Source organism: Arachis ipaensis, chromosome B3 (assembly GCF_059453495.1).
Source record: "Arachis ipaensis isolate K30076 ecotype BB chromosome B3, ASM5945349v1, whole genome shotgun sequence".
In the NCBI taxonomy this organism is placed as follows: Eukaryota; Viridiplantae; Streptophyta; class Magnoliopsida; order Fabales; family Fabaceae; genus Arachis; species Arachis ipaensis.
In genome coordinates, this window is record NC_142438.1 from 11,675,917 (window position 1) to 11,820,095 (window position 144,179).

Here is a 144,179-nt window from a genome sequence, read left to right on the forward strand (position 1 = left end):
CAAGTAGTTACTCAATGGCTGAGATCAAGTTGACCATGAGAAGATTTCTATGGTTACTGCTTTGTGGCTTTCGGCCAAGATGAAGGAGTCAGAAGCAAAGTTTCTACTCTAAGGTTTAATGTGAAAAAGTGAATCTATGGGTTGGTGAAGCTCAAGGCTCAAGGTGCTGACCTTGGAAGAAGAACCCAGCAACATGCAAGGAGATAAAAAGAAGCTTGCTGTTCATTCAGAAGGTAAGGAGAGAAAACCAGAGTGTGAGAACAGTGTTCTGTTAGGAAGTTCCTCTACTTGGATAATACTTTCTTTCAAAGAAGCCTTCGGCCAATACTGAAGAACTGCATCTGAGGTTTGCGAATCTGGTTTTGCACATAGCAAAGAGGCTGTTGATGAAGTCAATCTCCTTCATGTTTTACTGATTGTAATGTACTTTTCTAAGTTTATCTTTCTGTAATTTCTTGAGAGAAAAGGCATAGTGAGAAAGCTTAAGAAAAAGCCATGAGTAGAAAAAGGTTGAGTGAAACACTTGAGAGAAAAACCTAGAGTTATTTTTTGATTTCTTTAGGTTGGTTAAGTGTCTTGTATCTTGTACCTGTAAGGTATCCCTTTCTTAGTTGGGTTAGCACTAAGAGGTATAGTTAGGTATTATCATAGCCAATGTCAAGTTAGGTTAGAACTTGAGTGTGAAAGGATTGGGTCAATCCTGTGTTATTGGTGTATGTAATACTGTTAACTATAGTGAAATTCTTCTATAGTTGTGGAGGAGACTGGATGTAGGTTGCATAGCACAAGGCAACCGAACCAGGATACCTGCTGGTGTTAGCTTTTCTCTTCTCTGCTGTGTTCTGTTTTCTAATATTCATGAGACAAAAATAAATTGTCTCATAAATTTCCGCTGCTGAGTTCAAATAGAATCAGAATTGCAAATTTGTTTTAAAAGGGTAATAACAGCAACTAAAAAGGAAGGCATAGATTCAACCCCCTTCTCTAAGCCTACCACAACCTTCAATTGGTATCAGGAGCTAAGGTCTCAAGAATCAAGCTTAACCGCTTGGAGCAAAGATCCAATGGTGAACAACTTGGGCACAACCACAGTTGCCTACACCCTCACTGAAGGCCACTCAAACAACCGGCCACCTTTCTTCAACGGGAAGAACTACTCCTACTGGAAGGAAAGGATAAGGATTTTCATCCAATCCATTGACTACAACATATGGAAGATTGTTGTGAGCGGTCCCAAAATCCCAACAAAAACAAGTGCTGATGGAGTGGTGACTCCAAAAGAAGAAGCTGAATGGAATGAAGATGATAAGAAGAAGATAGAGCTGAATGCTAAAGCAATCAACCTTCTTCACTGTGCTATCAGCTTTGAAGAGTACCGAAAGGTGTCTAGATGCAAGACAACCAAAGAAATCTGGGAAAAACTCCAGGTTACACACGAAGGCACTAAACAAGTCAAAGAAACGAGGATTGATATGCTGCGAAAAGAGTACGAGATGTTTAGCATGAAGGATGGAGAAAGCATTGATGAAGCGTTTGAGAGATTCTCAATCATAATCAACAACCTTGATGCTATGGGTACAAACTATGTAGAACAAACCTTGGTGAGAAAACTCCTTAGAAGCCTCACAAAAGAATGGGAAAATACTGCCACTGTCCTAACCGAGAGTAACAACATAAGTCCCATAACCTATGATGAGCTGAGAGGAAAACTCCTTGCCTATGAAGCCACACACACAAACATAGACTCAAAGAAAAAGGGAATAGCCCTCAAGTCACAAATAGAACTGAAAGAGAGTGAGTCTAGTAATGGTATTTCAGATGACGAGCTTTTGTTTTTTGCTAGGAGATTTAGAAGGATGATGAAGAACAAGGGCAAATACAAGGGTTCAAGTTCAAAGGAGCACAAGATAGACTTGAGCAAGGTGACGTGCCATCACTGCAAGGAGGCTGGACATTTCAAGCTAAACTGTCCAAAGCTCAAGAAAGAGGATAAAAGCAAGAAGGAAAGAAAGAGAGTACTCATGGCAGCTTGGGAGGATCTTGAAAATGACTCAAATGAAGAAGAAGAATCTGAAGGAGATGACAAAGACTGCTTCACGGATGGAAACAACAATCTTGATGAGGTAAACTATTATGATTTGACCATTGAGGACTTGCATGCTATTATTGATGATCTCACTTTAAACACATCAAAACTGCTTGACAAATACAATGAATGCAGATCTGAAAGAGATGTGTTAAGAGCTGAAAATGATTTTTTAAAAGAAAAAGTGAAGGAAACTGAATGTGCCTTGAACATTATTGAAGAAAACATATTTCTAAAATCTGAACTTGAAAAATTAAAAGGAAAGCACATTGTGGATCCTTCTCATGAGTTAATTGCTGAAAATGAAAGATTAAATGATATGATCAAAAGGCTGAATGGTGACTAAGCAAAATTTGCTCAAGGTTCTAGCAACTTGGATAAATTACTTGCAAGTCAAAGGCCATTGTTTGAAAAATCTGGTTTAGGCTACTGATGCGTGAGCATCTTGTCTATCTTTTCCTAGTGAATTTGCATCTAATTTATTGAGTTTAATTAAGAATTAATTATATTTTAGCCACTATGGATGCTATTTTGAGTTTTGTGCAAATATTGTTTATTTTAGGTAGCATTTGGCGGAATTTGATGGAGTTTCTGCAGAGAAAGAGAAGAAGCCAAGGAGATGACCAGCGAATACCGACGCGGACGCATGGCTCACGCGACCGCGCGGAATGGAGGAAATCGCAATAACGCGATCGCGTGCCTGACGCGAACGCGTGGACTGGAATCTGCACAAATGACGCGAACGCGTGGACGACGCGGACGCGTCACATGCGCCACGTGCAGAAAATGTAGAAAAACGCTGGGGGCGATTTCTGGGCTGTTTTAACTCAATTTTCAGCCCAGAAAACACAGATTAGAAGCTGTAGAATGGACAGAACAAGTGGTCCCTATCCATCAACTGAAGATTTGTTAATTAGTTCAAATTTAAATTCAAATCTTAAATTAGGAAAAGATATTATTTTAATTTTAATTTTAGAAATTTGATTTTTAATTAATTAGGATTAGTTATAAAAGGAATCCCAATAAGGTGGTTCCAGAAGAAAAGATTCCACAACATTATTCCATACAAAGTTACATTTCATATTCCATGAGCAACTAATCCTCCATTGTTAAGGTTAGGAGCTCTGTCTATTGTATGAATTGATAATATTATTTTTCTATTTTAATTCATATTTTGATTTATATTTCAATAATTGTTTTCGTTCTTTATTTTATGAATTTGGGTGGAACAGAAGTATGACCCATGTTCTATTTGAGTTCTTGTAAAACTTGGAAAAGCTCTTTACTTGAACAATAGCTTGAAAACATATTATCCTGAATTTCTAATTGTTTGTATTTAATGGGATACGTGACATATAATCCCCTTATTTTTGGATAATTAGGATTCTTGTGGCATATAAACTGGAATTTAATCATCACCCTCTAATTGGAATCAATTGACCAAGGAATTGGCAATTGATGAATTTTAGAGAAGACTAGGAAGGTCTAAGGAATTAGGGTCTAGTCACAAATAGTTTGCCATGAATTAAATCTTGCATGATTAAAATAGTTAATAAGAAAAGTCAATCAGAAAAATAGATAACTCTGAAGCCTTAAATGCCTTCTCAATATTTTATTCCCAACATTCTTACTTGCCTGTCTTCAAACTCTTCTTCATTGTTTAATGCTTTTGAACTTCCAACACTATTTCCTGCTAGTCTAACTAAGCCAAATCAATTAACCATTGTTGCTTAATCCATCAATCCTCGTGGAATCGACCTTTACTTACGTAAGGTATTACTTGGTACGACCCAGTGCACTTGCCGGTAAATAAGTATGGTTGTAAAATACCGCACCAAGTTTTTGGCGCCGTTGTCGGGGATTGACTATGATTAACAACTATTCGTTGTTTGATTGCTTAGATTAGATAATTTTTTATTATTATATTTTTTATTGTATTATTAATGTTTATTTGGCATTTTTTACGTTAATTTTTTCTTTTCTTTTACGTTAATTTTTTCTTGTTTTTCCTTTAAGTTATTTACTTTCTTTTCCTTTTCGTTTAAACCCCCCCTCCCCCTTCAGTCACCAAAAAAAAACCCCCCCTCCCCTGTTTTCTTTTTACTTCCTTTTTGCTTTCGATTTTCTTTTACTTTTTTATTTTTTATTTTTTATTTTTCTTCTTTCGTTCGTTTTTAATTTTTTTTATTATTTTCATTTTTATTTTATTTTTATTTTTATTTTCAATTTTGGTTTCCTTTCATTATTTTGTTATTATATTAGTTTGTTTTATTTTTATCTTTATATATAAAAAAAAATAGCACTAATATTTTTTTTTAATTTCTGGAATTAAGTTTGGTGTTCTCTATTTATTTTTATTCTTATTTTAATTTTTTTTTGTTTATTTTATTTTAAAAAAAATTCAAAATATTTATTTATTTATTTAGTATTTTTATTTTATTATTTTATACAGGTTACCTCACAGGGACTTCTCTACACTCTGACGTAGAGAGTCCCATTTTTTTCTTGTTTTCTGCTTGTGTATGCGTAGGAACAGAAACAAAGGACATCTCTTAGACTTTGATCCTGAACCTGAAAGAACTTTCAGGCGACGTTTACAACAAGCAAGATTTTGCAAGGCTGCAGAATTCACTATGGCAAATAATAATGCTAATGCCAATGTGGTAAATCCGAATGGGGATGATCAACAGAGGAGAGTGCTTGGCTCTTATTCTGCCCCTACTGCGGATCTCTATAGAAAAAGTATTGTGGTGCCTCCTATAACTGCAAACAACTTTGAGTTGAAGCCACAACTGGTCACTCTGGTGCAGCAAAACTGCCAGTATCATGGACTTCCTCATGAAGATTCAAATCAGTTTATATCTGATTTTCTGCAGATATGTGATACTATGAAGACAAATGGAGTGAACCCAGAGGTGTACAAACTCATGCTTTTCCCGTTTGCTCTGAGGGATAAAGCAAAGCTATGGCTAGATTCCCAACCAAAGGAGAGTCTGAATACGTGGGAAAAGGTTGTCACGGAATTTCTCACTAAATTTTTCCCACCAAAGAAGCTAACTAAGCTTAGGTTGGAGGTTCAGACTTTCAAGCAAAAGGAGGGTGAAACTCTTTATGAAGCTTGGGAAAGGTACAAGCTGCTGACTAGGCAATGCCCTCCGGACATGTTCTCCAAGTGGACTCAACTAGATATTTTTTATGAAGGCTTGGGTGAGATGTCCAAGATGAGCTTAGATACCTCTGCAGGCGGTTCGTTGCACAAGAAGAAGACACCAGAGGAGACTATTGAGTTGATTGAATTGGTTGCAAGCAACCAATATTTATACTCATCTAACAGGAATCCTGTGAACTCTGAGACCTCTCAGAAGAGAGGCGTGTTGGAAGTGGAAGCTATTAATGCTCTTCTTGCTCAGAACAAGCTTATGTCCCAACAGATAAATCTACTTACTCAACAGATGGGTGGCATGCAAGTCTCAGCAATCAACACTCAAAATCCACCCCAAGAAACCTCCTATGACATGGCAGGTAATTTTGTTCAAAATGATAATCATGATTATGCTCAACCTTCTTATGAACAGGTGAATTACATGGGGAGTGGCCCTAGGAATCCCAACAATGATCCATATTCTAAGACGTACAACCCGGGATGGAGAAATCACCCAAACTTTGGGTGGAGGGACCAACCTCAGAGACCTCAAAACTTCAACAATAGTTCTCAGGGTGGTTTCTAGCAAAACAATGATTTGGAAGCAATATTGACAGGTTTTAGATAGGAAACCAGAGCATCCATCAAGAACCTGGAGATTCAAATGGGTCAATTAGCCACAAAGGTTAATGAAATTGATCAGAGGACCACTAATAGCCTTCCTGGTAATACAATTCCAAATCCAAGAGAAGAATGCAAGGCTATCACTGTAATAAGTGAACAAGTGGCAAGTACGGAAGCACAAGTTATACAGGAAACCAGAGCCTCTATTAGAAACTTAGAGGTGCTAGTGGGCCAACTGAGCAAGCAAATACTTGAGAGGTCTGCAAGTACATTTCAAGAGGCTATAGTGGTGAATCCAAGAGAAGATTGCAAGGCGATTCAATTGAGAAGTGGTAAAGTAGCTAGCTCTGAGGCCAAGGCCAATGAAGAGCTAGTTGAAAAGGAAGCTCCAGAGGAGAAGAAAGGAGAAGTGGAGCACGCCCCTCCAAAGCGTGCAGACAACCCATTCCCAGACTCTCTTGACACTTATCCTACACTGCCAAAGGCTCCTGAGTACAAGCCTAAGATACCGTATCCTCAGAGACTTCAAAAGGAGACAAAGGACAAGCAGTTTTCAAAGTTCTTGGAAATCTTCAGAAAGTTACAAATCAATATTCTTTTTGCTGAGGTTTTGGAGCAAATGCCTATCTATGTCAAGTTCATGAAGGAGCTTTTGTCAAAGAAAAAGCGTTTAAAGGGAGATGAGACAGTAGTCCTGACTAAGGAATGTAGTGCTGTCATTCAGAATGACTTGCCAAGGAAGATGCCAGATCCAGGGAGCTTTCAAATTTCATGCACCATTGGGAGCACAACCTTTGAGAAAGCCCTATGTGATCTAGGGGCAAGCATAAATCTAATGCCCTTATCTGTGATGAAGAAGCTGCATATCCAAGAGGCACAACCCACAAAGATAGCATTACAGATGGCAGACAAATCTATGAAGCCTGCATACGGATTAGTGGAGAATATCTTGGTCAAAGTGGGTAAGTTCTTCCTCCCAGCAGATTTTGTGATTCTTGACACAGGAGAGGATGAGAATACCTCTATAATTCTAGGAAGACCATTCCTAGCCACTGGAAGAGCTCTGATTGATGTAGAAGTGGGTGAATTAGTGCTTAGAGTGCATAATGAGCAACTGGTCTTTCATGTCTTCAAAGATGTACATTCAACAGGTGAAGAAGAGAGGTGCATACAGGCTGAGCTTATTGATCCAAACCTTCAAGAACCCCCTGATGATGCACAGCAGGATTTGCAACTCAAACCTCCTGTGGTGACAACCGATAAAATCCCGCCTGACATCAAACCTAAGTTTGGTGTTGGAACTACATCATCCACCAAGGAGGAGGTCCCCAAAAAGAAAAAAATACCCAGAGGATGGAGAAACAAAAAGATCCCCACTGAAGGTTTCTCCCCAGGAATGAAGGTGGTGTTGACCAGCAATCCAGCATGGGTTTATACAGTAATCAGAATCCTCTCTCTGGAGCATATTGAGCTACGTTATGGAGACATAGAAAAGAAGTTCAAAGTAAGGGGTGAAGAGCTAAGCCCCTATGATCCTCCTCCTTAGAGGAGCTGACCGTCAAGCTAGTGACGATAAAGAAGCGCTTGTCGGGAGGCAACCCGATAATTTCATATCCTTCGCTATTTTTCATAGTAGTTTTTCTTAGTTATTTTATTTTTATTGAGTTCTTACTAATTTTCTGATCATGCAGCTATGATCTTCCAGGAACCGAACACCTCAAGCTAAAAAAAAAAGGGGGGCACACGACGCGTAAGCGTCCTTGACGCGAACGTGTCAATCATGTGTGCGTGAAGATTAAATATTGACAGCGAGTTGCGCGGGAGTGGCGTTGGACTTATGCCTTTCGCACAAATGATACCACGCGAACGTGTGCCCCACGCGTTCGCGTCGCCTGTGATTTATGCCACCCACGCGTCCGCGTCACTCACGCGGCCGCGTGCCCTAGAATTCGACGTGAAAAGGGTGCACGACCGAAAGTTGTGCTAGAGTGGTGCTGGATGGACGCTAAACGCATAATTCTTCCCACGCGGACGCATGGCTCACACGTCCGCGTCATATCCTTCTAATGGCCACTCACGCGATCGCATGCCCCACGCGATCGCGTCACCCTGGATTTGGCAACAAATAAAATTTCAAACAAAGAGTTGTGCGAGCGCGAGGCTGCCCTCGCGCCAGTAGCGTGGAACGGGTCACGCGACCGCGTGACCGACGCGATCGCGTCAATCAGTATACGCGCAATTCGTGCGACCGCGTGCCCCACGCGGTCGCGTCGCTTGCGCCGCCCAGTTTTTTCTCTCTCTCTCTCTCCCAATCCTAATTCTCTTTTATTCTCTTATCCTTTTATTTTTTTTCTTTCATTTAAATATTTGTCTCTTCTATTTTCAGTTCTTCTTTGCTTGAGGACAAGCAAACCTTTAAGTTTGGTATTGACGCTGCGCTTATAGGTTTTCTAGTACAAAAGGGAGGCGAATCATCTTCACGAAGGAGCACAACCTGAAGAATAAAGCGGATAATTAAGGTGGTTGAGTTCCTTTCATTTTTTGTTCCTCCCCTCTTTTTCTATGTTATGTTCCGGTTTCCTGCTACTTTGTCTTGTTTATTGCATGATCCTTTATTAGTTAGAATCCTAGGACTAGTTTAGTTTTCTCTTAATTGTTTAATTCTGAAAAGATGTCTTATGTATTGCCCACTAAGCTTGAAATCAAAAAGAAAGAAGAACAGATGTAGTGCATGAGAATTTGAGTTTAATTTTTAGAATAGTCTTATTTACTTAAATGTGGTGGTATTTTCTGTGATTCTGAATGCATGCTTGAACAGTGCATATTTTTTATAGTGAAGTTTATGAATGTTAAAATTGTTGGCTCTTGAAAGAATGATGAAAAAGAAAAATGTTATTGATAATCTGAAAAATCATAAAATTGATTCTTGAAGCAAGAAAAAGCAGTGAAAAACACAAAGCTTGCGAAAAAAAAAAGAAAAAAAAACAAAAAAAAACAAAAAAGAACTAAAGAAAAAGCAAGCAGAAAAAGCCAATAACCCTTTAAACTAAAAGGCAAAGGGTAAAAAGGATCCAAGACTTTGAGCATTAATGGATAGGAGGGCCCTAAGGAATAAAATCCTGGCCTAAGCGGCTAGATCAAGCTGTCCCTAACCATGTGCTTGTGCCATGAAGGTGTCAAGTGAAAAGCTTGAGACTGAGCGGTTAAAGTCGTGGTCCAAAGCAAAAAGAGTGTGCTTAAGAACTCTGGGCACCTCTAACTGGGGACTCTAGCAAAGCTGAGTCACAATCTGAAAAGGTTCATCCACTTATGTGTCTGTGGCATTTATGTATCCGGTGGTAATATTGGAAAACAAAATGCTTAGGGTCACAGCCAAGACTCATAAAGTAGCTGTGTTCAAGAATCAACATACTGAACTAGGAGAATCAATAACACTATCTGAATTCTAAGTTTCTATGGATGCCAATCATTCTGAACTTCAAAGGATAAAGTGAGATGCCAAAACTGTTCAGGATTGCAGTTGTAAACCCCACTATAAGAGAATACATGGGCTTAATCGAACTCTCATTCTCATGAAAATTCACATCCTAAGCTTATATTAGTTTTGGTTGCTTGAGGACAAGCAACAGTTTAAGTTTGGTGTTGTGATACGTGAGCATCTTGTCTATCTTTTCCTAGTGAATTTGCATCTAATTTATTGAGTTTAATTAAGAATTAATTATATTTTAGCCACTATGGATGCTATTTTGAGTTTTGTGCAAATACTGTTTATTTTAGGTAGCATTTGGCAGAATTTGATGGAGTTTCTGCAGAGAAAGAGAAGAAGCCAAGGAAATGACCAGCGAATACCGACGCGGACGCATGGCTCACGCGACCGCGCGGAATGGAAGAAATCGCAATGACGCGATCGCGTGCCTGACGCGAATGCGTGGACTGGAATCTGCACAAATGACGCGAACGCGTGGACGACGCGGACGCGTCACATGCGTCACGTGCAGAAAATGTAGAAAAATGCTGGGGGCAATTTCTGGGCTGTTTTAACTCAATTTTCAGCCCAGAAAACACAGATTAGAAGCTGCAGAATGGACAGAACAAGTGGTCCCCATCCATCAACTAAAGATCTGTTAATTAGTTCAAATTTAAATTCAAATCTTAAATTAGGAAAAGATATTATTTTTATTTTAATTTTAGAAATTTGATTTTTAATTAATTAGGATTAGTTATAAAAGGAATCCCAATAAGGTGGTTCCAGAAGAAGAGATTCCACAACATTATTCCATACAAAGTTACATTTCATATTCCATGAGCAACTAATCCTCCATTGTTAAGGTTAGGAGCTCTGTCTATTGTATGGATTGATAATATTATTTTTCTATTTTAATTCATGTTTTGATTTATATTTCAATAATTGTTTTCGTTCTTTATTTTATGAATTTGGGTGAAACGGAAGTATGACCCATGTTCTATTTGAGTTCTTGTAAAACTTGGAAAAGCTCTTTACTTGAACAATAGCTTGAAAACATATTATCCTGAATTTCTCATTGTTTGTATTTAATGGGATACGTGACATATAATCCCCTTATTTTTGGATAATTAGGATTCTTGTGGCATATAAACTGGAATTTAATCATCACCCTCTAATTGGAATCAATTGACCAAGGAATTGGCAATTGATGAATTTTAGAGGAGACTAGGAAGGTCTAAGGAATTAGGGTCTAGTCACAAATAGTTTGCCATGAATTAAATCTTGCATGATTAAAATAGTTAATAAGAAAAGTCAATCAGGAAAATAGATAACTCTGAAGCCTTAACTGCCTTCTCAATATTTTATTCCCAACATTCTTATTTGCCTGTCTTCAAACTCTTCTTCATTGTTTAATGCTTTTGAATCTAACTAAGCCAAATCAATTAACCATTGTTGCTTAATCCATCAATCCTCGTAGGATCGACCCTTACTCACGTAAGGTATTACTTGGTACGACCCGGTGCACTTGCCGGTAAGTAAGTGTGGTTGTAAAATACCGCACCAGCTACATAGCCAAGGAAGATGTAGTTTCTAACACTTCCTCTATAAAATTTGTGGCCTCTTCATCAAATACCAAATCCATACAAAACAAATCAGGTATCGGATATGTTTTAACATGTGAAGAAAAATCTGATGAAGAATACACAAATGAAGCTGAGCCTTCACGAAGAACTGGTCCGAGTTCAAACGGGCCAAGTTTGGGTTACATTTCGAAAAATGAGGCTGTTTTCAAGAAACCACCATTTTACAACAAAACCTCATATTCGAAAGGTAAAAATATTCAAAGAAATTCTGGTGAAAATGCTTTTGCAAAGAGGAATAACTTTAATAAAAATCAGTTTGTCAAAAGAAATGCATCTCCTCCAAAAACCAGAAAATTTCAACACTTTAATCATTTCAAGCAATATAACTCACCTCAGTTTCAGCAACACACATCAGAAAATCATTGTGTTAATTGCAATAAATTTGGTCACTCATATGCACAATACTTCATTGAAAAGAGAGTTGTAGGAAACAAAGTCTACAATGTTGTTTGTGATTTTAATGCACTTGGGTAACAAAGATGGATTAACTTCAAAGGATCCAAATTAATTTGGATACCTAAGGCTACTTGAAACTCATCATGCAGATTTGCCTAGCATCCAAGAACAAAAAGGACATGTGGTACATGGATAGTGGATGTTCAAGGCACATGACTGGATGGTCAACCTACTTCATCAAACTAAATAAGTATGATGGAGGTTTTGTGACCTTTGGAGATGATGGTAAAGGTAAAATCATTGCTGTTGGAAAAGTAGGTAATGAGCAATCTACTTTCATTGATGATGTACTTTTGGTATGTGGTTTAAAGCACAATCTTTTGAGTATAAGTTAGCTGTGTGATTTAGGATATTTAGTTATTTTCAAAAGGCTTGAATGATGTGTTGTTAATGAAAAGACAAATGAAGTGATATTTGTTGCCAAGCGTTTCAATAATATGTATGGACTTACTCTTGATGAACTAAAGGATCAAAATGTAGCTTGTCTTCACTCTAAAGAATCTGAAAAGTGGTTATGGCACAAGAGATTGGGCCATGCAAGTATGTTTCAAATAAACAAACTTGTAAAGAAAGAATTAGTAAGAGGTATTCCTTTGATAAAGTTTGACAAAGACATCACTTGTGATGCTTGCCAAATGGGAAAACAAACAAAAAGTTCTTTTAAACCAAAGGAAGACATCTCTACTAAAAGACCACTTGAGTTGCTACACATTGATTTATTTGGTCCAACAAGAACTCAAAGCCTAGGTGGTAAACATTATGGTTTAGTAATTGTGGATGACTATACTAGGTTTGGTTGGGTTTTATTTCTTGCACACAAAAATGAAGCCTTTTCGGCCTTTGAACCTTTTTGCAAGAAAATTCAAAATGAAAAGGATTTGAAAATCTCTTCTATAAGAAGTGATCATGGAACTGAATTTGAAAATAATTTATTTGAATCCTTTTGTGAGGAATTTGGAATATCTCACAACTTCTCTTCTCCAAGAACACCACAACAAAATGGTGTTGTGGAAAGAAGAAATAGAAGCATACAAGAGATGACAAGAGCTATGGTTTGTGAGAGTAATGTTCCGAAATTCCTTTGGGCTGAAGCGGTTAACACGGCTTGCCATATTTTGAATAGAACAATCATAAGAAAATTTTTGAAGAAAACCCCTTATGAACTTTGGAAAGGCTACCCACCAAACTTAGATTACTTACACATCTTTGGATGCAAATGTTTTGTCTTAAATAACAAAGAAAATTTGGGTAAATTTGATCCAAAGGCTTATGAGTGTTTGTTTGTAGGATATTCCACAACTAGTAAAGCATATAGGGTTTATCATCAAGATGCTAGAATTATTGAGGAGTCCATACATGTTACATTTTGTGATACTAACTTGGTACAAAGCATTTTGGAAGATTGTGATGCAGGAAATCAAGCTCAAAAGGAAGATGAAGCTGCTCAAAATCATGAAAAAGGAAATTCTGGACAAGCTGAACCAGAAACTGCTAATGCTGAAAATTCAAGAGACAATTCCACTTTGTCTCATGAATCTGAAGGAAATTCTGCAGCTAGCAGCGTTCAGAATCCATTGGTGACTGAATCTGCCTCCAAGTCCACCAGACCTCGTGAATGGAGATTCTTGAAGAATTATCCTGAGGAATTTGTCATTGGGGACGTATCTCATGGAGTGCAAACAAGGTCTTCCACTAGAAAGGCAAATGAAAGATCAAACATTGCCCTTCTTTCACAAATAGAGCCTCAAAAACGTCAAGGAAGCACTTAGTGGCCCTTCTTGGGTTAAAGCTATGGAGGATGTGCTTCTTGAGTTTGAAAAGAACCAAGTATGGACTTTGGTTCCAAGGCCGAGTGGAAAGAAAGTGACCGGCACCAAGTGGATTTTTCGGAACAAGTTGGGAGAAGATGGTAGCATTGCAAGAAACAAGGCAAGGCTAGTGGCACAAGGATATGACCAAGAAGAAGGAATAGACTTTGATGAATCCTTTGCCCCTGTTGCCCGAATGGAAGCCATAAGACTTCTCTTAGCTTATGATGCATATTGTGGTTTTAAATTATATCAAATGGATGTGAAATGTGCATTTTTGAATGGAGTGATAGATAGAGAAGTGTATGTGGAGCAGCCTCCTGGTTTTGAAAATAAAGAGCATTTCGATCATGTTTTCAAATTATCTAAAGCTCTCTATGGTTTAAGACAAGCTCCTAGAGCTTGGTATGAGAGACTTAGCTCTTTTCTTTTGAAAAATGGTTTTCAAAGAGGCACCACTGACACAACTCTATTCATCAAGAACTCTAATGATTCTTTTATTCTAGTCCAAATATATGTTGATGACATTATTTTTGGATTAGCAAATGAATCCCTTTGTTCTGAATTTGGAAAACTCATGACAAGTGAATTTGACATGAGTATGATGGGTGAACTTAATTTCTTCCTTGGGCTGCAAATTAAACAAATTGAAAAAGGTATTTTCATTCATCAAGAGAAGTATGCCAAGGAATTAGTTAAGAAATTTGGTATGGAAAATGCCAAACCCATGGGAACTCCCATGCATCCTAGTTCTAAATTAGATAAGGGAGAAACTGAGAAAGATGTTGATGAGACTAGGTATAGAGGAATGATTGGTTCTCTAATGCACTTAACTTTCTCTAGGCCCAATATTGTGCAAAGTGTTGGATTGTGTTCTAGGTTCCAATCCAAACCAAAAAAGTCACATCTTTCTGCAGTTAAGAGGATCATTAGATATGTTCATGGCACATCCAATTTTGGTCTTTGGTATCCTAAGATTGATGATTTTTCTGCAGTTGGTTATTGTGATGCAGATTTTGCTGGTGATAGAGTTGATAGAAGGAGTACTTTAGGCCTATGTTTCTTCCTTGGAAAGTCATTGAATGTTTGGTCAAGTAAAAAGCAACCAACAGTGGCCTTATCCACTGCAGAGGCTGAGTATATAGCTGCTTCTTCTTGTTGTTCTCAGCTTTTATGGTTAAAAACACAGCTTGCTGATTACAAATTAAATGCTGAAAATATTCCCTTAATGTGTGATAATATGAGTGCCATTAATATTTCTAAAAATCCAGTTTTGCACTCTAGGACTAAGCATATTAAAGTGAAATTTCACTCAATAAGAGAACATGTCCAAAAAGGGGATATTTACATTCAATTTGTTAAATCAGAGGAGCAATTAGCAGATATTTTTACAAAACCATTAGCTGAGGATAGATTCTGCATGCTTAGAGATAGTCTAGGAATTCTGAGTTATGATTTTTTGTTTGAAAAATGCTGATGTATTTGTTGGAGCTTTTTTTTTCTCATAAACAGGCATGAGACAATTCTGGGCAGGTGATGAACGTTTTCCTCAAGTCAGCGTGTTCTGTGCTTATTTCAAGTGAAACTCAATCTGGGCCAACTTCAAAATTCAGATCAAGAATGGTCCAAATGTGTTTCATTAAATCCATATCACCTCAAGGCCCAAACATGAATGTTACGATTTTGTTTATTGTTTTTGATGACTTGTGTGTTCAAGTTTTCATGAAAGGTTTTCATTTAATGTTTTGTGGCCCAAAAGGTTTTCAAGTGGATTTAATTTTTTTTGTCTAATGTTGTTTTTCAAAATTTAAAATTATTTTCCTGTTTTAATTTTTAAATCAAATAAAATCTTTCTTGTATGAAGTCATGTCTTTTCAAGTCTTTTCAAATGGTGATGCAGTTGCATGGTTTTGGAAATCCACTTTTGGGTACGGTTACCAACACTCCCTCTCTTTCCTCCATAACTTCTCCTCACACTCTTCGGTTTCTTCCCACTCACTTTACTGCTTCCCTTCCCTCAAAAGACTGAAACTAACCAAATGAGGAAGAAAACCATTGCTAAAAGGCCTCCTCGTGAAAAAGTTTACAAACTTCCCTCAAAACCTTCCACTCGCTCCCAAGACCGGACCTTTACTCCATCTCCTTCTCCTCCTACCTCTCCTCCTCGCTCTATTCCCATGGCGCAAACCAAAACCACTCCAAGGTACCCTGCTCCTGCCAAGCCGACGCCACCACCTAAGACGACGCCCTCCAAACCAAGCTCTTCGAAACCTGGCTCATCCAAGGGGAAGCATCCTGCTGTTGAAGAACCTGTTCCTGAGACAGCAAAATCTAAGTCAAGGTCTGTCCCTGTTCGATCACAAAGAAGTAACCCTCATCGCCCTCTCAAATCTGTTAGAGAACCAGACATTGATCCTTTTGCTCACAAATCACACTACATGACGTCTCACTCAGACTTTAACCCCCATCGTTTCAAATCTGCCATGAACCACAATTTTTATGAGGGATTTATTCAGTATCGTACTTTATGTCCATCTTTTCTGGCTGATTTACCTGATTTGAAAAAGAAAGGCTTTCCTTTTGTTGAAAATTTGGAGTTTTTAGACTGGAATCACCTTTTCAAAATCAAAAAACCTGTATATCTCAGTTAGTCAAAGAATTTTATGCAAACATGACTTACCATGAAGGAAGTGTGCATTCTTATGTTAAGGGCAGAGACATTATCTTGAATAATGAAACTATCAGTGACTCCTTGAAGTACACTGATGTTGGACCGTGTGCTTATACATCTGTAAAGTGGGATGATGGAGTTGGTATCTCTTACCATGATGCTTTGGCTCACATTTGTGAACATGTTTCCTTAATTGATGGCATCACGCCCACTCACAAAGCCCTAGGATATGAACATGCTCAGTTGCACCGTATTGTCAACCACATCTTGATTCCTCAAAGTGGTTCATATCAAAGGGTTTCTTACACTGACACACTTGTTTTGTATGCCCTAATCACTAAAACAGAAATCTCTTTTGCCTACTTGATGGCTAGATATATGTTTGATTCTATTCGAAGTATAAAAGATAAAGCACTACCTTATGGCATGTTTTTAACTTACATATTTGAATCTTTTGGTGTTGACCTGTCCAATGAGGATTATGAAAACTGACATTCATACCTAAAAGGGGGTGGTTCAGTGAAACAGAACAAAGGACCCACTAGATCTGAAAGAGTGGTTCTAGATGATGATGATGAAGAGTTCATTCCAGATGACTCTCCTCCTCCTTCCACCGAGGGAACTTCCATCTCAACTGGGAAGAAATCTGCTCTACTGAATGTGGTCAAGGATGTTGCTCAAGAATTTGTTTCCCAATCAAACCACATGATTGCCATGAGCAAGGAACAAAGGAAGCTAGCTAGCAAGCATGAGAACTTTCTGAGAAAATCAAGGGACAGAGTGGCTGTGCTCATGACCTTCATTGATAACCTTCACAATGATGAAGACGTTGCCACTGATGTTGAAGAGGAAGCTGCTTTGGAGGAGAATGGTTCTGATGCCTAGGATTTGTCTCATAAAAACTGCTGCTACTGCTCATTTTTTGTCTCATAAACTCTGTTTTATTTTGCTACTGTTTGCTCTCCGTTTGATGTCTTGGATAACTGTAATAACTTTGAACACTGATGCACTTTAGGTTATTTAGTTAGTTATTTTGACTGTTCACTAACCTTTCTTGCAGGATTTATAGTGCTGTTTTTGTTGTTAATGCTTATTGTCCACCCTTGATGACAAAAGGGGGAGTCATAGCAATAGTGTTTTAGTTTTTAGCTGTTTTTGCTGTTTTTGGGTATGATTTCACTTGCTGATGATATTAGCTTGATGTTGGGCTAATTATGTGGTGTTGCTTATGTGTTATCCCTTAGACAAGATAAATGTGCATAGTTCTTTATTGTGCTTTCTTTAAGTATAATGTGAAACAGGAACAAAGAGGAAAGCATAAATCCAGGGGGAGCTAATCTTGAAAAGGAAAGGGGGAGCAACACAAGAGCAAATGAAAATCAAAGGGAGTTTCTAAACTTTACTCAAATTAATTTCCTTTTGATTATTGCTAAAATCATGTTTGTCATCAAGGGGGAGATTGTTGAGTTAAGAAATTAACTAAAGTAATTAGTGATGACAAACATTATTTTTGGTAAATAAATAATTAGTATAGATTAATTACAAATTGCATATTACTAATTATTTATGTATTGTAGGCCAAATCCAATTCCATAGCCCAAATGGAATGAAAAACAAACAGAAAAGAATAGTGGGCTGAAAACAAAATTGAAGCCCAAGGAAAAGAAAAGAAAGAAGTCAGATGGGTTGCTCAAATGAATACCCGAACCAAACCCAGCTTAATTTCAATTCCCTCCATCTTGCTCCAACCAAAGCAACGTTCCTCTCCTCTCAAATCAAGTCAAATCAAGACTTCAGAAAAGTAAGAAAGAGAAAGAGAGAAAACGCTTCCTCCATAAGCTAGTAACCAAAGAAGCAAGAGAGAGAAAGTTTAAGCTTGAAGCACAGAAGCTAAAGCAGAAAATCTAATCTAAATCAAGCTTAGGTTAAAGGTAATCCATCTCATCTAGCTTGCATCAAATATTCTTCCCTTCTTCCCAACTCTCTGCTCTATCCGAAAATGACATTCAAGGGAGAGTTGTTCTCTGCCCTATTCTGCTGTACATCTACGGTCACAAGTGATACTTGGGGACCAAGTAGTTACTCAATGGCTGAGATCAAGTTGACCATGAGAAGATTTCTATGGTTACTGCTTTGTGGCTTTCGGCCAAGATGAAGGAGTCAAAAGCAAAGTTTCTACTCTAAGGTTTAATGTGAAAAAGTAAATCTGTGGGTTGGTGAAGCTCAAGGCTCAAGGTGCTGACCTTGGAAGAAGAACCCAGCAACATGCAAGGAGATAAAAAGAAGCTTGCTGTTCATTCAGAAGGTAAGGAGAGAAAACCAGAGTGTGAGAACAGTGTTCTGTTAGGAAGTTCCTCTACTTGGATAATACTTTCTTTCAAAGAAGCATTCGGCCAATACTGAAGAATTGCATCTGAGGTTTACGAATCTGGTTTTGCACATAGCAAAGAGGCTCACTACAAGAAAATAGAATATTTGTAACAAAAAATTTGTATCAAATTTAAAATTGTTACAAAAGAATAGTATTTTGTAATAATAATTAGTGATTGTTACAAAAGGATAATGTTTTGTAACAACATTACAAGTTGTTACAAAACATGATAATATTTTGTAACAACCTGTTTTATTTTGTTACAAATTATGTTAGTTTTTGTAACGAGATGGTGTTTTGTTACAAAATATTGTAATATTTTGTAACAAAAAAAAATAAGTTGCAAAAATTTAAAATATTTTGTAAAAAAATGTTTTTTTGTTTCAAAAACTCCAATTATTTTGTAACAAAACAACTTTCTGTTTCAAAAACTCCAGTTATTTTGTAACAAAAAATAATTTGTCACAAAATTCAATATTGTTTGTAACAAGTTAATTATTTGTCCCAAAATATAAGTATATTTTATAACAATTTTTTTTCAAAGTGTTAAACACTTTAAGAGTAAAAAAAATTGTGTATATATTTTTTTAAAATAATTTTATTTTATTTCAAAAAAATTTTTATATAGTGTGTAAGACATAAAAATTTTAGAAGATCTTATTAAGAGCTAATTTAGATTTATTTATCATTAAGTATTTTAATCTCTGAAATTATTCTATTAAAGATAATTAAACAAATTCTGATTAATTGAGTTTAAAATAATTTAAGATTTTATCTGATTTTATAATTATTAAATTATTTTTTATATTTAAATTATAAAATTTAGCAAATGTAAAATAATAAGAATTTTATATGATTTGGTTTAAATATTTTAGATTTTAGAATTTAATACTTTAATTTTTATAAACAAAGAAAATTAATTATATTATCTCTAATACTTTAATTAAAATATTTTATTAAAATTAATTTGTAGATTTATGATTAAATAATATTTTTTTAAGATAAAAAAAGTTAATTGTATTACCATGTATTTTTAATTAGAGTAATTTATTGAGAATCAATAAGTATTTTTATATCACAAATAATATTTTAAAGTTTAGAGATTAAGTTAGTTTTTAAATATTAATACTTTATACTCTAATTTTATTAAAAATATTTTACTCAAATTAAATCCAAAATTTCTAATTCTATACACAAACTCTAACCCTTTTACCCCAGCGTCTTACTGCCATTCACCACCGCCATCCCTTCCCAAAAACCTAATACTCAGCTGCTTTTGAAAACAAATGAAAAGAAAGAAAGAAAGAAAGAAAGAAAGAGAGGGAGCGAAGAGGAGAAAGTGGGAAAAGAAAGGGAGACGTCGTCGCTGCTGCCACCGTCGAGGGAGAGAGAGCACGTCGCGAGCCAGAGACGCTGCCAGGGAGAAGAGGAGCCGTTGTGCTCTGCCGATGACCAGCCGCTGTCGAACTTCGAAGAGAGAAAGACAGTGCGCGAAGATGAGAGAGAGGGGAAGCCGATCCTATGACCGCCGCTGCACCCAGTCGCCGTCAACGTTACGAGAGCTTGTCACCGTCACTGGCGAGAGTCGTCGCCGCTGAAGTCACTGTCTTCGTTAGTTACTCAGTCTTGTCTCTGTTTTTGGTCCTCCTTGTGTGCCGAAGTCGCTGCTGCCGTGATGGGTGGTCGTGGGGTTGCTTGTGCTTAAACAAAGCTATTACTGCTGCTGCTCCCTGTCGTTTGTTCCTTTCAAGTTTTAGTAAGTTGTCCTTGTTCCAAAACCCTTATTGTTACCGTTCTGTTTTCATGGTTGATTGAGAATGCTGAGATATTAATATGTTAGGGTTATGTCAATACCACTGCAAATTGTTCACTGGCATTGCCGTTGCTGATCCGATTTAAGGCTATTGCTGTTGCTGCGGGTTAGAACGAAGTTGAAGTCATGCTTAATTTTGTGGTTTTTGACTAACTGAGGTAGGGGATTTGTTTTAAAAATAAATGTTTTAAGTTATGAATGTCAATAAAATTAAATGAGTAACTGTAAATGGTTTATGATTGCTTTGTGTGAATAATTGTTAGTATTGAGTTGAATCGTAGCTGTAATTGGTGATTGGTTTAATGATTTAATGTAATGATTATTGATGATGTTGTGTATTTTGATGATGTTGTGTATTTTGAAGTTATACTTGCTGCTAGTACTTGTTGATGTTGATTTTGTGTATGGAATGTTGCTATGGCTGCTGGAAATTGATTTTATGAATCAGAACTTGAGATATGTTGTTATAGATGAGATGCTGAAGAATGGATGCTGTGATAATATGGTTACGTTGCACCTATGATATGAAATTGTGATATATTGAATTAAGAGTTCTTGGGAAACTTTGGTTAGTCAAAAGAAAGTTAGAAATATGGTTTTAGATGAATTATAGGCTTGAATATAGGAATTGGTATGTGAGGTTGTTGGAAATACTTTGTGCAGAATTTCTGCAGAAAACTGCATAGTTGGCAGCAGAACGAATGACTTTTTGGGAGTAGTCCAGACCTAATTTTTAGATGAAACTATTTTTTTGTAAAACTTTAGTGTGTCTTGAATATTCCATAAAAATTTCAGGGAATTTGGCCAAGTGGTTTGGAAGATATGATTTTTGAAAGTTTAGTGGTTGCTGCAGATTTTTCTGGTTTTCTGGTTCTGCCGCACCAACTTCCAAACGCTATAACTTTTAATTTAAACAGAATTTTGAGTTGATTTCAAAAGGATTTTAAAGATCTATCAGTCTATTTTAAGTGAGTACAAGTTTCATGTTCATATCTGTTTTGTAGACTTAGATAAGTCAATTGGAAGGTTGGTTGTTTGCTGAAAACTCTGAACTGGTTTATGAAAACAGGGTTCCACTTCCAATTGATAATTAATTGATCAAATGAAGTGATATGAACCTAAATCCTGATAATGTAAATTTCATTTTTAATTGATCCAATGTTGAGTACTGTTGTTGTGTGCTTCTTAATATCACCAATACTTACTGATTTTAATTGTTCACTGCTTAGTCATGGTGATTCTTTTAATTATTGAATGCCAATGATATTTTTTCTTATAAATGATAATGAGTAATGGTTTGGGATTTGGCTTGAAGCCTGAAACTTAATTGAACTAATTGTATTTGCCCACCTATCTGCAGTGGCTGAAGATGATGCTTTCTTGGTCAAGCAAATTGGCCAGAGTTTCCGGTATTCTAAAATAGAGGTATATTCCTCTTCTTATATTCATGAATAGTCAGTTTTGTTCCTTGTTAACATACATGCATCATCTATGTATGGAAGACTAAACATAGATCGAATCCATTTTCTTATCAAGGCAAGAAGGGAGGAACAAATCCAAGCTGCTCATGACGAAGCCATGTTTGGTGCTTCAGCACTTCCACCTCCTACCAGTACTGGCAGTGAGCCTGAAAGGGAGAATGAGAAAGAAGTTGATAAAAAAGCTGTTGTTACAAGCCTCTTAAGTGAAACGGTAAGTGGTTTCACTACAGACTTATGTGGATAAGCATGATGAGTCATTTAAGTAATCCTTGTATTTGTGTGTGCATTTGTTGTTGAATAATTTCTCACATTAAGTTATTATTGCTGCTTTATACTTACTGTTGGTTGCTGCTGATTTTTCCCCCTCATTGCTTGCTTGTTGAATGATTGTTAAATTCAATGAGAAAGGAAATGCTGCTGAGTTATTGTTGTTTGTGTTGGAGTAGATGATGGTTGCTAAACTGAGATTAGTTTTATTGATAAATCTATTGCTGAAATCGTGTAGTTTGGCTTGATTGATTTTCTATTGAATTAATGGATAAACTGCTGTGCCCCTGCTGCTTGCAAGTGTAATGGTTATTAACTTCAATGAATAGAATGCTGCCTGAATCCATTACCTTTGTTCATTTTACTATTTTGGGTGCTGTATGATGGGCCATTGATTGCTGTTCTGCTGAGTGCTGCTCTACTTCTTGGTGGTTGGATTGGTTTTAATTGTTTTCTCATGTTTTCTTGCTGGAATTAGCTTATTTAGTTCCTTCCTATGAATTCATTATGATTTTTTGTGTTTTTAACGGTCAAAGAATTCATATGAAATTTGAATTGATTGATTGAAATTGTGAAATAGGCAAATTTACTGCTGAAATGCTGCCGAAATTTACCTTAAGCTATTTTCAATATTCATCTTTGATTCTATTAATTGATTGAGTTGGTATTTAATTGCTTTTGGTTTTCAACTGTTGCTAAGCTCAATTGATTGATTATCCGGTTAAGTGCTTCACTGTTTTGGTTGTTGGAAGCTGGAAGCTTGGGTTTTGTTATTCACTATTTGGTTGTTGTCCTATTTGGTTGCTCAATTAAACTGCATTGTGTTGTTTGAGCAAACAAGTTCTATTTGACGAATTTCTGTGTCAAAATAGACCCTTGTTTGCTACATGATTTCTGATTGCCTCAAGATATTTCTTTTGACTATGCACCTAACTTTTTGTTTCGGATTTTCTTATTTATAGGAGTGCTGAAATGGTGACCACATGCTACTTTGAGGGCTCAAGAATATTTTGATTCATAGAGACACTAATCTATGTTAGAACTTTTAACTTTTGGTTGAACATGTGCAAGACATATAACTTGTAGAACTAATCAATGTACTCACTAATGTTATTTTCTTTTAAAACAATTTTAGTTAAATGAGGCATGTTTGAATTATGTATGTTTTACATATTATATAAATGTAGATTTGCTTAATAAAATAGTTAATATATTAGTTAATTAAAAAAATGTTACAAAATAATTATTTTACTTTTGTAACTAAAGAAAAAAAATGTTACAAAATCAAGTTATATTTTGTAACAAAATTTTTTGATAGGAAAAAATAGATTGTCACGAAAAATACCTTGAAGATCAAAATTTGTTACCACTTTTGTAACGGCTTCTGGTTTTTTGTATCAGAAAAAATTGTTACAAAACATCATATTGAATTGTAACAGTTCCATTTTTCGTTACAAAACTTTTTGTAACGGGACTTACTGCAACGACCCCTTTTTTTGTTACAAAAAACTTTTGTTTCAAAATTTCGACGTTTTGTAACAATTTTTTTTGTTACAAATACGCGTTTTTCTTGTAGTGGCTGCTGATGAAGTCAATCTCCATGTTTTACTGATTGTAATGTACTTTTCTAAGTTTATCTTTCTGTAATTTCATGAGAGAAAAGGCATAGTGAGAAAGCTTAAGAAAAAGCCATGAGTGGAAAAAGGCTGAGTGAAACACTTGAGAGAAAAACCTAGAGTTATTTTTTGATTTCTTTAGGTTGGTTAAGTGTCTTGTATCTTGTACCTGTAAGGTATCCCTTTCTTAGTTGGGTTAGCACTAAGAGGTATAGTTAGGTATTATCATAGCCAATGTCAAGTTAGGTTAGAACTTGAGTGTGAAAGGATTGGGTCAATCTTGTGTTATTGGTGTATGTAATACTGTTAACTATAGTGAAATTCTTCCATAGTTGTGGAGAAGACTGGATGTAGGTTGTATAGCATAAGGCAACCGAACCAGGATACATGCTGGTGTTAGCTTTTCTCTTCTCTGCTGTGTTCTGTTTTCTGATATTCATGAGACAAAAATAAATTGTCTCATAAATTTCCGCTGCTGAGTTCAAACAGAATCAGAATTGCAAATTTGTTTTAAAAGGATAATAACAGCAACTAAAAAGGAAGGCATAGATTCAACCCCCCTTCTCTAAGCCTACCACAACCTTCAATGAATGTATTGCGTATTTTAAAATTTTTTATTTGTTAAATATTTATTTTAATTATTTATTATGAAATTCATAATTTTATTTGTTATTAGGCATTTTATATATAGTAGTGAGCAATAACATATCTTTAAATTTATTCATTATGAAAAATTCTTTGAATAAATATTATATATTACATCATGAAGATTGTTAGAAACAAGAGACCAAACTAAAGAAAGTGTTTTGTGTATTATTCAGTCTGATCAAAAGTACAATGTACAAGGGGTATATATAGGTGCCAGAAGAATCAAAGTAATAAAAGCATAGAATCCTACAATTAATATACAGATATGATATATAAATATAAACGATACTAACTAATCTAAAATGATTCTAATGATTCTCTAATAATTCTCTAACATCCCTCCTCAAACTCAAGTGGGAGCTAAGGATACCATCTTGAGTTTGGATAACAAAGTCCGGAAACGAGTCGGGTGATGAGCTTTCGTGAAGATATCAGCAGTCTGATCCAGTGTTCCAACAGCAATGAGATGAATAGCATCAATAAGGATACGTTGCCGAACAAAGTGACAATCAATCTCAATATGTTTGGTGCGTTCATGAAAGACATCATTATGTGCAATTTCAATAGCACTGCGGTTGTCACAAAAAACATCAGTAGGGGACGACTAAGGAGCACCCAAATCTTCGAGAAGCCAACGAATCGAGATAACCTCAGCAGTGGTGTCAGCGACGGCACGATACTCAGCTTCTGTGCTTGATCGAGCAGTGAATGTTTGCTTCTTAGCACGCCAAAAAATGAGAGTGTCGCCAAGAAACAAACAGTAACCAGTAGTAGAATGACGATCAGTGGGATCACCAGCCCAATCAGCATCAGAGTATGCCTGAAGGGACAAAGAGGAATGGGCAGAGAAATAAAGGTCATGAAATAGAGTGCCTTTGATGTAGCAAAGAATGCGAAGAACTGCCGCATAGTGAGTAGTACGAGGAGCTGACAAGAACTGGCTAAGTACATGAACTGGATAGGCGATGTCTGGTCGGGTGACAGTCAAGTAGACGAGTCCTCCAACTAGCTGTCGAAAGAGAGTAGGATTATCTAAAACAATGTCATCCATAGGAGTAAATCGAACATTAGGCTCAAGAGGAGTAGACTCAGTGCGACTATCTGTAATTCCGGCTCGAGCAAGAAGATCTGAAGCATATTTAGCTTGAGAGAGATAGATACCATCATCAGTGGATATGACTTCTAGACCAAGAAAATAGCTGAGAGAACCAAGATCTTTCATCTCAAAAGTACGCTGAAGGGACGCCTTGAGATCAGAGATACTATCAGCATCATCTCCAGTAATGATCATGTCATCAACATACAGAAGTAGAAGAACAACTCCACGTTCACTTTTATGAATAAAGAGAGCATTCTCATGAGGACTGCAAGTGAAACCAAGACTGCATATGGTAGTGCTGAACTTGTCAAACCATTCACGAGGAGCTTGCTTAAGCCCATAGAGTGCCTTGCGAAGGAGACAAACTTTGCCAGAAGGGCAAGGATAACCTGGAGGGGGTTTCATATAAACCTTCTGTTTCAAATCTCCATTAAGAAATGCATTCTTCACATCCATCTGACTGAGAGACCATTTTTTGACTGCAGCAATGGCAAGAAGAGATCGAACAGATGTGAGACGAGCAACAGGAGCAAAAGTCTCTTCATAGTCAATACCATACTCTTGTGTACAACCCTGAGCAACCAATCGTGCCTTATAACAGTCAATAGAACCATCAGAGCGAGTCTTGATCTTGTATACCCATCTGCTTCCCACAACTTCCTGATTAGAAGGAGAATCAACCAAGTCCCAAGTGTGTGCTTTTTCAAGTGCCTGTATTTCTTCCTGCATTGCTTGTTGCCAATTTGGATTTGTGGAGGCTTCTTTGAAAGACTTAGGTTCATGTTGATGAAGAATAGTAGAGAAACAATGATAATCAATAAGATGAGGAGGTGGATTTCTCACCCTGGAACAACGAGTGGAAGGAGGAGCCATGACGGTAGGAGTAGGAGCATCGTCCAGTCTAGAATCATCGGGAGATGGAGAAGGCGGAAGAATAGGAGGCTGTGGAGGGTGAATCGAGACAGAACCTGTAGAATCATCACTAGGAAAAAGATCAACATTGGGGTTAGAGAAAAAATGTGACTGAGTAGGAGGAATAGACTCAAAGGAGGAGAAACGAGAAAACATATGATGCTCCCAGAAGGCAACATAACGAGATATACGAATACATTTAGAGAGAGGATCCCAACAACGATAACCCTTGTGTTTAGTGCCATAACCAAGGAAACAACACATACGAGCCCGAGGTTCAAGTTTTCTATGTTCATGAGGCTGAAGAAGAACAAAACAGACACAACCAAAAACTCGAAGAGAACTATAATCTGGGGAGGTACGATAAAGACGCTCAAAAGGAGTAGCATTACCAAGAACAGAATAAGGGAGTCTATTGATGACATGAACAGCAGTAAGAACAGCTTCACCCCAAATACGCTCAGGACACGAAGAAGAAAGAAGCATTGCACGAACAGAGATAAGATGTGACGGTGTTTGCGTTCAGCTCGGCCATTTTGTTGAGACATACCAGGGCAAGAAAACTCAGACAAGGTACCCTGCTCTGCAAGAAAGGTTAAGAGTTTGGAATCACGGTATTCCATAGCATTATCACGGCAAAAAATCTTAATGACCTTAGAAAAATGAGTTTTAATCATAGTGGCAAAGTTAATATGAATCTGAGGTAACTCATGACGATTGGCCATCAAATAAACCCAAGTAAAGCGTGAATAATCATCAATAAAGACAACAAAGTATCGAGCTCCTCCCATAGAAACGGTGGGAGCGGGACCCCAAACATCAGAGTAAATTAGATCAAAAGGAGAGCAAGCAAGAGAGGAATTATGGTGAAAAGATAAAGCAGGTTGTTTAGCAGTTTGACAAGAAATGCAATCAAAAGATTCATTAGGAACCTGACCCAAAACACCTTGAGACACAAGAGGACGCAATTTCTTAAGGAGCTGTGGGCAAGACGTTGATGCCATAAGTGAAGGGTAGATGGAGAAGAAGCAGCACAGAGATTTGGTACAGGAGGAATATGAAGACTCTCGACTTCAAACAACCTTCCAACCTTACGTTCAGTCTCGATGACTTGTCCCGTCCGACGATCCTGTACACGACAACCAGAGATAGAAAAAGTGACATTAAAACCCAAATCAACAAGTTGACCAACAGAAATAAGATTAAAGTTTAAGTTGGGAATAAAATAAGTATCAGGAAGATTAAGAGTCGACTGGGAGATAGAACCCTTGTGTGTTGCGTGCAAAAGGGAACCATTAGCAGTATTGACAGAAGGTGCATTTGTAGTGGAAGACAGAGACGAGAAGAGATTACTCAATAGAGACATGTGATTAAAGCATCCCGAGTCAAAATACCATTTAGAATCACCTGAAGGAGTCGAAAGAACAGTAGGGGTATTACCAGAAAGGGAGAGAAGACACCGAAGAAGAGATGCAATATCAGATAAAGAGACAGGAGACGGGTTGAGAGGTGCAGAGGTGGTAGATTCAAGAGTAGCATCAACAGCAGAAGCAGGCTTAGGACGTGGTGGGCGAGTAGGACAAGTAGTAATCAAATGTCCAGAGAGCTTGCAATAATGGCAGAAAAGTTGTGAACAATGGTAGCTAATATGACCTTTCTGGTGGCATGTGCGACATTCAACAGAGAGACAGACGGAGAAGAGGTGCCCAAAACGGTTACAATTTCGACAGAATATATCCTTTCTGTGTGTGGTAGCAAAAACAGCTGACTTTTCCATAATAGCAGATACAAAGATCACGGAGATGAGAGAAAAACTGCAACTTGGGAGCCAAAAACGAGAAAACGGAGGGCAGAATCGGAAAGAGCTCACCAAAAAACCTTAGGGAGGGTCCCACTGTGTGCCACGTCAGCGACAAGTCAGTGCCATGTCACATGACACGTCAGCGCCCACGTCAGTGCAAAGGGACACATGGCACTGCGTGATTGGAGACAGGGAGGCGCTGACTGGGCGCGCGAACACACAGGTTGAAGGGCGGATTGGTTCGGGCACGCAGATCGGGCACGCGGGCGAAGCGGGATCCGTCTGGCTGCTTGTGACACGTGACGCGTCTGGAGTCATTGATCTAGGCGCTGATCCAATGGCGCTGGAGGCGTTTGGAGGGAGCGCTGCTTCAACCGGACAGCCAACTTTGACCGGCGCATCCGGCAGCATACGGCGGTGATTCTGGTGGCGTTGGAAACGTCGCAACAAGGAGAAGGCTAGGGTGGCGGCGGTGACGAACCAAAGCGTCGGGAAGAAGTCGAAAAGTGAGCACAAAGTACTGCTGGAGGAAACAAAATAAAAGGACTAGAAACCAATTGTTTCTGAAAAAAATAACCTAAGCTCTTGATACCATGTTAGAAACAAGAGACCAAACTAAAGAAAGTGTTTTGTGTATTATTCAGTCTGATCAAAAGTACAATGTACAAGGGGTATATATAGGTGCCAGAAGAATCAAAGTAATAAAAGCATAGAATCCTACAATTAATATACAGATATGATATATAAATATAAACGATACTAATTGATCTAAAATGATTCTAATGATTCTCTAATAATTCTCTAACAAAGATAAAATCAAGGTTCGGAAAACCGGACCGGTCATCAAACCGCTCTAGCTACTGGTTCACTGGTCCAACCGGTTTAATCGATGGTTCAACCGAAAAAACTGTTTTAAAATAAAATAATAAATAAATTATAAATAAACATCCTAAAATATAGCTATAGTATAATATAAATATTAAAATAATTTTCAAATTTAAAAAACTATCTTAAATGTCATCAATCAAATTCATATACTCTTATTAATATACAAACTCAAGTTAAATAATATAAAGAAATATCAAATATTAAATGTCAACATAAAGATTTATCAATCAGAGAAGTGGTTAATGGAAATACAAAACAATCAGAGAAGTGGTTAATGGAAATACAAAACAATCAAAATAATGCATGCTTTTTTTCTCAAGGTGTGATAGAATCTTATGGCATGGGAGAGACCTTCACCAATTATCTTACGTTCGTGGGGAGTCAAGATTCTCTGATCAAGTGATCATAGACCTGTGTATAGCATATTCTCAGCAGAAGTTGATCAAAGAAGCTCTAGTGGCCAAAATATTTCAGCAAAACCAGCATTCAACATTCCAAAACCAGCAAAACCAGCAACTATAAATGACCATAAGTCTCTTTACCCAAGTCAAAATAAACAACTATATCTGAACTCAGCAATCAGCCTTCAGCACCAAACATTACAAAACATTAACCAATAATCACACTAAACCTGCAACCAGCAATTACAAAACAGCAACTACAAAACAGCAACAAACATTAACAATGAAAATCAACCATGTTCTTAACCTAAAGCAGGAGCCAAACACAATGGAAATTAACAGCATATTCTTAACCACAACACAAGACCATATCTGCCTCAGGCATTCAGCCATTCAACACAAGGCAATTCTGCCTACAGCCTACAGCATTCAGCCATTCAAGTATTCAAATACAAAGCAGAATTCAGCCATTCAAATACAAGTATTCAAAGGAGAATTCAGCCATTCAAATACAAGTATTCATCAACATTCTAACAAATTAGGCGTTCTGGAATCACTGAATCAGAATTGAGAACCATACATTCTAACAAATTATCAAATACAAAGCATTCAGGCATTCAACAAATTAACAAATACAAAGCAGCAAAACACAAAAACATCAACATTAGGCGTTCTGGAATCATGAATCAGAACCATACATTCTACGAGAGGCCAGCAAAAAAATTAGGAGCCATCAGCAACTAGTAAGCCAGATAACAAACTAACAGAGCCATCAGTAAACTAACAGAGCAATCGAGCCATTGAGCAATTAGAAAACAGTCACACTAAAACAGAGTAACAAACTAACAGAGGGAACGAGCCATCAATAAAGAAGAAGAAGACCAAAAATTGAAAACAGTCACACTAAAAATGGAACAAAAATTGAAGAAGAAGACCGAAGAAGAAGACCAAAGAACAACAATTTCAGAACTTCGAAGTTCAAACCAAGAAGAAGACCGAACAATCAGTGAAAAAAATAGTAAAATACCTAGAAGAACAGAGCTGGCGACGGAGGCATGAACAGAACTGGCGACGGAGGCAGGAACAGAGCTTGCGATGGAGGAGCAAAGTTTGCGACGGAGGAACAGAGCTACGTGACAGAGGCAGGAGGCAAGTCCGGCGACTGTGCTTCCACTGCTGAGAGTCTGAGACGTTAGCTGAGTGAGGGACCGAGTGAGCTTCGAAGCTCCAACCGGCGACAGCGTCAGGAGCAGTTCGGCGGCTGAACGAAAGGGAGGGATTGAGCTCGCCGGTGTTGAGAGGAACCGCCAGCTCGAGGGTGATGGGAGGGACGAGAGAGGGAGTGTGCTGCGCCGTTGGAGAATTAGAGGGAGTTAGGGTTGGTAGGGCTGGGGTGTTCGATTGAATGCTAAACGCCTGCGTTTTGGCGTTTTTGGGCAAAATAAGAAAATCGGCCGGGTTTTGGTTCGGTTCGACCGACCGGTTCAGCGGTTTAAAAACGGTTTTGATTCTGCCAGTTTTTGGTGTTGAACCAAACCGTAAAGGCTATCTGTTCGCGGTTAAATCGGTCGGACTGGCCGGTCCGGTCCGGTTTTCAGATCTTTGGATAAAATATTTAAAAAAATTATTGTTACTATTTTATCCATTAAATTTATTTTGTGAAATGAATTGTTTAAAGGAAGATGATTTCTTCAAAAGTTGAATATCAAATTGTAGTATTGTCTTTATATATTGTTTGAAGCTGGTTCATATAAGAAACTTTTTGAAATATTGAACAGTACTCGATCTACAGTTATACAAAAAAAACTTTAGATGTAAATATGGAATAAGATAAAGAGCACTTCTCTTTTGAATTTTCTTTTAAAAATTAAAAATTAGTACTCAAAGATAAAATAAACCGTGAATATAAAATACTAACCACTTATATTATCATAATGTCTATTATTTAGACCAGTTCCATTATCGTGTGTTTTTATCCCTGTGTTTTTCAAAAGGCAAAATATAGATACCTGTGTTGGCATTGGAGTTGTATCAACTCCCTTGTCAAATTATCTTTGCACGTCTTCTTGCGAGATGATGTTGCATTTGTTCTTCGGTGACAACATAATTATTGATATGTTGAATTCTCCTTTTCTTAATAAATGCAGAACCAAAAGATAGCAAAACGTACAAAAGAAGATCAACGATAGTGATAAATATTTGTAAGTGGAGCAGTTATTTAATTTCCTCACGATTGCGGTAGTTATTTGACTCTTTGTGGGTTAATGATTTTTTTTAATTAAAAATAAAAATGTATTTTTACTATTTTGTCCACAAATTTAGTTTGTAAAATGAATTTGGACAAATGATGTCTACCAAAATTAGACACTAAGGTAGCGTTTGGTGGAGAGACAGAAACAGAAAGACTGAGACTGAGAGACAGAGATTGAAATAAATCTCAATATTCTGTTTGGTGCAAAATGGGAGACGAAAATTAAAACAAGAATGAAACTCTAATTTAATTTGCACAAAGGGTAAAATTGGAATTAATTAATTGAAATGAGGGTATTTTAGGTATAAAATGTTATTAAAGTTTTAGTCTTCATCTCTAAAAATTTTAGTCTCCTGTGTCCCCACTTTTTGGAAGTACTGAAATACTGAAATTTTGGAGAGAGAGACAGAAATTTTAGTACGAATCTCTAAACCAACAAACATAATACTAAGTCTTCGTCTCCCAATTTCTGTCTCAGTACCTCAAAACAAACGCTACCTAAATTCTGGTATTGACTTTATATATTGATATAGATATATTGGTATAGATATAAGAAACAAAAGTATTATCTATATATTAAAAATTAATTATTAAATCAGTTATGGTATATTTGTGTATATTTATATTTTCAGTACAACTAAATATTTTTTAAATATTATTCTTTTATTCAGTTTAAAAAATAAATAAATAAATAACTTTTCTAATTTTTTGAACAATTAATATGTAAAAATAGATATTTAAATTAATTAAATAATAATTATTTTTTAAAAAAATTTATTAAAGACTAAATTTTAAAAAACAAGTAGTATTTTTTTATATTTTTATTTATATATATTTTTAATTAAATAATATCTATTAGAATAATCAAATTTGACATAGTAGAATAATCAAATATACAATTGACTAATAATTAAATTTATATTAAATACACCATGTAGTGGCTGATTTTTAATATAGTAAAAACAAATGAATGAATATTAGACACGATTAGGTTGTGGACATTTTTTTCAGGGGATGATTAATCTGAAATTCCGTCCACGTATGTTGGGCGTAGCTTAAATATCTTCTCCCTCTAATCTGGTGCAAACAACCTTATGATGCTTGCTTGCCATTAAATTCAATTTTGCTTCAGCTCCCGCTCCAAGACGTAAAATAACCACGTGTCGAAAGGAGTGTGAAGGGAAGAAAATCAAAATTTGGATGCAGTATACTGTATACGTTGACAAATGACAACTTATTTTTTAATGTATTGACTCTAAAGGGGTGTAATGCCAGACATGATTGAATATATCTGTTGTATACGGTCGTGAAAAAAAAAATATAATACAACATTACTATTTTACTTTTTAAAAATTTAAAAAGTAATAAATGACAAAATAATATGTTTTATATTTTTTAAAAATTAAAAGTAGTAAAATACAAAATGTCATTGTTGTTTTATAATTTTTTAAATTTAAAAAATATAATAAATGAATATCGAATTGTGTTTATATCAAATTTTTCCCGTAGGTGTCAAAATAAAAAAAAAATTACTAATATTTTTGAAAAATACCTAAATTATTTCAATGTTTAAAAAATTTAACGAAATCAATATTTTGACGTTGACGAATTAACCATTTATTAATTATTAAACTGTTTATGCCAAATTGAAAGATTATTAGCTTACTATTTATTTCCTTCAAGGATCCATGCACAAATTTGCCTGCATTTAGATACACTATTATGAGCCAAGAGAGATTGGTTCGGAAAAGCTTATTATGAATGAGAAGAAACATCGATAAAAAATTAAAAACAATCAAACACGAGAAGATGGATCGCATGATGATGATGATTGAGGAGTGTTGGATAAAGTGAAAGAAAGTCACAGAATGCGTGCGTATGAAGAAGAAGGGAGATAGATGCTCGTTTTCTCATGCTTCGGTCGGAAGACGAACGCAATAATGTGTACTTCTCAGCCTCAAACTTTTTCTCTTCCCTCTCCGATCCCGAATTGGCCTCACGGTAACATCCTTCTCTTCACGTTTTTCATTGTATGCGCCTTCCAATGAAATTACTTTCTTCTTTTACCCTTCCTTGATTTAGAAATCAAATTCCTCACTTCTATTCGGTGTTGTGTACTAGATTATTATGATTAACAATGCATTATATAAATCAATAGCATATAGAAGTAGCAAGGACCTTTTTTTTGAAAGGAAAAATTAACTTAGGTCTCTAAAATCTATGGTTACAGGAGGAAGTTTTGCTTCTGGATTTGCAAATCTTGGTGAAATAGAAGCTTTCAAGGTCTCTAATTTTGAGTTCATTTGGAGCAGCAATGCTATGCAGGACAAAAAGAATGCTGTTGTGTTCTATAAGCCTGTCGAAATACCTCAGGGTTTCCACATCCTTGGCCATTATTGTCAACCTAGCAACAAGCCTTTAAGGGGTTTTGTGCTTGTTGCTAAGGAAGTTGAAACTAATCATTGCGATGATCACGACAAGCTACCTCCCCTGAGGAATCCCCTGAATTTTGAGTTAGTTTGGAGTTCGAATGCAGGAAATCGTGAAACTCTGAGTGGTTGTGGTTACTTTTGGATACCTGAGCCTCCAGAAGGTTACAAGGCAGTTGGATACTTGGTTACTGACAATCCTAATAAGCCTCAGTTGGATGAAATCTGCTGTGTTCGTTCTGACCTCACTGATAAATGCGAGCCTTACCGCCTATTACTCGCTGTAAATTCTAAAATTCCAGAGCTTTCATTTCAGGCTTGGAACTTGAGACCTTGTGATCGCAGCGTTCAAGGGCAAGGAGTTCCAGTTGGGTCCTTTTTCTGTAGTAACGGATGCTGGAACATCGGTGAAGAGCTTCCAATTGCATGCTTGAGGAACCTAAATCCTGTTCAACAAACAATGCCAAACCTGGAACAGATACATGCACTTATCCAGCATTATGGTCCTACCATTTTCTTTCATCCGGAAGAAGTTTACTTGCCGTCTTCTGTGGTCTGGTATTTCAACAATGGAGCTTGCTTGTACAGAAAGGGTGTAACTACAGGCGAGGCAATTGATGAAACCGGCTCAAATCTACCTCGTGGAGGAACGAATGACAAGGAGTTTTGGATAGACTTGCCAAGTGATGATAGAAAGGACTTTCTCAAACGCGGGGACTTGCAAAGTGCAAGGCTTTATGTTCATGTGAAGCCGGCACTTGGTGGAACTTTCACAGACATTGCAATGTGGATTTTCTGTCCATTCAATGGACCAGCCACTCTTAAAATTGGAATGAAAAACATACCTTTAAGCAAGATTGGAGAGCATGTTGGTGATTGGGAGCATTTCACACTTAGAGTATGCAATTTCAATGGAGAATTATATAGTATATACTACTCACAGCATAGTGGGGGAGAATGGGTTGATGCATATGATTTAGAATACATTGATGGAAACAAAGCTATTGTTTACTCTTCAAAAAATGGGCATGCTAGTTACCCTCATCCTGGAACCTTTATCCAAGGTTCTTCAAAACTTGGAGTTGGGATCAGAAACGATGCGTGTCGAAGCAACTTTTATGTGAATTCAAGTGTTCACTATGAGATTGTTGCAGCTGAATATCTTGGAGATGCTGTCAAGGAGCCTCTGTGGTTGCAGTATATGAGAGAGTGGGGGCCAAAAATCGTTTATGATTCGAGAACTGAGATTGATAGGATAATCGATGCGCTTCCGCGAATGCTTCGGTTCTCAGTGAAGAACTTCTTTAACAAGCTTCCAGTGGAGCTGTATGGTGAGGAAGGTCCTACAGGGCCAAAAGAGAAAAACAATTGGACAGGAGATGAAAGATGGTGATTTTTTTTTCTTCTTCTATTTTTCTGTTTATGTAACATTTGATTGGTTTGTTAACACTGCAAATTCTAGGCTGGTAACATTGTAGTTTATGTATACATTCAAATTATACACACGTACACAGTGAGGGAAGAAGGGGGGCAAAATTATGTTGTAGTAGTTTTTTGGGTGGTGCTTCCCTTGTTGGGTGTTCTGACTTGGGACAGTCATTGATTTGTACATTACGGATATAAAGCAAAATTTATAAAGATTCAATCATTGACAATAATATAAGAATTCTTTCTCTTTCTGGCTTTGAAATTTGTTTTCCTAGTTTCGAGTGGTTGAATGGAATCAGGTAAAAGAATCACAAAAAGACTATTCTATGTGCGAAAGCTTAAATAAGTTTTCGAATCTCGATCAGAAACAACTGATGAAGGTACCCCGTGCAGTCATACTATCTCTTAAATGTATATCCGTGCAAACCTTTCCAATGTATAAACAACTTGAATTAGAAGAAAATGCGCAACTCAGTGAACATTGCCGTTGACACCACTGGAAACAATGAAGTGAAGGGATGATAACTTACGATTCCACGCAGGGTGTACTACAGAGGTGATTTGTTCATGTATTGGAACAATCAAGCATTTTTAGTTTGATCTAAGTCTTCGAAAAACATAATTTTAGTTTGAAGTCATCAAGTTTAACATCAAAACAAATTTTTTATGAAAATAGCACCAATTTCTATTATTCTTAACATTTAATTTCATTCAAACTTTCATAAATTTGAGATGTTTGCGATACTAATGTGGACTATTAGCGACTTTTCAGGATTGAAAAATTTATGTGAGTGAATTACACACATTGGATTAACATGTCCTACATGTAACTTGGATGCTATTATGCTAAGGCTCAGCGGCTCACATTCAGTCAAAAATGGGGTTTATTTTTCGACAAATTTTCTCTCAGTAACTAGTGTCAAATTTTTTGACAATTTTCTATCGGTAATTAGAACCTATTAAAATTTAAAATTTATATTAAAAATAAGTTTAATTGTACATGTATTTATATACAAATATATAATAATTAATATTTTACATGCACATGATAAATATTCTCTTTATTTTCTATTCCTAAAATTTTGGTAAAAACACATAAACAAATCAAATGGGAATTAATACTACGCAAATGTCCTAAAATAAAATGACTTACATGTATGTCTGATTTTATTTCTATGTAAATCGAATCAACTAAATTCGATTTACGTTTTTTCAATGTAAATCGAATCTAATTGGATTCGATTTACTACTTCTGCAGTATATACATATAAATCGAATTTAGTTGATTTAATTTAATACTGATATAGATTATTATTGAAAGTTAATTGTTTATTATTTTATTTATTCTATATTAACTTTAAACATAAATGTCAATAAGAAAATATCTACATTTGGATTCAAATAAAATATCGAAAAAATCAAAATGAATAATAATTGAAATCCAACTTTTGTGTTTTAGTTCAAATTTCAGAAAATCTATATTTTTATAAATTTATGAATGTGTAAAACAGAACATTAAATTTCTAAAAATTTATTAAAAATTATCATTTGACTCATTAGCATCTAAAAAATCATTACTGAAACTTTTGATGTTAAAAAATTAATATAAAATATAGTCCTCTAAAATAGCATAGGAGTTAAAACTTGATCTTAGAATTAGAAGTAATATATAATGACCAACTATATTTATACAATATGTAATTTAAGAAATAATTAAAATACTATATCAATTAAATTATCATTTAATTTATAAAATTAAGTATAAAACTTATGTTTTGATGATTTTATACTCTGAAAAGTCCAAGTTTAAGTTAGAATTAATATTATCAAAGTAATAAGTTTTATACTTAATTTCACACATTAAATGATAATTTAATTGATATAGTATTTTCATTAATATTATCTAAAATGCAGGAATGTAAATTGGATAATGAAAATAAAGAATACTTAGAAAATAAATTTACTTGAAAAGTAAAGTTTACATAAAGATAAATTGAAAGAATGAAAAGATGGAAAGAATCCTACAGAAAAGTTATTCGATTGCAGACTCATGAATTTCCTGTGATGTGAGTATGCTTGAGTGTTTTTCTGAGTTAAAGTTTCAACCCTTATTTCCTAATACTTCCTAGTATTTATAATCTACATTCGGTAAATGTCAATTAATTACAATTAATTACAATATCACAACCTTGAATGCATTCTCCTTGGTAACCGTTTCTGCCTAATCCTTTCCCATGATTTCCTCGCGTGATAGAAGTCCCTAACTTCTCCGCTACCATAATTACTCGAATCACTTATTCGAATAACTTATCTCGAATATCTGATTTCGAGTATCTTGTTCGATTGGACTTGCTCGATTTATCGAAAAGACCCTGCAATCAAATCCGTGTCGAGAACCTCCATCCAATGCTGGCGCGTGTGCCTTTTCAAAAACTGCTGGTATCTTCGACTGCTTTATCACTTCGAACCATTTACCTTCATCGAGAATATTTTTCCGATCAACAAATAAATGACAAAATAACATGTTTTATATTTTTTAAAAATTAAAAGTAGTAAAATACAAAATGTCATTGTTGTTTTATAATTTTTTAAATTTAAAAAATATAATAAATGAATGTCGAATTGTGTTTATATCAAATTTTTCCCGTAGGTGTAAAAAAAAAAAAAGCTAATATTTTTGAAAAATACCTAAATTATTTCGATGTTTAAAAAATTTGATTTCCTAGTTTCGGGTGGTTGAATGGTTGCAGTATATGAGAGAGTGGGGGCCAAAAATCGTTTATGATTCGAGAACTGAGATTGATAGGATAATCGATGCGCTTCCGCGAATGCTATGCTTCGGTTCTCAGTGAAGAACTTCTTTAACAAGCTTCCAGTGGAGCTGTATGGTGAGGAAGGTCCTACAGGGCCAAAAGAGAAAAACAATTGGACAGGAGATGAAAGATGCTGATTTTTTTTTGTTTTCTTCTTCTATTTTTCTGCTTATGTAACATTTGATTGGTTTGTTAACCCAGCAAATTCTAGGCTGGTAACATTGTAGTTTGTGTATACATTCAAATTATACACACGCACATAGTGAGGGAAGAAAAGAGGAGGGGGCAAAATTATGTTGTAGTTTTTTGAGCGGTGCTTCCCTTGTTGGGTGTTCTGACTTGGGAGTTGGGACAGTCGTTGATTTGTACTTTACGGATGTAAAGCAAAATTTCTTAGGATTCAATCATTGATAATAATATAAGAATTCTTTCTCTTTCTGCCTTTGAAATTTGTTTTCCTAGTTTCGGGTGGTTGAATGGTATCAGGTCACAGAATCACAAAAAGACTATTCTCTCTGCAAAAGCTTAAATAAGTTTCTCCTAGGGAGAAAAATACTTTTGGTTTCGGAAATTTTTCTTTTATTATTTCTTTTCTCGTATTAAGACTTGGTTTGGTAGAGGTATTTGTGTTTTTAAAAAGCACAAGTATTCGATTTACGTTTGGTAAATAAAAAAGTTTATGTACTTATACTTACACCTTTTAAAAATTAGGGATATTTTTGAAAATATTTAAAGAGAAACTTTTAAAGTTAATTTGTACTTATCAAAATTAAAAAATCTAATATAACATCATACATTAATTAATATCTAAATTTAATTCTTACATTAATGTTTATTATAGTATTTTAAATTTTAAAAGTTATTTTACCAAACGCATTTATTATTATTTGTGTTTATTAAAAGTTATTTTAAATTTAAATTACCAAACACAGATGCTACAATTTTTAAAAGGCTAATTTTTAAAAACTAGTTTTTATAAGTTATTTTTAAAAAGTAAAAATTTTACTAAAATAAGTTACTTTTAAAAAGTAAAAATTTTACCAAACTAAGTTTAAGGACAGTTTGGGTAAACTTTTTAAATAAGCTCTTTTGAAAAAAGAGTTTAAAGTATAAGGACTTTTATTAATAGTAGCTTATAAATAAGTTATTTTGTATTTGAAAAGTTATTATAGAAGTACTTATTTTAAAGTTGTGTATTAAATAAGAATGATAAAATAGCTTTTTGAAAAAGAGAGAAGTCAAATTTTTTAACTTTTTCAAAAACTCTTAAATAACTTTTTGGGAAGTTAAAAGCATATATATAAAAAATTGTACTAAACACTATTAATATAACTTTTTATAAGTCAAAAGTCGAAAAAATGTAACTTTCGAACTTTTCCAAACGGACCCTAAGTAGTGACATAACGATTAACACGATTAAGGCTTAGTTTGATAAACATTTTACTTTTTGAAAATGGCTTATGAAAGCTATAGCAGCAGTAAAAGAAGCCACTTTTATTGGATGAACTTTCAACCTTTTTGGACCTGATTTTCTATCTTAGACAACTTTTGATAAGTATAAGTACCATAGTTATGTCGGGTAAAACAACTTTTAAAATTAAAAAAGACCATAATAAATATGAAAGTTAAATTTAAAAATTATTTAATGTATAAAATTATATTAGATTTTTTAATTTTGATAAACACAAATTTTAAAAATTTCACATTAAATTTTAAAAATATTTTTATCTTTTAAAAATAACCAGTACAAATATATAATTTTTTTAATTTACTAAATAAAGATGAAGAGCTTGTCTTTTAAAAAATACAAATGCCTATTTAAAATTTTTTATCAAACCAAGCCTTAGATGCTGATGTAACATAACAATTAGAAGGAGCAATTTTTGTCTAGAATCTCCAGGTTGGGTGGAGCAATTTGCTGTACGTAGTTTGGATGCAAGGAAAAGACAAGGCGAAGAACATTATAGGATACAGTTGGTGTATGAAGAAATTCCTTAATCCTGACTGATTTGATAATTCAGTGTGATGAGTTTGAAAAATTTCAAATTAAAATTAATGATGATCAAACATTATTAACATAATTAATTGTAAAATTATTAATTTAATTTTTAATTCACACTTATTAATTAATAATTTTATTGTGCAAATTCTACTGTTGGACTGAAAAATTGACTAACCTAACATGAAGCCAAACATTTAGTTTTGCCCAAAATTTACAATATAATGTGTGGATGAATCATTATTTTGTTTATTGGGTCATATTCATTTAAACAAACCCAAGAATTATTATTTGCTACAAGACGAAAAAAATTGGTCGGAAAGTAAAGAAAAAGAAATGGGGGCATAATACTTTCTTTACTCTTTTAACTTAATGAAAGCCATTTTCTTTAATAATAATGCTGCATACTCCAACAGATTTCACACCCTTTGCTTGATGAAATTCAAATTTTTATTAAGAATAGTTAAATGCAGACATTAGAACCATGAGAGAGAAATTAGTAATTGATTTGATTGTGATCATCAATGCTACACGCTATCTAAAGCAAAAAGGGAAGAAAATGAATTTAGTTTAATTCATTTGTTCAAATCCATTGAATGCTTTTCTTCTTTCTCTTTCTTCTCTCTCTACTCTTTCTTCTCACTCTCGGTCATTTCACAGAGAAAGCATGGAAGCTATGGCAAGCTACCGAAGAGAAGAAGAAGCAAGTAACAAGACCATTGTAATGATGTCAAGAAAAAGAAAACAAAAAGTATGTTGTGGCTGAAATCTTCACCACAAATGGTAAGATTTGGTGAAGAGATCTCAGCTTCTCCATACTAAAAATGGAAGAAGATCCTTAAGGGATGACTTGTCTCAGCTTTTGATCAACCACCACAGGAGGTAGCTACTGTAGTTACGTGGAGAAGATGCAGAAGTTAGAGCAGAAGAAGCTGTCATCATCAAGAACTCATCAAGGGCTAGAGATCCTTCTTGGAGTGCAAGTCAAGATGGATGGGTCAGATTGATAAAGTTTGGTGTAAAAGGAAGACACAGAGGTAATTGCATGTTGGATTTTACATTCAGTTTCCTCTCCTCTCTCTCTAGCCGAACCGGTTTGCATGAAGAAGAAGAAGTTGGCTCAGTTCAAGAACTTCAATCTTGGAGGCTTCCCCTTCTATAAATAAGGGAGAACAGCCACGGCTTGAAGTAAGGAGTAAGAGTGTAAGACACAGAGTTCTCATAACTACCTAAACTAACAGAAGTTCTTTTCCTTCAATGTTTTCTGTTTTGTAATTTTCTGTTTAAATTTGTCTGTCTTGAGTCTCATGAAAAAAAGCAAACAGTGAGGTTTGTATGAAAAAGCCATAGAGCGAAAAAAGACAGAGAGTGCAAAATTAAAAGAAAAAGTCATAGATGTCTTTAGAGGTCCTTTGTACATCTGTGTTGTATTTCATAATTCTGTGGGAATTTCCTTACAAGTTGGGTTAGCACTTAGCAGTTGAAAGCTTGGCTGTGACCAAGTCAAGTTCAGGATTAGGGTTTAGATTCTGGACTTGTCCCGGATAGGAAGGGTAGTTCCTAAGGAGAATTGGTGTATGTAATCATGAAGATTATAGTGAAATTCCATCATTGTTGTGATGGAGACTGAATGTAGGCTGCATTGCACTGGATAGCTGAACTAGGATATATCGTGGTGTGATTCTCTCTCTTTCTTCTACTCCATTTCTGTTTCTGCTGCATAGGAGATAAAATAAAAAAATATCTCATGCCGGGTGACGAGATAAAAAGAAAAGTCTCGTGGTTGGGTACGAGACAAAAATCAAAAAGTCTCCAGAAGTTGTTTTAAAGACCAGCAAGTTTTAATAAGCAAAAAAGGGGGCTAAGATTCAACCCCCTTCTCTTAGCCACTGAAAAACCATCACGGTGTATAGTGCTATGAAGCACAGACATTTCGTTGAATTTTTGTGTCCGCGCACATTTCGGATACGACACTTACTGACACTCATCCAACACGCATGTCTGCTGTATTCAACCGTGTTTTAATAAAAAATAAAAATTTTTTCTCCGAATACGTTTGGACACACCTAAATACTATCACGTGTCAACGTGTCCAGTCTTATTCTTAACATATATTCTTAAAATAAATTTAGATATAGTATATATTATTATTTATTAAAACAAAAAATATTTTAAATACTTGATATAATTAAAATAAGACGTTAAAAATAATTAAAAATTTTAATTTATATTTTAATATTAATAAAATATCAAAATATCATTACAATTTATCTAAAAAATACTTTATATTTTATATGTATGCGGGTCCCCGTATCATATAAGATTTTAAAATTCGCATATCGACATATCCTATCTCCTATCATGTTCCGTATCCGTATTAAGTGTCCGTGCATCATAGATACAGTGCCTTAAAGACACTTTATTTTTTCAAGTGTTTTTTCCAGGATCCATTTCCTTACTAGTATAGTCATCATTTATGCCTTGCAATAAGTGCACCTCAATTTAAAACTTGACTAGACAACATTATGGTGGACGAAATTTTTAAGTATTACGTATGTGAGTGTAATGTGGGTAAATTTATAATGCTTAAGAGGGATATCTATTATCTAATCCATCTAACACAAAAAACAAAAAAATCACAGCACAAACTATTAATTATTAAATTTGAAAGTCCATTGTGTTTGGTGGGGAAATCTAAAAGTTGGAACTTGGAGGACCAACTCAAAATATTCTATTTGTGGTTGTCATTCTTTATATAACTTTTATAATTTACGTTAAGGTCCCAAAAGAATGACAAATTAAAATTGTGGCATTGAGATCCCATTCTCTTATAATTTTCAAATACTACTTAGTGGAATTGGACTATTAGATACGAAAATTTCATATTTAATATTAATGGTTAGAGTGGCTGACTATGTCATTGGAATTAATTTCTTGTTTTTCTTTTCTTATTCCTTTTTCTTTTACTTTTTCTATTGTACCCCCACAAAACAAAAACCATGTGTGTTTTTTCATCGCAATTGCACGTTTGCGTGCTCTCCACTGAGGAAAAGAGGAGAAGCTGGTGCAGAAGAATGAGGTGTAAGAGGTGGCAGTAGTGACGAAGTGGAAAGGAAATTCTGAGGATGAATGCCTGGAGGATGGAGAGGATAGCGACCATGGAACTACGGAGGTGGGTAGCGTGCACTCTAAAATTGATGAATGATAGGATAGTTTAGAAAATTCAAAAATTTGGGAACTTTTTTAATAAATTAAATTTTAATATTACAAATTTACCTTTATATTTTTCATAATTTTTAAAAATATCTTGGAGCTTAGAAGGATTAAAGGTCCTTAATATATTTTCCGCACCTACGAAACCACCTATTAGAAAACATATCTATCAAAACTCACATCAATAATACATTGTTTAAGTAAATTGCCAGTCCCATAAACTATTATCGATTGAAGTCTACACCTATGGTGCATACCATAGATTTTAACTAAGAAACCAAAATAGTATATGCTACTTTAAATGGAGTTTGAAATTCACATGGTAACCACAACTTATCTAATCAAAATCAATAACATTCTTGTCCAATATCTACTTTTTTGAAACAGTTTTTACATGCCTTGTACTCTTGTAGTACCAATAATTGCTCCCTGCATCTAGCGCAACAACGATAATCACAAACCAAAATGCTTCAACCTGATATTAAAAATAAAAATATAATTAAAAAAAGTAACGGAACTAATGCATGAACAGCAACACTGTGTAACAATTACAAAAAAACAGTGAAATGTATTTTTCATGAATCAAATAGTAGAAAAATATTTTTATAAGTTGTCTATAATGAATGAGAATTTAGAAAACGAAATTTGAGCACCAAAATCCTTCTATATCCTTCCCCATTATATATGTAACACAAGCATGTCTATTAATTCATCTTTCTAGAATTCTAGTCATAAAATATGTGTGATATTTACAAGTGTGGGATTAGATAAGATCGTGAGTTTTTTTATTTTATATGTTATATACGATGAAAAATATTTTAGAAAAAGAAATCGGTACACAAAAACTCTCAGAACTCACATATCTCCATTAGTGCCTATTAATTCAACTGTTCATTTATTAAATATGTATACATTAATACCTGTGAGTTTAGTTAAGATGATAGTAGATACTTTTCATGGTAAGCTAAAGTTGTTAGGTTTTATCTTTTGGAGTCTAAAGTTCTTAGGTTTCAATCTTAACAATAGCTAGAAAATTTATTTTCTTTTTTATAAATATACATGACAGAGAGTATTTTAGGAATATAAATTCAAAAATGCTATGTGCACCAAATCCTTCCTCAATTCACATTATACATAGTAGAAGTAGACAATAAGCAAATGTATAATGATGATAGATAAAAGATAATTAAAAATAAATATGTAAAACTACAAATTAAGAGTAATCCAAAAAAAAATATATTACAAAAAAACATTTAAAATACTTGTCCCAAAAAAAACACACATATATATAACATAGAAAAATGAATGGGAGATATTTCAAAACAAAAACCTAAATAAATGAAAATAAAAATATAATAGAGCATACACGTATATGACATAATTTTGGGCGACTTAGAGCAAAAGGAAAATTTCTTATATAGCTATTAGACACTAACTTATTTTCAAAACATTTTAAGTATGTTGTTAGTCACTTATAACATTTATCATTAATATTTACGAGTTTTGATCCAAAATAAATGTGTAATATAGATTATAACATCTAGTCACACAAAAAAATGATTATAACATCTTGATTTTAGATAAATCACAAATTATGCAAAAATTTTGGGTGGTTGCATCGGAGTCTAACCTTTTCTTTCTTTGACAAGCATCTCTGCTTCAGCAAGTTCATTAAGTACAGGGCAACTGTTATTCATCACAGCATCTGATAATCCTACGAGTCTTTCATTGATTTTAGGCCAATAAAGAGAGTTACTTGCTGCAGCATATTCTCCACCCAACAAGGCTGTAGTTACACCATATAAAACATGAACAATCAGCAGTTATAATGACAATTAATCAGATGCAACTTTTACAAAGGGTAAAAGGCGAATTCAATTGACAGATTGATAAAACAAGAGTCTTCAAGAATTGATTGTAGCTACAATTTTTTCTTTGACAAATTATTTCAAGATTAAAACTACCCAATTGCAAAATCATCAAACAATCGAGTGGAGGAAGGTAGGTCACGTCTGTAACCCTTACTACATGCAGTTTCAAGTATGGTTTGCTCAAAAGCATACTGTTTTTTTTTTTTTTTTGTATAAATTATACGCCTATGCTCCATTCTATAAAGATGAAGCAAGAATCAAAGGTTAAGTAATAAAAGATAACATAACTGATATGGAGAAGGGTGTGCTACAGAGAAATCAGGTTTTTTATTCAAAGCACATACAAATAACTTTGAATTTATCTAAGGTCTGCTCCCTTTAGTGTCAAAATCTTTTAACATCAGTACTAACAATGAAGACAAGTATAAATTTAAAAGAAAATCATGCTGTTCATGATGATAAATATGTAGTTACTACCTGGCATTTATCTGTCCTATATCAGATGTTGCGCTGACAATCCTCCTGGTCAATCTCAACTTTAGGGATTGACTGTATCTTGTTCCAATCTTCACTCCCACGGTCCATACATCGAGCTTTTAAATTGATATAATTTCTGATGATTAAACATTTCACCGAGCTTGGTAGTTGTCCCCTTGGTAAGCATTTAAGCTTGGGACATTCAGAAAATTCTATTTTCTCAAGTTTAGCCATGTCACCCGCCTTCAAAGCCCTCCATTCTCTTAAGTCTTGCATATTACACAATGTAAGAGCTCGCAAAGACTGATAACCAGGTAAGACTCTGTCACGTCAACGTACTCCAATTTACTGATCTTTTCAATGTGAAGATCTTTCAGCATTAGAAGATCGCCAAGAAACGGGAAAGCTACACAAATGCAATTCTACACAAAGTATGTTTGTTTCAGAGATGGTTGCCACAATTCCTATGTACCATGTGCACACTTTATCTGATCAAGACTGTTGGAGAATAATAGAGAAAAGAGCATTCTCAAGCCTTATTCCGGATGATTTCAAACGCTCGGTGTTGGAGGAAATTGGATTCAAAATTGCACAAAAATGCAACAAATTACCATTAATAGCAAAGATTTTTGGAAATGTTTTGTGATTTAATCACGATGAAAAGAAGTGGAAAACCATATTGAAAAGCAAACTATGAAAACTTCCAGCATCTCGAAATATACTTTCAGCATTGAAATCGAGTTATGACCAGTTGCCTTCTGTTTGCAAAGATATTTTGATTATTGTTCTATTGTTCCTCCAAATTATAAATTCAGCAGAGATGAGTTGGTCAAGTTGTGGGTATCTGAAGGCTTCATTCAACAAAGCGGAGTAAAAACGACACAAGAAATTGGTGGAGAATATTTTGATATCCTGGTTTCAGAGGTCATTTTTTCAACTCTCACCAATGGATCACGGTAACCATCAAGTATTTAGAATGCATAACCTCATTCATGAATTTGCTGAATTTGTTTCTGATAGGCTGTGCATTAGAGTGGAAGATGGCATGTCATCGCCAATTTCCAATCTTAAATATGTCAGACATGCATCTTTAATCTGTGACGACGTTCAAATAGAACACTTGAGCATTTTTAGTAAATGTGATCGAATGAGGACTCTTATTTTGTTTTCTAGGGGTGGTGATATCCCTGTCAAGATGATTCCTTTGGCGAAATCAATTTCAGTTATTTGATGGTTCTAAATTTGAGTTTTTTCGATATCAGAGAGTTACCTGAAACTATTGGTACAGCAAAACACATGCGCCATCTTGATGTGTCCATCACTCCTATTAAGGAGCTACCTGAATCAATTACAAATCTGAATGGGATGAAAACGCTTAAACTCAACAACTGCATTCACCTACTCGAATGGCCCAAGAACATGAAGAATCTTGTTCCAATCTTCACTCCCAAGAACATGAAGAATCTTGTCCCAAGAACATGAAGATTAGAACAAGATTCTTCGTATTCTTGGGCCATTTGAGTAGGTGGATGCAGTTGTTGAGCTTAAGCGTTTTCATCCCATTCAGATTTATAATTGATTCAGGTAGCTCTTTAATAGGAGTGCTAGACACATCAAGATGGCGCATGTGTTTTGCTGTACCAATAGCTTCAGGTAACTCTCTGATATCGAAAAAACTCAAGTTTAGAACCCTCAAATAACTGAAATTGATTTCGCCAAAGGAATCATCTTGACAGGGATATCACCACTCTTAGAAAACAAAATAAGAGTCCTCATTCGATCACATTTACTAAAAATGCTCAAGTGTTCTATTTGAACGTTCGTCACAGATTAAAGATGTATGTCTGACATTTTAAGATTGGAAATTGGCGATGACATGCCATCTTCCACTCTAATGCACAGCCCATCAGAAACCAATTCAACAAATTCATGAATGAGATTATGCATTCTAAATACTTGATGGTTACCGTGATCCATTGGTGAGAGTTGAAAAAATGACCTCTGAACCAGGATATCAAAATATTCTCCACCAATTTCTTGTGTCGTTTTTACTCCGCTTTGTTGAATGAAGCCTTCAGATACCCACAACTTGACCAACTCATCTCTGCTGAATTTATAATTTGGAGGAACAATAGAACAATAATCAAAATATCTTTGCAAACAAGAAAGCAATTGATCATAACTCGATTTCAATGCTGAAAATATATTTCGAGATGCTGGAAGTTCCCATAGTTTGCTTTTCAATATAGCTTCCCACTTCTTTTCATCGTGATTAAATCGCAAAACATTTCCAAACATCTTTGCTATCAATGGTAATTTATTGCATTTTTGTACAATTTTAAATCAAATTTCCTCCAACACCGAACATTTGAAATCATCCAGAATAAAGCTTGAGAATGCTCTTTTCTCTATTATTCTCCAACAGTCTTGATCAGATAAAGTGTGCACATGACACATCGAAATTGTGGCAACCATCTCTGAAACAAACATACTTGATGTAGTCACCAATATTTTGCTCCCTTAGCAGCAACATTGAATGGCAAGCAAAGAATCTCCCAATCATTTGCATCTTCATTGCAAATGCCAACTACATCTTCATTGCAAATGCCAACTAGTACAATTAAAACTTTCTTTTTCCGGAGTACCTTTTTAAGTGTAACTTGAATTTGATCCATATCAGACTACTCAAAGTTTTTCTCGCAAACAGCTTCAACCATCGACCTTGTAATTCTTTTTGCATCTTCATCACCAGAAATTAATTCAAAATTGTCCGCCACATCATCATTGTTGTAGACAAACTGGGCTAGTGTAGTTTTTCCTACTCCCATCATTCCCACTAATGCAATGACTGCAAAATTTTCATTCATCATGTCATTAGCTAACAACAATGATAGAATTTTTTCCATGTCATTTTCCCTTCCAATTACACAGGATGCATCTACCAGGAACTGGATTGCAGCTTGCTTATAGAGTGAAACTGGTTGATTTTGTACAACTCATTCATAAAATTGGCCGCCTTCCTCTCAATATCCTCCAGTTGCTGTCTCATATCAACAATGGAGGATGGAATATTAAGCTTAAGCCCAGCTAAGACAGAGTTTCTCAACCGGTTGCCATCACCCATGAGATAGCTGAGGTCATCGGGAGTAAATTTTGAGATTTCCAAGGCAATCTCATCTATTAAGTCCTCAGCATCAAGTAACACACACCAAGTGTCATGAAGCCATAGTTGCTGCATCTTGTAATCGAGAGGGTAGTGCTGCATTGCTTTCACACTATCAAAAAGAACCTGAACTTTCAGCAGGGTCCTTTCCAGCTTCTTCAGCTCTTCGTCAGCACCAAGTATAACAAATAGCTCCTTCTTAACAAGCTGCAAGCTGGCCGAGACAAAGCCGAGCTCGAAGATCATATCCATGATCAGAGCGGTAGGAGAACAGAAGCTAGACGAGATAAGAAAAGTGTGTAAGACAACATTATCCATTCAATCAGTAACAGAGTTATCAAATTAAAATTTATCATCAAGCTCAAACAAGGAGCCAAGTCAACAAATCCAATCAAACCAAGATTCCAAGAACAAGCACTGAGGACTGACTAAGGGAAAGAATCGAGGCATTACCTTCGGCGAAGGCAGTGAGCAGAGATTCGAGGGAGAGTAACGGACGACGGAAGCTGGCGAAGAACGCTGGCGACAGAGGACGACGGGCGAAGAGCCGCGGAGCAGGACCTGGAGATGCTGGCGTTGGCGAACTTGTGGCGGGCCTTCGAGCACGACGAACCAGGTGGCAATCGCGCGACCGGCGGCGACGGTTAGACGAACGGACGGCAACAATGAGTCGGTGGTGGGGGAGGCCACTGTAACTAGGGTTTCTTTTTTGATTTGGAGGTAAAACTGGAAAAGCTTCGTTTGAAGAGTCAGGAGTAGGTAGGGATGTCAATGGGGAGGGGAGGGGAGGGGAGGGGCGGGGCGGGGGCGGGGGCGGGGGCGGGAGATGTAACAATGCAAGACGGCGGCGGCGCAGGAGTTAACAAACTCAACGGAGCAGCAACGTTGGCGAAGAAAGAGGGGAACGGCGAGGTGCTGTGATGACGCGGTGAGTGGGCCGGCTGAAACGGACAGTGGCGAGGCCGCGAGGGAGGTGTTCGGAGGTGGCTGGCTGGGTGCAAAGAGGACGGAGAGAACGCAGAAGGGGGGGTTCGCGTCTTCGCGAGGAGGGTGACTGGGTAGCTGACTAGCTGGTAGCGGCACTAGTGTGTGGAAAGAGGGGCTAGGGTTTCCAAATTTTCGATATATATATGGAAGGTGAAATGACTAAAAAACCAAAGTAAAAAATAAATTATTAATAGTATTTAAGTAATTTAATATATTCGGGGCTGTGGGGAATATGGGGACGGGGACGGGGATCCCTGCTCGGATCTCCGCATCTGTTTCGGGGGAATTTTGCCCCCCGTTCCCGCAGGGAAAATTTCTCGTCATCGGGGCTCATTCGAGGCGGTCCCCACGGGGATCCCGCCTCTTGGGAATTTTTGACACCCCTAGGAGTAGGGCTGACAATATATACCCTACCTGCGGGTACCCAACCCGAACCAAACTCGAACCAACCCATTCGGATAGGGTTGTCTACTCTACCCGCTGCGGGTAGGGTAGGATAGAGTACGAATTTGCCTGCGGGTAGGGTAAGGTACGAGTTTAGGGTATACCCTATCCTACCCTACTCGCACCCCTAATATATTATAATATATATATATATATATATATATATATATATATATATAAGTTATGTATGTAGTGAAAAAGTGAGTGTTGAACTCACAATTTTTCTCTTGTAAAAACTTAAAATAACCACTAAGTTAGTTGATGATCATATTATTTGTAATTTTATGTTGGATTTTTTTAAGATTTTATTGTTTTTAATTTTAATTTAAATTTAATTTTTTATTTTCTATGTTATTAATATGTATAAAATTTGGAATAGTTGAATTTTATATTTGCTTGAAAAATTTTTATTTTTCTGCGGGTAGGGTCGGGTAGGATAGGATTTAAAACTTTAGGGTGCGGGTAGAGTTAGGGTTGAGAGATTCTCAACCCGCGGATAGGATAGGGTAGAATTTTAAAAAAGTTTTTAATTCGCGGATAGAATTAGGATAGAGTCCAAACCCTACCCTACCCTATCCATTGTCAGCCCTACTAAGGAGAATGAGGACACGAGGACCGTGCATCACCAAGTCACTGACTACGTTCAATGGCTCGCATCCGGTTTTTGGATAGACGGTTTCATATGATAAACCGAACCGTAATTACTTTCCATTCACGGTCGGATCAGTCCGGTTGGCCAAATCAATCTGATTTTCAGAACCCTGATATCCACATGACTTTTACACATTTTAAACATTTTTCTTGTATTTTCGAACCATCAATTCATTCTGACATTATGAGTTAATATAGGTCTTCACGACCCAAAAAAAAAGGCTCTTGGTAATTAGTAATTACATACATTATTGTAGCAACATTTTCTAAATTATTGTATATTTGTAAACATTATTTCTCTCTTATTAACACAATATATACTCGCACGGCGCAAATTAAAAGCTCAATTACGGTAGAGCGTGTCATTCTACACTAGATTCCAACAATCAAAATTATTTGATGTTTGTTCTTTTAGATAGTACTAAGTATCGAGACAGTAGAGTGTGGCATAACATGATAAACAAAAATAAATAAATAAAATAGAGGCTGGTTCACCCGATAAGCAAAACATGAAAAATTATTAACAACGTTGGCGACAAAGAGATCATGACAAGCTCCCAATGTTGTGTCAGAAACTCAGAATAATTATTTATAGGGTAATGATATTTGAGGAACGCAGACACAGACACACAGAATCAGAGCAAGGAGGAAATCAGGGGAGAATGAATAAATGATCCACGCAGCACTTAAATGAGAGGTTTCAAATACGGCAACCGAATCTAGTTAATTCACAAACTTACTATAATTTGAGTAAGTCATATCTCAAATACCCTAAAAAGTTGAACCAACTATATATACCTCACGAGCTCCAGATGTGAGTCTAAAAAAAATTTGATTAACATTCACAACATTTTAGAATGAACTGGCCAAACCCTACAACCATGCATCATGGCATCAATCGCCAAAGCCTAAGGCCAAAATAGCTGCAATAGAGAAATACACATTTAATTAAGTTAATGACAAATATATGCGAAAGCAAGTCATGAATGAAAGATGGTAGTTCATCAAAGTTCAAACCTGGAAAATTAGAAGGATGAGGTTCCTAGTGCTATTGAAGAGTATCCAGCAGCCTGTCTCTCTTTCAAAGTTGAGGACAACCAGTCCAAGCCCTCATAAAGGCCATCTCCCCTAAGCGCGCAAGTGCCTTGTATGTGCCATTTTCTATTCCTGAGGTCAAAGAGACCTAATCCTTCACATACCTCCCTTGGTGTCATTGCTCCTCTCTGAACAATTAAAATAAGATATTCACAATTATAAACTCACTTGAGAAAAAAGGCAAAACCCCATAAATTGTTGGAGTTCAACAGGAACAGTAGTCTAAGATTATATGAAACTGATAAATGTATAGATGTGCAGGTCGATTTCAATGAAAGTGAAGAAATTAACAAGACTACAGATACTGGGATAAGAAGGGTTTGATGGAGTCGTATACACTATCAATGCTAACAGTCTTTACATAAGAAAACCTACAAAAGGATAACCCACCATGCCAAATATCTTAGGAGATCAGATTAGTTTGGCCCCACATTCAAATCAAAAAAATTTTTGGAAATGATTTTAGAGCCAAACCCTTCACAGAGTGACTAATTTGAACTACTTTTACTTTCACTAATACCAGTAAATGAAGAAGACTACTATACTTGCAACAGTGATATATGAATTAATTACATTGTGCACATGCCAATATAGAACAATCTGCTAACAACTATAGCATAATTATTATTATTGACTATCAACAAACTCGACCAATTTAAACGCTTTGGTTCTAACTTATCTCTACTTCTTTTACCCTTAAATGTGGGGTCATTCGGCCTAAAGACCATAGCTTAATAAGTAACAAAGACATACCAGATCCTGTTTGTTGGCAAACACCAAGATGACACTGTTGAGCATAAATGGGTCATTTATGATTGTCTGCAAGTAATCCATGGATCAATTCAAATTCTAGTTGGAATAACATTGTGTGTATGGTATTGGATTTTATTTTTATCACCTGAAATTCCTGCTTTGCTTTCCCAAGTCTCTCTCGGTCAAGACTGTCAACAACATATATCTGCATAAACATGCACATATCAGTATCACACTTTAAACCCCTAGCTTGCTTGTGAGTCCTCTTCCATAAATGTAACAGAAAGTAACATTTCACAAGAGAAACCAAATGGAACACAAACGTAAACTAATCCTTACCAGACCATCTGTGTTGTTAAAATAGTGCCTCCAAAGTGCCCTTAATTTCTCTTGACCTCCGACATCCCAAACTGTGAATACAACATTTTTATACTGAACCTTCTCCACATTGAAACCTGCAAAGCCATGCGAAATTATAAGTCCAAAATAATGTATAGATTATTATTAAACTGAAATCTTCAAACATGCTTCCATCCATTCAATTCACATATACATACTACTTATAGTTATCATCCCTACCAATAGTGACTGCAACAAAATCTAGTTTATACTGAAACCAGCCAGCTCCATTACCAAAAGAAAAAAAATTCACCAAACATTTTTTTACCCAAAAAAATTCACATATACATGCTACTTGAAGCAGTAGATAAGATAAATAACATTGAAGAAGCTTAACACTGTCTGCCTATAAAAAACACACATTTTTTTACCTTTAGCAACTACCGAGTAGATGCAAGAGGACCAAACAACAAATTCAATTTATATTCAACAAAAAGAAATAATAATAAGGATCCTATTAATACAGGAAAACGCACCAATTGTAGGAACAGTTGATAGAACTTCTCCAATGTGCAGCTTGTAGAGTATAGTTGTTTTTCCAGCAGCATCAAGACCAAGCATCACAACCTGAATCGGATCAATGGAATTCAGAGGAAAATGAGAAAAAATAAATAAATAAGAGTAGCATGTAACAAGAAACCAAACATAATCACGATTCGTATTGCGCGCAAATTGTAATATAAATAAATCATCCAAAATTGAAAATGATCATGATGACCGCAAACCAAACATATTTGTTAACAACCTGAAAGGCAAGCTATATTAATTAAATGAAGAAATATCAATCATTAATCATGATAATAATTATTATTATATGGAAGGTAATAAAAAATAGTAGAGAATGAGGAGAATTAGGGTACCCGCATCTCAGTGTTGCCAAAGAAGGAATCAAACAGTTTACGAAACGTTTGACCCATGCCGGCGGCGAGATCAAATCCTAACTATGGACGAAGAAGCGAATCGAATCGAAAGAAGAATTAGCGATCTGAGAAGAAGGAACCAATACGAAGAAAGGAGGGAAAGAAAAAACAGCGTTGGTTTGGGTAAGCTGGGTTTGCTTTGTTTCTAAGCACTTTCGTAATTCCTTTTATTCCTTCTTCCCTTCCTTCCTTCCTTCCTTCCTTCCTTTTCCCCTTTCTGTGTTGACTTGGACACAATTCCAACATAAACAAATTCAGGAAGTACACTAATCAAACGAAAAATAGAATATTCTCCTTTTTTTACTTTTTAGTAAAAATAACTCATAAATGAATCTAATCATCCCCGCAAATGATTGGATGACCATCAAAATATTCTCTCCATTTTGATAGTCTCAGCATAATTAAGCTATTAATTAGAGGTGGGTCACCTTAATTAAATGTTAAACATTTTAACTCTTGGTAAAAAAACACCACCATTTTGGGTTTAATTACACTCAAAAGAGGATTAAGTCTTGCTAAACATAATATCTGAGTTTAACATGCACGACAAAACTAAAAGGATATGTTTAATGGAGGTAGAAAATTATATATTATTCTTCTAATTTATTGCCCAATTGAATACAAGAATTTAAGTGGTTATTTACGAATTTAAGTTGAAAGCTTGCAATCAGTTGATAATCGAATTCAATCCCTTTTTATCAAGTCAACAGCCATGCGAGAGAACAACAATGCAAATAATCCGACTTCACATACAGGATTTTCCATTTGTGAAGACAATGTAACAGATTTTGAAGAAATACTAAAAATAGAAAGTATAGAACAATATCTTTTTCCCTCTATTGTGAGAGAGAAGAGAACAAAACTTATAACACAATAATAGTATCATGAAACCATATATTAAGAGCAGAGCACTCATGGTCCATCAATATCCCTAAGAATTAATTGGTGAAAAAATACAAAATATCAAACCACAAGGGGTTTCTGCACAAACCGCCAGAGGTTAGCACACCTAAGGAGTCATAGTCTTCTTTCCATCCTGAGATTCTATATATAAATGATGAATTTTTCACTGAATCCCTTAATCATCAACCTCAATTAGCAACTAAATACTCTACACTCACCCAAATGACATGGCAATAGTATCCCCACCCAGCCAGCTAGCCAAAACTCCGACAACCAGAGAAACCTTTGCCAAACCAGCCCCAAACATTAAGCATTGGGACGTGGGGAAAAAAAACTAAAATTGGAGGAAAAAGGCTGCATCATTTCTCAGTATCTTGTACTCTGGTAAAACCAATGCATCTGCTGAACAAGTTAAGGTGACCATGGAGTTGACTCCCCGCTGTTTAGCCTATCTATGAATCCACCATTTCATCTTGCAATTCGCTCGGGGCAATAAGCCCCGGAATAGAAAGCATTCTTTGTCGCTCTCTCTCTCTCTGAGCTGCAGCCTCTTCAGCATACAGATCCTTGTTATCCTGAAGTACAGAGGGGTACATAACAGTCAAGCAATAATATTAACGCAAGTTAGCACACAAGACGCTTCATTGAATGACGAGAGAATAGAAGCAAGTGATTTAGAAATGGAATAAGATCAAATAAATAAAAGCTTCGCCAAATAACAAGCAAAATACTAAAGCTTAATTTGGTATCTTTTACTTTTCAAAAGTAGCTTATAAAAGCTAGCTTTTAAAAATTAGCTTTTTAAAAGTTTTTAACATCTGTGTTTGGTAAATTAAATTAAAATTAGCTTTTTAAAAGTTGTAACATCTGTGTTTGGTAAATTCATTTAAAAATAACATAAGCAACAAGTGCGTTTGGTAAAATAACTTTTAAAATTTAAAAATACTATAATAGAAATTAATATAAAAATTAAATTTGAATATTAATTAATGTACGAGATTATATTAGACTTTTTAATTTTGATAAGCACAAACCAACTTTGAAAAGCTCCTCCTTAGGTGCTTTCAAAAACACCCCTGGCTATTAAAAGCTACAAGCATAACCACATGAGCTTTTTTTTTACCAAACGCAAAACGAAATTATGCTTATGCTAAAGCACAAACACCTCTCCAAAACGCTTTCCAAACCAACCATTAGGGCGAGATGTAATGGTCAAGAAAATACAAGAAAGCCATAGTAGCAATTTTGTTGAATACAAGTAACAAAAATAAAAATAATAATAAACAAAAAAAATTACCTGAGCTGAAAATTCCTTTGACTGTACAAGAAAGTCTCGTATGTGAGTCTTAAATGTTGAAAGATCCTTTGTAGACTCAAAGAGTCCAGTTACAAATTGCGTAACCTACACACCGCTTGTAATTAGTTATCTGTTCTGGTAAAGGAGGGGACAATCAACTGGCAACAAATATTATTTCACTCAAATTACCTCTGCTGATGTCATGTTGGGAAATGAAGTGCTTAGAAGTTTTATAGTAAACTCACGTACAAATACTGCATTACTCGAGTATGGCAAGGGATTTGTTGCAGCATCCCAAAGAGGCTCGGTAATAACCCCCGTTTCCAACTGAAAAATGTCAAACTTGTTATTCCAGTAACTCTTCTCATATTACCACAGTTTTTAGTAAAGCAAAATGAACCATGATGATACACTCACCAGACAGAACAAATGCTGAAGCACCAACACATGTAATTTGAACCCTGGCTTATGGAAGGTGTCTGTCAAGACGGCAAATATCTCTTGCTCAATTGTCAAAAAGTAGGTCCGATAAAACTGATTACAGAACTCTGAGCCCTGTTTATGCATACCGACAATCAGCCAAAAAATACGAACCAGCGGGAATAATTATAGATAAGATAATATTGAGGAGTTACTCTCCAAAACAGGAATAAAACAAACAAAAAAAATAAGAATGCAGAAAAAGAACTTCAGGTTAGGGTGTCTTATGACAAGACAAGTAAAATAATATATGAAGACCACACCTGAAACTTCTTCAGCATCTCCAATAACAAGTTCAACCCAGTTTCAGCAATATTCCTTTCAGTATGCCGGAAAGCCCATATAATCGAATCCATGACAAGCTTCAGTTGCTGACAGAAACAACAAACAACATCAGGCACATACTACACATATTCCAATTTTTAACAATTCAGTTCAACAAAAGAAGCCAGATAAACACTTCAGCTTTAGATTCTGCATGTAGAGAAAGAGGGACAACCTGACTTGATAGGTGGATTAATGCAGGAAAACAATGAGTAGCTATGGCACGAAGCAATGAGAAGAACTTGAGCCGATGCTCTGGGTAATCTTCAAAGTTTTTAGTAATCATCTGCAGAAAGAAAATCCAGTTGATATTTCTTTCCAGAAACAACAATTTTACAACAACGAAGCCTTATCCCACTAGATGGGAATAGATTTACAACATACCATGAAGAAAAAATTTCTATATTAACCATAATATGCAAATTAAAATCTCAAGTAACAACAAACCACAATACAGCACTTAAACAGTAGGGCAGCAATCACATTATAATGCCAAGCTATACTATTTTTATGATAACAAATTACTCTACACAGTTACCTCAAGTGTGCACTGGAAAACAGCTTCAAATATGCGAGGTACATCATCAATCATTGCAGCTTTATACCTGGCAAGCACATACACACAGAGACAGATAGAGACAGAGGAAGTGAGTCAGTGTAAGCATTCACAATATAACTATCAACCTAAATTTGTCATAGGGTTGGCATTTTGGAAAAATAAATGGGGAAAAACAAATGAGTAGAAGCATACTTGTTTACAATTGTGGCAAAAAGGGACAAAACCTCCGATTCTCTTGCATCAGGAACATTCCTAGCATAATCTCCAAGAACAGGATCCATCATTGGTGGCACAAATTGTTTCCCGATTTGTGGTTGATCTTCAGCCTTATCCAAGAATGTCTCAATAAGCTTAAGTGTCTCCCTCTTAACCGAACTGCATCCATGAAGCACATGTATATATAAGCAACTAAACAGTAACCCAGTTTGCATAAAAAAAAGCAACTAAACAGTAACACTGTCTGCACCACAAAGGAAGGGTTATCATACCGTAATAGTTTCACATAAGATGTTCTTGATGCAAATGGTCCTCCTTCTGAAATACTCTTGGAAATAAGCTCACTGTACATCCTGTTTTAGGGTGGAAATGGTTGAGCATTCATCAGAAATAAATAATAAAATTACAATACGTTCACAATACACACAACATCGAAAGAACAAACCTGTATACATTCAGCATGTCCAAAAATATCAATGTAATTTGGGGGAGAAAATATGTCCCTAAAGAAGATGCAACACTTGTATTCGTCTGCAATTTTCAAGAGACTAAAATTAAACCATACCATCATATAAGAAAATATCTACGAAAAGTGAGACCCTTGGAATTGACAATTTATCATATCAATTATTCAATTACACATTATAACCTAGCAGAAACCCGAACCATGGTGACAAGCCTACAACAGTCAAATAACAAGCAGCGGGAAACATTCTACTATGCTATCACGAAGTTGAGTACAAGGATGAATTGGTAATTGTCAAAGAATGTCATCCCGAAACTAGACATGAGTAGGAGAAAAAATGGTCATTGGCTGAGTCAACAAACAAATCATTCAAAGTTTTCCACCACTGACGACCTTATACTGTGCAATAGACTGCACAAAGGTAAAATATTAAGGAATAGACAGCCGAATATCTATGAATTTTGAGGGTATTACCTGCAATATATTAAGCACGGTACGAATTACATCTTGATCCTTCAAGAAGTCCACATTTTGATGTGCCTGCCCTATAATTTCCATCCATTTCTGGAGGAAAATAGAGGAAATTACAAACTCCAACAATTAGCTTCTATAGAAACCCCAAAGAAAAAAGAAAACAAATTCATGTACATAGCAAGACAGTTTAAAAATTAAAATAGCTCATCACGAAAATAAAATACATGATTTGGGAGTTCCATCAATCGTTGAAGATATTCATCTCTCTTATGTGTATCAGACTCTGCTTGAATCATGTGACCGACCTAGAATACAATAATAATTAAATATCCACAAATACAACTAACTAAATAAAAACGAACTTAAGATCGAAGACATACAGATTCATAGAAAGAGTGTATCTGATGGGGTTCTAGATCTGCAATTGTGGTTGCAAGGCCTGATAACAGTTCCGATACAAATGGCTCATTTTCCCCAACCTGAAATAGCAATTTTGGATTGGCACATTTATTGATTTTTGGAGAAATGCCAAGTTCTACGTTATTACTACTTTTGGAAGCTCTTTTCAGAAACTACATTGTGTTACGAAGTATTCACTATAGAGCAAAAACATGAGAAACGAGCAATTAGAAGCCCTGATACCTGGGTGATCACAAATTTACGCTTGCACTTCTGGACAATTTTCAGGAATGTATCACAGGCCATATCCTGAATAAAAAACATAGAAAAGACAATTATCAAATACTGATTATTGCCCACCGAAAATATATGCAACTTCAAACAATATTCCCTTCGAGTTCACAGAAAAAATACCAGCAATGCTGGCCAAAGCAAGTACAGGGTACACATAGAAACACTACAACCATAAGGTGGGTTGGTTGTGTCTACATACCCCCACATATATTATTATAATGAAGGGTGGAGAGAGAGAGAGAGAGAGAGAGAGAGAGAGAGAGATTTATAAATAGAACAGAAATACCAAAACAAATAATTCGACATTCATTGCTAAGTAGTTCTGTAATTTCATAATTAATGTTTATACATCTCCCAATAATATTGAAAATAATACACTGGTAATAATTGCAGTGAACTTTCAAAGCAGGAAAAATAACCTGAACTCCAGGATGAGTCTCATGCATAAACTCAAACAATTTATTAACAACAGTTTTAAGGAACTTCCAATGAGCTCTTAGAAATCGTGGATATTGCCCGACAACATACCTGTCGATAAAAGAAACATATTAATACATTATGCAGAAATATTTTGCAAAAACAAAAGCAACAAGGCAAGCAGAAACAATTCTTACATGATATTACTTGCAATAACAGCTTTGTTATCTTTTCCCTTTGTGATTTCACATAGATTCAATAAATCACGAATGACCATAACCAAAAATCTGTTTTCCTGCCAGAAATCCAAAATTTTATTTATAAACGTCAGGGAAAAGCAAAACATTTCATAAAATAATGAAATATAAGAAATAGAAATGCACTCCATATTGATAAATTTAACCAGTTAAAAAAAGGAATCTAATACATACATTAGACCTATATAAATCAAAATGAAACCATGAGAGAAACAGAGATTTGTTAAAAAAAATATAAGGCAATATGTATCTGAAATATTAGATGCCATGGTAAACATTGATCCTTTTTAGATATGACCAAGTAAATAAATATGGTAGTCCTCACTTCTCAGGACTACAACATGGTAAAAGACTTGAAGTTAAAACTACGAGCACTACCAGAATAAGAGAAATTCCTCGACAATAATTATCACTATTCAAAGCACTAACATCGAAGAAAATGGAGCAATGGGGGGGATGACAATTAAGATAAGCCGTTAAGCTAAAGTACCTGTTCCTCCATCATGGAACCAGATATAGATCCTATTGCCCAACACAATGTGTTCAAATTGTTCCACGACCAATCCTCACCACTCAATTGTTTACTTAATTTCCTCAGCATCTGTATATTACACAATATGTTAACGAAACAAGCCATATAAAGGTCAATCAGCAAGACACTGGACGATTTCATAATATCCCTTTTAATGCCATCACTTTAAACCAAAACATGCCCATACCACTATAGTACTGTATTCTATCAGATTTTAGATAATTAATCTTATATTACAAGTAACATTTAACATAAAATTGGAAATCGTGGTTCCCTAAATATAAAGTCAGCTTATCTTGAAACAACATAAATTGGGCAACAATAACTTGAATGATAAGAAACCAAAGAATGATATCATTGTCTTTCCCAGCAAAATGAAAAAGGATGCTTTCCAATTCACATACCTGTTTTTCAGTATCGTCATGGTCAAGATGTGATAAGTAAATAAGAGTCTCCCTCATAATCTGTATAAGCCAAAAATGATGAGTGGAAGTCAGATTTAACAATATATTCTGAAAAGGCCATCAATCAAAAGATAGCATTCAGAGTAAACTAGCTTCAATGCATTTTTCTTCTTTAATATTAGTAGTCCGCTCATAACCTTATATTGAACAAGAACATCATTGTCCTTCAAGGTTTCTCGAACTATATTCCCATTTTCATCTTCAACTATGAGAACTTCTTCAGGCTTTGCCATACGGCATATCATAAGCAATCTCAACTTTGACATGGGGCCAGCATAAAGCTGACGCCGCTGAAGAAGCTGCGAACCATGCCCATCAACCATACCAGGGTGCATTGATGGAACCTGATCATTCCATCACGAATCATCGTCAGCAAATAGTACATTAGGAGCACACAAAAGAAGAAAGACGAGGTATAACATATCAAAGACAGCTAACCATTGACCTTCCCAAAATAACAGCTTTAAAACTGAATGGTTTGAGAAACCCTTTTTTTTTTGGTTGGGGGGGTTAAGATTTAGACTCTATCTTGTGACGTGAAAATATTTTGAAGTTGTTCAAATAAATAAGAATTGGCAAAAGAGGAGATCTAAGAGGAATTGAGTAAAAGGAAAACAAAAAGGACGGTAGACATTGAAACCAATTATGTTCCTTTGCTTTTGCCTTTTGTTTTCTAGATAGAAAAAAGGAAAATGTATTAGATGAGAAGAGAGTAGACAAGAACAGGATTAGATATCTTATTTTTCCCCCATTTAATAACAATTACAACCTTTTACGCATTATCAATCAAAAAACAAATAGGCAAATAAATGATGTACTGTGAACACTAACCTCACAAGAAAATCATATATTCTATAATTTCAACAATCAGAGTCCCAACTACGGAGATAATACCTGAAGTCCCATCAGATTTGCAGAAGCAGCAGGATTATCCAAACTACGGTGAGGCTCAAACAGCTCCGATACCAAGCAATTCCAGTAGTCCAGACAGACCTGTTGTATCAACAAACAAGGAATAATCTGAACTTCAGTATTCAGAACAGAAGGCAGGAACAAATACTTTTGTAGTATGCACATGCAGGCTAACAGACACACTGTTGGTTGTGGTTGAAGAGCATGACTATCAGCAATATCAAGATTAGAGACAACTTTGGATATATGTAGAGAGGGGAAAAAAAACATTTCAAAATCAACAGACCTTAAAGACCTCGGTATCGTCCACATATGAAATGTTGATAAGATACTCTAGGCCCAGCAGTAAAGCAGATATGTTCTCTTGGGTGGTTTCAAGGATGCGAATGTGAACCTGCATAAATACATGGAAACTGTTAAGAGAAACAGTAAACAGAAAAAGCGAGGGGTAGGGAATGAGAAATACAATTAAAAGAAGAGATTTTTTCAACTCCAAAACCCATAACCATTGATCTATAGAGAGCCTGCAAAAATTAGACTTGCCTTGAAGAATGATGTGAAGAACAGTGCCAAATTTTGAATAAATGCCTATGAAAATGAGAAGAAGGGTCAGGAAAACAATTCACAGTCAATTCTTTCGATAAGTAAATCAGGATGTTTGTTCAGAAAATTACAAAGACCCACTTGTTCCTCACTTGAGCCATGTGCATATGCCTCGGGTATATTTGTAGTAAGTGGAAGTATGCCCTACATTGAATAAAAAATTATCCCATAAACAACGAAAACTAGATTATATTAAGCTCAAAATAGAATCAACTGAATAATTGAACACTATACAACTATACACAAAGAAAACAACCAAAACACACCTGCAATTGGACCACAAATATACTATACATCTTCACATACTGCACATCATAGTAATTTCCAAATTGAAGGGATGCTACCTACAAAGATTTAAAAAAAAAATAAATGTTATCATAAAAAATTTCAGGTAAAAATATAAGCATTCATATGATGAAACATACCTCTGTTAAACATTGCAATGTCAAATTCCTATATGCTGTAATTGGGAAAAACTTAAGGAGTGTCTCAAGCTGTGACGTAACAAATATAAAATTATCAGTTTGTGAATTTTCCCATAGAATACCATTAAAGCAGAAAAAAGGGCCTACCAATGTTGATTCAAATATATAACCCAGGGGAATCCAGGATAAGAAGGCATGCAAAGTAGAGAGAGTGGCACGTATGAGCTCAGTCCTCTGCGATGCTGATAACACATATAAGCATAACTCATGTATGAGTTGAAATTCACTGCAAAGAAGAAAGTAGAATAATTAGCAAAAATGTTGCAGAAATATTCAAATAACCAAGCACGAAACAAGCAAAATCATGTATGATGAATTCTGGAATAAAAGGAACCAGGTGATGCTATTAAGTTAAATTGTCAACTAATTACAAGACACAGATAGAAAGTACTAAAACCCCAATGTTTAATTTTTCAAAGATGATTTTGTTTTTCATAAAATCCTACCAATCAACAAACATATCATTTTGTTTCAGTCAACCCAATGCAACCTGCCAGTGAGTAGATGCATCTAGCAATTAACAAATACTGCAGTAACAACTATAGTGTTTTCTCCCAACTAGTCATTTTCAATAATTGGTTGACCTAGCCATTCATATAAGCAGTTATAATAGCTCACTAGTCTTTCAATCAATACACCACTTGCAAAAGAGAACAAAAATATTTTTCAGGGAAAAAAGTTCATCAAAGCAACAGAAATACAGTGAGGCGAGAATAAGATTTCCTCCATCAGAACAAAAATACCAAAAATGCTACAGAAAAACTCCCCTAATAACCTCAAGAATGGCAGTGGCCATGGAGAGCACATTTCCTATGCAAATCAGTACACAAAACACCCTTAAAACACCAATTGGCTTAGGAGCCAAAAGAAACCAAGAACTTTTGATCCCACAACCAACCAACACATCAACAGACTTCAACTGAAAAACTTCACAAAACCCAAGCACTTCTCCCTATCAAACACACTGCAGAATACCAAACATTGCACATCATGATCCTAAGTCCAAAAATCTTTTCTTCTAGCCAACATTTAAACCTTATTTACTTGAAACAGAAATTATGAAACTCCATGAAGGCATCCTATAAATCTATTGCTTCAAAACCAATAACTAAATCTACAGAACTCCAGCTTAATAGAAAGAGAAATGGAAAAGCAACCATCAAAGAAAATTTTCAGATCACATGAAATTTCTGTATAAAAGCGATCAAGAGTTACCTGTTCAATGATTGCTTAAGCTCCTTAATCTTCTGCTGAGTCATCTCTCCTCTTGAAAAATCAAAAACCTCTTCACTCAAAAGCTGAAAAAAAAATTGAATTTAGTACTCGCTGTTAGGACAAAAATAAAAGTTTTAAAAAAATAAGATAAGCTGACTTTCAACACATGATAAACTTACTTTCAATATAGCCATACAATTCTCACAAATTGTTTCACTAGTTTTTGCCGCTGCGACAAGGTCAGGAATAAACTTCTCCCATCTTGTTGGCCAATCGTGCTTCAAAATCTGCATGAGATAAACAGATCATTGTATGGGTTTTAGCTGTGCGCAAATTCATGATTATATAGCAAAGGCCAGGGGAATGAAAATAAGAACTCAACGCAAAGAATGTTCCTGAATCCAGATTTTGGACGAATTGTAAAAGAATTGGCAGCCTTCATCTCAAAAAATAATTAAAAAGAAAACAATCGATTTAAATAATAAAATAGACTTTCAAGTTTCAACAATTAGGTAGCAAGAGAAAAATAATTTGAGAGATGAAAATGAAGAGGTGTGCAACATTAAGAACCTTGAACTCATACAACGTGCACTGGATAATGGGGTTACAAAGCTAACAGAATAACTACTAAAAACAACATTAGGGCATTTGTTACCTGGACTAATATGATATTGAGTTTGTTGACATACAACCTTTCAGTCCGAAATGATGCATCATTGCTAGAAAGCTGTGCAATGAAAGTACAACAATATCAATGATGCAGGGAAACTAGGTATCCGGAAAAAAAGATGATGAATATCAACGTATGTCTGATTAGCTAAATGTTTCTTCTTTCTCCAAATGCAGCTGATACCTGTACAATAACATCAGAGATGAAATTTTTCATTCCGTCTCGCTGCTCGACAGGTAGTGCATTCCATCTATACTTAATTACACCTTCTAGAACCTGTATGTACAAGCCAAAAAAAAAACATGTAGTAAGAAGGCAGCTAAATTGACATTCTGATAACAAGTGGAAAGCTAGTTTGAGACCTAACAAATGTTGTAAACAGAACTATCAGCCACTTGAATGCAGAGGCCAGAACTAAATACCCAAATATCATAAGAACAAAGCACAAGAAGCAAATGAACCATTCTATAGAGTTATCTAAACAATAGCGACCCTTGTCATTTGCTTTGTATTTTTAAATATAGTGCACACTTGTCCACCACTAGTCATAGCATTATGGACTTACGGTCTAACCATAGCATTTTGCAGGAACGGTTTAAGTCCCTAATAAACCATATCCTAAATGAATGACTGAATATATAAATAAGGAATTATCTGGACAACAATATCCTTGTTATTTTCATCGGCTTTATACATGTAATGGTCGGTTGTCCAGCTTATTAATAGCATTATGACCTAAACGAACACATTTTGCAGGAATGAATTAAGTCCCTAAATCCGTAAACCCTAAATGCTATGGCACAGATCATTAACAAAACCAACCTGCAAGGCGAAGAACTTTGTGTTGAGATTTTGAGTGTTCTGCAAAATATGCATTACTTGAAGCCACATATCGGGATTGTTTTGCAAGTCGCGCAAAATCTGATCAGCAGCACTTCTCTGCAAGATTACAATCCGCACGAAAACCTGTTAGTCTTCACAACACCAAAGGGGCAAAATTTCCACACACAATGCCACGTCCTCTTTAAGTGAAACAAGCCCAACGACTAATGCAGCAGCAGCATATTCATCAATACAGCACTCCAACACAACCAACCAATAGACATTGGTAATGTTCCCAATTTTCAATCCCATATAAGTTTAATTAAGTATCAACCATTAGTTAGTTCAAAAGAAAAAAAGAAAAAAACAATACACACCCCAGATTAATCATACTCAATTTGAGTTCTGAAAATATGATTTTTGCAGTCAATAATATTAGCACGGTGTTAAACAGCTTCGCTAAAGCCCCTTCTAATGAAAGACCCAATAAAAAAAGTGGCAACTTCAAGAGAATTTTAAACCCTAAAATATGAAGGGTACATTGCGGCAGTGCAAAGAGAGTCGAAGAAGGAGGAGAATAGTGGAAGCTGACCTCTTCTTTAGATCCGGTGCCATAGAAGGCGGCGACGGTGGCGTCAAGCAAGGGCACATCAATCGGCTGGCTCAAATCTCTGAGCTTCTCGGCGGCCATGGCTGAGAGCTTAGAGAGTGATAAACCCTAGAGAGAGACACACAAGGAGACAAATACAGAGAGCGAATAGAATGTGTAAAAGAGAGAGAGAAGAGAAAGAAGCAAAACCCTAGAAAGAGAAAGAGAGGGAGATTCGAGAGAAAGATTTTAGGGAGAAAGGGAGGGAGAGACACAAACACGCAGACACAACCCTTTTTCCCACTTTTTATTTTAATTTTTATTCGTTTGGAAATAAAAATATATATAGAGTGAGAGAAGGGTAAAAGACAGCTTGAATTTGAAGCAGAGTAAGAGAGAGAAAGAGAGAGCGAAGAAGTGTGTTGTGAAGGGGGAAAAAGCGAAGTGAAGTTGTTAGTGGTGAATGAAGGGTGATTTGATTTGATTTGATTGGATGAGTGCGGGTGTGTGTGTGAGTTTGGCAACTAAGAATGAATAGGAATGGAATGGGTTCAGTCCAACTCGCTGGGACTGACACTTTTTTGGGCCCTATAACTTACATAACTCTAATTCCTTTCATGGGTGGGGCTATTTACTATTTACTAAACCTTATGTACATGGATTTTTGCGAGTCAATTTTAGTAAACCACTTTTACGGTTTATAGTTTACACTTATATTTATTATTAAATAAAAATTTATTTATAATTATTTTTTTATGAAAATAATAATTAAAAAATTAATTTAATCATATATATTAAATTACTTTTTTTTTTTTTACCAAAGATAGGAGACTCGAACCCACAACCTCTTAAATGAGTATAGAGAGACTATGCCATTTGAGCTATAACTCATTGGGTATATATTAAATTACTTAATCATTCTTAACTATTATTTTTTCATTAAAATAACTGTATATAAATAATTATTTTATTAGTAGTATTAAGTATTATTATTATTATTATTTTCTTAATTTTTGTTGTTGTCACAAAATCTCAAACTCAAATAAGATTGTATGCTCAAATTGATGGAGATAACCATTATATTCTTCTTAATTACTTACTTGCCAATTGAACAAAAAATTATTATTTTTATTTTGATTATTGTTATATTATGTTATATCATTCGGTATTTGAATGGAACGGTATAAAATATGAAGTTAATTTTAATATATTGTTAGTATAAAGTAGTTTTACACGTGCATCCAATTATATAATGTCATATTAGTAAAAAAAACTATTTTTTACATTAACTGCGTGAATGGTCATCCAAAAAAACAGATATGATTGTACGACTATGTAAAGCATCAAAATTAAACTCATAAAATATTTTACAAGATTAATCACACAAATTGCATCTTTTTTTTTTTGTGAACAACAAAAAAAAAAAGAAGAGAAAGAAGGAGAAAACATTGAAGAATAAACTATCCAAAGTTCTGCACAGAGGAAGTAATGCATTTGGAGTGGCCAAACTATTTCAGCATCAATATCACAAACTTCTCTTTTAACAAGCTAATGTGCAATTTTATTAGAATCTATTAATACGAGTTTAAATTTCACTTCTTAATCTGCTCTCATCTTTAAGTGAAAGATCCTTTTAACCATCTCTATTTCACTATATCTATAGGTAATCTACATCCAGACACCAGGTCATACGCCTCAGGACAATCAGACATACTCCACGAGCTTGATTCCAGATTCAGCAGCATGATATAAATCTTTTCACATGCTCCAAAGTTTTGCTTTGACGATATTGACACCATTAATTCGGTTTGTTCCTCCTATCACCTAGTTATCAGAATTATTTTGCAAACATCACCCAAAACCAGCATATGTAACTTGGAATATTTTTTTCAAACACATTTAATTCAAAAAAATTTATTTGGAGAGACTATGTCATTTGAGTTATAACTCATTGGCAACAAAACATGCCTTATAGAAGGTATGAATCTTTGTAGTCACATATTTTATGAGTGAATATGAAGTGTTTTATTATCATCTCTATCATCAAGAATAAAATTATAAATTGGAGTGAGATTAAGAGACTTAATTGACATCCCTACCTAATAAAACAGACAATGTCTACAGGTTTTTGACAGTTTTAGTATTTTGCTTTTAATAGTAAATTAAATAAATATTGTATAATTTATTCTGAAAGATTAAAAATTAGATGCTTGTTGTGAAATACCTTTAAAAGATGAGTTCTTACTTCTTAGTAAGCAATGTTTACAAATCAAAAGTATGCTTTGACAAGCAACGTTCTATTTACATATTATTATACTTTTTTTTGTCAGATAAATTAAACAAATAATTCTCAATCCTAAATATTACATTAGAGGTAAATACTAAATCGGTACCTAAAAGATTTTAAAATTTGAAAAGCGTGTCCTCGAGCTTGCCGGAGCAAATCTCCGGCAAGCACAATACTAATGTGGCCGCCGTGACTTGGCAAACCACCCCCAAACTCTAATCCCTCCCTCCCCAGAGCATACTCCCCCTCCCTCTCCCTCCCCATCGCAACCCCCTCCCCTCTCCCTCTCCAACGCACACTCCCCCCTCCCTCTCCCTCTCCATCGCAACCCTTCCCCTACCCAATGCACACTCCCTCCCCATCGCACCCCCTCCACAATGCACATTTCCCCTCCCTCCCTCCACTACCACTCGCAGCAACAACCACCTCAACATCAACAGCAACAACAACAACAACAGCAACCCCAATGCACACTTTTCTCTCCTTTCTATCACAGCAACAACCTCAACAGCAATAGCAACTTCAACAGCAAGAGCACTATCAAGGGCCATTGCCACCACCATCAGAGCGACAACAAGGCCTGGAATAGCCGCATCTCCTCAGCCCCTTAGCCTTTCTCTCTTTCTCTCTTTATATTTATATATGTAGGTTATGCATTTGTGTAAATGTCTGTGTGTGTGAATGGATATTGTTATTGTTATGGTCCTCCGATAAGAGAAGGAAGGAATGAGGGAAAAGAGAGAAGGAAGAACAAGCAAGGTTAGGTTTTGAATGTGCAGGTTCTTCTATTGGTTCTGTTTTGGGTTCTGATGGTGTTGTTTCTGCTGTTATTGAGGCTTTTGCTGCTGCAATTGGGGAAGGAGAGGGAAGGAGGTAGTGTGCGTTGGAGAGGGGGCTGCAATGGGGAGGGAGAGGGAAGGGGGCTGCGATGGGGAGGGAGTGTGCATTGGGTAGGGGGTTGCGATGGAGAGGGAGGGGGGAGTGTGCATTAGGAGGGAGAGGGAAGGGGGCTGCGATGGGGAGGAGGGATTAGGGTTTGGGGGTGGTTTGCCAAGTCACGGCGGCCACGTTAGCATTGTGCTTGCCGGAGATTTGCTCCGGCGAGTTCGAGGATACGCTTGTCAAATTTTAAAATTTTTTAGGGACTATTTTGTCAATAGTAAAAGTCAGATACCATTTTGTTAGCGTTAGAATCTTTCGAGTATCAATTTAGTATTAACCTCTATTACATTATAAACTCACACCCCCCAACACTTGGATCCTTATTCACTACTTGATCTTTACTAAATTTCAAATCAAAATATAACATACTAAGAGGCATATGATTTATGACTTGAACTAAAATCACGGCTGCCATATGGTTATGGTTTAGCAACATCGCAAAAATTAGATAAAAGTTGACCCAAAACTGATCTTATATTTTGGGCATAAAGGTGCCGGCAAAGAAATGACCGTGAAGGATGGCCGTCAAGATTAAAAAGAAATTAGACAAAACCGAAACTAATCGAATATTTTAAACAAATCAATGAACGAAGAAATTAAACAGAATTAAATTCTCAATCTAATTTGATTTTGCCTATGAAAATGCTAAATACATCAATTCACAACAACAACAATAATAATAATTCGGTCTCAAGTACTAAAATAAATGGTCAAAGGAAGCAACGACAGCAAAAGTTTACAAATCTATCTGATGATGGCGACAAAGCAAAGATGCAACAACGACAATGAGTGCAAATTTAGCAGCAATTAGGGGTGGCAAATGGGCCAAAACTCATTAAGCTGTCTCACGTAACCCGCCAAAAAAAGGCGAGTTGGGCTGAAAATTTGAAACTATCTCACCCGCACCGCCTAATTCGTAGGCTTCGGCGGGGCGGACTTCCCCAGCAGGCCTGACGTTTTCTTTGTTAGGGCCTTTTTACAAATTTCTATAGTATTATTATCTACAAGAAGATAAAGATGATAATTAAAGATGTTTTAAGTTATATTTTAGAATATGTTTTATATTTGATTGATTATAAAGTTGAATATGTTTAATTATATGTTTTGAACAATGTTTGTTTTGTTTTGGACAATGTTAGTTTTATTACTTTGTTTCAAACAGCTTGGTTTATAATTATGTTTGTTACATATTTATAATTATAAAGACTTTAATATTTGCGAATTTAGAAATTGTAACTTTTTTATATATTTAGAAATTATAAATTTATTGAAATTATTGTGAGATTATAGATATTATTTAATATATAATTATTTATAAAAAAAAGATTTGAGGGTTTGGCCCGTTAGCCTGCCGTTAGGCGAGGCAAGGGCCTCACTAGGTGGGGCGGGGCGGACTAGCTCGCTAAATGACGGACTTTTAGCGAGCAAGGCGAACTTTTTCGTTTGCCACCTCTAGCAACAATGTGCCAACGTTCAAAGAATACAAATCTAGCAAGATGATAGAAGAAGAAGAAACAACAACAAGAGCATGGAGCGATGGCAACATGAACAAATATCTAGCAACAATGATGGGCAGAGAACCCACAATGATGAGAATTGACAAGTAAAGACTCCACAGCAATGACACTAAGTCCTACGGTTGCAACACAATGATGAGAATTGACAAGTAAAGACTCCACAGCAATGACACTAAGTCCTACGGTTGCAACACGCAGCGGTAGAGAGATTACAAACCAGTGACACCAAGAAGGGCTAGGTGATTTGAGAGACGAAGTAGAGGGAAGGAAGGAGGGAAAGGCCTAGCGGATTTTTTTTTTCCCTCATGATATCCCTAACCTAGTAGGTCAATAATTAATTTGTTATGGATCGAAACTCCATTTAAGAGTTTACTCCTGACCAATGGGTTATTACATGCACAAGGCTTAATTCAAACTACCAATACTTGCTTAGACAAACTAACGAAAGTAAACAAGAATTAACCGGAGTTTACATTTCTACTCTCTAGGTTTAACCAGTCCGGGCTGGATAACCCAAACATGAACCATAACACGGTTTATATAATAGACCCGATCACTCCTTTTCTTTTTGGGTTTTACCAAAGTTGCCAAAAAAGAGGGGCTAGTTCTGACCAGAATTGAGAACCAGCATGGCCCGGTTATGTATTGTTCACCCCTACTTCCGACATTCTCTTTACTTTCAATTTCACTCACTGCCATCTATTCTTTTTGTTTAGGAGCCGTTTACCATTCATCCTTTAGTAATCTTTGTCCTTTGAATAACCGTAAGCGTCTCCATCACAAGATGTTCAACATTGGCTTTGAAGGAATGATTGCTTATATCATCATCGTATGAGCACGTGGCACAAGAAAAGTATAGAGAACAATTGAAATTTAGCCGACCATCTTAACAATTTGGGTCCGGCTCACAAAAAATAAAAATTACTCATCGATGTATATTCTAAACTTAAACATGAAAAGCAACAACAATCTGGCTAGTCAATAGTAAGGGCTAAATTATGTTTTCTCTTTTCCTATTTAATTAATTTATATCACTCTGACACACTCTCCCCAACACTGAAAACCTTTGATGTTTGCCTACCTAATTGATCCATTTTGTATGGATGAGACCTTGCAAACACCAGCTGATGTGGTGAGTGGAACATCTTTGTAGCATGCCACTAGTTCCCCATTACTTTGCAGATCCACTTGCAATGTTTCCCAGACTTTCTTCTTTGGGTTCAAGAGTTCATCAGGATTACCTTCAAACCCTGGGAATGTGACTCGTTCTCCAACTTTTGCTGAACTGGGTGGCTCAACCAACTCCACCTATGAGCACAGCAATCAGAAATTTAGCACTCTACTACTCTAATACCTCAAGTGAAAGAAGTACTTGAAAGGAAAACAAAAAAATACTTCAGGCAAGAAAATTCCAAAGAAATTCAAACGCAGCAACAGTGTGGTTAAAAGATACACACTGCGGTTATGTACACGCAGCGTAAGATCATACATCTTTTACTAATCACGATTCAATTATTTTCTTTGGTAAACAAACAAACGAAATATATGCCCATCAATGTACCTACATGTAAAGGCATTGTGTTTTCCTTACCTTGGTGTGATCACTATTCGAAGCAGCTAGAACCATTGCTTGGGATTTAATTCCCCTCATTGTTGCTGGCTTTAGGTTGCAGAGAACACAGACCTTTCGATTCTGAAGAAATTTATTAGGATTAGTCAAACGATAGATAAAACAGTACCTACAAAAGTAGTTATATAAACAGGATATACACATGCTAGTTGAACAGACCTGCATTTCTTCAAGTGGTATATACTTGACAAGCCCACTAACAACTGTTCTGGGCTGTTCTTCGCCAACATCAATCTCTTCCACGTATAGTGAATCAGCATCGGGATGTTTTTGAGCTTTCTTAATAAGGCCAACACGTATATCAAGCCTGCTGATGGTAATTTCTGGCTCAGGAGCAGCTTTGTTTTTGCCATCATTTGATGACTTTGAGGATGATTTTTTCTTTCCACCATCTGTTGCAAACAATGGCATTAATCTGAGTATCCGATCTTTAAAACTTCGTAAAAGAGTATGCAATCAGACACACCATAACAAATGAGATATATCTAATGATTGCTATGATAAATAAGAATTAGTTAGTGGTATCATACACAAGGATGCAACGATTGCTATATTATGGGTTATTAAGTTAAAATGGAGCAGCGTATTATAAATGGTCCAAGAAGCTATTTATTGTATTGGGGGATAGGATTGACTGTCACCTCTTCATGGTGAAGTACCTATCTGTGATATTTAGGGACATCTAAGGCACTAATGCATATAGTTTTGATACTTTTCCAACCCTTGTCTTCTGGTTTTGATATTCCGCGGAAATAATAGGATATCTCACCCTCTATCTTTGTAAACTGTTTTTTCCCCTCCAAAAACCAAAACTTTTCTAAAATTAGAGAAAGTAGATTAAATAAAAATTTATAAAAAACAAAACCTGAAATTTTTGTCTTCTTCAGTTCCTCGGCGACTTTTCCAGCTTCAGCCTCTGCACGCAAGATCCTATCAGCTTGACTTCCCGCAAATTTCTTCCTGTAGAACTCTACGTCTTCATCTTTCTGTTTAACAACATTGAACAAATCAATAAATCACACAACTAGAATGCAAGGATCTTTCCTAATTCATAAAAAACAAGTCAATACCAGTTCCTTGAACAGTGGCTGTGGTTTCCCAATTTTATGGCCAGCATTTAGGATCTCCCAAGGTATCTTTGCCTTGTTAACATCTCCTTTTTCGTCACAAAGCGAAAGATGCAATTCCGTAGACAAATTTAGCTGCTTAAATACCTTCAATGACAAAACAGAAAAGTACCCAGAATATATTGCAATATAAAAAATCTCAGTTTTTGTTTGGGGAAAAAACAAATAGAAGACCAACACTACATCGGAAAATCATGTAAAAAGGGAAGTGAATTTACCTCCTGTGTTAATGACGGCATAAAGGGTTCCAATAAACATGCAAGAATATATACAACCCCAACCGCAGTTTTCATAACAAGAGAGCAAAGAGGTTTGTTTTCCTTGTAAAGGCGCCAAAATTCACATTCCTACAAAGTTAATTAAGAAAAAGGTCCAGAAGCAAGTTACACAGCCATTTAACATAACATTGGTGTTAAAATGCCAACAAGGGGCATGGAGAACAAATACCTGCAGATATCCATTCCCCTCGGTGGATATGGCCATTGCGATTTTCAATCCTTGTTTCAGTCTAACCTGTCCCCAGATTGCAAAAAGAAATGTCATAATAATAATACAGTGCACTGACTCAGAACTCTAGCAATCACAAAACAATGTTGTTTCAGAAGAGGATTGGCAACCTTCTCCATTTCCTCTATGTACTGGTCCACGTATGCAGAAATCCTTTCAGCCAATTTTTTGGTAGGATCATGGGATTCACTACTTAGACCATCAGCAAGAGCAGGTATAGCAGAATCATATCCTTGACCTATATAAGATGGAGTTAGTAATAAATGTTATTGCAAAAGCAAAGCAGGTCAAGACAAACATTTCTTTGGACTCTCTATTACTTTTCAACACATAAATATTGTAGATGATTAACCATATGTCCAGAATCCATTAAATGAACAAGATGAAAGCCGCAGATAAATGACTCCAATGTAAGCACTGTGCACTTGACTTCCCAAATACTGATAAAGGACAACAATTTGTTTGCAGTTATGTAGTTCCAAAATAATGTACTCATAGTCCTTAGGCATTTAATTCCTACAGATCTGTAGTAGCAAATCAATAGATATTTCAAGATGTAGATGCAGAAAAAGTTCAACCAACCTTCAGGTTTGGCAATAAAGCTCAAAACTCGGTTGATAAAGTTGCCCAAATTATTCAGCAGCTCACTATTTAATTTTGCTTGCAAATCAGGCCATGTAAATAATGTATCAGATACCTACATTGCATAATCACATTCAAGTACTTAATAAAGGGAGACAGAATAGAGCATACAATTATACTTCATGAGATACAAGTTATATTCCAAAAGTACATTTAAACTAGAGTTACCTCAGGCCTATTTGTGAGTAAGTAATATCTCCATACTTCAACTGGAATATTAGTATCTTTTGCATCATTACCAAATACTCCTATGCCTTTGCTTTTAGAAAACTTCCCTATAAATAAGTTGAATTTGAGGCAAAATTCAGTTAGTTCAACTTCAAACTATTCAAATGAAAATCAACAAGCAGCGATGTCTCAATAAATCACTTATCAATAAACATGATAAGAAAAACAACCAACCTGCTTCATAATTCAAGTATTCAGTAACACTAATAGTCTTCATCAAGGTCCAATTTTCACCAGTTCCAAGAAGAGTAGATGGAAACATCACCTGAAGAAGCAATTCGATCAGATTCTAAAGAAGTATTTTTCCAATCATTCTAAACTATACTCCATTCTGCAATGCAATTAAAGGGTGTCTTTTTCTTGTTGACCGGCTCCACTAAGCAACCAGGTGATACATAACATAACTAAACTTGTAGGATCCATAGAGCAAAGCAATGTCAAATTGTCAATGGAGCACAGGCTATACACACTTCAAAAAATGTGGCAACCATAACAAGCTTTACAAGTAATGAACGTCATTAGAGGGAAAAGATGTGCACATGTACAAACAGTATGCAGCTGAGACTTCGAAGCAAGTCTCATAAGAACAAGCAACACTAGCAAATAAAATTGTATTGAAAACAATATAAAATTAACAGAAGCATCCATTTTAACTAATGGGAATCACTGATGACACTTGGGGGGAAAAAAGAACATAGGAAACAAGATATTAACATGCATTATCCTGGAAACTATAGGAGCAATAATGGTACATAAACCCTGAACTACGATAAATCTGATAACTTACAGTGTGGAAAGGCACATTGTCCTTGCCCATAAATTGATACAACTCCACATTCTCTGGGTTTTTCCACCATTTCTCCCATTCAGTTGTGTAGCATGCAGTGATTGAGACATACCCAATAGGTGCATCAAACCAAACATAGAAAACCTTCCAATTTGAATAATATGATTATAAAATTAGTGAATGAAAAAACAAGCAACATGTTCTTTTGTGAAAGACCGAACAGAAAAACTAACCTTGTCACTGTATTTTTCATGTGGAACGGGAACCCCCCATTTCAGATCCCTGGTAATACAACGTGGCTTTAATCCTTCTCTAAGCCATGAAGCTGTTGTTTGCTTAGCATTTGAACTCCATGACCCTTTCACCTCCTCTATGTATTTTTCCAATTTCTCTCTCAACAGGGGAAGTTCAAGAAACAAGTGATCTGTATCACGAATTCGTGGAGTGTTTTGACAAACCTGTTTAAAATGTGAAAATCTCAGCCAAAAGTTCATACTGCGACAACTATATTTGTATTAGAACATAACAAGTTAGTCAATAGGTGCTCAAGAAACCATAACTACATTAAATAATCAGAAAGAACCAAAGAAGGAAACCCCATGCAACGGTGAAACAAAACTTTAAGGAAAAGGATTATGTAATGGAAATAATACTAAAAAATCTGAGCTCAATAAGATCATCCAATACAATCACAAGTCTAGTGCGAAAATTCACCCATTAATTAGATTAAAAACCACTAGTTAACCAATTGATGAAACCTATATTGAGAAGTTAAGAAATAGATTTGTAGTATACTACCTTACACCTGGGAGTTTTCAATTCTGTTGGATTTAGAAGCTTCCCGCACTTCTCACATTGATCTCCTCGTGCAGAGTCATACTCACACCCTGGAGTTGGGCATATACCCTCCACAAGCCTATCAGCTAGGAACCTTTTGCATGTGTCACAGTAAAGCTGAAATATGATAGACGTTTAAGCAAAAACAAAGCATGAGAAACATGTCTGTGAAAAAACTCAACATCAGTAACTAACCCTTCATTTACAACCAATTACAAGTGACAAATGGTGTCAACAGAAGAAAATTATTAAAAATTTATATAGGTAACAATTTGTACTGAAAAGTAATAGATAACTCATCATCACCTGCTGCATTGTGTTCTCTGAGAGCCATTTGTTGTCCAACAATCTTTTAAAAATTGCTTGGCAAACTTCAGTCTGCTGTGGGGCTGAAGTCCGCCCAAATTCATCAAAACTTATATCAAACCATTCATAGATATCCTTATGAATTGCATGGTACCTACGAACCCACAAATACCATAAAGTATTATCAAAATATGGCTCTAGAATTGATCAAACTCCAAACAACAGCATCATCCTTTGATTATTCATTCTCACAACAGATAATAAGATCAAAAAACAACCTACTGAAACAACACTGCCACTGCCAATCCAATTTTCATACCACAACTAAGCTAAGTAATTAACACATTACACCTCACCAAATAAACTATAGTAAGTAAACAACATATTATTAAATCACAAAAATAAGTAAGAGGAAACAAGTACTTGTCACAAATCTCCTTGGGAGAGCAATTCTCCTCCATAGCTTTAGTCTCTGTTGCAGTGCCATACTCATCGGTACCGCAAATGTAAATAGCATTGTAACCGCGGAGGCGACAGTACCGAGCATACACGTCAGCACTCAAGACACCTGAAAAAACAATACACACATTCTCATTCACCTGACAATAATAAATCAGATTCATTTCATTTCGATTTCAATTTCATCTTCGGCAATCACAAATTCCAAATCAGAAAATTTCAATTTCAAGAGAGAGGGATAGGGGAACGTACATCCAATGATGTTGCCAAGGTGAGGGACGTTGTTGACGTAAGGCAAGGCGCTTGTGATGAGGATGTTGCGTTTGCCTTTCACGGGAAGCTTCGGCGTTTTCCGATCGTTCGCCGCCATTTCAGGTGACTGGAATCGTAAATGTGACGCCGCCGCCGGAGAAATTGAGCAGCTCCGCCGCCAGAAGAAGCGCGACAGAGAAGGAGAGAGAGTGAGAGATGAGAGAGAAAGTGAGTGAAGAGAAGCAGCTAGGGTGTGTGACGTTACAGTAAGCTTGCACGCTGAAAATCCCTGTATCATGCTTTGCTTTCATTTCGATTTAGGGCTCAATATTTATATCCCTGCCATTTTGCCCTTCCTTACTAACTGTATTAGTGTATTTATTTTGTTATATTTGTCATATTATTGTTACAATTATTATGTAATAGATCATGTAAATTTCTTTTTTTGGTATTTTGAAAATGAATAAAAAAATAGTTTTATTTTAAGGGTTTAATTTTATTGCATTGCCAGTCAATGACCAAAATTCTATGCTGCATAATGTTTAGACTATTAAATAATTTCTATAATAAAATATATTTTTTAAGTTTTTTAATAATTATTAAATAATTTTTATTTAATTTTAATTATAAAATTTATTTTATATTTTATAAATTATTATTTTATTATTTATCTATTATATTTATTAACAATTAGAAACAAAAGTAACAATGAAATAAATCTTCTATTAATTATAATTTCCATAAATATTGTATCTAATCAATAAATTTTTTATTCTTTAATCTATTACATCCATAAAAATTAGGTAAATCGTGTTTGTTGATAATTTAATTGATCGGAAGTACAACCAATCCATTGATAATATAGGTGTTAGAGAATCATTAGAATCAATTTAGATCAATTAGTATCGTCTATATTTATATAGTATATCTGTATATTAATTGTAGGATTCTATGCCTTTATTACTTTAATTTATCTAGCACCTATAAATACTCCTTATATATTATACCTTTGATCACATCTCAATAATACACTTTTCAGATTACTCTCTCAGTCTCTTATATCTAACAATGAGTTTTTCCAAAATATCCGTTTTTTTATAACTATTCACGCGATTAATATAAAAAATAATTATTTTTACTAATATTACGTTACGTAATTGAATACACGTATAAAACTATTTTAGTACATTAAAATTAAATTCTTATCTTAAAAGACAAATCGTACTTTGCCTCTTTTCTCTTTCGATTTTTTTTTAGAATATTACTCAAAGTCAGGTTAAAGCTCAATTTTCTATTGATAGAATTGAAATAACCCTACCTTAATTAATATAACTTATATAATTTAAGATTATTATTAGTATTTTGAAACCATGTCTATATTGAATTTTTTTTTTCTAATTCGTAGGCAAGTATTGATATCCAACCAACCATAATCATATTTTCAAAGTTATTAAGTACTTCTAGGTTGAATTTATGAGTATGTGAGACATACATGCATATAGCCGCAAATTAATTTTATTATGGAGAGTGAGTTAGTGTAGGACCCGATAGGAGTGAGCACGGGTAGCGGGTATTTGATTATCTGTCCGAATTTGAATCGAACCAATTAAATTGGTTTTGGAACCAACGGGTAATCGAGTCCAATCCGAATCAAACCAATGGTCTTTGTTAGTGATTGGTTCGGGTATCGATTATGGGTAGGGGTGGCAAAGTGGGCCGGCCCACCCCAACCCGCCCCGCCCCGCCTAGGCCCGCCCTATAAACGGGGCGGATCGGCCCGCCCCACCAACTAAAATGGGTTCAAAATGCTAGCCCGCCCCGCTTTATGTCGGATTGGCGGGCTAGCCCGCTTCTTTTTTTTTTTAAATAAAATTCATTAAACTTAACAAAAAAATAATAATTAAAAAATCAAATACAAATAAAAAATAGTCAAATTATAATATAATTTTTTATTATTTTTTTAAAATTTTTAACTTCAATAAAATTGTTCAAAATAATATTTGTCAATAGAATCATCTTTATTTTAAAAAATAAGTCACATAATTTGAGCATATATATAAAATTGTAAAATAAAATAAATAAATATAATAATTAAAAGAAGAATAAAAACAAAAACTGAAAAAAAAAAGTTTAAAAATTCTATAATTATTAATTTTATAATAGTAATCACACTTTTATTTAATAAAAAAGAAAGAAAAATAAAAATCTTCGGCTCGGCGGACCGGCCCGCCCCGCCCCGCCAAAACCCGCCAATTTGGCGGTGCGGGTTTGGCGGACTTTTTTAATTTGGCGGCTCCAAATTCTAGCCCGACCCGCCTTTTTTAGCGGGTTTAGCGGATCGGCCCGACGGGCTCGACCCGTTTTGCCACCCCTAATTATGGGGGTGCAGAATCCGAACCAACCCGTGAATGAGTTTTGTGAGATTAAATAAAAAATAAAAATATGTATATGGCTTTTAGTGAGATTATTCACTATTAATATGTTTAGATTTTAATAAGTTTAGTTTTTAATGTATTTGGTATTTAACTTGTTTAGATTATTTATGTTAATGTTACATGTTTATTGTACTTGTTGAATTTTAGTGATAAAAATTTGGTTTTTTTTATGAATTTCAAAGTCATCGAGTACCCAATTACCCGAACCAATCCATTCATAATCGGTTTGGTTTGGTTCGGATACATGCACAAAAAAATACAAATTCAAACCAAACCGAACCAATTATATTTTTATCGGTTCAGTTCTAATTTAACCTTGAACCCGAACCAAATCGACCCGTGCTCACCTCTAGACCCCGATATGGAGAGCAAGGGAGCTTTACCGGCCTGTGGTGACAGCCAGAGAGTAATCGGACCGTGCGAATGGTAGCAGACAAATCGGACCGTGCGAGTTCCGCCTGCAAAACGGACCGTTCGAGTTCTCCCACCCCAAGCCACGTGTCGCATGCGTGTTGCTCCCTGATGACAAGCCATCATAGCCCATTTTAGCTAGTCTTTTTCTTTAGTTTTCATTAGAATTATGCACTTTCTTGAGCTACAAGCAAGCTAATTGAGTAGATTTTCATGTTTCCCTTGATTGAACCAACCATATATGAATTCATGCCATTTCATCAGGTTTTGTGCTATATTTGTTGCATATTATGAAAGATTGAATATCTCATGATTTTGAGCATAGCTTTGATGAGTTTGGTTGATTCATGATAGGTGAGGAAAGCTTGGAGAAAGGTTGAAGCAAAGAGGAATGGCTAGAAGTGAAGAATGGAAGTTGAAATTGAACTTGGAGGCTTGAAGTTAGCCCCCTAACTTGGAGGCTAACGTTGGGCATGAAAATCACTCCCTGGGCTCCCCACGTTTGAGCCAACGTTAGCCCCCTAACTTGGAGGCTAACGTTGGCACATGACATTGCAAGGAAGTGGCCAACGTTAGCTCCAACGTTAGCCCCCTAACTTGGAGGCTAACGTTGGAACTTGAGAGTTTCTCCCCTGGGCACTAACGTTGGCACTTAAATTACAAAGGGGGAAGGCCAACGTTTGCGCCAACGTTAGCCCCCTAACTTGGAGGCTAACGTTGGCACCTTAATCACAAAGGGGGAAGGCCAACGTTTGCGCCAACGTTAGCCCCCTAACTTGGAGGCTAACGTTGGCGCCACTAGCACCAAGCCTTGCCAACGTTAGGGTCAAAGTTAGACCCCTAACGTTGGCACCAACGTTCAAACCAGGAAATCATGCTTGCTGCCATGAAAAGTTAGGGTCAAAGTTAGACCCCTAACTTTGACCCTAACGTTGAGACCAACTTTGGCTAACTTCATTTCCGGTTCAATTGGTTCACTTCGGTTCTTCTTCAATCTTCAAAGAGCAATTAACCAAGGCCTCTTTCAACCCAATTCCACCAAGAACAGAGGCCCAACTCAAGGCTTGAAGATCATTTTGGAAAGTGTATAAATAGGATAGAATTCATTTTATTCGGGGAGCTTTCCTTTTAGAATTTTCATAATAGTTTTCGGAGAGCTTTTGAACTTGAGTGAACTTTAATTTCTTGTTTTCATTGCTTTCAATTTCATTTTACTTTTGCCTTGGATCTTGGATTGGAGAATTGAAGAAATTCTGTTTCAATCTCAATCTTGGATCTCTCTGTTTCTTTACTGTTAATTGAATTATATTTCCGGTTCATTGTTCTTCATCTCTTTTCTTTGCAATTTACAATTTCCTTGCTATTGTTCTTGTTGGATCTAGGAAGGCATTGAGATCTAGACTTGGTTTTCTAGTCTCTGGGTCCTGAGATCTGAATTTCCCAATTCAATTCCCTGTTTACTGCTTTCTATGTTCATTTACTTTTCTGCTTCAAGATCCGGTTTAATCCTAATTCCCTTTCCTTCTTCTGTTTGATGCAATTTAGTTTTTCCTTGTTTAAATTCTGCAAATCCACATCCCAATCCCCTTTACATTTCAAGCAATTTACATTTCTTGCACTTTAAGATTCTGCAATTTACAATTCTTGCACTTTAAGTTTCTGCCATTTAATTTCTTGTTCTTTAAGTTTCAGCAATTTATTTCTTGTCCTCTTTACTTCAATGCAATTTAATTCTGCAAGTCACAAAACCATCAACCAAACCTTGAATCGCTTGACTAAATCAACCACTAAACTAAAATTGCTCAATCCTTCAATCCCTGTGGGATCGACCTCACTCCCGTGAGTTTTTATTACTTGATACGACCCGGTACACTTGCCGGTTAGTTTTGGGTGTTTTGGGAGAGATCCGTTTCTCACCAAAATATCTCATCACTCCCCACAGACGGTGCCCCTTTAACCCTACAACCCCCCTTCATTGCATGCGTACCCAGGGACTTGAGTCACTTTTCCTTCCTTCCCCACTCAGCATCCATTCCTTCATCTTCTTCCTCCCTTAACACTTTATGCTTCATCTATTTGAGTGAAAAAAAAATTAAAATGTCCAAAAATCAAAATCTAAAAATGTTGATCGTCCGAAACTTCACATTGTAAAATATCTCAGCTATTCTAATTATATAAGTTTATTTGTTAAATTCTTTTTATATTTCAGAATTATAATTATTATTTTTAAAAATTTAATTATATTTATTGTTTTTAGAAGTTGAACTGAAGAAGATATATGTGACTTAGTATATAATTTTATTGACAGAAATTTAGACATAAATGTTTAAATAAGGTATAAATGTAGTTGATTCTTGTTTAGAATTGTTTGTAATATAATAGATTATTAATAAAAAATACCTTTTTAGAATTTTTTGGAATAATATTAGAAGTTATAACTAAGTAATTATAGGTAATTGTAGAAATTTAGGAATATATGTTTAAATATTAGTTAAAAATATATATGTTTAAATGTAGTTAATTCTTGTTTAGACTTTTTTGTAATATAATAGATTAGAAATAAAAAATAATTGTTTAGAATTTTTTGTAATAATATTAGAAATTATAGTTAAGTGGTTAACTATTATAACTAAATTTAGGATTAATCTCTACATACAAGTGTTTTGTGCTTACAAGCTTTACAAGTCTCAAGGTATCGTTTGTTTTGAGGTACTGAGACAGAGATTGGGAGACTCAGACTCAGTATCATGTTTGTTGGTTCAGAGACTGATACTAAAATTTCTGTCTCTGTCTCCAAAATTTCAGTATTTCAGTACCTCCAAAAAGTGGGAACACAGGGGACTAAAATTTTTAGAGATAGAGACTGAAACTTTAATAATATTTTATACCTAAAATACATTCATTTTAATTAACTAATTTCAATTTTACCCTTTGTACAAATTAAATTTGAATTTCATTCTTATTTCAATTTCTGTCTCCCACTTTGCACCAAACAGAATACTGAAATTTATTTTAATCTCTGTCTCTTAGTCTCTGTCTCTCAGTCTTAGTCTTTCCATCTCTATCTCTCCACCAAACGCTACCGAAGAGAACGAAACCCCTAAACGCGCTGCTTATGTTACGTGCCTCTTTAACAGACTTTCAAATCAATCCAAATCAATTAACGCGCGAATATATAACTTCCATTTTTCAAAAGATTTCGTTTCCTTTTTCGAGTTTCTTGCCAAATTTGTTCGATCTCCTTCGTGTATTCTCTCTTTGCCTTTTCATTCGTTATTTTACCTGCGTTTATCACTGGTTTCTTCTTCGTCATTTACGTGTGTTTCTCTCTATATATTCTTGCTTCGTTTTTTTTTTTCGATTTTCATGGTTTCTGAAATCAAGCTTTGAAATCGTTTTGAAGATAATAGAACTTCAGAAATACACCCAAACGATTACAGAAATACACCCAAACGGTTACAGAAATACACCCAAAATAGGGGGAGACAGTATATTTCTTCTTGAAATCTTTTAATATTTTGCTGGTTAAAGATGAGGCACATGGCAGAGACAATCTAGAAAAAAACCTAGAAGAATAGTAAAATAGTACCTTGAATAATGTTTCTTCATTTTTTCTGGTATTTTTGATGGAGATTTGTATCTTTTCTTCTTGATTTCTTCTACTCTTCACGAGTAGTTGGAACCTTTCTTCAGAATCGTAGTTTGTTTCGAATTTTGCTTGAATCTTGACGGTTTTTGTTTTGATAGAGGAAGAAGAAGAAGAGTGCGGCATAATGAACGTGTTGTGAAAAAACGCAACGGGTGATTAAGGTGCGTGCGTTGAACGCTCGATTCTAAAGGAGTGGTGCGCATGTTTTTTTCTTGGACTTTGGCCAACTTGTATAACTTGTAAGCCAAAAGGCTTGTATGTGTAGCAGGCCTCTTGAGATAATAACCTAATGTAAAGTTTATTTATATCATTATTGATGTTGTGAGTACAGATTTACTTTTAATTTCGGTCATTAAATAATCGTGTATTAAATACTTATAGTATGGCTGCCGTCGTGGCAGAAGTTTCTATTGTCGCAGATGGAAAATTCGCCGTGGGGATGGAATTCAGTTCTAGGGAAGCTGTTATTAAGGCGATGAAAGAATATACCCTCCGAAGAAGTGTAGATTACCATGTGTATGAGTCGGAGCCGTTGGCATTTTATGCCAAGTGTACATAGTACGGGTCAGGGTGTGATTGGCTTATCAGAGTTAGCATGATTAGCAGAAAGTACTGTTAGGTTATAAGTGAGGTATAACGGCAGTCACACTTGTACCAGATCAACCATTTCTCAGGATCATTCGAAGCTGGATTCAAATACAATTGCAGAAGCCATAAAGCTGTTAGTTGAGATTGACCACTCGTTAAAGGTAAAATCAGTTATTGCAGAAGTGCAATCGAAGTTCAACTACACCGTCAGTTATCGGAAAGCTTGGTTGGCTAAGCAAAAGTCAGTAGAGAAAATATTTGGAGGTTGGGAAGCATCGTACGAAGCGTTGTCCATATGGTTTGAGCCACCTTTCCACTAAAGCATTTACCGGTGCTTTTTGATATTGAACTACTTCAATCTAGGTTGCATGGTAAAAATCAGTAGATCGTAAATGCTCTTCCACCTTCTCATTGTACCGATTCAGAGGGATAGGGTGATCACATGTCAACATCCGTAAACTTTACAAAAGCATAATAAAATCACGATTCAAATTCCACAACTATCATAGATAATTAAAAAAAAATCTAATTAAAACATTTAATTTTACTGAATCCGATTTATTAGTAATAACATTTTTATTTCTAACTTTAATTAATAGTCCTAGAGCTTATATCTAACTTAATACAGATAATAATTACTAATACATACTTTCAATTTTTACCCTAACTAATAATGTTCCACTGTAATAATATTAAAACCTTAACTAAAATAATATATTTCTGTCAATTAAAAGGCTAACATTAAACAAATAATTATTACCAAAAATGCAACTACATTATATTTTACAGATCCTAATTACTAATCGAAATTATCAACATTATTCCAAAAAATTATACACCGAAATTATTCTAAAATTATTACAAAAAATTATAAACAAGTCATTTTTAATACTAATCTATTATATTAGAAAAAATTCTAAACAAGAATTAATTACATTTAAGCACACATATTTTTAACTATTATTTAAACATATAACCCTCAATTTTTAAAATTAATTATAACAGTTAACTACTTAACTCTAATTTCTAATATTATTACAAAAATTTATAAACAAGTCATTTTTAATACTGATCTATTATATTAGAAAAAAATTCTAAACAAGAATTAATTACATTTAAACACACTTATCTAACTATTATTTAAACATATATTCCTAAGTTTTTAAATTTAAGAGGCCTGCTACACATACAAGTCTTTTTGGCTTACAAGTCCAATAAAACACACGCATTACACTTAATTAACGCATTACACACTTCCACATTCAAGAGTAAATAAAACGCACGTTATTCAACAACTTCCTGTTTCCAAAGCGCGCTACTCACCATGCATTATGAACGACTCTTCTTCTTCTTCCTCCATGAAAACAATTTTCTTGCCAAATTTGAAGATAATGGAACTTCAGAAATACACCCAAATGATTACAGAAATACACCCAAAAGATTATAGAAATACACCCAAACGGTTACAGGAATTCACCCAAACGATTATAGAAATACACCCAAAGGATTACAGAAATACACCCAAAGGATTACAAAAATACACCCAAAGGATTTAAGAAATACACCCAAAATTCGTTGAAGTACACCTTATGCATATTTCAGAACTCTTTCTCTTTCTCCTCCTCATCTTCTGCTTCTTCTTCTTCTTCTTCAAAAACGATTTCAGAGCTTGATGTCAAAAAACAATGAAAATCGAGAATAACGAAGAAAGAAAATAGAGAGAAAAGCACGTAAATAAAGAAGAAGAACAGAAAGAGGAAGAAGAACGTGCAGCAAGAAGAAGAAGAAGGAGAAAGAGAAGGCAAGAAACGAAAGAAAAGAAGAAGAAGAGAAGGAAGAGGAAGAAGAAGAAGAACGTAGATCTTGCATCGCGTTTTTTGGGTTTATTCGTTAATTAACTTGTAAAGCATACAAGCCCTAATGGCTTGTATGCAGAGCTTTTCTGATTAACTAAATAACTAAAAATAAATACTAATCAGCTAAATAATTTCATAAATACTATAATAAATACTTATTAATAAACCTCAATTAACTAAATAACTAAATAAATACTCGTTCCTAAATACTAATTAACTACAAATATTATTATCTTAAACTTGACTAAATAAACACTTTTACAAATGCTAATTGAGTATATTTTCACAAGTCACTTAACTATTTGGTCCATCGATCAATATCAACTATTACAAAATTCTAATCTTTCTTATAAATATACGCAATTACGTACCTGCACTCATATAGTCCGGAAACTCCGGAGCATGCATGGCTTCCAAATCCAAAACTCGTATGAAAGATGGCTCCTCAAACGGCACTTCGTTCGCGAGTGTATTTGCCACGTCTGTCACATTCGGAGCCACAGTGCCATCACCTTGATCTTCATCTCTGTTTGGACCAAGAACTTCATAATTGCTTTCAAACTCTTCTTCACTGTCACTATTGTAATCTTCCCGTAAAATATTTCGGTCGGCCTCAGATTGTTCGAATTCAGTGTACAACTCGATGAACAAGATTTGAGCACGACTTTCAATATACATTGAAAATATCTCTTGCATGCTCGCTTCGTCCGTTATATATTTGGTCTGAAATTGAACGAATCCACCGAATACTAGTACGGGATATCTGTATAAAATACATGATATTTTTCTTGACATCTCCGAATCTAGCTTCTCACAAATCACACCTTTAAGCTCTTCAAATGAGATTGTGAAGGGAATAACAACATCTAACGGATCTTCACAAACAAATTTTACTCATTCAGACGTCTGCAACAAAATCTGACCAAAATAATACACTTTCAAAAGAACTCTATCATCCATTTCTTTCACTCACTTAAACAGAAACAGAAACTTCACTATCAATTTTTGTTTCAAACCCAACTAGAGAGACACCGGAGCATGAGAAAGAAGAAGAGAAGTCGAAGAAGACGAAGAAGATTGGATCTAATTGGCTAATTACGATTTATACACCTTCATATGTATATATATATATACACACAACTCGGACCCAACAATTTCTTTGACTTAATTAAAAAAAATATAATAATAAAATCGGACCATTCGATTTCATTTATGAAAAATTAAAAAAAAAATTTAATTCATACATAACACAGACGGTCCGATAAGCTTTATCTAAATTTCGATCTTTCCTCCATGCAAAATGGATCTTCCGATTTGCTTACAAAAATTTTTTAACAATAAAATTGGATGATTCGATTTCTTAACACCAAATCTGAGCAAAAGCTATCTCACAAATTAGTCAAGCACCTCTAATATCCATAATCACGCCCAACACATTTACAGTTTCTATAACCAAAAAAATGAGCCTACATATAGCATATATATAACATATATTTTTATATGAAGGAGTTTTGATTCTAGGGATGGCTAGGTAAGCACTTTTCCTTATTGTGCAATAAAGTACTATAAAGGTCGAATTTATTTTTAGAGTAACATGTAAATAAGTTTTAAAGAATTTGATGATAATTAAGATTTATAAGTTAAATGAATTTTTAAAATTTTTGTTATAAATTTATAGGATCTTAAAATAATATATTAGAAAATATTTTAAAGAATTGCATTGTTGGAAGTATAAAAAAATATTTGGTGAACAAATTTTTTTTAAATAAAAAATGTTATTAGTTATAAAAAAATATTATAAAATTAGTACTTAAATTTATTGTAATTAACTCATAATAATTTTTTAAAAAAATATAAAAGATTTTATATAAAATACAGAACTTATGTAAATAAAATATATTTTTTAAATATATATATATTCATCACAAATTTTTCGAAGATTTCGCCCAACTACACCCAAGTTTTATCATTTTAATACTTTTAAATTTAATTATACGTGATAAATGGTCAACGATTAAGTGTGTGTTTGAATTAGAGTTGGTAAATGGGAGTTTGCATAAAATTAATTTTGCAAACTTGATTTTGATAAAAAATAAGTTTGTATTAAATGATTTATGTTTGGTAATTTTTGTATCAAAATTGATTATAGTAAAATAAATGTTGTTTGGCTTATATCATTCAAAATTATTTTTAGATAAAAAATTACTAAAATAGACATCAACTTAAATAATTTTTTTATATTATCCTATTATTTTAATTTAAATATTTAAATAGATTTTATTAGTTAATTTTATAATAAAATTAATCTTTACTTACTAAAATAAAATAACATATAAAAATAGACAAAATATATTTTTAAATAAAAATAAAAAATATAAATTATATATATATATATATATATATATATATATTTTAATCAAATATGTTACATTTTTTAAGTATTAACATAAGAATATTATTTTAGTATTTTTTTATATCGTACTCTTATTTTAGTACTCAATAATCTTATTCTTAATATTAATTTAGAATCCAATGTTTATGATTTTATTATTATCTATGATTAATTTTTTATTTAATTTATTTTTTTAATGGAATCATAATCTATATTATAAAAAAATTACACTAAAACATAGTATACGAGAATTATAATTATAAAAGAGAGTACTAAAAATAATAAAAAATTAAATATTTATTTTATAGTAATTGAAATAAATCTAAAAGTTCTTGATGATATTTTTATATAGTATATTTTTAGTATTTTTAGTACTCTTTTTGTTATAATTTTTTATTATTATTAGTATTTACAGTTACTTTTTTGTTTAATTTACTTTACCTAATAGAATCAAAAAATCATATTATAAAAAGATAATAACAAACATAATATACAAAAATCACAATTATAAAAGTGTATAAGGTCAAACAAACAGTTGAAAAAAATAAAAAAATAAAAAATAAAAAAATAGAGCCCATATAAATAGAAATAACAAGAAGTCTATAAATAATACAATAACATACATAAATGATAAAATTGATAAAAGGTAAATAAATGGTTAGTATCCATGACTAAAAACTCGTTATAAAAAACGCAGAAGCTACAAATAGTTGCTTCTTATAAACGTAGTTTTGGTAGCAAAATCACTTATGCTTTCATGAGAAAAAAATTTACCAAACCAAAAATTAAAGCTTTCAAAAAATCTAAACATGCTTCTTTACCTCCAATGAATTTTTCAAACACACCCTAAGTTACTTATTTTTTTTTTCTTTTCTTTGACCGTATACAATTGACAATTCTACCATCTTCCCCTGTCAAACTTGCATCCCAAGCATTAAAAGAAAAACAAACCCGTGCCTCCAATGTCCTATAATTTTCTATAGTTTTACCAAAATTTTATTCAATTTCTATCACTTTAATTTTTTTTCTTTAATTCGTGTTTTTTTTAGCAGATTTTTAAATAAAATCTTTTGTATTATTCGTCATGACATACAAAAACATTAAATTAAAAACATTTGCTTAAGATATCCCTCGTAAAGTAAAAAGATAATGATACCTCAAATCACAATCTAAATATTTTTAAATAGACAATTTAATTTTTAATAATTTTAATCATTAAATTAGTATTTAAATTTTTATTTTATTAGATAAATCAATTTTTTAAACTAGATTGTTTATCTATATAAAAAAATTAATTTAAAATTTTAAAAAATTTTCATTACAAAAAAGTATAAAATAGTATTAATATTATGATAGTTTTATAAAACCACTGTGATACTTGGGTATTAAGATATTTTTTGTTGTTGCTGCAATTAATTTGTATTTAGTGACAGTTTTTATAATTTTAACAGTTTTAAATTGCTGTTATGAGATTTTTTCATTTAAAAACGTCCAAGTTCCAACCCTAGTTACACACTCAAGTGCTACACTTTTACTATGAGAGTAAGATTGAACGTTGTCATCATGATTTTTTTTTTTTTTACGATAATCTCCTCCAGCCATAAATGGATTCAAAAAAATTATTATGAAGGGCAAAAAATATATATAATATAAAGTAAGATTTACACAAATAAATTATATGGTGTAAAATATATTATAAAAATATAATAACAAAGAATATATTTTAAAATATAAAAAATATATGTATATTTTTTATTCGTAAAGTGATACACGACGATTTTTTATATCATAAAATTTATCGATAATAGAATTTGTGTCAATTTTTAACAATTTTTTTCTCAATGTAACTCAAATAATTAGCAAAAAATTCATATTTTATTGGTTATTAGCATCATAATTTTCATTGTTAAAATGGTTGTTCAAATGGTTTTATATCTAGATCAAACGATTTTTTTTGTTGGTTAATGACAGTTACAAAATTGATATTTTTTCAATGTTTGAGTAACATTTTTATTGTTTAAAATGACAGTTAGATGTAACGGTTAAAAATCGTCATTTTTATCAGATTAAAATAGTATTTTTTTTTCAAAATAATATTAGATATGAGATACGTAAGTGAGACCTACTTTGTGAGTTTGATCATGAACAAAAAAACTCGCAACATAATAACTTAATAAAAAGATAGTCGCTAGAGGCAAGGACGAATATAAGGAAGGGACAAGCATAGGCCTCTCCCTCCCCACGAGTTTGCTACAAAATCATGATAGATTAATAATAAAATAATAATTTATAAAATAGAAGATAGAATTTGTAATTAAAATTAAAAAATTATTTGATAATTATTAAAAAATTTAAAAAATATATTTTATTATTAGGACCATTTAATAGCCAAATATCATGGAACTATCAATTTTTTTACTTAGTTAGTGTAAAGAATTTTACATAGTCGTACAATTATATCTTTTCTTTAGGTGACCATTTACGTAGTTAATGTGGAAGGTAATTATTTTAGAGTAAAGGACAAATCCGTCCCTAACCTTTTTTTTGCAGACATTTTCGTCCCGGAGGATTGGAAAATACTTTAATGTCCCTGACCCCTCGAAAAATTGGACATATTTATCCCTCCGTTAGAGTCGCTCCATTTGCCCTGACGGAAAACGGTGACATGGCTCCCGTGGCGCTGACCTGGCCGTTACGGACTGCCACGTTGGATGAGCTTTTGAAAAGAGGACATATTAGTCCCCAGGGACCAAAACGTCGCCGTTTCTCCCCACCCCTAATCTATGAAATCCTGTAACCTCAGAAAACACTGGTCTTTCACCCACACTATAGTGACCTCAGAAAACAACATCATGATGAACAAGAACATATCATTAACAAGAACAACACATGTGAAAGTGAAAGAAATAGAGAGATTGAGAGAGAGGATAGCATTGACTACTCACCACACCACTCACCATCCATCAAGCTGTGCCAAAACCCATATGATTAACAAGAACAACACATGAATTCTTTCACAGGAATTGGAATGTAGTGTGGTGTGTTGTGTTGAGTTGTGTACTTCAACAAATTGGAAGCAAAGTTGAGTTGAGTTTGACCACCATTAACACTAAATCTACTAGTAATTGCACTTGAGCTGGCTGCAACAACAACCAAACTTGTACACTCCATTAGGATTTAGGACATGATGGACGAGAGTAAGTGAAAAACTCAAAACCCAAGCAACCAATAATGTAATCCCATTATCATTACAAAGCTTATTAGTCTCTCCAACTTGGAGAACTTTGCTTTCTTTTAATCACAACCAACATTATGAATTTCCAAGCTGCATTTGCACTTGCACACAGCAAACACTGATGATCAAGGTCCTGAAAACTGCTTCCAGCCTCAATCTGCAGCAATTTATCATCATCATAATAAATAACTTAAAACAAATCCTAATTGAATTCATGGACTTCTCCACTCAAAAAACTAAAAACAAAAGAGCCCTAAACCTAAAATTTTCTGAGCCCTCCCAACTTAGAAGCCAGCAAATTCAGATGTCCAGGAAGGTAATTTCCCAATCTCGCCGCCGAAGCTTCTCCCACGGCTTGTTGCTGCTACTGATGCCGATGGTGAACGAACAAAGAAGCTTGTTGCTGTTGAGACACCGACACCGCCGCCGACTGCACAACCATCTCCCGAGGAGCAGCCGCTGCAAAACTCCAAATTTGACCAAAATCGGGCCTGGCCGGGAGGGCCCAGAGCCCCGCGGGAGCTCCATGGCCCACTAAGGACCCCACAGCGGGCCCCACGGAGACGTCGTCATCCTTGGCGGAAGCGTCGTCGTCGGTACGTATGCGCTTGCCGAGTATGAAGGGAGTGAGACCCAGCAAGGGCTTTTGGTCGAGCGAAGACGCTGCGGAGGTTGAGGAAGGAGAAGAGAGAGAGCCAGCACCGCCGCGTACGGAGACGGAAACGGAGGAGAAGCTGGCGGGAGTGGTTCTGGTTCTGGTAGCGGCGATGATTGAGGGCTCGGCCTGGCGGAGGAGCCACTCGATGGTCTGGCCGTCGGACTTGGGGCCGACCTCCGTCGGATGCCATGAGTCGGAATGCTCCTTTTCTTCCTTCATCCGCTTCACCTTCACACTGCATTTGAAGGATTAGGGCTCACAGAATTTCATAGATTGGGGATGGGGGAGAAACGGCGACGTTTTGGTCCCTGGGGACTAATATGTCCTCTTTTCAAAAGCCCATCCAACGTGGCAGTCCGTAACGGCCAGGTCAGCGCCACGGGAGCCACGTCACCGTTTTTCGTCAGGGCAAACGAAGCGACTCTAACGGAGGGATAAATATGTCCACTTTTTCGGGGGTCAGGGACATTAAAGTATTTTCCAATCTTCGGGGATGAAAATATCCGCAAAAAAAAAAGGTGAGGGACGGATTTGTCCTTTACTCATTATTTTATTTTTACTAATGTGGCGTTACGTAATTAAATACACGTGTAAAACTACTTTATACTAAAAGTACATCAAAATTAAATTCTTATTTTAAAAGACAAATCTTACTTCTGCCTTTTATTTAATTTTTTCGGTCTTTCTTTAGAATATTAATTACTTAAATCAGGTTAATGTTCAATTTTCTATTGATAGAATTGAAATAACTCTGCTTTAATTAGGCTTAAGATTATTATTAGTATTTTGAAACAATGTGTATATTGATTTTTTTTTTTCTAATTCGTAGGCAAAGTGTATTGATATCCAACCAAAGATAATCATATATATTTTCAAAGTTATTAAGTACTTCTAGGTTGAATTTGAGTATGTGAGACATGCATATAGCATATATATGACTCATTTTTATATGAAGGAGTCTTCATTCTAGGGATAGTTAGGTAAGTAGTAAGTACTTTTCCTTATTGTGCAATAAAGTACTATAAACGTACGTCGAATTTATTTTTAGAGTAATACGTAAATAGGTTTTAAAGAATTTTATGATAATTAAGATTTATAAGTTTTTAATGAAAGAAAAATTATTAAATGAGTTTTTAAAATTTTTGTTATAAATTTATAGGATCTTAAAATAATATATTAGGAAAAGTTTTAAAGAATTGCAATGTTTGAAGTATAAAAAAATATTTGGTGAACAAATTTTTTTTAAATCAATTCTCAAAAATGTTTTTAGTTATAAATAAAAAGTATAAAGTTTATAAAACTAGTACTAAAATTAAAAGATTTTATATAAAATACAGAAATTATGCATAAATATATATTAAAAAAAATATATTTTTTAAATATATATATTCATCACAAATTTTTCAAAGACTTTCGCCCAACTACCCAAGTTTTATCATTTTAATATTTTTAAATTTAATTATACGTGATAAATGATCAAGATCAAACGATTAACTAGTCACTTCATATACATTAGTGTGCGTTGAATTATTTATTTTCTTTTCTTTGACCGTATACAATTCTACAGGCTTCCCCTATCAAACTTGCATCCCAAGCATTAATAAGAAAAACAAACCCGTACTTCCAATGTTCTATAATTTTTTATAGTTTTACCAACATTTTATTCAATTTCTATCACTTTAAAATTTTTTTCTTTAATTCGTGTTTTTTTAGCAGATTTTTAAATCAAATCTTTTGTATTATTTGTCATGACATACAAAAACATTAAAATAAAAACATTTCCTTAAGATATCCCTCGTAAAGTACAAAAAAAAAAATGATACCTCAAATTACTTTTTAAATATTTTTAAACCAGACAATTTAATTTTTAATAATTTTAACTATTAAATTAATATTAAAATTTTTATTTTATTAGATAAATCAATCTTTGAATTAGATTGTTTATCTATATAAAAAAATAATTAATATTATGATAGTTTTATAAAATCACTGTGATATTTGGGTATTAAGATATTTTTTATTGTTGCTGTAATTAATTTGTATTTAGTGGCAATTTTTATAATTCTGGCAGTTTTAATCGCTATTATGAGTTTTCTTCGTTTAAAAAGTTCAAAATCCAACCCTAACACACATTGAAACGCTATGCTTTTAATGTTAGAGTAAGGTTGAATGTTGTTATTACGATCTCTTTTTGGTGATGATCTCCTCCAGCAATAAGTGGATCCAAAAAAATTATTATGAGGAGGCAATAAAGTAAGATTTACACCAATAAATTATATATATGGTGTAAAATATAGTACAAAAAATATACTAATAAAATATATTTTAAAAGATAAAAAATATGTGTATACTTTTTACTCGTAAAATGAAGCACGACGATTTTTTATATCATAAAATTTATCGATAATAGAATTTATGTTAAATTCAGCAATTTTTATTTTCAGTGTAACTCAAAAAGAATTATAAAAAAATTCATATTTCATTTTGTTACTTGCCTTTTGGTTATTAGATATAGAAAATATTTGAGTTGAAGTTTTACTTAGGGTTAAGTACGATTTTAGTCTCTAAGGTACGGATTGAAAAATTTTTTCGTCTTCAATCTTTTTTTCTTACAAAATTATCCCTAAAATTTAACTTAGTTTTAAATATTCCTTTTTACCAAAATTTTAAATTTTATTATCAAATTATTCCTAACTGAAAAAATATATATAAAAATAACGAGTTAAAGGGAAAAGGGAAGGAAATCACAATGGGGTCAAGGAAGGGGGGAAAGGAATCCGCCGCCGTTGCTCCTCGCCACTCGCCGTTGCTCCTCGTTGTTCGCGTCCTCGCCACCAGATTTCGTCGCTGCTTCTCTTCCTCGCTCGACGTCAATGCCAGCAAATTCGCGAGGGTGGACATTGTGCGTTGCTTGCCGGTTTTGCTCCTCCTCCTCACTCGGTCGCTGGTTGTCGTTGCTCTTCGTCACTCGCCGCTGTGCTTCCTAGGGTTCCAATTCTGCTTTTAATTGGTTGATTTTGTTAATTACATTGTTGATTCTTATGTTTCTTCTGTTAATTATATTGTTGATTTTTTTATTTGTGGATTTGTTGATTTTGTTAATTACATTATTTCTGATTATGATTCTATTATTGTTGTTGATTCTAATTCCATTCTGCTTCCATGGTTTTGTTTCTATTTCTTCTGCTTCTGATTCTATTATTCATTATTGTTGTTGATGCTTCTGGTTACTTCTGCTTTTGTTTCTTTTGTTGTTGTTGTTGTTGTTCTTTGGAGTTGAGAGAGATAGCGATGGAAATTATACAGATTTATTGATGCTTCTAGTTTTTTCTGCTTCTGCTTCTGGTTACTTATTACATTGTTTTATTGTTGTTGCTGATGTTTTGATGAAGAAGAAGAAAAAAGAAGAAGAGATAATGCTGTGATGGAAAAGAAGAAAAAGAAGAATAGAAAATGAGGATTTTGAAAAAGAAGGGAAAGAGTATTTTTGTCAGAATGAAACGATTTTATAAACAAAAAAAGGTTAAAAATAAAAAAAATTTTCAGCTCCTATCTTAAAGACTAAAATTATACTTAACCCTTTTACTTATGTTAGACTGGACATTGAGTGTGTTCAATAATTTAATTATTAGTATAAAACAATTACTTACTCTGTTTTGCAAATAGAAAATAAAATTATATAATGTATATATAATAACTTAATTTATACACACTATTATTAAATTTTGTAACAAACTCATGGGGAGGGAGAGGCCTATGCTTGTCCTCTTTCTTAGATTCGTTCTTGCCTCTGGCAACATTTTTTTTATCAAACTATTATGTTGCAAGTTTGTTCGTTCATGAGCAAACTCACAAAGTTACTTACGTATTTTATATCTAATATTATTTTTAAAAACAAAAAGAAATACTATTTTAATTTGATAAAAATGACCATTTTTAACTGTTACATTTAACTATCATTTTAAATAATAAAAGACGTTATTGTAACTCTGAAAAAATAGTGATTTTGTAATTGTCATTAACCAACCAAAAAAATCGTTTGATCTAGATATAATAACAATTTGAACAACTATTTTAACAATAAAAATTATGATGCTTTTTTAAGAACAAACAAACAACAACAAACAACAACAAAGCCTTGTCCCACTAAGTGGGGTCGGCTACATGAATCAAACGACGCCATTGTGCTCTGTCATGTATCATGTCTACAGAGAGACCGTTTACATGTAGGTCTCGTTTGACCACCTCATGGATGGTCTTCTTAGGTCTTCCTCTGCCTTTCGCCCTTTGTTCATCTTCCATCTCATCCACCCTCCTAACTGGATGTTCTATCGGTCTTCTTCTCACATGTCCAAACCACCTGAGACGCGATTCAACCATCTTTTCCACAATTGGTGCAACTCCAACTTTCTCCCTTATATCTTCATTCCTTATTTTATCCAATCGCGTATGACCACTCATCCATCTCAACATTTTCATCTCTGCCACACTCAGCTTATGTTCGTGCTCCCCTTTAGCCGCCCAACACTCCGTACCATACAGCATAGCCGGTCTTATAGCGGTGCGATAGAATTTACCTTTAAGTTTTAAAGGCACTTTTTTGTCGCATATAAAACCAGATGCACTCCGCCATTTTGACCAACCTGCTTGGATCCTATGATTTACATCCTGTTCAATCTCTCCATTGTCCTGTATGATGCACCCAAGATACTTAAAACTTTTAACTTTTCGTAAAGTGTTTTCTCCAATCTTCACCTCTATATTGGGGTTTTCCCTTCTCAGACTGAACTTACATTCCATATATTCCGTCTTGTTACGGCTTATGCGCAGACCATACACTTCTAAAGCTTCTCTCCATAACTCCAACTTCTTATTTAGGTCTTCCCTTGACTCTCCCATAAGGACGATATCATCGGCAAAAAGCATGCACCATGGCACAGGCTCTTGGATGTGCTCTGTGAGTACTTCCAAGACTAATGTGAAAAGGTATGGACTTAAGGATGATCCCTGGTGTAATCCTATACCAATAGGAAATTCCTCTGTCACACCACCTTGAGTCTTCACACTAGTTGTGGCCCCATCATACATATCTTTAATTGCCCGAATATATGCGATCCTTACTCTCCTCTTTTCTAAAACCTTCCATAAGACATCCCTTGGTACTCTATCGTACGCTTTTTCCAAATCAATAAACACCATATGTAGATCCCTTTTATTACTACGATACCTCTCCATCATCCTTCTTAATAGGTATATCGCTTCAGTGGTAGATCTGCCTGGCATAAATCTAAATTGGTTCTCTATTACTTGTGTCTCTTTTCTCAACCTCCGTTCTATCAAGGTGTTTAAAATTATGTTTTTTTTTTAAACACCAAAATACCGTTCTTGAGTGTAAAGACAGTTTGAACCATTGCATTACCTAAAAAATTAGGGTAATGTTATGGTGCTAAAAGTAATTTTTTGAGTAATGCTAGGGAGCCAATGGCCTAAGCGTACAATGTGTATAATGGGTTAAATCATCACTTATACTATCCAGAATAATCATCCGGATATCAGGGATAATAAATATCTCATGTTATAAAAAACTAATTTTAGGTTCACCAAGATTCAAACTCTTGACCTTCCGGATCTGGAACTCTAATACCATGTCCTGAAACCACTCATCCCAAAAGCGTAACCTGACAGGACAATGTAACACTAATAATCATATCTCTAATACTTTTTAAACCTTCATTGTACACATTGTACACTTAGGTCATTGGCTCCCTATACTTTCTCTAATTTTTTTTAGTACATGCTAAAATGAAGTGACATAAAAAAACTGTCGACGCGTGTTTTACCTATAGCCACAATCGAAGACAACGGCTGATGCACAATAAATGGGTGACAATCACCCGTTAGTTGAAAAAAAATAGTTGGATATAATGTTTGTTTGATAAATTAATGCATAATTGAGAGATTAATTGATGATTAAGAGAGATAATCTCTTTTTTTTTTTCCTTTTTTGGGTATGGCCATACTATCTAGACCAAGAAATACTCTTTTGAACATAAAAATTAAATTGAGCCATAAAATGTTATTATAGTAATAATAAATCATAACAATATAAAGCCGAGGAGAATAAGTAATGATAATAATAGTAATAATAATAATAGTAATAATAATAATCTTTTATATATATAAAAGAGAACTACGGTTTTATTTATAAACCCTAAATATAAATTTTATTTTAATTTATACTTATTTATTATGTATGTATTCGATTTATATGTAAATACTTAAAAATCGAGTTTGTCTGAGTCGATTTATATAGATCTATGTAGAACATGTATGAAACCAATTTTTATTCAAGATATATGTGTAATTTTAGTCTCCAATCAATTTATTAACATAAATTATTTTTATTTTTAAATCTAATATATATTTTTTTAGTTTTATGTTCTCATAAATTCACTATTCTTTTAATTTTTTAATAATTCATTAATTACTTTGTATTTACCGAGGTTTTCAAATTTTTTTATAAAAAAAATCAAAATCATCAAATTACAAAATACTAACAAAAATTATTTTTTCTTTTTAATTCCTGAATATAATTTAACTTTACTTACCATAGCATATTTAATACAAAAAAAATAAAGCATACCAGATAATAATATTTTAATTTCTGAATATAATTTAATTCTTTATTAACATGAAAAATTAAAATCTAAAAATAAAAAATATTATTATTAGCATGAAAAATAACAATGCAATATTCAAAATTAAATATATCAAGCTCTAATTATTATTAACATCACAAATTAAATACTCAACAAAAAATATAAAAATATAATTTTTTTATTAACGTGAACTAAATAATATTAAACACCAAAAATAAATTTCATAAAAAAATCTAAACATATTAAACATACTTTAGGAAAGTTTTCACATGTGCCAGGACACTTTACTGATATATTGCTAGGTGAATACTACAATGAAAATTTTATAATTGTCTTAATGTGAATATATTTTTTTTTTTTACCCTTGGATGATGGATTGTATACTTTAGGAAAGTTTTCACATGTGCCAGGACACTTTACTGATATATTGCTAGGTGAATACTACAATGAAAATTTTATAATTGTCTTAATGTGAATATATTTTTTTTTTTACCCTTGGATGATGGATTGTATGTTTAGATTTTGATATTTATAAAATTGTTATTTTTGTTTAAAATGTGGCTAAATAAATAAACCACACTTTTAACCAAAGCATCTTCATGAGAATATATTTTTGCCATTTTCATTGTAGTATCCACCATATTGCTATGCCATAATGCAGAACCGTTGAGATATATATTAAAAAATTATAAAGGTGGAGATAGATTGGTAGAATTATATAGTAGAGTAAAGAGACAGAGGGTGTTGGCTGTTCTTCTAACAGGTTGAAACATGAACCAAATTAGAGTTGGTGAGAATTACATAGTGGGCAGTAGAATGTGTTTTTTGTCTTTTTGTGAAGCCATTGTTTGGAACCAAGCGTTGGGAGTGTTGTGGCCTTGTGAGAGCCGATGCAAAGATTGGGAGAATGAGTAACACTATAACAACGAGAATGTGAGATGGAACTATTAGATTTAATTTAGATGTGACAACAATAATATGTGTGACTATTTCAACAAATAAAATTTATATCCCGACCAAAAAAATAAATAAAATTTATATTAAGATGTTATTTTTTATTACAACAAATAAAATATAAAATAAATAAAATATATTTTAATTTACGATATATGATAGATAGATTATTTTATATAGCTATTAAAAATATGTTAAATAACTATGTTTGTTAAAAATATTAGTAAAATAGATTTTTATTTAAAATATTACATGTATAATTACATACAATTTAAAATATTACATGTATATAACGGTAGATACATATATATTTCATAATGAATTTATAATCATGTTATTTTTTATTTGTTTATAAGAGCAGATAAAAAAAAAAAGTAAATTTGGTTTAATCAAAATAAATACGAGCATTTTCAATATATATAAATAAAGTAATTATTTTTTATTACTATTTTATATGTTATTTATTCATATTTTAATATGTTCTATTATTAAGGTTATTAATATTTTTTTAAAAAAATTATTTTTATTTATTAAAATTCAAATTTTATAAAAAGTGATATATTTAATGTGTACAAGTTATTTTGACCCATTTTAAACACTCATTGCTTATAATTTGTCTTAATCGAATTAATTGATCATTAACCTATTTTTATTTTAAATATTTGAATTTGGTAAAAATCATACACTCTAAGTTTAACTTATTCTAAATAATTATTTGTAAAATCGAATGCTAAGTCGATGTTAAAATGAATTGAATTTGGAACTCTTGTTTACGTCAATGAAAACTTGCAAAAACATGTCTACCAAACAAAATTAATATGTTTTGTGTTGTTCATAAGTCAGTGTTCAAGTCCAAATAAATGTGATATTAATTGTATAACATTGTTGTGAAATCAATTTATTTGAATTTGTAGAAGTTTATAATTTGATCGGAAACAATGTTAGGATAGTTTTCCATCCGATAAACATATAGATTTCCATATTAAAATTATAGTTTCACCACTGCCGACCACCATCATCCATGTGTTACTGCCACGCTGGAGGCCGAACAGCTCAGCGCTGGTCGTTCCTGGTTTTTCGTGGCTCCTCCAAGTCGTTTTTGCTTTTTTGTCGCTTGCTGCCTCATTTTTTTCCATGCTGAACCGCCTCTTATTTCGCCTGTGTTCTACTTCTCTTTGACTGTTGGTTTTGTTGTTTCAGTCACCTTATCTGTTTCCAGATCTGGTTCACTGAGTTGTCTTGGTTCTTCTTCCTGTGTTGCTGCTGCTCCTCCTCCATGATAAGAGGTTTTGGCTTGCGAAGGTCCTCCTTGGCTAATGGTACACCATCATTTCTACTTCTACCTAAGCTTTGTAGTTTGACCGTAGTTTTTCACTTTTTCTTCTACTTGAGTCTCTTTCCTCCAAATATCATTTTGTGTGTCTCAACCATTTACTAGAGCGCCTCTAGCATGATAATTCAAGTATGGGTGAACACAGGTCGAGTTGGTTCGAATTTAGAGTGAAATTAGAACTGAACCAATTGAATTGTAATTTGTTCGATTTGGTTCGGATTTACGTATTTTTGTGTATGTACCCGAATCAAACCAAATCGATTAAGAAACGGATTGGTTCGGTTCGGATAATTAGGTACCCGATGAAACAAAAATTCATAAAAAAATGAAATTTTTATCTTAAAAATTCTGTAAGTACAATAAACATGTAAAATCAATAGAAATAATCCAATCATATTTACCACCAAATATATTAAAAACTAAATACATTAAAATCCAAATATATTAAACACTAAAGACATTAAAATCCAAACATGTTAAACACCAAACACGTCACTACTAGAAAACTAGTTATTACAGACGGATATTTTCGACGGATTTTATCCCACGGAAATACAGACGGAATTTTAGAGGGATTTTTTGTCGAAAAACAAAAAAAATGAATTAGCATAAATTACAGACGGAAAACAAAATCCGTCGATAATTCTATCGGCAAAAGTAATTTTTTTCCATGGAAAATAGTTACAGACGGAAAATCCGTCTGTAATTTAAAATTTTCTGTCGAAAATATTGAATTAAACCCAAATGAAACTCGACCTTCTTTCAGCTTCTTCCAAATGAAACACGGCTTCTTCTTCCCTCCGTAGCACAAGCTACTTCTTCTCTTCGTGGCTGCTACTTCTGCTTCTTCCGCCACTGCCACTGCCGCCGTTGCGTCGCACAATCTCTCTCTGTCATCCCTTGCGTCGCACGAGATCCCTCCACCGCCGCTCTTGTCGCATCTACTCCCATCGTCGCAGAGCTCTCTCTGCCGCCGCTCTCATCGCATCTGCTCCCTCTGGCTCCTCTTCCATCTAATCTCAACTCGCTCCCTCAGTTCTTCTCGTAACCATATCAAATTTCAGGTATATATATCCTGATTTTGTGATTCTGTTCTTCGTGATAAATTTTAGGGCTCAATTTTTCTATGCCAGTTTTAGGTTTATCATACTCTACTTTTGTGCTTTGTTTGAATCTACAGGTTTACTCTAATTTTGATGAATTATTTTCTGCAATCGAAGCTTTTTTGACCTAAAATTCATGGTAGGCCATTGCCTTTTATAGTTTTTAACTTTCATAGTTTGATATTGATTTTGATGACATTGGCTCCTGGTAAACTAATGTCCAGAGAGCAGCAACTGGAAGGAGACTATCGACAGCTTCACTCGCGATTGAGGACTCACTTGGAAAGTATAGCATTTTATGGTGGAGAGATGAGAGAAGAAGCCCATATTCAACAGAAGTTTAAGACCTTGGTTAGGCATTTGAGTAGTGTCCTACATGACCATTGGTGGTTTGGCATGATTCAGGACTTTTTATTGAAGTACTTTGGTGCTACAGTTGCTGTTATTCTGATAATTGAGCCTTTCTTTTCTGGCCATCTAAGGTCTGACAGTTCAACTTTAGGGCATGCAGAGATGCTAAGCAATCTAAGATATCATACTAGTGTTATTGTTTCCCTATTTCAGTCACTGGGAACTCTTTTTATTAGTGCAAGACGGCTCAATTGACTCAGGTATATTAAATCTGTCATTTATCCTTTTTAGAAGTTGATATCGGTTTTTATTCTTGGTATGTAGGCATATGTTATATACAAATCCTTGCAAAGTTCAAGCCTATATATTCTAAGTAAACTATATATTTTATAGTGGTTATGCTGATCGCATTCATGAGTTAATGGCTGTATCAAGGGAGCTAAGCCTGAAGAATGAGAAATCTTCACTCCAAAGACGAGGAAGTAGAAGTTTCATAAGTGAAGCTAACTACATTGAATTCTCTGGTGTCAAGGCAAGTGATTTCAATGAATCATCTATACACCTGAACTTGTCATTATGATTTTGTTATTATTTTGATATTGATGCTGCTCCCAAAATTCAGGTTGTAACTCCCACTGGTAATGTCTTAGTGGATGACTTGACTCTTAGGGTTGAGTCATCTTCTGTATTCATCAGTAGTTTTGCATCAATCTATCTGTCTTATTTTAATGTTTCTTTCAGAAAGGAGAATCAGATTCACTTAGAAAGTTCCCTTCTAAATCTTGTCCTTTAAGATACGGAACTACAAAGATTCAAGAAGATGCCCTCACTCTGTTTCAAGCTGCATTACGTGAATTTTTGGGCTTTTGCAACTCTAAGACTCATGGGAATGAAAATAACAACTGGGGAGTTACATCACTGTCTGTTTCTGCTAGTAAGATTGTCCCCATACCATCTGTAAGTTTGAAATGCTTCAGTTACAAATTTTCTCTCAACCTTAGAACAGTAAGCACATCATAAGGTTTTGAAATGCTTATTATATCATTGATATATATTATCAATAAGCTATATGTTCAATGTTTAGGTGCATACTTGCTAGCTTACCCTTTAAAAATTTTTCTTTTCACTGATCGTAACTCCTTAGCAAGTGATAGCTGTTTCTGTCACAGTGGTATTGAAATTTTTATCAAAACTGTATGTTTCCAGGGGACACATTCCATTGTAAAATATTTTGGTGGGCAAGTTCCATCTAGCTCATCATTTAATCAACCACTAGGCAATGCATTTGATGAAGCTGTACCAGGCAATGCATTTAGTCAGTTTTCTTAATGGAGTAACCTAGTAATGCTATGTTTATGCATTAAGTTGGCACCATCCTGTCCCAAAAAAAAAAAAGATGGTATTGTAATAAGTTGACAATGAGCTTCAAGGACCTATACCAATTTCTAGTGGCAGTGTACCTGGTCTTGATAAGTTGCACCATGCCAAACATTTGTGAGTCAACTCTTTTATTTTCTGCAATAAATGGCTTACTACTTTTTTAAAAGATATTTATCCAATTAGTGGGTAGAAGAGAAGACTGGTGGTCAAATACCTGCATCCACTGTTGCTTCTGTTTCCATTGAACTTTTTGTTCCTCTATTGATACAGAACTTCCCAATTCTACTTCAAATTCGAGTGATCAATTAATCGATCCTCTGTTTTTGTTTTTTTTCACTCTCCAGGTTGGAATTGAAATGCAGAGAAAAGCAACATTGCCGTCCAGGGACGCAAAAAGCAGCAATGCGAACAGCATGAGTAAGTTGTTATTATGATCTGAACCCTTAGGGGGTTGTTGATCAGTCTCTAAATATCATATAAGCTGAGGTGTTTCTTTATGTGTGCAGTATGGACTTTTTTGTTAGTTTAGGAGACCTAGTCTAGGCATGGATTTGATAACAAAGCTTAATATAGGTTATATTGGGTGGACTTTGCCTGGCCAGGCTCTACAACGGCATTTGTGGTGCTGAAGTTCTCTCTCTTCTATTTACTTGCAAGAACCAGATACAGAAATTTATGCAAGCATGTTGGATTCATTGAATGAATGCTTACAGGTTAGTATCATTAGATGATAAATATTATACAAAATTAGGGGGTGTTACACTCGAAGTTTGATACTTAACATTCTAATTGGAAATAAAATCTAGCTTCGCATATATTAGCTAACATCATAAGTGATGCTAATAAAGCCAAAACTAAAAGGTTTTGTTTATTTCATGTTTCATAGTTGATCTAGAATTCTAGATTAGGATATATATATATATATATATATATATATATATATATATATATATATATATATTTGTTGAATTGGTTATTAATCTGTTCAACCATTGCCCCTCATTTCCACGTGATAGTAAGTCTGCTCCACTTTGTAATTATTGTGGTTTTTGTAGTCTTGTTTTTAAAAATAATCATATATTATTATGCAAGAATTTTCACTCCCTCTTCACTATTAAGGTGGATGCCTATTGCTTGCTTCCTTTTGAAGACTCTTTTTGTTGTCACTTATTTATTTTATAATCAAATTATTACAAGGAAAGAGTAATTCCTGTGTAGCCTCAATCCAGTATGTGTTCTGATCTTTTTGTGTACTTCAGATTTCTGGGATGCTTTTGGATGAAAGCCAGGTCAAGTCCATTGTTGACGAGATAAAACAAGTGATCGCAGCTAGTTCAAGTAGGAAAAGAGAGAGGGCAGAGAGGACCAAAGCTGAAGATTTTGATGCTGAAGAGAGTGAGCTGATTAAAGAGGAAAATGAACAAGAGGAAGAAGTTTTTGATCAAGTTAGTTGTTTAAATTCGTTTTTAAAAAATCTAAGTTATGTTGATTGCTGGGCTACTGTCTTTATATTATGTTTGTACAGATCAATTCTTTGGTCATCCTTTCAAAACATTTATGTGTCCCAGGTGGGAGAGATATTGGAAACTTTGATCAAAACCTTCAAAGCCTCCTTCTTACCTTTCTTCGATGAACTGTCATCATATTTGACACCTATGTGGGTATATTCCTCCCAGAAGCTGTCACTTCTCTTCTCTAATTAGTTTTTCTGTTGATATTAACTGCATTTTTATTATTGAGCTGGTCATTTAGCATTTTGATTTGGGTACTAGATCATACTTGAAGTATATGTAACTGTTTATACTTTTCTGTTTTCTATGTTTTAGCTGCACTGAATTGTAGTGATGGCTCTAAAATGTAGGATCTGTGTGATAGCAGCAATCTCTGACCATATTATTTTTGGAATATTCTTGAATTCTTCAAGTCACACTGTTGAAAGCTTTAGTTCAACGATGAATCTTCATTCTTGCTTTGGGAATTTAATTTGGCTGTGGGTTATGTTCAAATAAATTGGGAGTTAGAGATGAGCCATTCATTCTGCAGGGTTAATTCTTCAGGGCAATAAAATTGCACACACACACACACATGAGCTCACATATTGCTTTTATATTAAATCATAATCTTTTCTCAACTGTTGGATATAGGGAACGGACAAGACACCTGAAGAGAGGAGAATTGCCATTTATATTAAATCATAATCATAGTCGAGGCATTATTGGTGCTTTGTAATTCCTAAGGGGAAATTATACAAGAGAACTAAAATATATATTATTGTCATTTATGTTAGTAATAAGCTGCATAAATATTCGATCTTAATGAATCTGAGATATTTACAGTTTGAGGCTACTGCTTCATCACCAGTCTGCAGTTGATGCTGATCAATTGGAAGGGTCTGTGACATCTCTATCAAATTTGGATGATTCTGATTCTTCTAAATATCTAGTTCGGAAGAAGGTTCAAGAATCCTTGGAAAACTTAAAGGAGGAGGCAGTTGTTCCTAAAAGGTCCATTCGATGGCAACTTGGTTCCAGTTGGATACAGCATCTGCAGAAACAGGAAACATCAAAAGAATTTTTTATATGGTCTTGTTATTTGCATAACTTAGTATAGTTGAACAATATATTGAGTTTATGTTTTGAATTATAGTTGATGTATCAACACACTTTGATATATGGTTGTTACTTATTATAGTTGATGATCAATACATTTTGTTTATGTTTTGAATTATATTGACTTGCTTGTTTATAGTACTTTTCTTTTAGTTTGATAATACGATGAATTTGTTTATTTTTTGAAATATTATAAATATTCGAATATAAATTAGATAAAAATTTATATTAAATTTATATTTATTTTGTATGAAAACAAGCTTATTTTGTAATTAGAAAAATAAAAAAATTCTATTTTACCTTAATGAAGGGTTTACAGACGGATTTTCTGTCTGTAATCAGAGTGTGAGATGATTTTGCAAAGTTTAAATTACAGACAGAAAATCTGTCGAAAAATCTGTCTGTAATTACAGACGAAAAATTTGTCTGAAAATCCGTCTGTAATTACAGACGGAAAATCCGTCGAAAATTTCGTCGCCTTCGGAAAATGGATGGAGAATTTACAGAGGGAAAATCCGTCGGTAACTAGTAAAAATTCGTCGGTAATTTTTCGACGGAAAAAAAATCCGTCGGTAAATAATTTCCGACGGGACTTTTACAGAGGGACAAAATCCGTCGGTAATTTTGTCGGTAACCAAAAATCCGTCTGTAATAAAGACTAAATCTGTCTGTAAATCTGTTTGTATTAAGCCATTTTCTAATTGTGCGTTAAAAGCTAAATATAAAAATGCAATAGAGAGAAAGTCAAAATCATTAAAAGATATATATATATATATATATATATATATATATATTAAATTTTTATTTTTTATTTAATTAATATATGGTCGGATCTGCGGGTTGGTTCGAATTCCGCACCCCAGAGCCGTTATTCGGACCAATTACTCGTTGGTTCTAAAACCAATTTAATTAGTTTGGTTCGGGTTCGGACAAATAATCGGGTACCCAATATCCGTGCTCACCCCTAAATCTATGATGGGATCAATTATCACAAATCCAAGACCTTTACATGTTCAACAATTTCATCATTTCAAATATCAATTTCATATATATATATATATATATATATATATATATATATATATATCATAAAAACAAAAATAAAAGTCACATATATAATTACTCAAAATATTATATATTCTAATATTAGCAAAATCATATAAAAATTCATTCTCTCTCACACACATGTTTGCTGCCAAGAATAACAAAAACTTGAAAAAAAGTGATTTGTTTTATTTTTGCTGACAGAAAATGGAAAAATAGAAAAATAATTTTATCTCGTTTTCGTTGATTATGTTTGCGTTACCTTTTAAAAATTATTTTTGCATTTATTGACTGCGAAAATGATACTAAATATATAAATTAGTAAATTTTTGTATTTTGAATTAAATTAAATTGACAAATAATTTTTTTAAATAAAAAATATCTATTTTAATTAACATGCATTATAATGCAATAGTAGATAAAAGAAAATTATTTTTTAGTGGTTAAATAAATTATGTGGTATTTATATGGTGATTAAAATGAGTCGAGTAGCTTTATCTCTTTCCCACTTTAACTACCTATCTAAGCAGCTATTACTTCTAGATGTTTTTGTCTTTTCATCTACCATGTGCTTAATTTATATTTGGCTTAAATTCATGTAAGTTATAAACTTGTATATTAATATTAATTTTGATATATAAAAAAAATATGTCAAATTATTTTTAATTATATTACATAAATACAAAAATCAGCCACTAACTATATAAAACTACATATTTAGTATTTATGAAAAAGTTTAATTATCTGGTTATAACAAATTTGATTTTTTTTCTATACTAAATATAATTATTCAGGTGATAATAATTTTATTAAAAAATTAAGTAAAATAATATATATTTAAATATATATAATAGTTGATTATTTATCTTTATAAAATATTTTTGTATGTAATATACACAAATATATAATAACTATATTTTTTTCAGATATTTTATTTTATTTGAATGCAAAATAAATATAATTAACAATAATAAATTTAATCTAATGATTATTCTAATAAAAATTATTCAATTTTATAATATTACAACAATATCATTTATTTCTTTTAATTAATAAATTCTTTACAGTCTTTTTATTTTGGTCAAGTTCTTTTACTATATTTGTGCCCAATAACTTAGCCACATCAAATTGCAAAATTTTATCTAATTTTCATTACTTATCCATTATGTTTTCAAGCCTGTATTCCAATAGGTCATCAGCTCCCAACTGATTTACTACAACAGTTGTCTGTAAAGCCGCACCATATGAACTGCCCTTTGTCGTCTTTTTACGGTCATTTCATGGATATTAACGACATTACACACCTAATAACACGACCAAATTCTTATGGGTTACCGAACCGTACCTGGCATTAGCGGTGTACGTGTCCCGGTCCGACCCGAAGACCTGATTCGGTCTCGAACACTTTAGGGGCTAATTTAGTTTGCTTTCATCGGGTTTAGAGTCGGATAAGGGTATCAAAAATAGACCTGGTCATTATTTCGTGTCGGGTCCGGGCCATAGCTTTGTCATCCGAACTCGACCCGATGACCCGGTCATCATACACAATTAATATTTTGTGTTGTTAGTGATGGATGATGGCTATTCTTATGTGGAATTTAAATATTGTAAACCTTAATATTTTGTGTTATTAGTCATTATAAGATTATAAGTTAATGTTTTATGTTTAAAATGCATAAGACTTTAGACTAATGTATAATATTATGTTATATATTTGTATTGATTTAAATATTTGGTGTTATTAGACAATATTAGTATTGATTATGGTTATGCTTTAATTTTAGAGAATGGTTGGTTCTTGTTATATTTTTTAAGTGAATTTTACTATGTGAATTGTGAAATAATGGTTAGAGATTAGGTGACTTTTACATGCTAAAGACTCGGTTTTCACCCGATTTTTACCTGGTTTTCACCCGATCCGAAGATGCGTAGATTTCATCGGATCTAGGATCGGATTAGAGTCTAAAAATTAAACCCAGTCTATATTTTGAGTCGAGTCTGTGTTAAGCCAAATCCGGTGTGGCTCGACTCATGTACACCTCTACCTGGCACATTACTATGCCAATAAAACGACTGATACATGTGAAATTTTTCACATACTTTAATATTATATTAAACATACGCATCGTTAATATCACATAAAAAATAAAATATTTGAGCGACACAAAGTCACAAATAATGACCATCACCCAAAAAAAAAAAAAAACCAATCTAAACGAGTATAAGCATTGTTAATATCACATTAGATATACGTAATTATCTCAAGAGAACCACTCCTCAGTTAAACCTTTCTTTGTAAACACTGCCATGAACAGTTTTTATACGTGCGTGTACTCTCAACATCAACAGGCGTCTATCAGAAATGTGCCCAACACTATTTATCACCTAAAATTAAAAGGCTTCAGCACGGTAACAATGGTCCTTTATATTTAGTGGTAAATTAGAAGATTCACATCAAATAGACAGTTATCAATGAAACAAATTAAAAGAGTTCTTTAAAACGATCTCTATATTTATTTCTTTTTCTTCCGTAGTTTCATTCTTTTACTTTCTTTCAGGTTATAAAATTTATTAATAACCGATAAACACTTTCAAAACACGACCTTTTATCTAACCTAAGTAACCAACGAGATTTAAATCCACCACATCACTTGTAAGTTGTAAAGATCGTCTTTTGCAATTTAGGGCTGTTAGTTAGAAACATTTAATTCATGTTGCCCATAAAAGGCACTAGTATTCACCTATACCTAATAAATACTGTTTTGGTTTGTTAAAATCACGTAAATATTGCAAATTGCTTTAAACTCCAAGAAATTTATTATTTATTTATAATTCTTTTTATAGAATGGCATCAAGAATCAGCTGTTGATGTATATACTTTACCTAATAATTATGAAGTTAAAATAGAACAACTTAGCCAGATGTTTAATATAATACTTTTTTTTTTTTAATATTCAGAGAAGACAAATCAACAGAAATGAATATACCGATCAATGCCATGTAATTAGTAACTTGATATTGAACATAAACCCAAAAAACATAAAATGATAGATAATATATTAAGCAATGCCATCAACTAAGAGATTATTACAAGGCCATTAATTAGCCATATTACAACTTGATTTGGAACATAAACAAACAAAATTAATGAACCAAAAACACATTAATAATAATAAAGCAAAATATGATAGATAATACCATATTCATCATAATCTGATGAAATTAAATAGGCACGCTGCGAAGAACAACCGTTTCAATAGTGAGACCAGGACCAAATCCAAACAAAACACCCCATTCGAGTCCTTCACCAGTGGTTTTAAATCCTTCTTGAGCTGAATTCTTTCTCATCTCATCCAAGATGAACAAAACACATGCACTTGACATGTTACCATATTCACTAAGAACATGTCTAGTGGCTCTCATCTTCTCAGGTTTCAATTGCACCTTAGCTTCAACCTGGTCCAAAATTGCCGGTCCACCCGGATGTGCAATCCAAAATATCGAGTTATAATCATGGATTTCCAAAGGGTTGAAGGCCTCAGCCAATGCCTTGTCAATGTTCTTTGACACAATTCCAGGCACGTCCTTAAGAAGGTGAAAAGTTAGACCCACTTCGCGAAGGTGGCCGTCGATGGCGCCTTCGCTGTCGGGGGCAATGGTTTGAGCCGTCCAAATGAGCTCAAATATAGGCTTCTCGATTTCCGGGAGTGGATCCGAACCAACGATGAGGGCGGCTGCGCCGTCTCCGAAGAGTGCTTGACCAACAAGGCTGTCCAGGTGTGTGTCACTTGGACCACGGAATGTTACGGCGGTTATTTCAGAACAAACAACTAACACACGTGCACCTTTGTTGTTCTCAGCCAAATCTTTTGCCAAACGAAGCACCGTACCACCTGCAGAGAAATTAAAGATGTAATAGAGTTAGTTATAACCATTCATGTTATTTCTTTTTATTAGTTTAAATTAAAAAAAAAATGATATCATAACATAATATCAGAATTTTATGTTATATTAATTATACGTGATGCGTATTTTTGTAGTCAATAATATAAGAAAAAGTTTTTAGAAAATCAGTTATATAAGGATGTTCTTTCTCTTCATTTTATGAAAAAAGAATGAAGACGGAATTGTTGGCTAAAGATTTGTTAATCTATCATCTAGTTTTTTGGTGAAAAATATATAATTAAATTATTATCTAACAATTTTTAATTATCATCAATTTTACATAAAAACAATTGCACGTGAATTTTTGTCGATCAATAATTAGCCAAGATAAATTTTAAACATGTAACGCTTGACAAAATTTATATTTTTTGTAATTTTGTGATGAACAAGAGTGCAAAGATGAATGTAAATTAAATGTGGGTTTTGTAATTAAATAAAGTTGTAACCTGCAAAGCAGCCTTGTTGGTACATCATGTAACGCTTGACATAAGGGCGAAGGCCCAAGAGTTTGGTGAGTTGGTAATCGGCACCGGGCATGTCAACACCACTGGTGGTGCAAAATATCAAGTGTGTGATCTTCGATTTTGGTTGCCCCCACTCTTTTATGGCCTTTGTTGCTGCCTCTTTCCCTAGCTTTGGTACCTCTACCACCACCATGTCTTGCCTTGCATCAATTGATGGTGCCATGTATGCACACATGTTTGGATTTTCTTTTAGTATCTCCTCAGTCAAATACATGTACCTTTTCTTGATCATTGACTTGTCACCTGAACAATTTTAATTTGTTAACACAAAAAGCACATCATAACCTATATATTAATTATTCCATGATATGTAGGTTGTTTCTTCTAAAATTATTTAATAAAAAAGTGTTATATGTAATTATGAATTTAACAGTGCAACGTACATCTAATCACATAATATCATATCATAACAAATAACTATTATTTTTATTGACTGCGTGAATAGTTATTTAAAAAAATAGATATGTAATTACAAGATTGTATGTATAAAATTATTTTATACTATTAGTATATCAAAATTAAACTTATAAAATTATATATACAGTACTTACACATGCGTTGAAATTTTTCTTTGAGTTCAGTCATATGGTCACTATTTGTGACTCTAAAGTAGTAATCAGGGTAAGTACTCTGATCAACACAATTTGCAGGGGTAGCAGTGCCAATGGCCATAATAGTGGCAGGTCCTTCAGCCCTTTGAGCCTTACGGATCTCACTTACACTCACCATGTTTCCTTTGCCTTCTCTAAAACTTAGTGATGAGTAAGTGAGTTGTTATAGAAACTTGGTAGCCTTAGGGGGGTTTTATATATATGTAAGATGAAAGGTTATTATTCTAAGTTAGATGGCTAGGAAGGTGAATAAATGCTTCCTAATAATTCAGATGGAAGAGTGGAGGGTAGCTGAAGATCACATGCTTTGACCAATAGAGAGAGAGGTAGCCCTTGTGATTTCCAACCCCATTAAGTTTGGTGACAAGTGTATGCGCATGACTTTGTACGTTTGTAGAACTTTCTACTTATCCACTCTTCTCTTATTATTATCCATTGGCTAATAATAACATGCATGTCTATTTTTTGCATGATTTGCTTATGCCTGGAATTCTATAAGCTGTGGAAAAATTCCCATACATGTTGCTTATGGGATTATTATTAGTCCCTATACTACTACTTATATATATATATATATATTGATATCTTCTATGCCATTGCCAACTAAAAAAATTAATTAGTAACTAATTTTGATTGGTCTAGATTAGCTAACTCATTTGTTTATAGATGTAAATTTGATTGACTGATTAACGATGAACTCTTAATAAAATTTAGATCTATAATAAATTAATATTTATTTTGTCAAACTAAAAAATATCATAAAATAAATATAATAAACTAACTCATTTGTTTATAGATATCGAGAGTTTGAAATTTGAATTTTACTTTATGTATGCAATAATTTATTGATTAACTATAAATTTTTAATAAAACCTATTAAATCTACAATAAATTAGTATTTATTTTGTCAAATTAAAAAAATTATCATACTAAGATACCTGAAAATTTTCAACCACAAATAAATATTTATAGGAGTACACATATATTGTAGCAATTCTCTCAATTTATATACTATTCTTTATATATTATGTTAATGAATTTAGGTCATTATTTTTGTTTCCTTAATTAGGTACCAATATTTATATAGCGATATATTATATGGGTTAATTTAATGTATAGATACACACGTCTTATGTGCCTATAAGTATCCTTGTGGCGTTACGTTGTTATTATGGGACATGGCATGCATGCAAGATGAGTGGCTTGGCTTGTTCAACTCTAGTTATTTAAATTAAATTTCTACATGAAATCAAATATTTACTTATTATTAGTATATTTTTAACACAAATTGAAGTTATTAATTCATTAACTAAGTGATAATTTAAACTTGGTGGATATGGAAATATGAGGTGATTGCTTTGTGCCAAGTGCCAAAGTTGTAGTGCCGTCCTTCTTATAAAATTGTCGCTATTATCATTTTAAGATATTTTAATTTTAATTTAGTGTAAATTACTAAGCATAAGTTGAATGGTCAGCTATGGCACCGATATATTTGTTGATTTTTCTTTATGTGCAAGATGTGTGAAGCATTCAATTCATTTGTTTTTTATATATACACTTCTTTTTCTTGTTATTTTTTTTCTTCCTTTAAACTCTAAATTATAGTTTTCTTTTTCCGTTTTATAAGTCTCACTTGGTATAGTGAAACTTTGAAACTTTTCTACCAATGTATAACCAAAAGATAGTAAAATTAGATTATAACATTCAAACGTACGTGGAAAGGGAAATACTTTACATTATTAATTTTCCCCCATCCAATTACTCAACTCGAGACCATTAATGTAAAGAAAAATTTATTTATCACTTAATCAAACTTATATAAAATAACCAAAGAGATTACAAGACTTTTGTTTGGATGACAAACCGAAAGTGAATAAAGAACTTCGATAACGAAAGTCCTAAATTTAGATTTGGGAAAGACGCTTAAACTCTTTTTTTTTTCCCTCTCTAACTGCTCTTAAGGTCTCGTTTAGGAAAGTCTAGATTTTTTTTTACTTTTAAATAAAAAAATTATAGTATTAATGTTTAGTATAATTTTTAAATAACTTGTGATTTTTTAAAAATTTATTTAAAATATTTATGAAAAAATAAAAAAATAATTTCTTCTCTTTTAAAAGTTATTTATTACTATTCTTCTTTTAAAATAAACATTTCTGTAATTAAAAAAATCAAATATAAAATAATTTATTTATAAACTATTTTTAATATAAATTTTTATTTTAAGCTTTTTTAAAATTCTTAATTAAATTATTTATCCCAACTTACTTGTAAAGGATACGATAATTAATTGGTCTAAATAAGGTTATATATTTTTCTGCAGACATAAAAAAAATAATAAATAAATAAATAAATTAAAGCTTGTAAAATAATAAACTTATATGGCTTTACAAATGATTCCATTGTGGAAAATTGCTAAGTCAAACTCGGCCGTTTTGTTTGATGTTGTTGGACACTTATGTTGGCGTTATAGTTGGCCCATGACGCTAAATTTTCAAACCCAATCAGAGGAATGTTTGACTAATTTCTTATTAGGGTGGACAAGAATAAAGAATTGACCAAAGCCTAGAGAGTAGAGACTGCATAATCATACAGACACGTGGATGGAGATTTTAGAGTACGTTTAATTTTTTTATTATTTTTTATTTTTAAATTTATAAAAAAATAATAAAATTTTATTTTATATTTTGTATTTTTATTTTTTTATAAAATTTTAAAAATAAAAAATACTAAAATAAAAATAAAAAATAAAAATGTAAACTAAATATATTTTTAATATTATTTAATTTATTTTAGTAATAAACTAATAATTAAAAAAATAATTTTGTTAGAAAATTAATTAGCAATGAAGCTAATTCTAACTAATTAATTGAAAAATAAATCTATTATAAAATAAAACAAAAAATAATCTTTTACTATTTTAATTTTTTGAATTTTAAAATTAAAAATAAAAAAATTTAAATTAGTTAACTTATATTAAAAATAAAATAAAATAAAATAAGTTTGGATTGATTTTTGGACATGTCTCAAAAGTTATTTTTTTAATAAATTTGTGTGCCATTGGCATGGCGAATAATAGATACATTAAAGATTAATTCATGTACAATTTATTGTAAATAGGCGTAATATGGAATAATTTTAGAAATACATTAGCTAAAATATATAACTTTAAAATTTATCTATTTATAATAAAAGTTAAATTTTGATATATTGATAGTATAAAATATTTTATACAGTCGTACATTTATATTCGTTGTTTTAAATAATTATTTATGTAATTAATATAAAAAATAATTATTTTTATTAATGTAATGTTACGTAATTGAATATACGTATAAAAGTACATTAAAATTAAATTCTTATAATAATAGTTATCCAAGTTGCTATACACATTAATTATTCATATAATATTCGTTGATAGCTATCAATGAATATTGTTGTATGCTTGGTTTGAAAAGAGATATTTCATCCAGTATCGATTAAATATCAAACTTTTAATTTATTTATTTTTCATATAAATCAATTTTAAAGTATATTAAATAATCTCTTGAGACTACTTCGATTAATATTAAGGATAATTCTATAACTTTTTTCAAATCTAACACTTTATTCAGGCATAAAGACATGCAAATAATGTAATTATAATATTTTAGAAGAATAAATATCTCGCATATAGCAATTGGTTTAACTAGGAGAAGAAAAACTCAGATGATATAATTTGGGAATAATGGTATACTTCTTTGATTGAGAAATCACACGTTATTATCACAATGCTTCTAAACTTTAGAAGATTATATACGTAAAATTTGCGAAATTAATAAAAAAATTAAATTTTATAGTTTAATGAAGTAGAAATAATTAAAATATGAGTTTTGACATTAATTATAAAATTTTGATATAAAATTAGATTAACGAACTGAATTAATTGTACCGGATTCAAACTGAATCTATGGTCCAAACATATATAATGTATAACTCAGCTTTCTTTCTCAAACACTTGATGGAATCACGCTGAATAGGGTGGAAACGCAAAGAAGAATTTTAACCCTCCTTTCCGATTTTCAATTATCCATAACTTTCAATCTAAATCTCTAATTGACGAGCCATCAGCGATTACGTGTTCATCTCAAAATTTTCTTCAATTATATCTGAATAAAGTGGTAAGAAATTAGCATCTCTCTTCTAGTTCTTCCTCTCCTCAATAGTGGTAGTCACATAATAGGAAAAGGGAGCAATGGACCCCTAATTTTAATTTTTTACATATAAATTATATGTAAATTTCAGTTTAATCCCCTTAAAATTTTATTTTAGTCTTATTTTATTGTATAAATATTTTTGGCCCTCTTTAATATTTCATCTAGTTCCACCCCTGCTCCTCAATTTCATGATTTTAGGATTTTGGTATTGAAGAATTGAATGATTTTGATGGTTTAGGTGAACTCTAGCAGCGGATAATCACTAAGTTTTGTCCAATTGATCTCTAGGTAAGGTAAGAAACTGTTAAACCTTTGTGAATCATTAAATTAGTGAACTCTATGGTTATTATAGTGATATTGTGTGAAATAGATTGTGTTTTGGTTGATTTGGAGTTTAATTGGACGGTTTGAAACGAAATCCGGGTAATTAGACTTGAGGAATTGGCGTTTGGAGGCTTGGAGCTTGTGAAATGAGAGGTTTTTGAGGTGTTTCGAGCTTAGGGAGGAATCGGTCAAGGTATGATTTTAGTTTCTCGTAGTTAATGTTTAATGTCACGTGAAAACTTAGGGTAGAAGACCTTGAGATAGGAATGAATTGAATGAATTATTGATAGATTGTGTATATGATATATGATGTGTTTATAAAGGATGAATGAATTTGTATGAGTTGGATTATGATTCTGATGAGTATAAATTAATGATGACTATTGATGTGTTGAGGATTGATGGTAGGTTTGTGAAATTGAATTGAATGGATTGATAGAGAAATGTGTGGTTTGAATTTGTAAATGATTTAATATTAGAGTTGGTTGGTTTTGAAAAAAAAGATTTAATATTGGAATTGGTTTGATTTTGAAATAATTTGATACTACGAATGATTTGAATGACTGAGATGTGTTTGGTTTGATAGTTGAGACCCTCAAAGGGTAGTAAAAGTCCAAGTTTTAGAGGAGATACTGCCGAAAATTTTATGAAAATAGGAGGCTTCGTTTGGAGTGGTTATCTAGAAAGATTCGAATTTTAAGGATTTTATAATTTGATTTTGAGTTATTAAGAAAAGGATTACATTTTGAGTTTGCTTTATTTAGAAAAAAATTGAATTTTGTTTTGAGTATGAATTATTGATGAACGAAATGGGAGGTGTGATAATAAGGAATGAAGGATAATGAGAATTAATTTTTAAGTCTAATTGTTGAATGAATATGAATAAATTATAATGATAATCAGATATGTGTGATCGGGTAAGAGGCGGTGGTGTTGTCCACTCGCTGCGGGTATATGTTGAGAAAGCCAAGTAAGAGGCAGTGGCACTGGTCACTTGCTCCGGATAAAAGTTCGAGACTCCGGGTAAGATGCATAGGTTGAGTTATGTCGCCGCTTGCTCCGGGTTGAGAGTTGTAACACCACCTGAGTAAGAGGCAGGTTGAAGTTATCCCCTACTCTGGGTACGCGAGTAAGATGCAAGGGTTGCGGCGTTGTCCCACCTGCTCTGTGTTTGGTGTTCTGTCCATGGTTAGCCACCAGGATATGTTGGATTGGTTGTATAACTGACAGATGAGCTCATTAGCCATAGGACAGGTATACATCATGTGCATTTGTATGTTTTGTTTGAGTGTGTATTATTTTAGTTTGTTTATTTGCTTAACTATTCTTATCTGCTACTTGTTTTACATGCTGTAATTGCACATCTATCTGTGTTTTCCTTGCTTGAATTGTCTCTGTATGTTTTTGAGAGACCCTCTCTTGGTGAAGAAGTGAAAGAGGATTGTTCCACCGGTGATTTGGAAGTTTAGAGTTGATAGAAAGTGCAGAGTTAGAATAGGGCTGGGATCCTTTAGTTAGATTATCGATATTATTGGTTTAAGATAAATTTTAAGATTAATCTGAGTGTCGAAGTTCTAAGAATGTCTCTGGATTTTCCAGGACCTTTTATATTAACTATGCGGGAACCTTTACCATGCTGAGAACCACCGATTCTCATTTCATGCATATTTCTGTTGTTTTTTTTTCAGATGCAGGTCGAGAGGCATCTGACTGAGCGTCTGGAGTTTCTATGGAAGCGAAGTTGCGTTTGTTTTGGGATGCTGTATTTTGTATTTATGCTATGTATATATATAAATAGATTCTCCTCTGTATATATTTGATGTTTGTCCCTTCTAGAGGTTGACTTGGAGAAACAGGTGTTTCTTCTATAGTTTGAGTTATATTTTGGGTTGTATAAATATATATAATTACATACTCTGGTCGGCCTTAGCTTCGCAGGTCGAGTCTGGAGCTTGATATCTGTATTTTTGGAACTCTGATCTGTATAGTATGTTTTTAGCCTTCATTTGATCTTATCTATCCATTTTACGATCAACCTTGCGAGTGTGACACGATTTTCTATTTTCGCTCTTGCTTAGCTTTTTCTTTAAGACTCCTAATTATAAATTCTTTCGACCATATTTATATAATTTTTTTTCTTTTAGAGGTCGTAATACCTTGCCACCTCTACTTTATGACTTAAGCGTAAGACTCTGTGTGGTAGGGTGTTACATCATGGTATCGGAGCAATTCGTTCTTGTAGAGCCTAAGGAACGGACTGACTATGCTTCTAAGCATACTCTGGGTGTGTGTATATGCTAATTAGGATATCTAATTGATATATGTGGCATATTTGTTTATAAGCATGCATTTGGGACTTTGAACCATTAGACTTGAGATATTAAGACTGATCACCTTGATATCACTTGTTTGGTGTGAACTGGAACCAAATGATGACTCGTGGACGCGGACGCGGTTGAGGCAGAGGCCGGAATATTAATGCGGATCCTGAAACAACTATTAATAATCCCGTAAACTTTATGAACGCTCTGGAGAACATGGCGGTTGCTATGCAGGCACGGCTGAGGCCCTTGGTCAACAAGTTAATAACGAAAATGGAGGTAATGGTGAAAATGGACTGATGACCTTAGCAACTTTTCTGAAGATAAACCCACCAACCTTTAGAGGAACCACAAATCTGACAGAAGCTGACAATTGATTTCAGGCGATGGAATGAGCCTTGCGAGTGCAACAAGTACTTGACGAACGGTGTGTTGAGTTTTCTGCTTATCAGTTGATAGGTGAAGCTCAATATTAGTGGCAGGGAACTCGACGCCTTCTGCAGCGAGATAATGTTGCAATCCATTGGGATGCTAGTGCGTGGAATTACACTTTGTACAATTGAACCAACAAGTACACTAGGTCGTCCAAGTAATACCTGAGTGAGTCAGGGTCGATCCCACGAGGATTGTGATTTGAAGCAAGCTATGGTTATCTTGTAGATCATAGTCAGGCGGATAGAAAAGTTGGTTGGTTGTTTAAAGTGCATAAAAGTAAAAAAAAAAAAAAAAAAACGTTACTCAATTGATGGTGAAAGCAATGATAAGAAGATGGTTAAAGCTTCGGAGATGCTTTGTTCTTCTGGATCAATTTGATTTTACTGTCTCCTCCAACTGTGAATGATTTTTTCTATGGCAGGTTGTATGTGATCAACGCCTTTCTTGAGGGGTCGCCAATGCTCCTCTAGATCTAAACTCCAGGGTTAGTGCGGATCCAGTCTGATTGAGGGTGAAGCTCCTGCAGTCCATTCTCCTTAGTGATCCTACTCAAAATGCCACATACAAGGTCAAATCTTCCGAATCAGAGAATGTTGCGCCTTTGGTTCTAACCTTTACCACAAAGACCCTAATCTCACCATACCTCGGCTGAACTGATGTCTCGAGAAGTCCCCCAACGAAGTCATGGATTAGCCATCTAAGAGATGTATAATCAAGCTAGTGGTTCATCATTGTCTGATGAAAGACTCACTCTGAACCCATGTAGAATGAGACAACCTTATGCGAGTTCAACGCATTCATAAGGATGAAGATCGAAGATACATCTTAGAATAGAGAATCAAACACAGATTGAAGATAAAACAGTAATACTTTATTAATCCATAAAACTCAGCAGAGCTCCTCCCTTCAACCTAGGAGGTTTAGAAACTCATACTAATAAAAAATACAATGTGGAATTCGAAAATATGCTAAAAGTCTCTGTTTGAATTCTGATCTCCTCCCAAAGAATAAAAGTTCTCAAATAAATACTAGACTAATGACTAAGGATTACATAAGAAGGGTAAAACAGTCTTTTAGTGCTAAAATCTACTTCCGAGGCCCACTTGGTGAGTGTTTGAGCTGAGATTGATTGAGATCCATGTGATAGGAGGCCTCTAGAGCGTTAAACGCTGGCTATGGGGTCCTTTTTGGGCGTTGGACGCTGGTCTCTTCTTCCTTGGGCGTTGGACGCCAGAATATGGCAAGAAGTTGGCATTGAATGCCAGTTTTGGGCCTTCAATTCTGAAGCAAAGTATAAACTATTATACATTTCTGGAAAGCTCTGGATGTTAGCTTTCCATAGCCGTTGAGAACTCTCTATTTGGACTTCTGTAGCTCTAGAAAAGCTCTTTCGAGTGCAAGGAGGTTAGATCCTGGCAGCATCTGCAGTGCTTTCTCTGCCTCTGAATCAGACTTTTGCTCCAACTCCTCAATTTCAGCCAGAAAATACCTGAAATTGCATAAAAACACACAAACTCAAAGTAGAATCCAAAAATGTGAATTTTGCACTAAAATCTATGAAAACTTAATAAAACTTAAACAAACATACTAAAAACTATATGAAAATGATGGCAAAAAGCGTATAAAATATCCGCTCATCAGATGCATTCCAATCCGAGTTTTATAAGAAATATTTTCCAAACTAAGTAAGGACGGCGAAAGAGCTTGAGTTGCTACAACTGAAGTAGGGTCCTAGTCAGTGGCAGAGTACACCAATCGGTTTGAGAAATTGTGTCGGTTCTCTATGATTTGTCAAAGTGCTCTGGGGGATTTTGAAGAATGGAAATGCATAAAATATGAAGGAGAACTCCAGAGTGATATTTTGAGTTCAGTGGGCCCGATGGAGATCAGAGCTTTCTCGGACTTGGTAAACAAGAGTAGGGTTGCAGAAGAATGTTCAAAGAAGGCTGCTATGACAAAGAATGATTGCTAGGAATTTGACCAAAGGGAGCATAATCAGGGTTTCACACCATGTTGGGGACAATAATTTAAGAGGAGAGGATACGCACAATAATGTTTCCAAGGACGGAATAACTTTGGGACGAATGATGACCACCAAAGAAATGGTAGAGGAAAACAGACAGTAGCTGTTTCGGATGATTTGAATTGTCAGAAATGTAGAAGCTATCACCCAAATAGGCCATGTCATTTTGGTTAGGGATTATGCTATATGTGCGGTCTTTCGGGGCATATGTCCTGGAACTGTCCACAAAGAAAAACTCAAGATGCCAGTAGGTCGCGACGAGGTGGAGGTAATCGTGAACCCAAAAACTGAATTTTAATTATGTAATAGGACATTGAAACATTACGTTTATTCATACCTAAGGAGAAAGTGACAAATTAGGATTGGAAATGCCGAACTTAGCACCAAACTTAAGAGTGTCGCGTGGGACATTGCCGTTAGAGCATTGTAAAGCTTAAGGAGATTTTCGTCGGTATGGAGTGAATGTCCTAATTTCTAGAGATAAATGAATCAGAGTGCGGCAGCAGAAGCGTGCAGATTGGGATGACCTGAGGACTACTATATGTTGAGTTAAAAAGGAGGATTACGCTCATGTACTCATGTGGTGGATGAAATTTTCGAGAGCAAAAATTTTTATTAGTGGGGTAGGATGTAAAACTCGCGAAATTAATAAATATTTAACTAATAAATTAATTATTATTTAAAGAAATTATAAAATTAAATTTTATAGTTTAATGAAGTAGAAATAATTAAAATATGAATTTTGTCACTAATTTTAAATATTTTGACCCAAAATTAGGCCAACAGGCCAAACTGGTTGGATTGGTTCCAAACCGGGCCCATGACCCAACATATATAATGTATAACTCAGCCTTCTTCCTCAAACGCTTGATGAAATCACGCTGAATAGGGTGGAAACACGAAGAAGAACCTTAACCCTCCCTTCTGATTTTAACTTTCAATCTGGAGCTTTGATTGACGAGTCGACAGCGGTCACATGTTCATGTTGAAATTTTCTTCAATTATATCTAAACAAAGTGGTAAAAAATTATTATTTCTCTTCCAGTTCTCTCTCTCCTTAATTTTGTGATTTTAGGGTTTGGATATTGAAGAATTGAATGATTTTGATGGTTTAAGTGAACTCTAGCAGCGGATAATCATTGGGTTTTGTCCAATTGATCCATGGGTAAGGAAAAAACTGTTAAACCCTTGTGAATCATTAAATTAGTAAACTCTATGATAATTATAGTGATATTGTGTGAAATAGATTGTGTTCTGGTTGATTTGGAGTTCAATTGGACGGTTTGGAATGAAATCCGAGTAATTAGGCTTGAGGAATTGACGTTTGTAGGCTTGGAGCTTGTGAAAGGAGAGGTTTTTGAGGTGTTCCGAACTTAGAGAGGAATCGGCTAATGTATGGTTTTGGTTTCTCGTAGTTAATGTTTAATGTCACGTGAAAATTTAGACTAGAAGACCTTAAGATAGGAATGGATTGAATGAATTATTGATGGATTGTGTATATGATATATGATGTTTGTATAAAGGATGAATGAATTTGTATGAGTTGGATTATGATTTAGATGAGTATAAATTAATGATGACTGTTGATGTGTTGAGGGTTGATGGTAGGTTTGTGAAATTGAATTGAATGGACTGATAGAGAAATGTGTGGTTTGAATTTGTAAACGATTTGATATTAGAGTTGGTTGGTATTGAAAAAAAAAAGATTTAATATTGAAATTTGTTTGATTTTGAAATAATTTGATACTACGAATGATTTGAATGACTGAGAGGTGTTTAGTTTGGCGGTTGGGACCCTTGAAGGGTGGCAAAAGTCCAAGTTTTAGAGGATATATTGCCAAAAATTTTGTGAAAATAGGAGACTTCGTTTGGAGTGATCATTTAGAAAGATTCGGATTTTTAAGGATTTTATATTTTGATTTTGAGTTATTAAGAAAAAGATTGAGAAAAGGATTACATTTTGAGTTTGCTGTATTTAGAAAAAAATTGAATTCTGTTTTGAGTATGAATTATTGATGAACGAAATGAGAGGTGTGATAATAAGGAATGAAAGATGATGAAAATTGATTTTTAAGTCTAATTGTTGAATGAATATGAATAAATTATAATGATAATGAGATATGTGTGACTGGGTAAGAGGCGGTGGTGTTCTCCACATGCTCCGGGTATATGTTGAGAAAGCCGGGTAAGAGGCAGTGGCGTTGGTTACTTGCTCGGATAAGAGTTCGAGACTCTGGGTAAGATGCAAGGGTTGAGTTCTGTCGCTGCTTGCTCCGGGTTGAGAACTGTAACACCACCTAGGTAAGAGGCAGGGTGAAGTTGTCCCCTGCTCCGGGTACGCGGGTAAGATGCAAGAGTTGCGACGTTGTTCCACTTGCTCCGTGTTTGGTGTTCTGTCCATAGTTAGCTACCAGGACATGTTTGGTTGACTTTATAACCGACAGATGAGCTCATTAGCCATAGGACAGACATACATCATGTGTATTTGTTTGTATTGCTTGAGTGCGTATTATTTTGGTTTGCTTAATTGCTTAACTCTGCTTATCTGCTACTTGTTCTACTTGCTGTAATTGTACCTCTATCTGTATTTTTCTTGCTTGAATTTTATGTGTATGCTTCTAAGAGACTCTCTCGGTGTAGAGGAGTGAAGGAGGGTTGTTCCACCGGTAATTTAGAAGTTTAGAGTTGACAGAAGGTGCAGAGTTAGAACAAGGTTGGGATCCTTTAGTTAGATTACCGATATTATTGGTTTAAAATAAATTTTAAGATTAATTTGAGTGTCGAAGTTTTAAGAATGCCTCTGACTTTTTCGAGACCTTTTATGTTAACTATGCGGGTACCTTTATCATGCTGAGAACTACCGGTTCTCATTTCATACATATTTCTGTTGTTGTTTTTTTTTTTTCAGATGCAGGTCGAGAGGCACCTCGCTGAGCGTCTAGAGTTTCTGTGGAAGCGAAGTTGGGTTTGTGTTAGGATGCTGTATTTTGTATTTATGCTATGTATATATGTAAATAGATTCTCCTCTGTATATATTTTATGTTTTTCCCTTTTAGAGATTGACTTGGAGAAACAGGTGTTTATTCTATAGTTTGAGTTATATTTTGGGTTGTATAAATATATATAAACATACTCTGGTCGGCCTTAGATTCACAGTTTAAGTCTGGAGCTTTATATCTGTATTTTTTGAACTCTTATCTATGTAGTATGTTTTTAGCCTTCTTTTGATCTTACCTATCCGTTTTACAATCAACCATGCGAGTGTGACATGATTTTCTGTTTTCGTTCTTGCTTAGTTTTTTCTTCAAGACTCCTAATTATAAAATTTTTTTTACTATATTTATATAAGTTATTTTTAGAAGTCGTAATATCTTGCCACCTTTACTTTACGATTTAAGCGTAAAACTATGTGTAGAGGGTGTTACAATATATATCATTCTCATGCTATTTTCTTAAAAAATAATAGGAAGTATATAAAATACTCGTGAGTTTATCTAAAGTTCTTTTTTTCATAAAGATATAAAACATTTTAATTTTAATCTCAATATTTTAAAAAGATTCAATTATATCCTTGTTTTAAAAATAAATAATAATAATAATAATAATAATAATAATAATAATAATTAATACTCAACTGTTAGTCTAACATTTTTCTCTCATTTTTACCCTTTATTTCTTTTTTCTTCCTCCAACCACCACTGTTACAACAATTACCAACCACCAAAAATACCAACACAAACGTAACTCTATGTTCTCCTTTTTCTTCTTCAGAAGCCTTGGCTTAAGAATTTTTGAAAAAAAAAATGACATATTTTGTTACAAAAAGAAATTATTTTGCATTAACGTCTAATATTTGTTACAAAATTTGTAATTTCAAACAAATTTAAATTACGATATAGAAATTTTCTTCAAAAAATGAAATTATGATATAGAAATTTTGTTTCAAATGCCACGTTTTTTTGTTTAAAAATATAATTTATTTATTTAGTCATATTTTAAATAAAAATAATATTTTTATAATATATTAAATTTTATTAATTCTATAATTTATTATCTAAGAATAATAAAAAAAAATTATATAAAAATAATTACAAAATTTTCGTTGGAGTATATATATAGTAATAGCTTCCTTGACTGTAAGTTAAGCAATCTCTGTTCATATAAAAAATATTATGATACGAATACAGAATAGGCAGATACATAAATTTAAAATTTTTATAATATACAAAAATATGGGATATATATAAAATATAAAATATTATTTAGATAAATTATAAGAATATTTTGATATTTTATTGATATTAAAATATAAATTAATTTGTTAATGAACTATAACTTAAATGACATAATCTCTTCATACTTATTTAAAAGTTGTGGATTTAAGTCTCTTTATTTTTTATAACAAAATATATAAATTAATTCTTAATTATTTTTAATGTCTTTTTTAAATTATATAAGATATTTAAAATATTTATTTTTTAATAATTAATAATATATACTATTTCTAAATTTATTTTAAGAATACATGTTAAAAAAATATTAGACATACTGACCGTATCCCAAAATATTTCTTTTTATTTTTTATAAGAGACAGTTGAACACAAAAAAACGATATACTTATTTAAGTTATTATGCCATTTAATCATGATTACCAGTTGAATCACATTGTTTAGATCCATCCACCTATGTGATATGTTACGGAATACTAATTAATAGTGTTATTAACATTAATTGGTATCCACGTGCTCACGTGGGTTTTCAACAATAACAATATATAAATACATAATTTAAAGGAAATTTGCATTGTATGTTAGGTAAGGTTACAAAGATCGTTGGTTGAATGATGATGTTATATATTTTATTGATAAAATGATGGCATCTTCATTATTCGTACAGAAAGAATTAATGGATTGTAGTTATGAAATCACATTGAAGAAGAAAGTAGTAGAAGGATAGAGACACCAACAAGGAAGTGAACCAGAAATGCACACCCATGCCCCATTTTGCTGTTTCAATTGTAGGCCATCACTTTTTTTTTTCCCATGAAAAAAAAAAACAATATAACCAATAATCTATTTATGTATTTATCTACCTACTTATATTAATAGAAAATAAAAATTTCCAAATATTTTATAAATACTAGTGTTTCAATAATCTTAGTTATTAATCTTAATTATAAAATATATATAATTATAATCAACGATTAAAATTATTGATACACTTTTTTCTTAAAATATTTAAAATTCTTTCATACTAATATACTAAATGGAACTTTTATTTTTTTGTTTGTAATAATGATATTTCATTTTTTCACGCATTATTTTTTCTCTTTACCTAATCACATATTTTAAATTTATTTATTTCTAATTTATTTACTTATTTTCTTATTTATTATAATTGTATTCTCTATATATCATATTTCTTCGTATCTTTTCCTCAAATAAATCCCGATTCATTAATTTCTCTTCTAAATCATAACAATCAAATTCTAATTTCTTCATATTAAACACACAATTATTTTTTTTACCCCCATCTTCTTTTTTCTTCTTTTGTTCTTTCAACTGTTTATGTTCTCTTATTCTCCTCCTCAAATTAAATTACATCATAATATTTTTATGTCAAGAATTTTATTTTATTTTTTATTCTTATTATCTCTTTCTGCTTCTTCAATTTCTCTATTCTGTGATCTCATCTCAACTCTTTTTATCTATCTATTGATCTATTTTTACTTAATACACATTTGTGCAAAAAAAATAATTTTTACAACGATAATAATCTATTAACAATATTAAAACAGAGTTTTTAAAGTAAGACCAATGCACATAATAACAATATTAAAAAAAATTGTACTTTTATTTTTAGTAAATACTGTTGACAAAATACTAAGATAGAAATAATGACATCCGAACACATATTTAATATAAACTATGCATACTTTTGTGTTTGTACAAATTATAATAATTAATTATATTGAGCATAATATTATACTGATGTGAATATAGCAAATGAGGAGTATATAAATAAAAGCGAGGGGTACATAAACAAAAGTCAGGTAAAGTTGAAAGGAAGGGTTGTAATAAACTATAGATAGGTGGCAGTTGATCCACCTATTTCGAACAGCAGAAAGAGCACCAGAGAGAAAACAAATGACAAGTGGTTGAAAGATTATGATCATTAGTGAATTGTGGTTACTGGTTGCTGGCTGCTTCCTAAGGCTAGGAATTTTGCATTGTCTTATTCTTTTTAAACCCCTTTTTCTTTCTGCTAGTCATATTCTTCAATTCCTTTATACTCATACTTCTATATTGTGAATTGCTTACTGAAACATATACTCAATATTAATACCACACTACACTTTTTTCAATCTATTGGCTTCCTCGTATCATTTGGTGCTTTCATCTCATGGTTGCAGCTGACAATACCCGCATGAAAGACATGGAAGCTCACATCAAAAAACTCTTTCAGATGTTCGAATCCATTTCGGAGGAGACTCGCGCTGAGCACGAGCGATCGTTAGAAGCGACGAATTTGAAAATTAACGCACTACAACAATCTATTACTCAGCTTTTCCATGCCCAGCCTTATCACAGATCTGAGTTGCATGAGCTCTCCCATGGTTCGAACTCAGGGTCAGAATTCCACCAGCGTCCTTTTATGCAACCGCGTCGAGTGGGTTTTGATCTGCCTAAATTTGATGGTTCTGATGCGTTAGGTTGGATATTTTCTCTGGATCAGTATTTTGACTACTTCCGTGTGCCTGAGGAAGAGCAAATCAGCATCGCGGCTATTCACATGACCGGTGCTGCGATTCCTTGGTTCTAAATGTCACAACGCTCTGTTCGATTTCGTTCATGGAATCAGTTGAAGCGTGCCATTGAACTCAAATTCGGGCCTTCTCTGTATGAATCGCCACGGAAATTATTATTCAAATTGCAACAATTGGGTATGGTGAGCGACTATTACTCCGAATTTATTGCTTTAGCTAATCGCACACAGATCGATCCACCTGATGCATTGGAGGATTGTTTTATTAGTGGGTTAAAATCTGATATTAGACGAGAGGTGAAGGCACAATGCCCTCCCTCCCTGATGCGTGCGGTCACATTAGCTAGACTTTACGAGGACAAGTTTTCTTCAGTACCGATAAGCACTTATGGTCCGGCCTCGCCCCGTCCTCAGCCGACTCCTGCAGTTGCAATTTCGAGTAATAGGCCCATTCAGCGGAATACTCTGCCACCGTTGCTTCCGAATCCACCCCAGCGTCCTGCCTTACCGTTGATGAAAAGCTCCGTGCGAAAACTGTCCCCGGCGGAGATTCATAGCAAATGGGAGAAGGGATTATGTTACTGGTGCGATGAGAAATTTTCAGCTGCTCACCGTTGCCCGAATCGCCAGTATATGCAGCTGCAACTAGTGTTAGATGATGCAGATGGAGGGGACACAGGGATGCAAGAGTCATTGGAATCTAAGCCCAGTTTGGAGGCCTTGGAGTCTCAAGTAGTTGAGCATCATTTTTCTTACAATGCTATGCATGGTACAAGTGGTCCTGCTTTGATCCTTGTTAACGTTATCATCAATGGGCTAAAGGTCCATGCCCTGATTGATGGTGGCAGTTCGGATAGTTATATTCAACCTCGCATAGCCAAATTTTTGAATCTACGTATTGAACCTGCATTGGGATTTAAGGTGATAGTGGGCAGTTTTGAAGTCTTGCCGGTAGAGAGTCACATTGCTAGTTTGGATGTTAATCTATCAGGTTGCCTTGTTAGCATTCCAGAGGTTTACGTGCTCCATGTGGCTAAGGGAGAGTTGGTGATTGGTTCAACTTGGTTACAAACATTGAAGGCTCATATTGTAGACTATAATTCTTCATTTCTTCACTTCTGGCATAAAGGGGAATTTGTCGCTGTGCAAGGTTATAAGAGTCCACCTTCATCTCAAGCTCAATTTCATCATATACGAAGGTTAGTAAGCACCGATGTAGTGGCTGCAGTGTTTACTCTTGAACTTCAGCAATTGGATCGAATTGTCAAGCCACCCTTGCAGTTACCAAAAGCTCTTCACCCTGCCTTGGTTAGTTTGATGCAGTAATATCTATTGTTTTTGAGCAGCCTTCGGGTCTTCCTCCCCGACGTTTCCAAGATCATGGCATTCCTTTAATTGAAGGGGCTGCACCAGTTAAATCCCATCCTTATCGTTACCCTCACAACTTGAAAGCACAAATTGAAACAATGGTGTCTGAGATGCTACAAGAGGGGATAATTCAACCCAGCAAAAGCCCTTTTTCCTCTCCCATTATTTTGGTCAAGAAAAAGGATGGCACTTGGCGTTTTTGCACTGATTATCGGGCACTAAATGCAATCACAGTCAAAGATTGCTTTCCCATTCCTACCGTTGATGAGTTGTTGGATGAACTCTTTGGGGCTACTATTTTTTTGAAACTGGATCTTCGCTCAGGTTACCACCAGATCTTAGTCAAACCTAAGGATCGCTTTAAGACAGCGTTTCGCACGCATCAAGGGTTGTATGAATGGTTAGTGATGTCCTTCGGCCTCACCAATGCCCTTGCTACTTTTCAAAACCTTATGAATGATATATTCAAGCCTTACTTACGCAAATTTGTGCTAGTTTTTTTTATGATATACTAGTCTATAGTAGTGGTTTCGACTTACATTTAGAGCATTTGGAACTAGTCTTAAAACTATTGCAGCAAGAGTTTCTATTTGCTAAATTTTCCAAATGCCTTTTTGGCTCCCCAGAAGTCGGTTATTTGGACATACAATCAGGGGCGGTGGTGTTCACATGGAAACGGCTAAGGTTCATGCAATTCTGGAATGGCCTCAACCTGCAAGCGTAAAACAGCTTCGGGGGTTTTTAGGTCTTACTGGTTATTATCGACGATTTATTAAAGGGTATGCCTCATTAGCATCTCCTCTCACTGATTTACTTAAGAAAGACTCATTTAATTGGTCGGAGCAAGCTACTCAAGCCTTTCGACAGCTACAGCATACTATATACACCAAACCAGTCTTGGCATTGCCCAATTTTAATATTCCTTTTGAAGTGGAGACAAACGCTTCAGGTACTGGTGTTGGGGCTGTTTTAATTCAACAAAAACATCCCATTGCTTATTTTTCAAGAAACTACCTCCTACTTTACAGAAGAAGTCAGCTTACATAAGAGAGTTTTACGCCATCACTGAGGCCTTAGCTAAGTTTCGCCATTACTTGCTACGCAAAAGATTTATCTTGCACACTGATCACCAAAGCTTGAAAGCACTATTAGAACAAGATCTTCATACACCAGAGCAACATAAATGGCTTCATAAATTGCTCGGTTTTGATTTTGAAATCCATTACAAGGCTGGGACTGAAAATGTTGCAACGGATGCATTCTCTCGCAGCTTCTTTGGGGCTTGGTCTGCGCCAAGAGTAGAGTGGCTAGACCAACTTCGTACAGAATTGGTGGCGGATGAGGATCTCCGAGTATTATTGGCAAAGTGCAACTCCAATTCAGTTGAGGATTTGAATTACTCTTGTCAAAATGGCCTCTTGTTGTGGAAGAACTGATTAGTGGTACCTTCTAAGAGCACTTTAATTAGGCAAATCCTCCATGAATACCATGATAGTGTGATTGGTGGTCATGCGGGAATTGCTAAGACTGTGGAATGCATTTGTTCCATTTTCTATTGGCCTCATATGCTAAAGGATATCAGGCAGTATGTGTTATCTTATTGTATTTGTCAACAAGCAAAGGTAGAGAACAAGGCACCAGCCGGTTTGCTAAAGCCATTACCCATCCCTTCACAGGTATGGAAAGATATTGCAATGGATTTCATTGTGTCTCTGCCAGTTTCATCCGGCTATTCAGTTATCATGGTGGTTGTCGACCGTTTAACTAAGTACGCCCATTTCCTTCCCTTGAAACAAGATTTTAATAGCAAGACAGTTGCAGAAACTTTTATCAACAATGTGGTTAAGTTGCATGGTTTTTCAAAATCTATTGTATCGGATAGGGATCGGGTATTTATCAGCAAATTTTGACAGCACCTCTTTTGAATCCAAGGTACTAAATTAGCATTGAGCTCAGCTTATCATTCCCAAACTGATGGCCAGAGTGAAGTTTGTAATCGAACCCTGGAGATGTATTTACGTTGTTTTTGTTTCGAGAATCCTAAGCGCTGGCTGGAGTTTTTGCCGTAGGTTGAGTTTTGGTATAACTCCTCGTGGCACAGCAGTATCAAGATGACTCCCTTCAAAGCTCTTTATGGCAGGGACCCTCCTACTTTAGCTCGTTATGAACTCTCTAGTACTGATAATCCTTCCTTGCAAGAGTGGCTTCAGAACCGTGATCACTTACTTGATCAGCTAAAGTTTAATTTGGAACGCTCCCAGCAGTATATGAAATATGTTACTATAAACATCGCCGACAAATTGAATTTCAGGAGGGCAGTTTGGTACTTGTGAAGTTACAGCCGTATCGCCAGCATTCTGTGGCACTGCGTAAACATCAGAAGCTGGGGTTGTGTTATTTTGGTCCTTTTCCGATGAGCAAAAAGCTCAGTGACGTGGCCACAATGTCAGGTGCAATGGGGACAGGGCAACTTGACAGAGACAACATGGGAAGATGTTCATTACTCTCACAAGTTGTTTCCGGAATTCAACCTTGAGGACAAGGTTGTTGCTGATGGGGAGGGTAATGATGTGAATATAGCAAACGAGGAGTACATAAATAAAAGCGAGGAGTACATATACAAAAGTCAGGCAGGGTTGGAAGGAAGGGTTGTAACAAACCATGGACATGTGACAGCTGGTCCACCTATTTCGGGCAGCAGGAAGAGCACCATGGAGAAAATAAATAGCAAGTGGTTGGAGGATTATGATCATTAGTGAATTGTGGTTACTGATTGTTGGCTGCTTCCTAAAGCTAGGAATTTTGCACTGTCTTATTCTTCATAAACCCCTTCTTTTTTCTGCTAGTCATATTCTTCAATTCCTTTATACTCATACTTTTATATTGTGAATTGCTTACTTATACACATACTCAATATTAATACCACATTACACTTTCTTCAATCTATTGGCTTCTTTGTATCACATACATATTCATATGACGCTTTTTAATTTTCATATTAGAGACGGAATAATGTTTCTTATCGATATTGAAGTTGGGTGTGGAAAATAACGATAAATAAATCGGAGGGTTAGATTTAGAGGATCACAAATCGGACCCTCATATTTGGATTTTCAAAAAAATTTTAATTTTTTTTCACAAAACCTATCCTTAAATTTTGGTTTTTTTAATTTTTTTTAAATTTTTTCACAAAATTTACCCACCAATTTATTTGTCCTTTAAAATAAAAAATTATTATGTACAAATTGGAGACTCAATTTTATTTTTTTCTGAATTTAAATTCATTTTGTCACAAATTAGACGTTCGATTTTTCATGCCAACTAAATCTGATTTTTTTTATTATAATTTAGAATTAAAAAATAAATCTTTATATTAATAAAAAACATACCATTAATCCATAATTGAGTATAACACATGCTCATTTTCCATTACTAAAAAAATTATAAATCATTCCATTTTTATTTTATATAAAAAAGACCACAAAAAGCTAGTTAGTTTGAGTAAAAATGTTCTCTAGTCCTTAAGATTTAATAAGAATGCCCTTAATTAATTATTATTTTCATACATAATATATCAAATTAGATTCGATTACATAAATTTGTAAACAAAACATGTGTATAATTTAATTCAGTTTAAGACATTAATACAATTTTGAGCTGAATTTATTTTATACATGTAAATTATCCTAATATATTTGCCACCAACTCCTTTTGTATTGTGACATGTTTTCCATGGATGGTAAAGAGAGTCCTAATGAGTTGTTAAATAATATATATTGACGATGATATGCTAAATAATTATTGTTTGGAAACTTATCAGATATAAATAACTTAAGATTGTGAACATTAAGCAATTAGAATTTTCAAGTATTTTTTTCTCAAAAATGAAAGAGGAAAATAGAACAATAAAAATTACACAGGTTATTAATGCGAATATAAGCTTTGATTTCGATTTCATTTGGATTTGTTGGTTTGAAACTTTATTAAAAAAGACGAAGCTCTTTTAAACTAAGCTGTTTTAATTTAAGACATTTTTAATCTTATAAAAAGTAGACTTTATCATTTTTTTAATAAAAAAAACCCTTACAATTCATTTTTTGTCAGATAAATACTGCATTGAAAAACAAAATTAACTTGAAGCCTTTTTCTCGTGTTCCATGTTCATCATGCAAACTTTGTCACACTTATATATATATATATATATATATATATATATATATATATATATATATATATTTTATAAAAATTAAGAGAAATATTTATTTAAAAAAAAAAATACTATGTCATTTAAATTATAACTCATTAAGTTATCATATTTATATTAAATTCATACTTATTTGCCAATCTTATTTTAGTCTTTAATTAAAAGTTGGTAAAAAGAATATTTGTAAGAGGTCACATAAAAAAAAGACATACTGTTAAAAAGATTGAATTGAATTAAATAAGTATGTAAAATATTTATGTTATTAGTCGACTAGAATAAACTAGAAATAAGAATTTAAACTTATATATATATATATATATTAAGAATAAGCTAAAGAGTGAACTTATTAATTATTTAAAGGTAATATTTTATTTTAAAAATATAAAATTACATTTAACTTTTATTACCATCACATACTTATATTTTAAGTACTTATATAAAAAAATAACGATAGTATAACGTAACTAAGTCATTTTAATAATTAAATTAATAATTTATTAAAATAATAAAAATTAATTAAAAATATATAAAAATAACTTAATTTTGTTATAAAAATAACTTACTTACTTAATATCTCACCTAATATTTCTCAAAGAATAAATACCAACTAATAATTTAATAATTTAAGGCAATTGTTATCGTTAATTTTTGTGACATTTTTTCCCTTTTTTTCTTCATTTTAATTGTTATCGTTAATATATACAATACAATTTCACTACCTCTATGATCTTTATAATAAATATTATTTTAATATTAATATTTTTTAACAATTTAATACGTATTTTTTATTATTAATTAAAAAATAATTTAAATACATAATTAATTAATAAGAATTATATTTTTAAATAAATATAAAAAATATTTTGTGTATAAATATATTTTTTATATAAAATATGACTTTAGTTTTAATAATATCGTTTAAATGTTATTAAAATAACTTTATATAAAGTCACCAAAAAAAAATAACTAGTGAAGTCGATATCTGAGAGCATTTACATGAAAATATCTTTATATATATATATATATGCTTAAATTTTCTACCAACCTTCAGAGACAGTCTCTCTAACAGGACTTCAAACTTGAAACCAATGGCGTCGGATCCTGAACAACCTACTCTCTCCTCTTTCCCAAAGGTTCTATCCCTTTCCACTTTCTTCATTCTCCTTTTTCTTTTGGATTATATGTCATCTGCTATGTTCAAGTTTTCTTTTGGTTTCTTACAGAATGTATTGGATGAGTGGGAAATTTGAAATTCATAAGCTTTTTTTTTTTTTTTTTGGAAAAAAAAAGTAGAGCAACTTGGATGAGAATAACCATGAGGTCAATGGGTATGGGAAAAAATTTGAACTTGTTGCAGTCATAATGAACTTGAAATCCTTTTTGGTTGCCTAGACTGGATTTCTATTTCCGATTTTGCTAATTGATTCACCGGTTGGCTTCTCTGGTCTTCATAGAAATAAGAGACATCAATTTTTTCCATTTTTTTATTGTTTGATGACTAGCAATTATTTGTTTTATGAAAAAATGAGATCATTGTGTGCTTTTTGCTCTTAGTTATTTGGTTGTCTTTGGTAAAAAATAGAAATTAAAAAAAAGGAAAAGAAGAAGAAGATTGAATAAAGAATAACTGAATAAGCTGAATGCTTTTAATAAAACAACACATTTTACACAATCATATAAGACCTATTTGTTGATGTCTATGGCCTATTGTGTTTAATTTTGCTTTTATAACTTATGAAATGCATTGGTTTTTTAATTAGGAGAGAAAGCCACATGGTGAGATTGGGAGTGCAAGGGAGCCTCTTCTTAATGTGTCCCATGATTCTGAAAAGTATTCTGTATCTGCTGCGATTTTCCCGTGAGTATTACATTTTATTTCGATGCTTTCCGTGTTTATGGTTTGCAATGGAAATCTATCATGCATCTGTGATTTTGTCTAAAACATACTATAAATAGCCACATATAGGAGCTTTCAGCTTGCACTATCTATCCAATGATCTTGTTTACTGGGATGAAGAATGTGTTAATCGTGAAGTTTAGAGAATTGCCAATGCATACGACATCTGTTTCGTTTAAATCACAACTAGATGTACAATCCTATGTTGTAGGTAAAGAGAATTCAGATTTGGTTCATCACTGTTTCTTTGAAAACTAGATTGATTCAGTGAGGATGAAACTGGTAGCAGCAATTGACATTCTAATTTTGGAATCATAACAGAACACATAAATATTATGTTCCATTTGATAGCTGTTGAAATACCAAATGTTACCATGAGATTTTATTTACATGTCTATAAATAACCCTTCATTGCATGCTATAAGGTTGATTAAATGTAAATTTTATTAAATACTCTTTCTGTTAAAACTTTTTTATGTCCCTTTAGCTACTTAGAAACAAAAGAAGAGAAAGAATAAGGGCTCTGTCTGTAGTCTTACCAAGAAGTATTTTAAAATTCTCAGGTTTTTCTTCCCAGCTCTTGGTGGGCTGCTGTATGGCTATGACATAGGCTCTACATCGTGTGCAACAATTTCCATTGAGGTACACCTTTATATTTCTACTATTTATATAGTTCTATCTTTCCTTGTCTGCAATGGATCGATGTTGAAGGAAGACTTCTATGGTGAGACAAAGAATCCAATGTGAAGTCTGCTTGCTGATGAGACAACAGCCTAGCCATTTTTGTTGTTCGATAGAACTGGTTTATACAAAGTCCTTCTGTTTATTAAAGTATGATGCATTTTTACTCCCACTATAATTTACAGGAATTAATGTACCAAAGAAAAACCTATGAATCATATGCTTCTATGCTGACACCTTTTTTTTCCCGGTTGCTTTGACTAATCGTACTGTTAGACTTAAAAATTTCGTCTGAAGTTCATATTCATTGGCATCGTTTTGATGGGGTTGTTTCATTCTTATACTTTCTTTTGTTTGCAGTCGCCAACACTAAGTGGAGTATCTTGGTACAACTTGTCCTCCATTGAAATTGGTCTTGTTGTAAGTTTGAATTAAATTTGTTCTTTCTTAGGTTATGGCTACAGTTTGTTTCTATTATAATTATAATTTGATCCTTGTTTTTGGTACATTTTTATTATTATTTATCTTGAACATAACATTAGGTATTTGATTTTGATGTCTTTTGCAGACTAGTGGATCATTATATGGTGCCTTAATTGGTTCTGTTTTGGCCTTCAATGTTGCTGACTTCCTAGGTAATTATCCCTCTAACTGGTTATCATTTTATATATCCCCTTTCCTGGGGAAGTTTATGACAAACTTCAATTTTAGGTAGAAGAAGGGAGCTGGTTTCAGCGGCATTGTTATATCTTGTCGGAGCACTCGTAACAGCACTAGCTCCAAATCTTCCTATATTGGTGATAGGAAGATTTGTTTATGGTATAGGAATTGGATTGGTATGTTCTTTTTTACCAAACTGATACATCTAAGTTTATATCTATTAATTTCTGCTTTATCAGGGTAGAAAAACCATCTAGGCAATTTGAGGTGTAGGATTTACTATTGTCATATACAAAAGTAAATGATCTTTGGGCCTGCACCAGCACCTAATGCCTTAGAAGGGTGTATGACCAAATGGGTAGAGAATATAATTTACTGAATTCATTGGAAGAATATAATCTCGGAGAAACTATATCTATGATACACATTGCTTAGAACTTAGCTTCAATACTTGCTTTAGGATAGAAGCCTTTTAGCATTGAGCACTATATATATACTGCAATAGGAATAAGTACACTACACTTCTACATTTTCAAGCGAAATCGTGATAGTACACTAAACATATTCAGTCATATATCTTATTCTATCATAATTCAAGTCTAATATTCTATAGGAATGTATTAAACCTTTTTTTTTTTTGAGAAAAAGATTTGGTTTGAATCATTAAATTTCGCTGGTGGAATTTATTATTAGGGCATTCATATACTTACCTCCACTTACATTGGTCCTTAGACTTCATATATGTGAGTCTACTTGCAAGGAAGAGATAAAAGTGGGAAAATGGTTATTTTGCATGTTAATGGCACTCTTAGTTAAAGAGTTTGTTATCTAAAGAATAGACGGTTATCTTTTCTAGGCAATGCATGCTGCTCCAATGTACATTGCTGAGACGGCCCCGTCATCAATACGTGGACTACTGATTTCTCTGAAAGAGTTCTTTATAGTACTTGGGATGGTGGTAAGTTGTAGAACTTTCAATACTCCTACTATTATGGCTTCCTGAGTAATAATAATCTATCAAAAACCTTTCTATACTTAGTTGGTAATATAGAAAATGGTCAAATATCATTTGTGCAGGCAGGTTATGGAATTGGTAGCCTTCTGGTAGACACGGTAGCTGGGTGGCGGTATATGTATGGAGTTAGTAGTCCTTTGGCAGTAATCATGGGAATTGGAATGTGTTGGCTCCCAGCTTCTCCTAGATGGCTACTTTTATGTGCTATACAGGGGAAAGGGGATGGAGAGAATTTGAAAAGCACCGCAATTCATTGTCTATGCCGTATTCGAGGTCAAGCTGTTGATGACTCAGCTCATCGGCAAGTGGATGAAATTCTGGCTGAGCTTGCTTATGTGGGTGAAGAAAAAGAGGTTACTTTTGGAGAAATGTTCAGAGGAAAATGCTTGAAAGCCCTTACCATTGGTGCAGGATTGGTCTTGTTTCAACAGGTATAACAACTGCTCAAATAAAATAGTAAAAATCATCATAGTTCCCAGATTTCATTGTATTCACAATGTAGACTGAAATTTGTGACAGATCACAGGGCAACCAAGTGTGCTTTACTATGCTGGATCAATCCTTCAGGTACTATATAACACAAATTCATATGATCTATTTATTACCTGTCACTAGTGGAAGTTTGATGAAATTGTAACCCAATCCAATATGTAGAGTGCAGGATTCTCCGCTGCATCTGATGCAACCCGAGTCTCTATTCTCCTTGGTTTTTTCAAGGTAGATTTTTTCCCCTTATGTTTGCAATACCTGAACAACTTACTTAGCAAGGAAACTTTTGTGAGTTTTATTAGTAAGATGTGGGTGAATGTTTTCTAAAAAATGCAAAATTACTGGATTGGGTATGAAGTTATTGTTCAAGCTTTGTCAATTGTCATTTTTCTGTAACTCTTCTCTTGCTCTGTTACTGTAAAATGAGCTAACTGTATCTTGTATCCATAAGTTTGTGTCGTAATGTTGCTTCTTTTGTTAAAACGGGAGAGAATTTTTTTTTATAGATTTGAAGTTTTAAAATATTAGAATTGTAGACTTTTTGATTGGCACTCCCTTCAGTATTTTCTTTTTCAATTGATTGCATTTTGTCAAATGAAAGAGCCATGTTGGTCTATTCAAAAGCAGTTCATACGGTCACCAAAAAAAAAAAAAAAGCAGTTCATACTCTTTTGGAATCAATTGTTGTTAAGAAACAAACTCTTCTCATTTTCCCATCTACACAATGCAATTCGACACGTTTTCAACAAGAGAAAAGGGAAAACAAAGAAAAATCATGTTACAACTTGTTCCCATTGTCCTTGTCCTTGTTTTCACTGCTCTTGCTTTCCCTTTTCTGTTTTCTTGCCAAATTTATGAGCATCTTCTCCTATCCAGTCAGTTTAATATGTTCTGTTGCAACTTATTTGTTATGTTTGTGTTCTAGTTGATTATGACCGGAACTGCTGTCGCTGTTGTCGATAAAGTTGGAAGAAGACCTTTACTACTGGGAGGAGTTTCAGGGATGGTCAGTTCCTTCTTATCTCAGACTTTAGTTTCGGTATCAATATACCGATAAAAGGACTCTTATTTGTATGTTGTATTGAGAGAGGGATGAATGTGCTAAGCTCTCCTGTTTTGCATAACTCACATCAACTTAGCAAACTGTAAAAAAGATATGATCATGATACCAGATTTCCGACCATGAACGATGTTCAAATTTCACGAACTCGTCATATATGTTAACTTGTGTTGCAGGCAGTATCTTTATTCCTTCTGGGTTCATATTACATTTTCTTAGATGATGCTGCAGTCGTTGCTGTAATTGGTCTGCTGTTATATGTTGGCTGTTATCAGGTGAATAGCCTTCCTCTTGTTCATTAAGGAATATCATTCTTCTTCATATAGTGCTTATCTATTTGATCATGCTTATACCATTTTGATTTACCATCATCTTGTTTTTTCGTCCAGATTTCGTTTGGTCCAATTGGTTGGCTAATGATATCAGAGGTTTTCCCCTTGCGCTTAAGAGGTCGCGGACTCAGTATCGCTGTACTTGTTAACTTCGGCGCAAATGCTCTTGTGACATTTGCTTTCTCCCCACTGAAGGTGATTAACATCTTCAATCCCTTTATTTTCAACAAGATTTTGGAGACCACAAAAACATACTACTCCCTCCATTCCCTTAATTCGCTCACTTTCCGATACATCCTTCTATAATCCTTCGATTATAGATTATAGAAGGATGTACCAGAAAGCGAAAGTAAATCAACCGATGACGGTGCAATCAGATGATTACCATATTTTACAGAGGTCTAATCTTGCACATCATAAAAGGGCAGCCTGGTCCGGGGAAGGGCCGCATCCAAAGAGTGTATTGTAGACTGTCTAATCTCATAATTACGTCAATAGCTGATTCTACTGCTTGAACCCGTAACCTTGAAGTTACATGAAGACAACTCAATCAAAACACATTATTAATTGAAATTGCATGTCTGACTTCTTTTTTTTTTTTCTCTCCTGCAGGAGTTACTGGGAGCAGGAATTTTGTTTTACATATTTTGTGCAATAGCAGTGGGATCTCTTGTATTCATATACTTCATTGTACCTGAAACCAAGGGACTTACCCTTGAGGAGATTGAGGCCAAATGTCTATAATCAGAGTCACCTTGTAACTTCTACATATCTAGTTGTACTTGTACTACTACTGCAAATTCTCTTCAAATCAATGTTTTGTTAATGAAACTTATCATGTAGATGTAAACAATTTGCAATGATGTATGTTGTTGAGTTAATTATTATGGATGGATGTATCACCTATTATATTAATCACTTTAATTTGGATTCCCAGCTTCTCTTGTCTCAAAAAGGAAGGGCATGAGTAATATTATAATATGTATAAATAAAATATGCATTTTTTTTTAATTATATAATAGTGCTTATCTTGTTAAAATTTGTGCTTTATCTTCTATTAACATTGTTTTTTTCCCCCTCAAAATATGAAACAATCAAACAACTACTCTTCATATGATAGTGTTATGTTAACTAGTTAAGTACAAAAAAGAGTGTTTTTTTAGCATATTATTGAATGTGGATATACATTTAGAAAGGAATTTACGTCAAATACTTTTCTTCTAATTTCTTAATTGTTACATTTAATTCATAAAAAAATATTGAAATAACAAATTGTGGCATAACTAGTGTTATTTTGTACAAATTTTTAAATAGATTTATTTCTGAAAGGGAAATAGGAGGAGTAAGATTTTACAGCAGAAGGGTGCAGCCGTGCAGGATGCATCAATAATGGTGTGTGAAAGTGAGAGTGACACCAATATAGTAATCATGACATCATGAGTTTCAGAGTTGGTAAATGGTAAAAAAATTATTACTCGCGTGATGATGTAATTTTTGTATAAAAATAATTGTTGAAAATTATTAAATAATTATATTTAATATAGTTGATTAATTATTTGATATAATTTGGTTAAGTGGTTGGTCGGTTTATTCGTTTTTAAACAAGTACTGACAGTTGAAGTTTATTTTGTTTATGTAATAATTTATCAATTAATACTAATTTTTTAACAACATTTAAATCGAAATATTGTAAAAATAAAAAAGATATATTTACATAAAATATTTGTATACAATTCAAGTGAATATTTAGACTAATATTTTTGGATATTATAGAATGAGGAGTGTAATATGTTGATATTACACTAATTTAGTATAATGCACTGATATGAAAATTGTCAATGTTACAGAAAATTGTGACTAACGATTTTGAAAAAAGACAAAGAAATATATTAAAATAAGACTAATAATTTGAATTAGGACAAAATTTTTTTTAAAATATTTATCACTATAAAATCGGTAATCTCAATTTTATAAATTGATCCCAGCCGTCTATCAATAATTTAACGGTTTTTTATTTTTCTTCCGTCTTCTCTCCTCGTTAAGATCGTTATTAATAATTTTTTTCAAATCGAAGTTATCGATTTCTGTAGACACTAATGTGAATTTTATATTTGTGCATTACACGCTCAAAATCTCATTTTACGTATTACACAAATTTAATCGACATAGCAAAAATAAAAAATGGAATATTTACTGTAATTTTTTTATAAAATTAATAATTAAAAATTATTATATAATAATTTAATTAAATATTATATATTAAATTATATAATAAAAATTTATGTGCAGTTAACTTTACGTGAAATTGATAGTTAAAAGTTATTAAATAATTTAAATAATTCAATTGAATTTTTATTTAACCACTCATAATTATCAACTTCATGTGAAGTTGACTACACCTGAATTTTTATCTAATTTTTAACAAATAATGTTACATAAAGATAACTAATCGTAAGGATCATGGTCTATAAAAAGTAGAGTGTGTCACGGAAAGAAGCGTTACGTAACGTAACGTATAGAAATTGGAAACACGTAAAGTAATAATGTAAATAACGCAGTAATAAGAGACAGAAGCACACGACGTGTGACAGATAATGTTAGAATGAATGAATGAATGAATTATTATTGGCATTGCTCAGAATTCAGATGGTAGCTTCAGTCAATCATTTGAGTCTACAAACCCTAACACC

General features: G+C 33.8%; 8 protein-coding genes and 3 pseudogenes across 18 annotated transcripts; 4 read left to right on the plus strand and 7 right to left on the minus strand.

Annotated features, from left to right (window-relative positions):
• The first annotated feature begins 33,055 nt into the window (after positions 1-33,055).
• Positions 33,056-35,548, plus strand: LOC107634164 (hypothetical protein At1g04090-like). 2 transcript variants are annotated; one of them, XM_016337740.3, is made up of 2 exons: positions 33,056-33,445; positions 33,675-35,548. In XM_016337740.3, exons 1-2 carry the CDS (start codon positions 33,343-33,345, stop codon positions 35,264-35,266), a joined length of 1,695 nt encoding a protein of 564 aa, XP_016193226.1. In that variant the 5' UTR covers positions 33,056-33,342; the 3' UTR covers positions 35,267-35,548. The 2 variants fall into 2 exon arrangements, with proteins under 2 accessions (XP_016193226.1, XP_020973797.1); XM_021118138.2 differs by having other exon boundaries at positions 33,145-33,445; positions 33,757-35,548.
• A 7,931-nt stretch (positions 35,549-43,479) lies between these two features.
• On the minus strand, positions 43,480-49,921 carry LOC107629536 (uncharacterized). The gene is made up of 4 exons (XM_088508472.1): positions 49,291-49,921; positions 45,675-49,114; positions 44,957-45,112; positions 43,480-43,801 (listed from the first exon to the last, which is right to left on the minus strand). The coding sequence occupies exon 2, from the start codon at positions 49,087-49,089 to the stop codon at positions 48,613-48,615; it is 477 nt and encodes a 158-aa protein (XP_088364598.1). The 5' UTR covers positions 49,090-49,114; positions 49,291-49,921; the 3' UTR covers positions 43,480-43,801; positions 44,957-45,112; positions 45,675-48,612.
• A 1,561-nt stretch (positions 49,922-51,482) lies between these two features.
• Positions 51,483-54,466, minus strand: LOC107629535 (uncharacterized). The gene is made up of 7 exons (XM_016332352.3): positions 54,027-54,466; positions 53,643-53,733; positions 53,107-53,222; positions 52,913-52,972; positions 52,768-52,833; positions 51,937-52,142; positions 51,483-51,842 (listed from the first exon to the last, which is right to left on the minus strand). The coding sequence occupies exons 1-6, from the start codon at positions 54,081-54,083 to the stop codon at positions 51,945-51,947; spliced, it is 588 nt and encodes a 195-aa protein (XP_016187838.1). The 5' UTR covers positions 54,084-54,466; the 3' UTR covers positions 51,483-51,842; positions 51,937-51,944.
• Positions 54,467-54,865: 399 nt separating this feature from the next.
• Positions 54,866-66,963, minus strand: LOC107629534 (protein EXPORTIN 1A). The gene is made up of 32 exons (XM_088508964.1): positions 66,468-66,963; positions 65,876-65,992; positions 65,237-65,329; positions 65,039-65,110; positions 64,563-64,670; positions 64,384-64,466; positions 63,256-63,394; positions 63,109-63,177; positions 62,950-63,027; positions 62,765-62,827; positions 62,624-62,668; positions 62,367-62,474; positions 62,063-62,161; positions 61,306-61,512; positions 61,109-61,168; positions 60,663-60,773; positions 60,113-60,210; positions 59,918-60,026; positions 59,448-59,513; positions 59,186-59,284; positions 59,030-59,110; positions 58,806-58,895; positions 58,311-58,396; positions 58,138-58,218; positions 57,842-58,024; positions 57,629-57,695; positions 57,266-57,376; positions 57,030-57,137; positions 56,704-56,841; positions 56,476-56,613; positions 56,287-56,391; positions 54,866-55,564 (listed from the first exon to the last, which is right to left on the minus strand). The coding sequence occupies exons 1-32, from the start codon at positions 66,564-66,566 to the stop codon at positions 55,442-55,444; spliced, it is 3,234 nt and encodes a 1,077-aa protein (XP_088365090.1). The 5' UTR covers positions 66,567-66,963; the 3' UTR covers positions 54,866-55,441.
• A 5,028-nt stretch (positions 66,964-71,991) lies between these two features.
• LOC107629533 (methionine-tRNA ligase, putative / methionyl-tRNA synthetase, putative / MetRS) lies at positions 71,992-78,338 on the minus strand. The gene is made up of 17 exons (XM_016332348.3): positions 77,986-78,338; positions 77,698-77,842; positions 77,275-77,428; positions 76,930-77,085; positions 76,365-76,589; positions 76,132-76,275; positions 75,519-75,609; positions 75,285-75,391; positions 75,057-75,171; positions 74,585-74,712; positions 74,415-74,480; positions 74,186-74,314; positions 73,911-74,054; positions 73,706-73,826; positions 73,000-73,232; positions 72,802-72,903; positions 71,992-72,518 (listed from the first exon to the last, which is right to left on the minus strand). Exons 1-17 carry the CDS (start codon positions 78,281-78,283, stop codon positions 72,288-72,290), a joined length of 2,589 nt encoding a protein of 862 aa, XP_016187834.1. The 5' UTR covers positions 78,284-78,338; the 3' UTR covers positions 71,992-72,287.
• An 8,949-nt stretch (positions 78,339-87,287) lies between these two features.
• On the minus strand, positions 87,288-87,884 carry LOC148569852 (uncharacterized; annotated as a pseudogene).
• Positions 87,885-92,626: 4,742 nt separating this feature from the next.
• Positions 92,627-93,428, minus strand: LOC148569853 (transcription factor TCP7 pseudogene; annotated as a pseudogene).
• Positions 93,429-102,891: 9,463 nt separating this feature from the next.
• LOC107629530 (uncharacterized) lies at positions 102,892-107,716 on the plus strand. Of its 10 annotated transcripts, none has more exons than XM_016332344.3 (11): positions 102,909-103,219; positions 103,336-103,397; positions 103,483-103,869; positions 104,003-104,141; positions 104,351-104,566; positions 104,816-105,103; positions 105,334-105,406; positions 105,563-105,702; positions 106,249-106,434; positions 106,558-106,646; positions 107,326-107,716. In XM_016332344.3, the coding sequence occupies exons 8-11, from the start codon at positions 105,673-105,675 to the stop codon at positions 107,597-107,599; spliced, it is 579 nt and encodes a 192-aa protein (XP_016187830.1). In that variant the 5' UTR covers positions 102,909-103,219; positions 103,336-103,397; positions 103,483-103,869; positions 104,003-104,141; positions 104,351-104,566; positions 104,816-105,103; positions 105,334-105,406; positions 105,563-105,672; the 3' UTR covers positions 107,600-107,716. The 10 variants fall into 10 exon arrangements, with proteins under 10 accessions (XP_016187829.1, XP_016187832.1, XP_016187830.1 ...); XM_021118139.2 differs by having other exon boundaries at positions 105,592-105,702; XM_016332343.3 differs by lacking the exon at positions 104,816-105,103 and having other exon boundaries at positions 102,892-103,219.
• A 3,965-nt stretch (positions 107,717-111,681) lies between these two features.
• Positions 111,682-114,087, minus strand: LOC107629529 (chalcone synthase). Its single transcript, XM_016332342.3, has 3 exons — positions 113,663-114,087; positions 113,034-113,354; positions 111,682-112,535 (listed from the first exon to the last, which is right to left on the minus strand). Exons 1-3 carry the CDS (start codon positions 113,838-113,840, stop codon positions 111,865-111,867), a joined length of 1,170 nt encoding a protein of 389 aa, XP_016187828.1. The 5' UTR covers positions 113,841-114,087; the 3' UTR covers positions 111,682-111,864.
• Positions 114,088-129,420: 15,333 nt separating this feature from the next.
• Positions 129,421-133,907, plus strand: LOC148569854 (uncharacterized; annotated as a pseudogene).
• Positions 133,908-136,381: 2,474 nt separating this feature from the next.
• LOC107629528 (D-xylose-proton symporter-like 2) lies at positions 136,382-142,425 on the plus strand. The gene is made up of 14 exons (XM_088506886.1): positions 136,382-136,488; positions 137,116-137,213; positions 137,816-137,894; positions 138,294-138,353; positions 138,502-138,568; positions 138,645-138,769; positions 139,450-139,551; positions 139,671-140,039; positions 140,128-140,175; positions 140,263-140,325; positions 141,023-141,103; positions 141,334-141,432; positions 141,547-141,684; positions 142,102-142,425. The coding sequence occupies exons 1-14, from the start codon at positions 136,444-136,446 to the stop codon at positions 142,231-142,233; spliced, it is 1,506 nt and encodes a 501-aa protein (XP_088363012.1). The 5' UTR covers positions 136,382-136,443; the 3' UTR covers positions 142,234-142,425.
• Positions 142,426-144,179: the final 1,754 nt, after the last annotated feature.

What these genes read in the sequence shown, in the direction of transcription:
- LOC107634164 (XM_016337740.3), top strand. Translation starts at nt 33,343, where the DNA reads ATGCTCGTTTTCTCATGCTTCGGTCGGAAGACGAACGCAATAATGTGT. An exon ending in GATCCCGAATTGGCCTCACG is followed by an intron (nt 33,446 to 33,674) that starts GTAACATCCTTC and finishes CTATGGTTACAG; the next exon opens with GAGGAAGTTTTGCTTCTGGA.
- LOC107629536 (XM_088508472.1), bottom strand. Translation starts at nt 49,089, where the DNA reads ATGGATATGATCTTCGAGCTCGGCTTTGTCTCGGCCAGCTTGCAGCTT.
- LOC107629535 (XM_016332352.3), bottom strand. Translation starts at nt 54,083, where the DNA reads ATGGGTCAAACGTTTCGTAAACTGTTTGATTCCTTCTTTGGCAACACT. An exon ending in TTGGCAACACTGAGATGCGG is followed by an intron (nt 53,734 to 54,026) that starts GTACCCTAATTC and finishes GATCCGATTCAG; the next exon opens with GTTGTGATGCTTGGTCTTGA. An exon ending in TTGCCAACAAACAGGATCTG is followed by an intron (nt 52,143 to 52,767) that starts GTATGTCTTTGT and finishes TTAATTGTTCAG; the next exon opens with AGAGGAGCAATGACACCAAG.
- LOC107629534 (XM_088508964.1), bottom strand. Translation starts at nt 66,566, where the DNA reads ATGGCCGCCGAGAAGCTCAGAGATTTGAGCCAGCCGATTGATGTGCCC. An exon ending in ATATATTTGAATCAACATTG is followed by an intron (nt 63,178 to 63,255) that starts GTAGGCCCTTTT and finishes GTTACGTCACAG; the next exon opens with CTTGAGACACTCCTTAAGTT. An exon ending in CCGTGCTTAATATATTGCAG is followed by an intron (nt 58,397 to 58,805) that starts GTAATACCCTCA and finishes TGAAAATTGCAG; the next exon opens with ACGAATACAAGTGTTGCATC.
- LOC107629533 (XM_016332348.3), bottom strand. Translation starts at nt 78,283, where the DNA reads ATGATACAGGGATTTTCAGCGTGCAAGCTTACTGTAACGTCACACACC. An exon ending in TACCACTTGAAGAAATGCAG is followed by an intron (nt 72,904 to 72,999) that starts GTCTGTTCAACT and finishes AAATTTCTTCAG; the next exon opens with AATCGAAAGGTCTGTGTTCT. An exon ending in CGAATAGTGATCACACCAAG is followed by an intron (nt 72,519 to 72,801) that starts GTAAGGAAAACA and finishes CTGTGCTCATAG; the next exon opens with GTGGAGTTGGTTGAGCCACC.
- LOC107629530 (XM_088506887.1), top strand. Translation starts at nt 105,673, where the DNA reads ATGTTGGATTCATTGAATGAATGCTTACAG. An exon ending in CATTGAATGAATGCTTACAG is followed by an intron (nt 105,703 to 106,248) that starts GTTAGTATCATT and finishes TGTGTACTTCAG; the next exon opens with ATTTCTGGGATGCTTTTGGA. An exon ending in TCATCATATTTGACACCTAT is followed by an intron (nt 106,647 to 107,325) that starts GTGGGTATATTC and finishes AGATATTTACAG; the next exon opens with TTTGAGGCTACTGCTTCATC.
- LOC107629529 (XM_016332342.3), bottom strand. Translation starts at nt 113,840, where the DNA reads ATGGTGAGTGTAAGTGAGATCCGTAAGGCTCAAAGGGCTGAAGGACCT. An exon ending in AGAAAAATTTCAACGCATGT is followed by an intron (nt 113,355 to 113,662) that starts GTAAGTACTGTA and finishes AAAATTGTTCAG; the next exon opens with GTGACAAGTCAATGATCAAG. An exon ending in CCAACAAGGCTGCTTTGCAG is followed by an intron (nt 112,536 to 113,033) that starts GTTACAACTTTA and finishes ATTTCTCTGCAG; the next exon opens with GTGGTACGGTGCTTCGTTTG.
- LOC107629528 (XM_088506886.1), top strand. Translation starts at nt 136,444, where the DNA reads ATGGCGTCGGATCCTGAACAACCTACTCTCTCCTCTTTCCCAAAG. An exon ending in CCATTGAAATTGGTCTTGTT is followed by an intron (nt 138,354 to 138,501) that starts GTAAGTTTGAAT and finishes TGTCTTTTGCAG; the next exon opens with ACTAGTGGATCATTATATGG. An exon ending in TGGGAGGAGTTTCAGGGATG is followed by an intron (nt 141,104 to 141,333) that starts GTCAGTTCCTTC and finishes CTTGTGTTGCAG; the next exon opens with GCAGTATCTTTATTCCTTCT.